The following is a 111,465-nucleotide window of genomic DNA, read 5'->3' as shown; positions in this document are numbered from 1 at the left end:
CACTGTGCCTGAGACCTACTTAGCATAATCATTCAGCCTTAATGGGCCTACTGGCTACCAGAACCTGACCAGAACTGAAGAAGAGGCTTCGATGAGCAGCTAAACGTCTTTACTCCTACAACTTTTTGTCCAGTTGACAGATTTAACTTTGGCTTTCATGGTAATAGGTAGCTTATATTCCAAAAATATAATAAGTTGAGCTGGCATTCAAACTGCCAACTTTTACTAATTCACACCCACTTGTAACCTACTGTCGAGCCACTGTTGGACCTCCTGGCTCTTCTCCTCCACACCACCCGCATGTCACTGGAAAAATGTATGAGATTATCAGCTCATTCACAAAGCACTGCAAAGAGGCCCGGCACAGTGATAAAACATTCCCAGTCAAGTCTCACTCCCACTAGGACCCAATGGAAGACCTATTTATGCTTAGTTATACATAAGGAGGTGAACTAAATTGTATATTCCATCTCTAATGATTTTTGTATGTTAATCTGCACTAGGGTTAATGCAGTGCTAACCAGTGCTTTAGTGTGTTTGATGCAGTATTTAGAACTATGCTGTACCTTATATGGACACAGAAAGGCACAACAACTTCTATTTAAAGGTGCACTAATTTGGTGGAGGGATGGTCATCCACTTGTCTCCATGGAGATTTTTTGTTCCACAATATGGCATTAAATGTATCTATCTTGCATTTATTCAATATTGATTTTAATTGTAAATAGAAAATGCAGTGTAAAACATGAATATTGTGCGTGAGGTCGTCTCTCTAGGAATGTCAGAGTGGAAACGTACTGAATGAAAATTAAAGAGGGGGTTTTATGCAAAATTGGAGATTTCTACCATTTTATAATGTTGATCTGTTATCAAAAACACACTTCAAGGGGTTTAATATATCATCCATGCATGTTTGAGTAATCTAGTGATCTCTCCCAGGCCCTATTTGAACCTTCCTTAAAGTTAGTAGTACGATTCTGTCCATTGCACATCCCACAAGCCGTCACTCATGCTCCCACATGACAATTTTCCATAAATATACAAAAGCATGATACAAAAATATACTACAACTTCACAAACCTGATGCGATGTGCAGTAGTTTCATTTGCAAACAAACTTTTCATATTGTGACATGCCTGCTGTCCACAGATCTGGGGCCTCATTCATAAAACTCTCTGATTTCCTTTCTAGCTAAAAGGGCACATACGGACAACAGTAATTAACAGTAATAGAGCACATTCTTCCAGCAAAAAATGATTCATGCTAAACCAAGCCAACTTTCAAATTCCAAGGTGGAAACGACACACACGGCTTGTCTTCTGATAGCTGTGTTTATTACCTTTTATAAGATGCCCACACAAATTATAATGTATCACCAACCCCATGTTTCAGTATTTTGGGGTCAAATGTGAGAGCGACTGAGTCTTATGGGAATGTCCTGGTATTTCTCTGCACTTGGGATTAACTTGCCATCGACAGAAATCTTAAAAATAACAAACTGCTTTCATAAGATGTTCAAATTGATGAATTTGATGAGACATTACACAATTTCCAAGCAATTTTTGTCTTGTAAAATAGTCAGTGGGTCATAAATGGACAGCTATAAATGGAACAAGCTGGTCCACATGGAGGGCTGTTCTGTCTTGGCCTCCTCCTTGGACTGGACTCTGGAGGAGGAGGATCTGAGAGGAGGATGTGAGCTCAGCAGACATCCATCATGAAGCACCAATCTGAAGCACCCTCAGTGTAGGGAGGAGTGCTACCAAGAGTCCTTTATCTCCACTGCTGTCAAAACATACAACTCATCTGTATGACATAAGTTTTAATTGATAGGTTAAACAGTTTGTTTTTTTTAAACGATCATTCCTTGTAATTGTCTTTATTCATATTTTTGATAGCTCTATTTAAAGGTAAGGTAAGGGTAAGGTACATGTAGAATTTGTATCTCAAATTTCTCAAACCTGTGTTTGCATTGCTTAAAAAAACAATAGAGCAAAACAATTATAGTGTTTAAATTATGGAGAAGACATTTTTCCAAAAAGAAAGAAAGAAAATTTATTTTTGTCAGATCATACAACTAAATCCAGTTGGTTTAGCCTAAGCCTCAGCGCCTACATCCAATCATTAATCAGTGCTAGTGCAGCCTCTGCAGCTCAGTGAGTGAATTGTAAAGGTGCTGAGCTTTCACATGAGGCATGACCCGTCCATATACTGACAATGAGAAAAACTAATCGTTGTCAATATACAGGCTTAGGCACTAGCAACCCATATGCAGTTGTGATTATAGCAGTCTAGCACTTTCACTTTCGACCAGGTCTACTGCACTGTGTTGTGTCTAAAATGTCGATAAGTGAATTTTTCCACTATATAATCATTCTTCTATCTATGTTTGGGTTTATTTTGTTTTTACAGACTGTGGCATGCATGGCAAAATACCATCAATAAATATGCCATAGCCTAACTTTTGTTTTCATTTTGTGAAGGCACCATACAACATAATACATTTAAGTGCACATTATTTTTTCAGATTAAGCAATATGCAATGCAAACAAACAAACAAGCAAAAAACAAAAACGTGGTAGATATGTCTGCTTAGGGATTGTTAGAAACACTGTACTAGATAGATAGATAGATAGATAGATAGATAGATAGATAGATAGATAGATAGATAGATAGATACTTTATTAATCCCCAGCCAGGGAAATTCACCTGTCCAGCAGCAAAACAGAGACACAACACAAATTGCACACAGGTATAAAATCACAAAGAATACAAAGAATAAGAATACAAGAATACAAGATAAGATAATAAAGTGCACCCGATAAACAAGAGCTGTTATACAGTCTTATAGCAGCTGGAATGGCTGATCTACTGAACCTCTCAGTTCTACAGCGCAGCGAGAGAAGCCTGGTACTGTGGCTGCTTCTCTGAGCTGACACAGTCTCGTGCAGTGGGTGTCTGCTGTTGTTGAGGATGGTCTGCATCAGACTCCTCATCCTCTTCTCCACCAGCTCCCCAACAGAGTCCACCCTCCCACCCATCACCGACACACACTTCCTGATTAGCTTATCAAGCCTGTTACGGTCCCACACAGTAATGCTGTTTCCCCAGCACACCACTCCAAAAAACACAGCACTGGCTACAACAGAATGGTAAAAAGTATGCAGAGACTCATTACAGACATCAAAGGATTTAAGCTTCCTAAGAAAGAAGAGTCTGCTTTGTCCTGTTTTGTAAGCTGCAGTTGTGTGCGCTGACCAGTTCAGTTTGTTGTCAAGATGAACTCCGAGATATTTATAAGACTGGACAACCTCAATGCTCTCACCAGAAATTACAACTGGATGATGGGGAGGGAGTTTCGGTCTACGGAAGTCTACAATCATCTCCTTTGTCTTAGATGTATTTAGAACAAGACTGTTTCTCTCACTCCAGACTGTGAAGGCAGCAATAAGGTCTCTATACTCCATTTCGTTCTCTCCTTTTACACATGCCACCACTGCTGTATCATCTGAATATTTCTGGATGTGACAGGATTCAGACTTATATGTGAAGTCAGCAGTGTGTAGAGTAAAGAGAAACGGCGACAGTACTGTCCCCTGCGGGCCCCCAATGTTTGTCACCACTGTCTCAGAGATATTGCCACCCACCCTGACGTACTGTGGACGTTCTGTGAGGTAGTTGTGAATCCAAGTGATTAACATGGGATCCACTCCAATCACCTCCAGCTTTCCTCTCAGAATTTGAGGTTTGATTGTATTGAAGGCACTGGTGAAGTCAAAGAACATGAGTCTAACATACCCCCCTGTCCCATCCAGGAACGAGAGAGTTTTGTGTAACATGTATAAGACCGCATCATCCACCCCCCTTTTAGATAACTAATGGTCTACTACAGGCATACCCAAAGTCCGGCCCAGGGGCCAACTGCGGCCCATGTATAAATTTCCATTGGTCCACAGCCACTGGACACACACATGTACAAGCAACATTATATTTTACCAGAAGATAGCAGACTCCGAGCCGTGCCCCACGGCCGCGCTTTCGCTAACTTTTATCGCCAACTGGATAAAGACAGGTTTAAAGAAATTTGAACCTTTGCTAAGTAAATGCTGAGTTTGTTTGGTTCGACATATTCATGTGAGAAGACATTCTTTTAATTTACATTTAGTTATGAACTTTAACAAGAAATATGTGAAGACAAAACTAACTGGCTCTCACCTGCGTGACATTTTGCGCAACAAAACCACTGTCTTTGAGCCAGACCTGGCCTATTTACTACTGTCCAGATCTCACTTTAACCCTTCACATTAGTGCAGGCAAGTTATTTGCTAGATTTCTGAGGTGAATAAATTCTCAGAAGCTCAGTGAATTTATTTTATTTTCATATTTATAATCTGTGTATCATTCATTTTGGTTTTGAAAGGTAAAAAACATTTGCAATAAAAAGTAACAATTAATTAAATAGTTCATTTGCATTTAATATTAATGGTTCAAAGAATGATCAGGTTGAAAGGTCAGCCCCCCCACACATTTTCACCTCACCAAATTTGTCCCTCTTCGCAAAATGTTTGGACACCCCTGGCCTACTGTTTTAGCATCCCCAGACTTAATGGAGTCCCATCAATGTCCATTTAAGTCTATTTACTCCAGTGTGTGGCTCTGTGCCTGGCCGCCCTGTGAGTTCCCATAATAGAGCGCGTGTTTGAGGCTACACTCCCCTCTCTCTTCACTTCCTCCTCTTACGTATCCTACTACTGCGCATAACTTCACCGTGCTTTTTTTCTACCTTTCTGAACTTTAAACCTCTATGTTTTTTCTCTCTCTCGCTCTCATAATCTCGCTGATTCACGCTCCCAGAGACTTGTCATCACCGCTGGGTTGGTTTGAGTCGGAACCGCCTCTCGTGTACCGCGTGGTGCTGCTGTGCCTTCACCTGTTACGCACTGTTACGCACACACGCGCTCGCTTTAGCTTTAGTCAGGTGGAGATTACGCGCGAGGGAACCGACACAAAGCGTTCACACCGACAGTTTTACGGCAGTTGGCGAGACTCTCGTAACTACGGACGGGACTGTGAAAGTGAAAGAGCTGCTGTAGGATTTCCCCAAAGCGGCTTTTTGTGGCTTTTTTCAGGAATTGGTCGCGGAAACGTAACTGACCGAACCACGATGTAATCAGCAACAGAGGAGACACGTTTGGCGTTGCCCAGAACACGTTTTCAGGTAAGCTAGCAACTTTTAGATCAAAGTAGCCTAATATAGCATGGGTTTAAGTTTATTTTTACTCTTATTATTGTGCTAAGGTAAGTTTGACAAAGTTTGTGCATGCTCTTAGTTCTATGGGACCACAGTTCTCACTTAGACTGTTAAATTTAAGTCATTTTTTACTCAAATCGTCATAAGCAGTAATTGATCACGTGTCCTGGTCAATTTAAAATATATTGAATTATTTTATTAACAAAATTGCAGTGGCTGCCTGTCTTTTGACTTGTTATTTAGTGTGGTCAGAAAATGGTGTCTCCTGATTGGTAAACACAATGAACTGGCAAGTGTGTGATTTTTTTGGGTTTTTTTTGGTTATAAGAAGGCTTTTGGTTAGAATTCTTAAATGCTGTTGTGTCCCATTTTATTTTTATGCATATCTGATCATTTAGAGTGGCTATAACATTCATTAACCACCTCACTTCAGCACAATATCTGCATAAATGTAATAGTCTCCCTCCATGTTAAACAGTAACATTATTGGCTAATATAATCGTCTATCCATCCACTTTTCGCCGGGTCGTGGGGGCAGCAGTCTAAGCAGGGACCCCCAGATGTCCCACACCCCAGACACATCCTCTAGCTCCTCCGGTGGGACCCCAAGGCATTCCCAGGCCAGCCGAGAGACATAGTCCCTAAAGCGTGTCCTGGGTCTTCCTTCCGGTGGGACATGCCATATAATCATGTCATCTTAAAACGCTTAAAAGTAACTTTTCTGGTGGAAAGTCTGCCACATACCTGTCTCCATTGTTCCACGCTATGGCATTAAGCTTATTTCTCCATGCAGATGAGCAGGAGATGCCACCTGTCCAAGTTACAGGTCAAATCTGTGGAGAGGTGACCTTGCTCACAGTCAGAATGTACTGTTTTTGAATGCAATAAAAAACCCTGTAATTGCAAAAAAACAAGGGTGATATTTTTAATGCCATATGGTGGAATGTCTAGGTAAAGCAATAACAACTTATGGATACTAGCAGGTGTCCGACCCCCACCTGAAAACTTACATAGTGCACCTTTAAACCTAGTCAGTAAGCAGGGTATTTTCGTACTACATTGTAAGTTGTAGACCTTGTTTTTGTTTTTATAAGAAGACTACTTTAGGCTACAGTTCTGTATTTCTTGCTTCATAGACTGTAATTGACAACACAGCGGTATAGCATGAAATAGAGATGAAAAGTAAGTAGGACATTCAGCATAATGCCTAACTAATATAATTTTTTTTTGTTTGTACTTTAATATGCTACCTGATTCATCAAATACTTTAATCCTGCGTAGTTCCCGCATGTACAGTCCTATTACTGTGAATCATTTTAACACTCCCCAAATTGGTTTTATCTGCACCAATGCTTGTCTCATGACGGTAAGGCCAGTGTGTACAAGCTCCCCTTTTGTTTAGCATGACCTGGAATATCAGTCGCGCCATCCTTCTATCTGCAAACAGTGCAAACAAGTGGGTGGAGGTAATGGCACCCAAGCAAGGGGGGATGAAGAGATGGGATTTATAGTGATAGTGAATAGACTAAGAATTTTGCTAACTTTTGATAACACCTCACAAAATGCAGTATCTGGTGGGGGATAGTGAATAGACTATAAAATTTACCACAGAAAATAAATAGAAAATATACTTTGCATATCTCAAAAACAATTGCACTATTTGATCTCCAAACTCTAGTATCAGGCAAAACAGGGACAATAACAGCACATCTAGATACAAAAAAAGAATGTCTAGACCTTGGATAGCCCTTATTAAAATGAAAAGCAGGACTGGACCAGGACTGGACCAGGACTAAAACATATCTTAGAATATTTGAAATTATAACAATTTCTAAACTTTGAGGCATTAAACTTGAGCAAGCCTGAATTTAACCAGAACTAAACTGGTGCTAATCAATTCATCTGCAGGTCTATACTGGGACTAAAGGAGTTATAAACCAAAGCAGAAACAGGGCAAAATATGTCCAAACCAACTAGAACCATTGCAGAACAGGAAATTTATATTGACCATTGGGATTTACCATCTTTTAACTAAGAATTACCAGGACTAAACCAAGACTAAACAGGTCTAAAAGAAAAACAAAAGAAAAAAAAGAAGTTGTTTTTGGACTGTGTTGTTTTGAGCAGTTTGAGCTGTTCTGCGCCTCTTAGGTCCCAGTATGTTATTAATGCATGTCTATGTGTTGCACCACAGCTTGAGTCAGACTGAAAGAATCTCTAAGGCTGCAGCTGAAGCAGGATTAGAAGTCTGTCATTTGCACTTTAATTTGTCACTGGCCAGTACGTGATATGCAACAGGGAGAGAAGTATCACACTGTCTGAGAGCAATTTTGTTTCATAGTCAACTTCCTGTCCATGACAGCTTGTTCATTATTTAAAGGGAGGGTATGTAGAATGTGTTGTTTAAATGTCATAAACATGTCATGACTTATTTGTGTCCTCGGATACAAGGTAAATATGATCAAACAATTGTCAAGCTGATTCCCATGTTGTTTGTCTTGTCATTTGGAGTTTTGGTTCTCAAGATTATTTTCCAATCAGATAGCAGGAGGATTTGTGTTGCAAGTTTCAATGCTGAAATCCAGTTGGTCATCACCACCTAAATCCCAGCACCTGTAGCCAATCATGTATCAGTGCTATTGCAGCCTCTGCAGCTCAGTGAATGAATTCTATAGGTTCTGAACTTTCACATGAGACATGGCCTGTCCATATACTGAGAATGAGGAAAACTTGTATGTGTCCTCCATATGCAGATTAAGGCACTGGCAACCCAGGGTCATTTGTGATTGTGCTACCTTTTATAAAACTGTAAAAGTGCAGGCTATATACAGTTTAATTTCAAACTGATATTTGCCATGCTGTTGTGGATGATTTAAAAATAAAAATTATGAATAAAAATAATGTGATATTACACAGTCTGACATGTATAAATACCAAGCACAGATCCATTACAGAATAACAGTTGAGAACATTAGTCATAACAATTTAAAACTAGGGAAGACTAATGATGATTTTTTTTTTTTGACTGACGCAAACTACTCTACAACCATCACTAGAGCTCCCAGTCCCCATTAAGCTGTACTTTTATATGTACTCCATGATGCCATCTTTAGTACAGTTCATAAGCTTCTGCTGTAGTGTGATTGTTGGATATGCAAAACATTTAGTGCCCATTTTGAGAACTCTGCGGTATAAAGACACATTTTAACAACTGAAATCTGAACTGATGAATAATTACAAGAGTCACATTTCAGAACATGTTTGCACAGATCTAAACTACAGGGTTAGCGGTTTTTATGTGGAAAAAATTGTTGTTTGTGGAGGAAATTATGCTCCTGCAAAAAATAAACATATTGCAGCATACTTCTAGCTTTCCTATATCCAGGCTCCATATGACCACTAGCTTACTGCACAGACTGGGAGTGCTCAAACAAAAAGAACTTATTGTTGCATGCCTGTGTTACTTATGCCATTGAATTACCCGGAATGTGCCAAAACAGAATTCCTTCAGCTAAGTGCGTTGTTAGTCTGCGTGTGACACTTGGCTATACATCCCTGAGTTAGTGTTGTCACGATACTACAATTTTACAACTTGATATGGATATTGAAGAATTCACTCAAATACTCGATACCAAATACAATACCACAATGAAGAAAAAAAAAAAAAATACTTTTTTTAATGGAATATAATTTTCATATACAAAATAACAGTACTATCTTAGCATGTGGTCTTATATTAGTTACTAAATGTGCTATGTAAATAAAATTGAGTAGCTGATAAAGCTCAATCATACTAAAACTGTTGAGGGAAGCTCAATTTTTTTTTTTTTTTTTTTTTACATTTTATTTATTTTTTACAGTATCGATACTTGCTCAAATGAGTATCTAGATATTAGTTTTAGCATTGATTAGTATCTTATTTTCAATACCTTTGACAACTCTACCCTGAGCTGAAGTACAGTAATTGTAGTTATTTGCTCGGCTGCCCAGGTGTCACTGGCATGAGTCACTTTTCCTCTCTCCACGGTAACAGCTGCTCTCACCTGCTCCTCCCACTCAAACCTTTGTCCAGTGATGACAGTATCCTGCTTGTGTGGGCCCTCAGGCTCTAGGGGCCCGAGTCAGCAGGGGCCTTTTCTGGATGGTCAACTGGAAATAGTGACAATGCTATCAATTGCCTAACTGTACAAGGTGTGGGTACAAGTTGACATGTGCATATAAAAGTTTAAGATATTCTTTCTCGAAAGATGCCAACTTTTAAAAATGTCAGAGTTTTAGCTGTAACAAATTATCATTTGAATGTATACAATTAGCAAATTGAATGGTTGCAATTGTCTTTATGTCTGCATAGAACAAAATGCCTTTTATAAACATATTAAAATTAGTTCTTGCATCAAATTAATGTAAATGGCAAAATATTAATATGGAAATAAATGGGTTATGAATGAAAGACCAGCAGATGTGGTGATTTTAAAGCGCAGACACATTTTCCATGGCTACTACATGACCAACAGCTGAGATAAACCCTCTTGTTACTTATTATAAATATGTCATTCCACCATTTCGTTTCTGTCTCACAGTCCTCTCGTGTTGTGGCAGTGTACACAGCTTGTCTCCTGCACAAGTTGCCAGTTCTATTCTTTAGCTGGAGTGATATCTGCAGAATCACCGTTTTGTTCTCATCACTCTCCTCTCAGTAAACTTAGTGAATGTAAGAGTGAATATTTGTCACTAGTAGGATAGGGCTTCCCCAGTTTGCCACTGGATAATATCTAATATAATGAAGGTTCAGTTTGACAATGTGGTTGTGGCTCAATGGTTGAACGTTCACCCAGAAACCTGAAAGTTTCAGTTCAATACCAGCTCTGACGACTGTGTCATAGACCTTTATGAATGTGCTGTGTGAGAGTGTGATGGGAGTTGGTGTTGAGGCAGGGTTATAGACAACTTTGTGAGCTTCACATAGAATTTGTCAACAACATAAATGAATATAAAAAGGCCTTTGAATCGTATTGTGCATTCTAACTTGTCAGTTAACTGTTTTGCCATCTTAATATGTTTATATATGGATTCAAAACGTTTTCTAAAATATTATCAATGAAAGGAAATGATAACTGAATTGAAAGCTACTTCTGAACATGGTAGTAACTGGTTTATTGCTATTCAGTTCCAGTATATGATGTGTACACACTATTCCATCCATGTTTTCTAATCCGCCTGTGACTGCGTGCTGTTCACCTGTTCATATGTGAGCTGTTTGTGTTGGTGTGAGCTGAAATGTGGGTGACAGCAGATCTCATGAGTGCATCAGTGGAGCTGCCCCTCTCTGTATGCACTCTATTGTCCTGTACAGCTGCTATTGTTTATTATTGTGAGGGCACAGGGTCCTGACTGAGCAGTCTGCAAAGAGCTGCTGTGTCACAGGTGGTGTTATAAATAATTAGTTTACATTAGGGCTGCATAATATAGGACTACATGATTTTTTTGGGAAAAAAATCTAATGGCAATTTTTCAGACAAGATGTGGTTAAAAGTTTACAGAAGGATTATGTTCATTGTTTTGCTCATTGTAAACACCTCCAGGAGCCTTTAAAGGGACTGTACCCAATTTTTCCTCTCCATATATTTGAGCAAAATATGTCTTGTCCCAGTACAGATGTATTGTAGAACAGATCTTGAAGTCAGAATAGGTTTGCTGCACTTTCTGCATTGAATTAGAAACTTATATTGAAATTTAATCAAAATCACAATTTATTATGTGGCCCTACAATATATAGCAATTCAATCAAAAACACAATTGGAGTAGGTGCAATTATGAAATTGCTGCAAAAATGTATTTAGAAAATTGAATGACCACTGTTAACAATGTATGATGTGCTTTCATTGAAATGAAAAAGCTGACCCTTTAAACCTCTACAAACATGTTCATTTCAGTTTTACACATTTGCATGTGTTTTAAATCCGCACTCTGAACAGAATCCTAACTCACAAATCGAATTATGATCACAAAAACATGGGAAAAATCACATCAGAATTCATGAGTGAAAGCCTTGGGAAAGTGTAAGTTGTTTGAGGCAGTACAGATGGATATATATTGCTACATTTTGCTGACTGGCAGGATTTGATATGTGCTGTAAGTGCTTTTAACTTGCATGTTATTTTCAGGTATTGCCACAGGTGATTGGGCAGATTTTTTACAACATCAGGACAGAAATAACAATAAAAACACGTAAAGGAAAACCCGCTGCTGGTTACGTAACTTACAATGCAATGCCAAAGAGTCGAGGCCTATCAGTTCTGCAGTTTTGAACAGGAAGTTGGTGACCCTGTTTTTATTATTAAAGGAAGGTTTAAAGTAGTGTTAAAAAGGTACTACAATCACAATGGAAACTGGGTTGCCAGTGCCTCAACCTGTGTATAGAGGACACACAAAAGTTTTTCTCCCTCAGTATATGGACAGCATACATACAGCAGAGGCAGCACCAGCGCTGATTAATGATTGTCTGCAGGTGCTGGGGTTTAAGTGTGACGATCCAGATCAGACAGAGTCCTGTAAGCCAACAGGATTTCAGCATTGAAACTGGCAACCCAAATGACTCATGTGAGACTCATTCTGCTTTCTGATTGGATAATCATCTTAAGAACCAAAACAGCTTGTCCAATGTTTTTAATTAAGAATAAATAATTTCAATACATTTTTTTTTTCAAAGCTGTACTTGATTTGAACATGTTTACTTTGTACTTGGGAGCACACATAGGTCATATTTATGCAATTTTAAATCAAAATCTTACACACAGTTCCTTTAAGCTGTTTGAGATCAGTATTGTGGTTTACAGTGATCTGCGTATTTAACGGTTTAATAATAAATACCACAAGCAACAGCATAAAATGTCTTAAATTTGTCCAATATACACTTATAGTCTATAGGGTCTGTGTGCAACTAGTTCTTCAGCTGTGCATGACTAGCCCAGATATTTTTTCTGTCATGGTTTAAAATCAGGTACAGACACTTAAATGTACTTTGAGCCAATATTATACCGTATAAATTCCCTCGAATAACCCAATGCAATCTGATGCATATTTCCACAGATAAAGTTGGACATGAACATTTTCTGGTGGTATTTGTTTGCTATCAGCTGCCCTTCAGATGTCACACATGGCTTATAACTTGATAATGTAATGCTTGTAAGGAAATGTGTATGCTAGGGTTGTATATCAAATTATAAGGATGTCTGATTAGATCTGGCCCTTCAAAGTGACAAACATGGAGGCCCCTAATGTAATGTTCTGCTGCAGTTTAACTGACATCAAGTTGCTTCAAATAGTAGCGAATGTGGCTGAACGGTTTGGGAAAAAGATCTGATCGCGATTTTTCTGACAAACATTGCGATTTGATTTTGATTTCTATCCATTTTCCTCTGCTTATCTGGGGCTGGGCTGTGGGTGCAGCAGTCTAAGCTGGGACCCCCATACTTCCATCACCCCAGACACTTCCTCCAGCTAATCCGGTTGGACCCCAAGGCGTTCCCAGGTCGATTATATTTTAATAATAGGATTCTATTCAGAGTTTACATTTTTAAACTCGTCCAGAAGAATTGACAAAACAGATGAAATATGAAAGGACAAACTAATACAAGCATCACGTTCCAGAACATGTTTGTAAAGAACTAAGTTACAGGGTTAGTACATTTTTATGCAGAATAAAGTCCACCACACACTACAGGATATTTTGCCCGATTTGCTTCTCCCTGGCTTTATGTGCGATTTTGAAGTCGCTGTGCTCCTCATGTCTGTGGTGTTAGTGCGACTTTAAGCTCCTGTTATATTGCAACCACAAAACATTATCACGGCTACAGCCAATAAAATGGAGCACCAGGGGCAGACGGAGTGATGGACACAGAGGCACAAGATAGAAACTCAGGAAGTGATGAAAAGAATGTAAAGATGACTTTATTATTCACCTCTTGTAAAGTTGTAAAGTTTAAACTGCTGCATTCTCATCTATATTAGCCATTAGCATTTTATCACACCCAGTCCACAAAATGGTGCTATGAATCCAGTTAGTTTGAAGCATTCAGTCAGTTTACATAAATCCATGCAGCGAGGATCGGGCTGCTGCAGCGATTGTAAAGGTGATTCTTCTTCCTGTGTAGTTTATCGTCAGCCTTAACTACTGCACCACATTTCAGCAATAATCATGGCACAGGTTTGACTTGGATCTAAACTAGAAGTGCAATGCTATGATCTTTTCAACACTTGAGTCTTAAATCAAGTCGTTTTACTCTAGACTGGAAATGGGTGATGCGGTGTCTCCACTGCCATATCCCACTGCAGCTTTTGCTCTTGGGAAGATTGTACCATTTTAAAATCTCATCCTGTTCTCCTCATGTCTGATCTGCAATTTTATGTCTCGTGTTTAAAAAGCTTTTAAGACTGAAAAAGCCTGTGGTGTGGTGGGCTTAAGATGCGATATTTGGTTGTTTGCAGTTTTTAACGCACAATCATTTCCTCCACAGTCTTTGTCATTTTCAAATTTTGTTTCAAATTGTGATTTTGATTGGATTGCAATTAATTTTGCAGCCTTTGTAGAAAAAGAGGGACAAGTTGTTGAATATGAACGTGGGACATCCAAGGACGGACTTTAAAGATGCACTAGGTAACTTTTCTACTGAAGGGTCTGCCACCTTCTTGTCTCCATGGCGATGTTATTGTTTAAACGAGAATGTTTCACAGCATGGCATTATCTCTATCTGCCTGGAGAATTAGAATCAAAATACTTTATCGATCTTCAAGGAAAATTATTCAGGAACAGAGAGAGCAGAGACAAATCAGGTGACACCACCAGGCCGTATTACAAGTCAGATCTATGGAGAGGCAACCCCGCTCAGACTAAGAATACATATCACATGTTCCATATAAATTTCACATTTTATAGAATTTGTATGGCATCAAGGAAAAGGTGTGACATTCTCTAAATAAGTGGGATGAGGGACAACCTGTTTAATTTTCTCTAATACAGTCTGAATGAACAGTTTATTTGTATTAGCATGCACTGTACTGTATTTTCATAAGTCTGAGTCTTTATCATCAGAATGTTGTAAGTAAGCCTATTTCAATACATGCCATTCCTGTGGACAGTTATGGTGGCCTTGCTGGGACATGTTGTTTATGAACCTAAGCAGTGATAAAATATTTGATTTCAGCTAAAATCATGTGAACTAAACATGACCTCACCGCAAGAGTGACTGCATCCAGCTGACTTTGTGTGTCGCAAAAAGGCTTGTTTACATCATCAAATTTTTATCATTATAATCACATTAATGGTTTTTCTAGTCTATAATGCAAAACAGTTTCTTTTTTGCTTTTAAAGGTGCACCATGTAGCTTTTCTGATAAAGAGGTCTGCTACCTGCTTGTCTCTATGGAGATGTTTTTGCTTTGTCTGGAATGTTTCACAGTATGGCATTAAACCTATCTGTGCCTAATGGTAACAAGCAGGTGATGCCCCCATTTCCAGGGTTTTTTCTTGATTTCAAGTTATCAAGGTATACTTTTTAGCAATATGCCTCTAATTAGATAAATGCAAGATAATTCTGTAATGCCATACTGTGGAAGATTTCAGTAAAAGCTATAACAGCTCCACTAAGACAAACAGTTACTAAGTTACTAAGATTTTTTCTGACAAGCGTTTTGATTGTGATTAGATTTGCGATTTGTGTTTTAATAAAATTATTGTTCAAAAAGAATTGACAAAATGACAGAAATATGAACTGACAAACTAATTCAAGAATCTCATTTCAGAACATGTTTGTAAAGGTCTAAATGTTAGCAGTTTTCATGCAGAATAAGACATAATATTGTTTAAGGAGGAAATGATGGTACTTCAAAAATTGCAACTTTTTCCATTTGCTAATTGTGTTCATTCAAATTGCAATTTCGATGAATCTTGCAGCTCTAAAAGTTACTTGATGCACTTTTAAATAAACATGGCCAGAATATTTTATTTTCGTGTTTGAGTTTTTGCATAGAGTCCATGTAAAAATCAGGAGTCAGACATTTTATTTAATTCAATATGTTTTAGTTTAAAAATGAATATCTCTTCTGCCACCTCTATTCAGTATAGTTTTGATACTAAAATTTCACACTAAGGAGACTCTATACTCAATACAGATGCACAAAAACACAATAGACAGTAGAATATATATCCCAATAGTAGTTTAAATGGTTTGCTAATGTACTTCTGTGATGTTTTTGGGAGTTTAAACGAGCATATTAAAAGATAGTGGGGTCACGACTGTGTCCACAGCTCAGCACACAGCTCAGCACACAGCCCAGCACACAGCCCAGCACACAGCCCAGCACACAGCCCAGCACACAGCCCAGCACACAGCCCAGCACACAGCCCAGCACACAGCCCAGCACACAGCCCAGCACACAGCCCAGCACACAGCCCAGCACACAGCCCAGCACACAGCCCAGCACACAGCCCAGCACACAGCCCTCCTCTGTGTACAGTGTGAGCAGGTCAGTGTATACAACCAGTACGCACAGTCCCGTTATGGCACAGTGTGAGTTTTGGAATGATTTGGAACGTCTTAAAAATATACAAAATCGCACAGTGTAGGCCCAGTTTAAGTGGAAGGCTGCTCCTTTCCCCTCCCCAGTTAAACTGTGTGCTGTGTGAAGTCAGCTGTTCTGTGGTTTGATCAGTATCTGCACTGGAGCTCGTTCTGCTCGGAGCTGTCATTACATAAGACTCATTTGTGTTGGCTCATTCTCACGCTGTATCTCCCACTCCCGAGACGCTTCCTCCTGGCCATCATGTACAATTACAGTGGGCGCATACACACACATAAGTGTTGTGTTCTTTCATCTCATCCAGACTGTAGCCTCCCTTCCCTGTAATCCTGTTCCTTGTTGTGATTTAGCCTCTCTTTGTGCACATGTGTAATTGTTGCATTCTTAACATTGAGCGTGGACTTTACCGTATGAGCTCAGCTGTTGATAAAGTATCTGCTGGACTTTAGCTCGGGGTCAGGAAGACATGTTTGGATAATCCTTCAGGTTTCTCTGTTTGATCCACTACAAAGTTTCCAGCTTCTTTAGTTTCTGTCAAGTTTTGTAAGCAAAGTAAGTCAAGTAAATTAAAGGCGCTGTTAAAAACTGAAAGAGTTATTTTAAACTGTTTTCTGAGAACCGTTGTCATTCGTGATTTCCTGATTGTGTCCATTCAAATTGCGTTTTCAATTTGATTCAGATTAATCTTGCAGCCCTAATTCATAACATGCATTTTTTAATATTTTTGACCTTCTACAGAGATGTTGTAAATTTTGAAGCTTCAAACATTACTTGGTTTCAGTTAGTGTCATTAGCTGTGGAGACTGTGTGCCACACCGCTTATGACCACGAGTTCTGATCTGCTTACAACATGAGCTGGGCTTACACACAGTTATTATTAGATTATTTAGTACAAGTATGTGGTGTTATTGAGAAACAGGACTGTATGTTCACTGTATACATTAAAGCTCACGTCACATCCAAAACTGCAAAAACTAATTTGAGGATTGCACCATAAAACATTGCATATTCTGTCAGCCATAATTAAGTAATACAAGTAATCTTTAATGTTTACTGAGCATACGCATTTCCATGATGTAATTTTATATTGTTAATCAATGCTGTGTTTGCCCAGGGGTAGGGCTGTTTAGAATTTTAATTAGTCCTTTTGTTCATTAGGGGTGGGACAAGACAAAAATCCCATAAGGCATGAAAATAGACAATAAACGACATTACTGAAACTAAGTCATACTACTGACATACATTTAAAAAATATATATTTTTGGTTTAGAGTTATTATAATATTGTTAAAAACATGAGGTGTAATAAAGGAATAGCTGAATGAAACAATTATGTAGTTAGTTTATATCTAGAACAAGTCAGAAGTTATTTATTCAACCTTCTAAACCTCAAATCTTATTGTAGTACAGAAAAATAACAACGTTCCCGACTGGTACAAAAAAAAGTAGTGTTATGATACAAAAAGTTCAAACTCTATTTCGATACTAAGGAATAAACTCGATACTCAAAGTGTTTTTAATTGTGGTATCGGAATCTGTATTCTCTTTAGACAATAGTGTCAAAGTTAAATAATAGTACTTTCTTTTATATTACCATGTGGCCTTATATCTGTGCAATGAGTTAGTCATCCATGTAGGTCCCCTAGTGGTCCATGGGCGTATAGTAGTCTATGTGGTCTTTATACTTGTTCTGATACAGCTTATCATTCTAAAGCTATTCAGGAAAGGTTCATTTCTGCCCTGTGAATGTGACTTTATTTATTATCAATACTTCAAATGAATATCTAGTCTTGATACTAGTTTCAGTATTGATTTAGTATCTGATTTACAGTACTTTTCACAACCCTAGTACTAACAACATCGCTTGTACACGTCAAATTCGGTCACTCACTGCATTATTACCCAAAGTTCTAACCTTGATGCGAATTGTCTGTCTGCCTTAAGTGTGGCCAGTCTCTATGGAGAATTCCTCTTCATGTCATATCAGAGCCCAGTTATCTGCGAGCATTCCCCTGTCCTAATAAGGTCTGGTGCGAGGACAGGACAAGATGCCGGGACATAGAAATATTTTCCCACAAATTCTCAAAACCACAGCTCAAACAATGACTCAATGACACAATACACCAGAATAATACACAGCTTCCAATGATTTGCTTTGAACTCATCATAACATATTGACATGCACAGTTCATTTATTGCTATCAAAGCTCTGCCTGATACGGTTTGATGTGCGTTAACTTTATTGTGGCTCGATCCTTGTGGCCATCATTGTCTGCTGCTCAACCCACTTCAAAAAAATTCAAACAAAAACTATTCTGTACGATTTTTGTCATAGTCCCAGTGAGAAACCAGAGCCTGAAACTAAAGCACAAACTAGCTGTATATGCACTGCTGAAATTTTGAATGTGCATTAGTGTCACGATACTAAAATGACTTGATACTCGAATTGTTGCTAAGTAATAGACTTGACACTCAATACACTCAATACCCAATACCTATACCACGATAATAATAGAAAAGACTCTTTCTTTAGACCACAAAGTGTGATTTTCAACATTACTGATATAAGACCATAAGGTCATATAAAGAAAGTACTATGATTTAATTTCTCAGTCGTCCAGGTAGGTCCCATAGTGGTCCATGGGCGTATACTAGTCTATGTGGTCTTATACTTGTTCTGATACAGGACAAGACCATTCTTTCTATTCAGCAAAGGTTAATTTCTGCCCTGTGAATGTGACTTTTATAGTATCCATACCATATCCATATCAAATTAGTATTTTGCTTTAATATAAGTTTTACTATTGATTAGTATCTGTTTTTTCAAAACCTTTTGACAACCCTTATGTGGACACTAGACAAGTTATATTTACTCAGATTATAAGGGCTAAGCATTTTAAAAATATTTTTCCACTTCTGCTCTTGTTGTATTATCCATCTTAGCTATACTTCCAAGTGCGGTTACATCAGAGATTACACTCGATTATGAAACAGGACTATAACTGCAGAATCCCAGACTACAATGAGACAAAGGGCCCCCCATGCTCTATGCTCCCCCTGTTTTACAGGCTCTTCTCAGGTCCTGCGCCATACTAGAGTTGCCAAAATATCGAAAATCTGATACTAAGTGATGCTAAAACTGATATCGAAGCTGGATACACATTTGAGCAAGTATCTATACTGCAAAAAACACATTAACAGGACAAAAGTCATTTTGAGTAATGTAATGTAATTTATAATATATATATTTTTTATACTTGAGTATTGTGACGGCACTACTCCAGACTACTCCTTTTGTTTTCCCTTTCCTTTGAACTGTGACCTAATCTGCTTTCACACACATCAGATTGAATTACAACAATATCCTCCCCAAACCAGTGTGGAGTAATGAGACTTGCGCTGTCTCACCCCGTCTGTTGCAGAAATGCCCCAACACAACATGGAAAATAGCCGGAGCCAGTGGCAGACGGGGCAGCGGCCGCCCTGGAGCAGCCCAAGCCCCGCTTCCTCAGGGGCGGAGTCAGACACAGAGAGCAGCAGCACAGAGAGCGAGAAGGTGAGAGAGGGATGGGCATCAGGCAAACTGGCTCCTGCACAGGTACTGTCTCTCATGATGATTAGTGCAATATTTGTGTGGTTTGGTAATAGTTAATGGTCCTGTACCTGATTTTTCCCCCCGTGCATTTGAGCAAAATGTGTCTCCAGTACGGATATATTGTATAAGCAACTCTTGAGGTCAGAGTATGTCCACTGTGTGCTATCTGCATCAAATAATTCTTTTATTGTCCGATAATAAGGAAGTGCATGTTGGCATGCTAGTTGTTGTCGGCTTTATGGTCATGGCAAAACTCCTCTTTTACCTTTTTGAGAGTTGTGAAAATTGCTTATAAACTCATTGCGGTGAATAATTAGGATGCTAGAAATGCATAAGTGAGGAAGAACCACTGCCAAACTGTTTCAAATGAATGAGTTTTAACTTCAATAAAACATTAAATATATATTATTGTGTTTATATATTGCTATATATATATATATATATATATATATATATTTTTTTTTTTTTTTTATGTATATTGTTACAAGTGTTAATCTTACTAAGAATTGTTAATATGATGTAGTATGTGCTCTCTGAGGACGGTTGCATTGGAATGAAATGTAAAAGGGTGAAGTGTTTTATTTCATTTGGTTTCCATGATTTACTGCTCAGAATTTTTATTCAGCCAAAATAAGAATTGTGCTTTCTAAGGAGAACAGTTCTTATAGTTTCTTATAATACATTCTTAATGTAAGCTGCCAGGGGAAATCTACTGTTAGACTTTCCCTTTTTTATGCTAGTTTGATCATTTATTTGAATTATTTGTTGTCTTCTTTGTTGTCCCCTACTCTTAACAGACACACAGCTCTCCCTCTTTATCAACACTGAAACTATGTTATATTACAAAGAAATGTCTCAGGGGACCGTTCTCTGAGTAAAACTTAATTAACTGATTAATGCAAAGGCAAAAGCAGTCTTGGAGCATTTAAAAGTTCATATTTTTGTCATTCCTGGGTCTAACAACGTAAAATTAAGAGTGACTGAAAGATAAAACCCGCCTCTGTTAGAATATTTTTTCACCGAATACCATTGAGTATTTATACCCTCTTGTACATGCCCTGTTCTCAGTCCTGTGTCAGACACCTGCAGATGGGTTCTCCTCGGGCTTTTCGCTCTCCCTCAAGAGTCCAACAGCGCATCACCGAGATCGACCAGCAGAGGGAGGAGCTCAAGATCGAGGTATCCATCACACCCTCAGTAACAGCAACCTAATACCATTGACCCAACATGATCCATATCAACTATTTATTCACAAAGCGTCTTCTTAGCACACTGGTCTCTATGCTGTGGAATGCATACAGTCGCGGTCAGATTGAATCATATGAGGGCTTATGTTGTGTTGTTAGTTGCAGTTGGAGATCGCGTTGCTTCAGGGCGAGCTGCAAACGGAGAAGAGCCAGCTCCAGAAGCACACACAGAGACTTCAGAGACTACAGCAGGAGGCGAAGCACAGGGCGCAGAGGCACAAGCTAACGGTAAGAAGCTATTCTATGGGCTTTTAGTGTGTGGAATTATAGCTCTCTGGGCAAGTTATTGTGTTGTTGTGATTAAATGAAGTAATGTATATAATGCTACTTCATTTGATCACAGCGCAATTTTATTTTTGTGATAAATACATATAAGATCTTTCTTTTTGAGAAATAATCTGTATTGGTTAACTGATCTTAAAGAGACAGTGCAAAAAACCTGGTGACTCATTCTTCTGACCGCAGAATATATGCATGTTTTAAAGCCACACTGTGTTACTTTCTTATTTTCTGGAGGTAGGTGATGTGCCACCTCCTGCTTGAGTCCATGGAAATATAAAGTTAAAACCATACTTCAGAACACTCGTCATGGATATGGATAAGTTTTATGCCATACTGTGATTATAAGAATGTAGCCAAAAGAACAACATTTCCATGGAAACAAGCAGGAGGAGGCTCGGAGTATGGTTTTAACTTTCCATTTCCACTGAATTCTTTGGAGAATTTCACTAGAACATTGAACTTGCTATGCTATTTCAGCATAGCAAGTTCTAGCCTTTATGCATACTATAGCATTTTTATAATAAATATTACAGCTGTTTGAATACTTCACATTTCCTTTCTTTCCTTTATCACAGTATAGTACAGATCTGTGTAAGTACAGGAGATGCAGTAATAAACTCATGTATTCCTTGTTTTTGAGCTTAGTAGACCCATCTCTCCTGCAAAAGCACCTGTGCAGAAAAACACAACTAGTTCATTGTAAAAGTTTGCAATGGTCCAAAGTTATTGCACTTACCTTATACATTCCCGAGCATATTCACCACATTGAATTTATAAGCACTTTACACAACTTGGAATTGGAATATAGTTTTGCCATGACAGTAAAGCTAACAGCAACTGCATGCTAAAGCACAATTCCTTACTGTCAAACAATAAAACACTTTATAATTAGATGTAGACAGTACACAGCAGACTTATTTTGACCTCAAGAGCTACTTATATTTGTACTGCCCCAGTAAAGATATATTATATATCGAAGTAATCGATTACAGGGCCTTTTAATGCATTACGAATAGATCTTTATATACCTCAAAAATAATTCTTGCATTGAAATTCATGACAAATGATCATGGCCTATTATGTTTTACTAGATACATTTTTTTGTCTTTCTGTGACTTCCAGGAGCGAGAGAGACTGGAGTTGGAGAGGAGCAGAGTGGAGGAGCTGAGGAGGACATGTGAGGAGAAGGAAGCCCTCCTGCCCACCCAGCCAGAGAGCCAGAGAGAGCCGCTCAGAGTGCAGCTGCAACAGGTCAGGCGGGGGGCTACAATTCTTATTAAGGTGGGATAAAGGAGCAGAGGACAGGGACATGTTTTTATTAGTTTATTATGTTGCCTAAGTAAAACAGGTTAGAGTGTGAGTAATGCAGTGCGCTTTGGGAACTTGCTGCGGGCTTCGGGCCAAAACAAATAAAAGGAGATCAGATGCAGAGTGCCAGTGTATGGTAAGGTCACTGGGGCACAGTCATGTACAGGCTTGCATCAAACCAGTTTACATAGATGCACATGTTAGGAGGGTCATTTATTGTATGCTTATTATAGCATTTTGATGTACCATGAATTCAAACAAATGTAATAGAATCCTGTCGTCATCTTTAAAGCAGATCTATTTTGCAAAATTTATTCTTTAGATTTACTCGGCAGCGTCGCATAGTCATTTTGGTACAATGAAAAAAATCACTAGCGTAATCTGTGGCTGTCCATCAGATGCAGACAAGACACAGCTTTTTCTTGTGATGACGTTTATGGCGACATTAGCTCCCATGGGCACCACAGTTTTCTAACATTGCTAATATTGTTAGCATTATTAGAAATGCTTTTATAATTATTTCTAAATTTACTAGTTTCAGAAGGTTCACTGCAGAAAGTTCAAGTTATATTTTAAGTCAAATGTACTATTTGCTTTATTTACCCACTTCTGTCTCTTACATACACAGATAAAAAGCATTCACCAACTACACTAAGACTAACTAAGGAATACCTGCTTTTGTGTGGTCATACGTAGTGGGACACCAAGTATACTCTTTCTCATAATAACAGAACAACCTTACAATATGGTTAATAATTGACCTGTTATGTACCTATATACTTATACCAGAAGTTCAGATATCGATGTAACAGTGCAATGCTCGGGGTTTCTGCTGGCTATTTAAAGGCATATGTAAATATATTAAAGATTTTTTTTTTATTAAAAAATAATAATTTGACTCGCTGATGCCTTCTTTTTATTTTGCATAGAAGTATCCCTTAATCTTTACCTAACCTAATAGTTAGTTTAACTCTTAATTAAATTTTTATTATGATGCCCCATCTGCACTTAAAACATGCACAGTGCACCAACCATAATCTTTCTGAAAACAGAGCGATTTCCCAAAGCAATTTATGCCAGGCTCTCATGTTGTCATGGTACGAAAATGTCAATACTTGACACCTCAATGACAGCCCTATTTAATATAGAATATAATGGAATATGATTCTCAACACTGAATACTTGTACTTTGTTTGTGTTACCATGTGAGCAAATCTCATACAGCTCAATTTCAATCTAAAACTTTTCAGGAAAGATCAAATTTTGTCATTTTTCCCAGTCTCAATACTTGCTCAAAGTATTATATACTTCTGATACCAGTTTTGGTATCAGTTTTGATAGCGCTCTGTTAAAGCAGTGTTTTGTGCGTTTTGGTATCTGTCAAACTGGCTGTGTGAGTGAGGTCTGCCTACACACGAGCTCATAAACACGGCTCGTGCTTCTTATATGTGGTAGGACCAGATCTCAGGACACTCTGCTCCTGGAGGCTGCAACTGATGAGGGGGAGGAGGAGGGGGGAGTTGTTCTTTTGTTTGGTATGACAGATGAGGTTAAATTGCACGGTACACGTGCACTGGTGTGTGAAACATGGCGAAATACTAAAATAAATAGGGTTTATCTGTAAGAGGAAACTTCAGGTGTAGTTTTGGTGGAAGTACTGCATTTTGTTTTATGCTCATCCCCAGATATGTATCAGGAGTGTGTATTTAGCTACAACTACCTACTACCGTAAATTTCGTATTATAAGCCGCTACTTTTTTTCCACACTTTGAACCCTGCGGCTTATACAGCAGTGCGGGTTATATATGGAATTTTTACTGGATAACGGCCCCTGGGGGGCGTTCTCTAGCTGTAAACGTAAAAGTGAGACAGACGTGGGGAAAGATTCTGCTCTGAAGAATTCACTAGTTTTGATTTTGAACGATCATTTTGCGCATCATGAAATGGATATGATGCAGTTTTTAAGATAAAGAAGGAAATAGAGCAGGGGTCGGCAACCTGTAACACGCAAAGAGCCATTTGGACCCACTTTCCACGTAAAATAAAACACTGGGAGCCGCAAATACTTTTTGACATCTAAAATGAAGATAACACTGTGTATAATAACAATAATGTAACGGAATAATGTAGGTTTTATTTTCACGGACAGGCCTTCTACACGTGACAGATAAATATGGCAAAAACAACTTAAGTGCATAAAAAATACAACTCATCAAACCGCTGCATCATGCATCGTGCTGATTATGTGATTATGTCTACTCTGCTCCGCAGTTTCTTAAAAAAAACCAAAAAAAACAAAACTCTAAAAGCGTAACGTTTAATCCCAGGTGCTTATTCTCCATGTGCCAAAGCAGTTGTGAAGGTTTCATTGCCTTATTTGCTTTTCCCGTATGTTACGCAGAGCGGACTGTGCGTGAGAGTCACCTGCAGCGACAAACCCATATTTTAAGTAGGCATTGTCTGTTAAATTTATCTTTCTTTTTCTTGGAGGTCGTAGTCTCCTCTTCTGGCTCCTCAGTTGTCCTTTTCCCCTTTGTTAAAAGCTCTCCAAAGACTTTTGTTTTTGGCTCATTTTCATTTCGTCGTGTCTGATGTGTTATACGTGATACGTCATCGTGGAGACAAGAGCAGATCATATACTTGCTACTACAGCAAATAGATTTATGTGGCGATTTCCAGCAGGATTTTCATGATACATCTACAGACGAGCTTATTAGTGCGTCATTAGGGACGGGCGAAAGTTGCTTCTGACCCCTATGCGCACAGCGTCTGAAAATCAGGGCTCTTTACGCAGGACTGTGAGCTGTGTCAGTGTCAGTTCCCAAGCCACGCAGAGCCGCAGTATAAGGCTGAAAGAGGCGCATGCGGCTCCGGAGCCGCGGGTTGCCGACCCCTGAAATAGAGCCACTGCACGTGAGCTCGGCATCAATGAATCCAACTTGGTCAATGTAAAAAGACGACAAAAGTTTTCAGAGGAAATAAAAGCAGATTTTCCGTGTTGGTGCAGCTTTATTTTCTAAACCTGCAGATGTGTTCATCCTGTGTTGATGTCATGTTGGTGCCAATTTTCAGGCACAGTTTAAAAAAAAGCGTGTCGGTGCACCGTCTTTCTGTGTAAATATCTCATGTTACAATATGAAAACCTGCGGCTTATATTCAGGTGCGGCTTGTATATGTACAAAATTGATTTTCTCTTCAAATTTAGCTGGTGCGGCTTATATTCAGGTGCGCTCTGTAGTCCGAAATTTACGGTACTTGTTATTTTTTCTGCTGCAAAAAGTACAAGACTTTGCTGTGGCCTGCTTCTACTGCTTCTATTGCTACTGCCTCTACTACTCCCACTGCTACTTCGATACAACAGAATACACTTCAAAAACAGTCTCATCCCCACAGCCATAAACACACTGAACAAACCAGATCATTTATTTCTGTCTTGTGTTGTCTCTCTCTGTGTTGTCATGTGTGATCGATGTGTGTCCTGTGAAGTGGCCTTCCTTTTGTACAGCTGTGAAAACAAATTTCCCTGCAGGGACAATGAAGCAACTAACTACTACTGCTGCTACTACCATTACTACCACCAACTGCTACTTATAATTCTTGCTTTACTCTTTTTTATCATTATAATGTACTATAGACTGTCTGCTATTTGAGAACAAAGGATTGACATTCACACTGGTTGAGTTGATGATAACCTGCGTTTTAAATAAAGAATAATATATAATAATGAGTAGAAATCGATATTGACAATGACTAAATATTTAGATTGTTTTTGACTTTTGCAGGAGCGAGAGGCAATGGAAGCAGCAGTGCGGGCATTTGAGGACTGGGAGTTCCAAGTGCTGGAGAGAGAGAGTGGTCTAGGGGAGGAGAAGGAGCAGGAGGATGAAAAGGAGGAAGTTGGAGCAGAGGAAGAGCAGAGGGCAGAGAGTGCAGCTGATATGGAGAAGGAGGTGTCCAGTCAGCAGCACCTGGTCAACACTGCACAGGTACAACCACTGTTTATTGAATTGAATTGAATTTTTTGGTTCATCTTAAACATGTCTAGATTCAAATTTCTTTCACTACGCCACTAAACAACTTTGAAGTTAACAGCTACTATTTTTAGCCTGAATTACACGCTTCAACCATCAGTGTGCAAGCTCCTGGAGTCCTTACGCCCTCTTTTGGTGTTTTGTATTCAGCAAACATAGGGCCCCTAATGATAAAGTAAAAAGTAGTTTAGCCTTAGTAATGTACTAGATCAGCACATTGACCACACATTATTAAGTATCCTAAAAATGACTCAGTTTCATTTCCACCTGTGTCAATGTTCCAGGCAAACAACAGTCATTAATTGTTATCAACTCATTAGTTTACCCTGCATGCCCTGTTCCCATAAAACCAACGTGTCAATGTATAACCTGAGGAAAATGTAATTAAAGTAATCTATTCCAATTAGAAAGGAGGTGGGTATGGCTCAGTACTGACCAGCTGGAGACTCTTTTCACTGGTTAAAATACTACATAAGGCTCAAGGTCCAATCACAATGTCCATTTGTGGCAAAGTGGTGGTAAATCCTGTAATTATGGAAGAGGTAAAATGCTATCGAATTTTTAGTTTAGACCCATACGTTTTTGTAGGCTATTGAACAGGGTGGGTGTTTGTGAGAAAAAAAAAAAAAAAAATGGGATGAAGAGTGGGGAGCGACATTCAGGAAATTGCCAGAGCCAGAAATCAGTATTGCAATGCTGACAGAGCCCAGAAAAAGTGTTACAGCAGACACCATTTGTGTAGGTTGTCTAAAAAGAGATTCATTGATTCTATTCATAAAACTGCTAACTCTGTAGTTCAGACCTCTACAAACATGTTATGAAGTACATAGGATTCTTGTATTAATTTTGAATCTAATAATTTGGTCATCTGATCTGATTTTTATATTGGGTGATAATAACAACACCTTAAAATTTAAGTCAGATTATTGTCCTCAAATAAATACATAAGTGACCACAGATAATCATTCTGATACATTTGTAAAATATGACCAACCCTGTATACAACCAGTTCCTCCTCTTTGATTAAACAACTCGACCTGGAGTCTGACCTTTTTACCTCACAGTCCTCTGCTTCAGCCTATCAGCTACGTATGCGCTGGTATTGGTGCCAATATTGAAAAATTTGGTAGATTGACTTCCAATATATCTGTTCAGCCAATCCCATTTTGTTCTATAAATTGTTTTAATGAGACGATTTACTGGCCAGTGTTGACCCAAAACATCTCATAAGACTAAACTTGGACTTTTACAAATGGTTCTGTCAGTTACAAAACACATTTTGATAATTTTTTACCTTACGCTGTTAATGTTTAAAGGAAATAAATTATACTTTCAGTCTTGTCTGTCGTATCAGTTGATATGGAGTATTGGTAGATATTTAAAGCCAAAGTATTGTCATTGTTGGAGTGTCCCTAGTGTCAGCATCACATGACATGTACACTTAATTACATCAGAGACTCTCCCGTCAGACCGAGGGAGGGAGAAAGGCAGGGAGGGAGGGGACACTAGGGTGCTGGATTCCACTGGTCATTTCAAGTGTCCTGAAACAAGCTACCACTTTTCTGGGACATGCTAGAGGCGCCATGAACTGAAACATATGACCTCCTCCTCTGCAGTAGGTAGTGATTTATGGACTGCTGCTGGTTTACATTGTGTGTATTCAAATCTTTGGGCACAAAATATTCTTAAGGTTTGCCAAAGTAGGAACTGAACCTGTCTGAAAAGCTGTATATTACTGTTAAAGTACGGGTATTGTGCCCTTTCCCACATCAAATTCAACAGGATATGGCTTGTGCAAAATTGTCACATGTACTGATTCTAAATATACAACATAAAAATACAGACTAGGCCAGTATTTGGACCTGGGACTGGGTGATATGACAAATGTAATTACAAAAGGTTAAAACAAAAGCTTAATTATTTGTGGTGTCTTGTTGTGTCACTGCTTGACATGGTAATACTCCCCCTGCTGGTGATGATTTGAAGTGTTCATTTGGATATCTTGTCCTATCTTGGATCAATACGATTTGCCCTCACCATGAAATATTACTTCAGCTCCAGACTTACAGACTGTGTCCCTTCTTCACATGAGACCTTTGACCTTTGACCTGTGTGTGGTATTCAGGAGAGGGTACAGCAGTTGGAGAAGCAGCTGGTGGAGATGGAGAGAGAGAAGGAGAAACAGCTCAGCACTCTGAGGCGGGAGAGGAAAGAGCTGGTGCACAACAGTCAGATGGTGAGAGCATTCTGTACTATTTGTATTGGGCAAACAATGAAACAAACTGTGTGTGGCTGTGTGGACTGTGTTTGTGTTTTAATTGATGAGCTTGGATAAGTTGACATGTAAAATATATTGATTGTTTTATGCTCCTAAATATTGTAATATTTTGTTTTGGGGAGTTGGATATTAGTATCAAGTTCATGAAGTTTGGCAAAAAATATTTAAGCTGCGGTACCCAACTTTTATTGTAAATGATTAAGTTCTGTTTCTGCCATATTGTAAAAAATGAGACCACTGTGCACTATCTGCAGCTAGGAGTGTATTTCATATATATTTTTGAAATTATAAAATGAAATAAAATGTATTTATCTCTATGCAGTTGTAATCAAAAGTCAATTAGATACTGTGTTTTGACTTTAATCTGGAGTTTTATTTTTAACAATATATTTTTTCTCTCACTCAATTTGTGGTGTTTTAAACTTGCTACTGTAAAGTAGTTTGCCATAACATTGGTCTAGGACATTTGTGGACTTGGCGGTTGCTATGTGTTGTTGTGGGTAAGGGGCAAGTCTGATTGGTCATTCAGTATTTGATGAGAAGGTCAACAAGAGGCCAGCAAGCCTTACAACATGTCACAGAGGGCAATTTAAGTCTTACCAGCGAAGTAAATTGACACATCTTTAACATATCTCAGCTTTGAATCTTACCTGCTCGTGTGGTAGTGCAGTGCGATGGATAAGAAATTGTTCGAGATGAGATGTTTAGTTTTTTCTCACCCTAAAAGGTTTAAAAAATGTGTGTTGCTTGTTTTCACATTTTCATCTTATTGCTGCAGTGCTTTACATTTTTTACTATCTTCTTTTTAAATTAGGGATTTGTCTGCATACTAATCACTCCCAAGCCAGGTAAATCCGGTTTACATAGTCAGCTGTTCCAATAGGTTTACAAACTAAGTTATCGCAGATCTACACACACTGTATTCACGTGGCTGTAAACTGCAACATGTTTATCTCCCCTGTTTTTCATTCCTATGCGTTATCACTGTTGGCTATGATTTACTTTGCCACTAATTAAACCACTGCTATCTCGCAAGCAGGCTTTTTTTTTATCAAACTTTTGTCAGACTGATAAACCAGGGAGGAGACGCGATCAGGCCAGTCCCATCTGACAAACTGGAGACGGGGATGAGCAAGATAGAGAGGGAGAGAGAGGAGCGGGGGAACAAAGAGGGGGAACAGGGACAGGAGATGGTTAGGGGTGTTTAGAGAGCAAGGGAAAAAGAAAGAGGGAGAACGGGAGGGAGAAGAGGGAGAGTTATACCAGGGAGGGAACTAAGTGAGAGAGAGAATGAGCGAGAGAAAGGGGGAGGGGTGGAGTTAGACCGGGGAGGGAACTGACATTGTGCGTGTGCACATGTGAAAGGAGAGAGCCAAGCGGACTATTTCAACACACGGTAAGGGAAAAAATACAAATTTGAATATGAATTTTTTGTAGATTTTTAGTGGAATTTTGGATTTCTTTTAAAGAGGGCAGCTGAGGTCTAATTTTAAGTCTGTGTAAGTAGTCTGATTGTCAAGGAAGCTATAACTGATTCCTATGGCAAATTCATCTAGCATTGTAAGACATGTGATTTACGATCTAACAATTGCATCTTTGTATTGCTAGTCGTTGTTTCTATTGGATGCAATGTAATCACTGTGTTTATGTAGCCTATAGGATTGGGCCATGAGACAGCGGTTAACAGAGGAGTTGTATACACGAGCTTACGATAGGAAAGAGTACAGAGACAGATAGTTAAGCCATGATCATTTTAAAGTCATTTAGAATCCTCCGGGGAGAAGGCTGTTGTCTAGATGTCGGAGCTGCATTCTTGGTCTATGACAGTTTCCTAAGAAGGAAAGTAAAGTTGAAAGAGTTGAAATGGTATGTTTGAGTATCATATTTGCTGTTGGCATAAAGCATGTTTATAAAACACGCCCTTACAGATATTGAATGGAGATATTTAAATGTGCAGTGCTTATATTTGCATTTCCAGTAGGGTTGTCAAAAGTATCAAAAATCAGATACTAATCGATACTAAAACTAGTATTGAAACTAGTATCAGAATGACAAAACAAATTTCCAGACCAATAAATGTTCTTCATTCAAATGTATTTATTTAATGAAAAAGCATATTCATATTTTGAATGTTCTCAAATATAGTATAGTCCTAAAATATGTATTGATAATATTAAAGGTGCACTATGTAACTTTTCTTATGGAGGGTCGACTGCCACCTGCCATGGAGATGCTATTACTTTGCCTATAATGTCTTGCATAACATTAAACTCATCCATTTCCATTGAGACAAGCAGATCATGCCACCAACTCAAGTTACATGTCAGATCTGTGGATAGGCAACCTCACTCGTAATTAGTGCTTGATTTTCCATTTGTGCCACGCTTGTTTCAAACCGGTTTCAAGCCTTGCTCACCCCCCCCCCCCCCCCCCCCCCCCCCCCCCTCCACACACACACACACACACACACACACACACAGATTTCAAACTAAGCCCATTCTTGTTCTGCAGGTCCTCAAGGAAAAGAAGCCGCTCACCGATTGGTCCAATATCACCGGCTCCGCCCCCTGCATGATGTCACTCTCCCCTCTCACCGCTCAAAAGTCTCCTCCTCAGGTATGCCACTTGTTGTCATGGAAACGCAGCTTGTTTAGGTCTACTTTACTAATGACAGTAGTTCTCTGTAAATGTTTGTCGTGCCCGCCGTTCTTCCCAGGATCCTCTGCGGGAATCAGCCAGTTTGCCCAGAAGGAGGAGCGCACATCGGAATAACAAGCTCAGCGATAGGCCGCTTTCGACACAGGGTGAGATATGGCCATTAGTCAGAGCTTTTATAAGGAGTTGCATTCAAGGTCTAGAATTTAATTATGTCTAAATCTCAGATGGAGGGCAGGGGATATTACTCTATGTGAGAGGCACTATTATTAATCTTAAAGTGACAGGTTTTCATGTTTTTCTAGTTCTAGTTTTTACTGGCTTGATAGCAGTTTGTGGGAAGAAAGTTGGGAAAAAAAAAATACATGAAGTAGCACTGTGTTCGGAATGGAATATCTGTACCTGTGCCATGAACACAAAAAATTGTATCCAAAATGTAGAGGCAATTTATGCGAAAGCAAAATATTTTTTCTTCATTTAACAAAATAGCGGTGGTGTCATTTATTTGTATTAGTCTAATCATAAAATAGGTTTTGGCCCCTTGGTTACAGTTTCTTTGCTAAGTAACAGTAGTGGAATTACCTCCATGTATGTTACAACCAGGAAATAAAATTATAACACAAAATTACCACAAAATTTTTTAAAACTAGGAAAAAATATGCAAGATTTTAAGTAAAAATGTATATATAATTATGTTTTGGGGAAATGGGCAGTTTAACTTGTCTTGTGCACTTTATGTCAAGATTTAGGTCCACATTTGAGTTGCAAGGTTAATCCTCTCTGAGTCAGAACAGAACAACATTTTGATTTCAAAACCCAAATTATGAATCTAATCACAATTGCAATTATTTCCCCAAAAATGTTTAGCTCCTGTCCACATACTCGCTAATGCTCTTTCTGATAACTACCATCAAGTCATTATTTGTTACAATAAAGGCAGACAGCTGTGGAATATCACCTCTGTTCATTTGTGTTGACAGAGAAGACACTGAATTTTGAGCCAGTTTTTGTTTCATGTGGATGCGTTAAGGGTAGGGCCCATTAATTGCAGAGATATTGACCATAAACCACAATAAGATATCAACATTTTAACAAATTCTACCATAGAATTCTCCACTGCGCTCTACCTCCAGTGCAATGACATCACTGGTACATGTTTCTATTGTGTTGGCGATTGCTTCATCTCACGCTTGACGACACAGGACAATACAGAGCGGAATGTCAGTTTGTTCCGTCCCCTCCCTTTTAGGCAAATCAAAGGTGTGCCACAGCCAGCAGGTGCTTGTTATAATAAGTGAAAGCTGAATTTACCTGTGCCAGATACATGGGTGAAAGATGACCTAATACAAATAATGGGTGTAGTTGTTAGCAATTGTTTTTCAGAAAGCTTAAAAGCAGCTTAAATATATAACAGTATAAATATAGTATGGTGATCGTGCCTAACATTAATGATTATTACGGTACAGCCGCAAATGTTGGACCTTATCATTATTTATTAAGAATTGGCTCCACACACGAGCCAGATCAATCCTATGGCTTAAAGTCCTTTCAGCTGGCAACAATCACATCTTTTACGATGAATAATGTTATCACCTTTTCAAGCTAGTCATTTGAGATATTAACCATAAATCAGGTCAATATATTTGCAGAGTTAAACAGGTAATTTTACCATGGAATTCTGACCAGGCCTTCAGGTCATTTGTCACTAAGAATAACCAGGTATAACTAACCCCATATAACAGGACTTCATGAAAAACTGTTGAAACTAAAACATTATTTCTAGCCATTTTTGATGTTGATAAGGGCAAATGGAGAAACGCTTGGCACATTTTTCAGTGGTTGTCTGTGATTTGTTCCCTGTTAGCTATGGAGCTCAATCGTCAAAGCTCACAGAGGTTCTAGATGTAAACTTCCCATTCATTTTCAAAAATATCTGACATTAAGTTCAGTTTAAACTCACAATAGAGGCTAAACAGATATGTGATAACTGATGTCCATAATGCGGTTGTCTTCTGTAAAGAAAAAAAAAAACACCCACACATAAAATTCTACAAAACATTTAATCATTTAGTGCATTATGAAGTTGTATTTTAAATAAAATGATGGGTCTTGTCATTAGTTACCACATAGCTGATTAGCCCCCCTATCTAGCATTCTAAAAGTCTACAGGAAAAAGTGAATGTAACATTGATGAAACCTTGAAGTGGGTGTTGAGCTCCATTGGAGGTCCTAGTTTGAACACACTTGAGTGCTGTATAATCTTATTCTAGAACAACTTCAGGTTTTTTTTTCCTCCTCTGATGGATCTTTCTCTGTTTCAGTTTTTGTGAGAGAGGCAGACGGTCACATGATCCCAGAGGCCTACATCTCCCCCATCACCTCACACCGCCACAGTAACAGCGTCTGTAACGGTCACAGTAACAGCCACAGCAGTATCCACGGTAATGGACACAAGCCAGGGAGCAGTAACGGAGGGAGTCTGCACACGCCCTGTAACAGCACCACCAGCTCCAGAGCCGCCAGGTCAGACACACTTTGTCTATATATTTGTGTACATATGTGAGGGAAACGTCAACTAAGCTGCTACTTTAGCCAAAGCTGCCATGAGACGGACTGACCGCATTTGCCATCACTCACCACATTCTTACTTAAGTGTTGGGTAAAGTGTTTTGCCCAAAGAAACAATTGCAATATGCACATGTAATATGAGCTGTACTGAACCACTGATTGTTACAAAAATAAAAAAATTTACTTGGGGACCAACAGTGGTCCTATAGCATTCCTATTACCCATTGCAAATATCTTTGGTAAGACCTTAACCTACATAGTTCACAGTCACTGTAAGGTCGCTGATCACAAGAGGAAGGGCATCTGAAAGAAAACAAAACAGAAAACAAAAAGCCAAGACTCAAAGTGTCTCCAGCTAGCTTAGATTCAAGGAAATTTGATCATAATAAACATACACGCATTTTTTCCCAGAGTAGACCATGTGCATTGTACTGACCTGCAGTGTAATTGGTGTGTTCATATTGTACCTGTTGTAGCTGGGCTGATCGAGCAGACACCACGTGCTCAAGAATACACAGTGTGTGCACTCAGGAAGTCCTTCAATGACCTCAGTTTAACAAATATAGTCAGATGTGGTGTGCTCAGTCTATTGTAACTTATACCATAGTAGTCCAAAGTATACATAACAAACCTGGTTTAAAAATGTAAATGGAAACTATTTTAAAAGCATAACCCATTCTGCACTAGAAATAATTCATTTACCTGGCGGGGTTGATATGGGGACTTTAAATGGTTTTTGGGCCTTTTTACTGGCATTTTCACACAAAAGCTAAAAGACAAATTTTGGTGAAGCTTAGTTTTTTGTGTTGTTATTTACACTAATCTCATAACATGCTCAATATTAAAACCACCTGCTTTTTCCTGATGCTGTGGACCATCCACCAGTAAAGTTACATAGTGCAGCTTTAAAATAGCCTGCCCGTCCTTAAAACGTGCTGAAGACAGTAACTTATCGCTTGGTTATTTTCAGTAATAATTTTCTGTTTATCTTTCAGCCCTTGCCTGTTGGATCTGGTTGAGATTGAGAAGAAGCTGAGAGAGGCCAAGGCGGAGAGGGAGCGTCTCCTTAGAGAGAGGGTGAGTGCGTGTGTTTGGGTGAGGGAAGTACAGGGGTGAGGATGGTGGGTGGTGTAAGAAGGGCGGGGGGATGTGGGAACACGAGTCTACACATGTGGGCTGCTCTGGGTTGCATGTCTTATTTTCAAAAATAACAGATATTTGCTGTGTTTAATGGGAAACTTTTTTGTAGTTCAGTTGTAGCAAGCGCTGTCACATGTCAAACACCAAACAAATAAAAATGATGAGTTTGATAAAACTGGAGCTATAGAGGGCCAAATAATTAACATCTACACCTCATTAATGATTAATATCTAATGGCATAAGTTTACCAGTACATTACATTTTGAGCCATTGAAAAGAAACAACTACATTGAAAACTACTTTATTTATGCTTCATTAAGACTAATAAAGGTAGTTATTATAAAGACCTTTATTTATGTATTTTTTAAATCAAGCAGTTTATTAAGGGTGATTCAGACATTATTCTAAATAAATAAAATTAAGGGGTTAGGGGCAGGAGTTGGGTTATGAATTACTGTAAATTTCGGATTATAAGCCGCTACTTTTTTTCCACACTTTGAACCCTGCGGCCTATACAGCAGTGCGGCTTATTTATGGAATTTTTACTGGATAACGGCCACCGAGGGGCGCTCTCTAGGTGTAAACGTAAAAGTGAGACAGACGTGGGGAAAGATTCTGCTCTGAAGAATTCACTAGTTTTGATTTTGAACGATCATTTTGCAAAAAGCCATTTGGACCCACTTTCCACGTAAAATAAAACACTGGGAGCCGCAAATACTTTTTGACATCTAAAATGAAGATAACACTGTGTATAATAACAATAATGTAACGGAATAATGTAGGTTTTATTTTCACGGACAAGCCTTCTACACGTGACAGATAAATATGGCAAAAACAACTTAAGTGCATAAAAAATACAACTCATCAAACCACTGCATCATGCATCGTGCTGATTATGTGATTATGTCTACTCTGCTCCGCAGTTTCTTTAAAAAAAAACCCCAAAACTCTAAAGGCGTATCGTTTAATCCCAGGTGCTTATTCTCCATGTGCCAAAGCAGTTGTGAAGGTTTCATTGCCTCATTTGCGTTTCCCGCATGTTATGCAGAGCGGACTGTGCGTGAGAGTCACCTGTAGCGACAAACCCAGATTTTAAGTAGGTATTGTCTGTTAAATTTATCTTTCTTTTTCTTGGAGGTCATAGTCTCCTCTTCTGACTCCTCAGTTGTCCTTTTCCCCTTTGTTAAAAGCTCTCCAAAGACTTTTGTTTTGGCTCATTTTCACTCGCTTGTGGCTCTACTTTTGTGCGTCGTGTCTGATGTGTTATACGTGATACGTCATCGCAGAGATAAGAGCAGATAATAAATAAACTTATCACTACATCAAATAAATTTCTGTGGCGATTTCCAGCAGGATTTTCATGATACATCTACGGACGAGCTTATTAGTGTGTCATTAGGGACGGGCGAAAGTTGCTTCTGACCCCTGTGCACAGCGTCTGAAAATCAGGGCTCTTTACGCAGGACTGTGAGCTGTGTCAGTGTCAGTTCCCAAGCCACGCAGAGCCGCAGTATAAGGCTGAAAGAGGCGCTTGCGGCTCCGGAGTCGCCGGTTGCCGACCCCTGAAATAGAGCCACTGCACGTGAGCTCGGCATCAATGAATCCAACTTGGTCAATGTAAACAGACGACAAAAGTTTTCAGAGGAAATAAAAGCAGATTTTCCGTTGCGTGTTGGTGCAGCTTTATTTTCTAAACCTGCAGATGTGTTCATCCCGTGTTGTTGTCGTGTTGGTGCCAATTTTCAGGCATAGTTTAAAAAAAAGCGTGTCGGTGCACCGTCTTTCTGTGTAAATATCTCATGTTACAATATGAAAACCTGCGGCTTATATTCAGGTGCGGCTTGTATATGGACAAAATTGATTTTCTTTTGAAATTTAGCTGGTGCGGCTTATATTGAGGTTGGCTCTGTAGTCCGAAATTTACGGTAAGTAGTTACTTTATTAAGAATGATTCAGGCTTAGTATTTGTTCATGCTTTATTACAGCTATTAAGTGCTACTGTAAATTAATTTCATGCTTGATTCTCAAATGAAGTTCATATTTATGTAATTTATTGTATACAGGAGGAGCGACGGCAGCTCATATTGGAGGAGAAGAGACAGAAAATAATAGAACTGAACTCGCAGAGAACAGAGGCCCCTGAATCAGAGTCTCCTCTCAAATCTGAGCCTCCCGAAGAGACCAAACTCAGCCCGGTGCCCAGCTCTCCAGAGGTACCACCAACCACAGACATGCAGCATTACAGACTGGCTCAACACATGCAGATGTAAATGAGCTTAGCAGCTATAATCTGGTATATTTATATTTGTTTAATACAGATGTTCTTTAAGGCCCTGTACCTTATTTTTTCTGTGTATCTTCAAAATGTGTTCACCCAATACAGATTTTTTTAATAAGCAGCTTTTGAGGTCAAAATAGGTCTGCTGTGTGCTATCAGCATTTAATTCTAAAACCTTTTATTGTTCAATTCAGAATAGAATTTTTCTTTTGCTATGGATCATACCTGGGCGTCTGAGGGATTACAAAGATAGCTTTATCATGATGATAAACACCAATCCAGCCTCTGAAAGATTAAATTATTCAATCACCCCAACGAGTTTATAAGTGAGGTTTAACTTGCACCACTGCAACCTGTTAAAAACATGAAAAACAAAATTTGTATGTTTTATTTTAAATACAGTAAAGATCAGGAAGGCTACAGCACCTTTAATGTCTGTCGTCCCTATTAAAATAATGAAATACATAAATAAATGGAAAGCTCACACTCAAAATTGCAAAATGTTTGATATGTGTTTAAATGTAGTTTTTGAGGCAACAGTAGTTGAATAAATAAGTATATAAAATATATATGATAACAGAAAATTCAACTATTTACCATTTTACTGATGCAGAATGCTGCAGATGGTAATGGGGATCTTAAACAATAACAATAAAAACATTTTTTGTTAATAAATTAATTTATAACAACCTAAATTACATGTGATTTCGTAACAAAATATTACATCATGTGCGGTTATAATGTTTTTACTGGCAACAAACTAATTTCTCAACTTTATTACTCCTTCATGATTTATTCTTGTCATCAGTGAGAAAAACGAGCTCTGATAATGTCTCCTCCTGAGTGTGAAGTGGGTGTAGTCTGAAAACCTTCACTCCATGAATCAAAATTTAGCAACATTTGTTTTATCTTCTGACTGCTTTATCAGCTTGTTTCACAATCGTGAAAAAACACATTGACAAGCCCAAACACCATTTTGGTGGATTAGAATTTAAACTAGCATCTGCACAAGTTAATAAAATTAGCTTTTTAATAATATTTCCATCTGTAATCGTCACATTTATATTGAAATGCATGTACTTCACTGCGTAGTTATTGTGATCTATATGAGAGTATGGCAACAGAAGAGTAAACTCAGGGTTTTACATTAGATTGTTCTGTAGTCAGTGGAATTGAAATGAACAAAAAACAGTATAAAAGGCAATTTTTGTCACAAATACCTTTAGATCCTTGTGTAGTCATGCTGATTCAAATTAAGTGTGTTCTAATGTCATTATAATACTATATAGAGGTGTATTGATTATTAGAATGTTTCCACTGCATACATTATTGTATTTCTTTGAAACCCCAAACATACTCACCCACCTTCTAGCTTTCTTTATTTAAAGGTACAGTAAAGGGATGTGACTTTCTGGAGGTGGCATTTCACCTGCATAATTCCATGGAGACAGAGTTTTATGCCATACTGTGGAAGATTATAGCCATAGGAACATTTTCAAGCAGGAGAAGGCCAAATAAGAGTCCGGTTTCTGGAGATGATGGGCATTTTGCCTAAAATACATACTGTGAGTAAAGGAGTCAGTTGATCTGAAATTTCCATTTAGGGGTAAAAATAAAAATATTGCACAACATATTCACAAATGCAGCTGCACAATTCCGAACTAATCAGCATTTTAAACGTCACATAAACAGCCACATGAAGCCTCCTGAATAGTGCCAGTCTTTCCATGGACAAGGACAAGAATGCATGACCTCTTTTCCAGCGTGTTTATGAAAAGTGCATGTGTCTCCACAGCTGCGCGGCCTGCCACTCTTCCTCTCGCCGAACTTTGACCTCCGCTCCCACATCGAGTCCCTGGGTCACGGGGTCATGGGGTGCATCGACCTGCGGCTCACGTCCCGGCGCTGTGCAGGCTTCCTCACCAAGCGCGGCGGCAAAGTCAAGACCTGGAAGAAGAGGTGGTTTCTGTTCGACATGGACCACAGACGGTTGGCCTACTACACAGGTGAGACTGCAGGGGGTGCTGTTTGCACAGGGTTGTAGAGTAACTTCATGATTCTAGTCATTGTTTCTTAGCTCTGTTAGAATACATCCAATTTGTACATAAATCATATTGAGAATGCTGCTTTGAAAATTTTGACATCAAATATATTGTTAATAGTCAACTTCTAAACTTTTTGGAAACTTCTAAATGGTGTAGAAAGTGATATTTCTGCATTTTTTATTTTTATGGGTAATTTTATAGTCCTTTCGAGAGTTGTAGGCCTTTAGTCTACAAATCGGTTGAGGGTGTCTTAGTCTACTAAAATTTTTATTAGGCAACATATTATTTATGCAAGGGATATGTCTTATGTGGACCACAGCAGAAAGAACTGTGCTTGGACGTGACTTATTTTTAGATTTGGGAGTAATTTGTGAGTTTTTTTCTGCTGTTTACAGACAAATACATTATTTCCTCGCTATTTTCTGTATAAATATCAGTAATTTTCTGAATTTCTAGGACCTTATGAGTGCAGCTTGGCTCAAATACTTAATAGTTTAAACACTTTTACCACAACCACACATCACCTCGTTTTGTCAACTAATTGATACACAGGGAATGTCTTTAGTTAATCAAGAGTTTGGTCGACTACAGTCCTAGTCATTTGACATTTTTCTGATACTTGAACCTCAGAGAATACATTTAAAGACAGATTTTAATGTACGTTTCAGTTGGATTTGATTTGCATAATATTGTCTGAATATAGTTTTATGGATACTCCAAAAAATAAAAACGTGATTAACCCAGCCCCAGTTTTGGTTTCTAAACTCCTTTGTTGTATTGTGTTGTAGACTGTGATGAGAGGAAGCTGAAAGGAGTCATTTACTTCCAGGCCATAGAAGAAGTTTACTATGACCATCTACGGACAGCAGCATCTGTGAGTATATACACACAAGGTTCCACATGTTTTATTACATTGTTTACATTAGTCCAAAAACAGGTTTGTAAGTCTTGTCTGTACTTGCACTGCTGTCCGGCTCAGTGGTGGAGCTGCAGCACATATGCAGGACAACACTGTAATATACTGCTCATCATATTACAGTAAAGGCTTTCTTTTAAACTGGAAAGACTTAAAAATGTCTTAAGGCTGTTGTTTAGTTGATTATTTGGTTGATGGTATCTATTTGATTAAGATTATGAGGATAATATGAAACACAGGAGAAAGGGTGAAGAATGGGGTGAGTTAGCTGGAGCTTTGGGAGTGACTTGAAGTTGAAATGATTATCACTTATGGAGATCTGTTTACTGTTACATCTCTGTATAAAAAGTTAGTTTTAGTCAATTAATAGATGCACAGGGCATACTTTTGGTTGATTATAGCTCGAGAGCATACCTCAGTGTGCTTGTTTTTATTTTTTATATTAAATGTTATCTTGCTAACTAAGGAGGGCTGCTCTAAAACTGAATATCTTTACCTTTGTCATCAACACCAAATATTCCATCCGATATGTAGGGACAATTTACACATGGAACACAGTTTAAACAATTTAACCATTTAACAAAACAAAACTGTTGTAATTTATTTATATTAGTTTAATCATAACCACTGTGCATTTTAGGCGCTTGTTCACATGGTTGCATCTGCTGTCTGTGTCCAACTAAAGAGTAAACGAAAACTTTAAAAATACAAAAGAATTGGCAAGATTTTCAATCAATCTTAAACATTAATATGCTTTTTAAAGATTAAATTAACCAAATCTTGTATCTAATAATAAAAAATTATATAATCCTTTGATTTCTAACCTCTGTCTATCCTGCAGTCCCCACGGCCCCCCCTCACATTTTGTGTCAAGACGTACGACCGCCTATTCTTCCTGGTGGCCTCAAATCCAGTGTCCATGAGGATCTGGATGGACGTCATCGTCACAGCAACAGACGAGCACTGCCGGTACTGACCCCCCCCCCCCCGCATGATGCTGTTATTACTACAGTCTACACTACTGAGAAGACAATATCAGGGCTGTCTTGTGTGTGGAGATCTTCCTCATGGACCTTTGGTAAATCTTTGGAGATGGAAATTGTGTTAAACTGTTACACAAAATGATAAATGCTTAAAACTGATCAAGAAGCCAAAACTACCTTCAAGATGAGCATATGTTGACTTTGAGCTCCCTCTTGTGGTCAAAAGCAACACTACAGGACTTCAAAACACTGCTACACTTCGCCACAAGAGGGTAGGTCATTTAAGCAAACAGACTTGAATGGAGTGTTTAAGATAAACATTTTCTACTATATTTTGTGATGTAAAAATATTATCTTTTTTTTCTGTGAGGATGTACATGAGCTTTTCTTGAATTAAATTATTTTTGGAATACATACATGGATTTCTAATGGAAATGAAGATCTATTATGTGCAAATAAATGTTTATTCATATGATTGTGTTTCTAGTGTCTTGTGTTTGACTGGAGTGCATCTAAATACAATTACAGTATACAGCAGAGGACCTTAAGAGCACCCAAGACACCCACTTAAGTTGTTGCTGACTACATATACACCAGCTATATCTATCAACAAGAATTACAATTTATGAAGGAATACTATGTGGGTAGTACACAGATCTTCCTGTGCAGAGATTGCATGTTTGTCCCCGTGTTTGGGTAAGTCCTGAAGGTAGTCCTGACCAAGCCTAGCTCAAGATCTGGAGATGGGATGGGTCAAATACAGAGGACAAATTTCCCCACAGACAATGCAGTGTATATTAACTCTTAATCAGTTTTTATATCCAAGTTAGAAATTGTATGGTACACAAAAATAGTCCTTTGCATAATGCGCCCATCTATATAACTGATGTACTGTAATGCTTTATATAGTCACTTAAACATGCAGAACAGTCTATTCTCTGTGTACTGTACTGTATCCACCATATTCACAGAACAGTGGCACTGCATGAATGTGGTACAGTTTGGAGAGAGGGACACTTGTTCTGCTTCTTACAATAATGTGTTAGTGCCTCTTTCACACTGGTAGGACTAACTTGGGATCATAACTACTGTGTCTTGGATTTCAATATAGGATTTCTTATAGGGACAAGATCAGCATAGTTTATAGACCTTTGGCTTTCTTTTCACAATTTTAAGGTAAGGCTTATTTCAAATTCCGCAGTTGGCAAATCTAGCTCTATATAGATATATTTAATTTTTTTATTTAGATCTGTACTGTTCATGTTTATTTTCTGAAAAGATTATTGGTTTGTCCGTTCAGATTTAAGCCTTTTGTTAATTCTTCTGGATGAGTTTAAAATGTGAACTTACAGAACCCTATTAAAATCGCCAGTCTAAGTGGAATTATTCAGTTGTATCTGTTGTAGGTCTCCTGTGTGAACACTGTGATGGCCAGGGGTCTTCATGTTTTACTGCTGTGCTGCCTGCTGCTGGGTAAGGATATTCATACAGCTTTTAGTAGGGCTGCAGTCAAAACCAGATTGTGGTTTGATGCAATTGCCAAAATTGTGAATGCTGCAATTTTTGAAGTACCATCACTTGCTGTTATGTATAAAAAGTGCTAGCCCTGTAGTTTAGATCTGTACAAGTTTCCTATAATGTAGCCAGGAGATTTAATTAAAGTCCTATATTATGAAAAATGACCTCCTCTAAAACATATGCAGAGTTGTTTTGTTTCATTCACACGGTTGTTTTTATTCTTACATTATTAGTCTGTTTACATCTCCAAACATCAAAATGCTTTGTTCCACCTTGTGATGTCATGAAGTGGTAGTTTTAGTTAGTTAACAGCTACCTTTAACCTTTAGTTCAGTAGAGATTGACAATTCCAGGTCTGAAATTAATGCAAATACTTCTCGTGAAGGTGTATGGACTTTAAAAACACAGTGGAGCACTTCCTGTATTACCACATGATGTCACAAAGTGGAACAGTGTTTTCAGTTTGAGTTGTAACCAGGGTTTGTGTGTTAAACATGTGACTGAAACAAAACACAACTCCAGGTGTGTTTGTGATGTGGAACATTATAACATAGATCAGAAAATATCTTAATATGGGCCCTTTAAGTAACAGTACGGTTTCTTCGAAAATATTACTACCAGGAAATTACTCAAGCAAAAACATATAAAACAGTGCAATATATATATATATATATATATATATATATATATATATATATATATATATATATATATATTATAAATTGTCAGTAATGAAGGTTCATTTGAGACATAATTTTTACCCTCTGTGTTTGTGACCATGCTCCCCGCAGTAATCAGGGCCCAGAGCTGGTCAGTGGACATGCCTGCTGAGGTGGTGGGCCTGGACGGCTCCTGTGTGCTCCTCCCCTGCTCCTTCACCATACCACTGGAGTATGAACGCCATTTGAACCACTCCTGTCGGGCCATGTGGAAGAGAGGGAGCTGGAGCCGCACTCTGGTCTATGACTCCGGGGCCAGTGCCCAAGCCAACGTGGTCCAGGGGAATCTAACCGGCAACCTGCAGAGCAACGACTGCACCACCGTCCTCTACGGTCTGCCCCCACACCACTACGACCACTACTACTTCAGACTGGAGTGTGAGCAGCTCAAGTACAACTATCCTGAGAGTGTGCTCATTCGGATTCAAGGTAACTTTTCGAATGGATCTCTTGTGTAATATAATATACTTAATAAATTAGAGTGCTCAGTAAAAGTCAATCGTGGGACACATTTTTAACTCTATTCAAGAATTCTCACCTAAATACCTTCCCTATGGTCATTTTTGTCAATTTTTGTACAAAAAATTAGTTTTTTTTAAACTTCATCTGACCACTACAGGTTCAGGTTAATGCTAATAATGACAAATTATGTGATCAAACCTATTTCTGCCAGTTTTATGTTTATTTTTTATTTTATTTTATTATTTTTTTGCTAAAGCATTGGAACACATCTATTAGATTAAAAAACAAAAACATGAGTCTATATTGTTTTATGGCTGTTTTTGTGAGTGGCAATTTATCTTAGGGTGAGTGTTGTTGTTTTTTTGTTTTTTTAAGTCTGAGCCTGGGTTAATCAAGATGTGTGAGAGATCTTGAGATCTAACATTTTATTTCTGGATTATTCCTCGATTATTCCTGGTTTAGTCCTAGTTTGGTCCTGGTTTAGTCCTGGTTTAGTCTTGGTTTAGTCCTACTTTGGTCCTAGTTTGGTCCTGGTTTAGTCCTGGTTTAGTCCCAGTTTGGTCCTAGTTTAGTCCTAGTTTGGTCCTGGTTTAGTCCTGGTTTAGTCCCAGTTTGGTCCTGGTTTAGTCCTGGTTTAGTACTATACCAGTATTATCTTTTTTTTTTTTTTTAAATGTATATACTTTTTCCACATTAGTTTATGTTGCTACCAGGCAAATGAAAATAGACATGCTAAGATAGATCTGTAATGCAATACAGATTTGTGATAGTCAGTATTAATAAGAAAAGATGCAAAGGTTGAGGTGCCAGATGGTTATGCTGCAGCGGCTGATCTTAACGTGTTATGACACGTACCTAAAATGAAAATGAATTTATTTTAGAAGCAAAGTTAGTAGATATTATTAGTTTACTACTAATCTTACCAGAAATTGTTTGTGTGCACAGTGCATCTTTACCAAATCTGTTTTATTACCTCAGGGGCCCTTCCCAAACCTACACTGAGTCCGTCCAGTCTGGAAGTGGAGGAGGGGTCCCTGGTCACTCTGAACTGCACTGCTTTGGCCCCATGTCCCACTGAGGCTCCAGTAGTGGAGTGGAGCCCAGCCATAGGAGAGGAGCTGGAGGTTATGGAGAGGGGATTTGTGTCATCCATTTTGAACTTCTCTGCCTCTCACCTCCATAACGGACTCACGGTCTCCTGCAGCGCCCTCTACAGTCGACTTGCTGTCAGCACAGAGCTGCTATACGAGAACAGTCTGACTCTACATGTGCGCTGTAAGAATGAATATTGTTATGTTTTTTGTAGACAGAAACTGATAAGAAAGTATTGTTTTATTAGTAATGTTGGTAAAGCTCTGACTGGACCTAAGTGTCTGGGTGTATCTGGGTTTGCTCTATGGAGTCCTATTCAACATATACATAATAAATACTATCTTTTTTGTCATCCTAGACCCTCCCAAGAACACGTCACTGCTCAGTCCCGGCCCTGTGAGGGAGGGCAGCCCTGTCACTCTAAGTTGCTTGGCTGATGCTAATCCGGCCGTGGACGGGTTCTCCTGGTACACACTGGATGGAGATCAGGTAACAGCGGTGGGCTCCACGCAGAACTACTCCACCACTGCCTCGGAGGCTCAAAGGCACTTCTTCTGTCAAGCCCACAACAAATATGGCCACCAGAACTCCTCCATCACTCACCTGGATGTGCAGTGTAAGTACCAGGGACCCACACGTGCAGTTATCGATTATTTTATGTATTTTTTTGTTTCATTAATTTAAAGTGGGATTAAACACCTAAACTCCGCCCACAATGACATTTCAAATAGAGCTGCTAAACTGAGCAGTACCTGGAGGACTAAAGGGGAGAGTGAAGGAAGAGGAGGGTCTGGAGGTATATGGAGCATTGTGATTGTTCTAACAGGTCAACGCTTCAAACTCCGCCCCTGCAGCCACCTGTTTGTAATCAGAAACGCCTGGCTGTAATCAGGGCAATCCTTTGTGATGTCACCAACTACTAGACATCTCAGAAGCCTCTGAAGGCAGCACACACTTAGATTAAGCCATTTTTGACCAGAAAGGTGCAATTTTACCTAGTTTGCACAAGTTTACAAAAATCACCAGGAACAGTAGATAATGCTATTCAAACACCATGTACACAGTTTAATAGCGGGAAAAGTGGAATTTGGTTTAGTTCCACTTAAAAATAGAGATCATTTACATATAAAGTGTATTAATGATGAAGAAATGGTTTGTTCTTCTTTGACATTTTGACCTTGTTAAAATTAAAAAGATATTCTCACATGTATTTGAGTATGTATAACCCAGATAACTAATAAATAAGTAATCGACAATACACACTAAGTCAATTAATTGTTGCAGCCCTAGTTTCAGTCAATTAGTATTAGTTTAAAAAATCAGTTGAGAAAAAGTATTAGACAAAACATCTTTTTTTTCTCTTTAACTTAATGTTTCTGTATATTAGGCCTGCAAGTGTAATAAAAACTAATAAAATCGCAGTTTGAATGGGCACAATTAGCAAATCGCAAAGACATTTTTTAAGTATTGTAATTTCCTCCAGAAACAATAAAATATCCTGCCAAATTCTGCATTAACAAACCGCTAGCCCTTATAGTTTAGTTTTGCATAAACATGTTCTAAAATGAGATTCACTGTTTGTCACTTCCTGTTTCAGTCTTTTTGTCAGTTCATCTGGACATGTTTAAAATGTAAACTTTGACCTTTGAATCATTTTACTATTATCGCAATACCTGTCAGAAAAATTGCAATTGGATATGTTCCCCGATCATCCATACATTGCCCCTTCAAATAATCCTCCTCCTCATCCCCAGTTCCTCCTAAGAACACATCTATAGTGGTCGACCCTCCCAGGGCAGTGGTGGAGGGCAGCTCTGTGTCCCTGCTCTGTGTGACCCGCTCTAACCCCCCGGTGCTCCAATACTCCTGGTACAGAGAGGGGCAGGAACAGGCTGAGGTGAGAGGGGCCGTCCTGGTCATTGAAACGGCAGACCACAGCCACAGCGGGGCCTACCATTGCGAGGCCAGGAACCAGCTGGGACAGGAGCAATCGCACACAGTTCAGCTGGACGTTCAGTGTAAGTACAACAAGGTACCCACAGACTGTATATATAAATGGACATAGCTGAACTGCTGCTGTCAGTGTCACCATTTTGGTCCTAAAATGTTCATATTAACCCGCTCTATATGGTATTTTTATTTCACAATTGTGTCCGTGACTCAAGATATGAACAATAAGAGACAAATCAGTTGCCTTCTTACCCTAAGGTTGCTCCCACTAGCGTTAGCAACAGGTTTGATTGACAGCGTTGCTAAGTGCCCGCCCCCTGCTAAATCAGCGGTGCGGCCTGGAAGGGGTGTTACCTTCAACAGCCTCGCCCCTGACTGGCTCTTTGGAATTTTGACCATGAGTATCATAGAAACCAAATATCTGAAAGGTTAAAAAACTCCCGCACACTGTCTCACTCTTGGTTCACTTTTATTCACACATCGGTTCGGCCTTTCTGACCTTGAGTGAGACATACAGTGAGACAGTGTACGGGATTTTCCTAAACTTTCAGATTAAGTGCTTCTAGGCCGATGCACCGGTCGCCCAGTCGAGCGTACAGAGTCTACATAGAAACAAGTACGAAATTCCAAATATGGAACTTTGCTATGGAACCCCTATAACTGTTAGCCTCAATGAGCTTCATTTAACAGTAGCTGAGCACTATGGGTGACACTCCCTTAGTGCACTTCTTTACACAGTCTATGAAAGTACCGATAACATTACCAACAGGCAGAGTGGGGTTGGGTGATGTGACAATGCATCACAATTTCTCTCATTTTGATCGGTCACAATTTATGAGTCTACTGTATGTGCTGTAAGCCCGTGCTGCAGACATGATGTGAACTGTCTGCACATGAACACTGGTGCATTGTGGGTACTGTAAAGACCTTTGTTCTATATAATACACACGTTGTTTCTATGCAAGAGTAAACACTGAGCTGTCACTTGGACCTGAGCGAGACAACTTCAGGCTGAAAATGGAAGTGTTGAGAAATTTTGGCCCTTTCCCTCCATTCACTTCAGTTGTCTGCCTGCAAAGCTCATAGTGACAGATTAAAAACACAAACAAAAAACTTTTCTTGTATTTACTGGTATTGTTGTCCTGTTACATCCAAAATACAAAAAAATTTGGCATGTTTTTATATCAAGAAAAATGCTAGATAGTCAATTCTCAATTTCAACACCACAATTATAATTTAAACTCAACTCATACAACACAATGAAATTTTAATGATTGTGTCCTCACATACGAGGTACACATATCCAAATGAGTTTTTCTTTGCACATGATGGCCAATTTGACGGTAACATCTTGAATAAGGTGAACACTTGTAGTGTTAATTGGGCCATTTTGTATTCGTAACCCTACTGTTTGGTGGTCACTGTTGACATAGGTTCACTTTCCTAAAAGAGACTTACCTCTGATAAAAATTTAAATTGTTATCTGGCTCGTGAAAAAAATATTAATTTTTTGCCCTATCCCCCGCCCCTACTTACCTACATTGTACTGTATTCCAGATCCCCCAAGGAAGACTCTGGTGTCTAGCTCCCCCTCTGGTCCGGTGGAGGATGGCAGCCTGGTGAAACTCTCCTGTTACACAGACGCTAACCCCTCCTCAGTAGACTTCAGCTGGTACAGAGTGTCCGGGCGCCTCAGGGTCTTAGTGGGACATGGAGCAGAGTACAGCCTCAGTGTGACCAAGCTGTCCCAGGATCAGTACTACTGCGGAGCGCTCAACGTGCATGGAGTGGAGTTCTCCCAGCCTGTACGCATCAATGTCACATGTGGGTACAGTAAGTCATGTATTCCTATATTATTGTGCTGTAGAGAGGTTGAGGTGGCTGACGGTTTTGCTGCTTGAGGTAAAGAAAAGGGTAGAGCAGGGTGGTAGAGAGAGAAAGTAAGGCTGAATGATTTTGGACAAATTAGCAGCTTTTAGACATAATTAGACATGATATTTGGTCACTTTTGGAGGAATATATGCTATGAACTTATGCAGCCTAAATAAATTCATTCTTTATAATTTGCGAGTCGCAGACATTTAAATTACTTTTTCAACTTGATTGCGATATATCTTGCTAGTGCTTTGATGAGTTTGAATGACTGAGAGTTAGAGGTATGTACTTATATTCAGATGACTCTGTAGATGTCACATTGTGTATTATTACGAGATAGGGTCAAAAATGATGACTCCAACCACAAGGGGTCACTACAACTTTATTTGTAGATTCAGTTTAACGGCTTTGGTAGTGAATATTTTGGGCTTTTTAGTATAGCAGATTATAGCCTAATTAAAGCAACAACATATAACTTTTTAGGACAAAAACATACTCATCATACGCATCTCCACAAATCTGACTCTTATTTGGCTCTTATTTTGGCCAGTCTTACGGTTCATAAAACATATTCATGTCCATGGAGAATGTTCCAAAGTATGGTTTTAACTTTCTATTTCCAGGGATTCATGCAAGTTACATGCCACCTCCAGGAAGTTGCACACTGTACCTTTAAGATAATTAACTTTCTTAGGATGAGCAGATCTAAACCAGAACATGCAAGGACTCAACCAGGTCTAAACTGTGACTAAATCCATTCATTAAACAAGCCGTCAATCTAAAGGAGTTCTAACATAAAGGAAGTAAATAAGTCCCACCACCTCCTATGTTGTATTTTTTTTGACCGAGCAGTTGTCTGGTGTGTTGTCTATTCTTTGACAGTTGCATATTTGTAAAGTTTAAACCAAAATGTAAAATATTGATACAAAAATCAAATTCTTTGCTTCTCTGCACCAGTTGCGCCAGAGATCCTGCCCTCCTCCCGCTGCGTGAAAACCCTCTCCCAGATCCGCTGTACATGTGACAGTCAGGGCAACCCGGGGCCGTGGCTCCAGTGGGAAGTGTCTGGGGATAGGGTGAACCACTCGGCCCTCACCCCCATCACTGAGGTGCCCCTGAGCAGTGGCGGTGTGAGAAGCACCATCACCCTGCATGCTCTGGACCAGGGCATGCCCTCCCTGGTGTGCCACAGTGTGAACCAGCTCGGGTTGGACAGTCTAGTCTACAACGTGTCCTCAAGTCATGTCCAACTAGGTAGAATTACACACAACAGACGCTTTATTAAGTGTACATTTTTCCTGTGATATTGTTTAAAATTTCAAATCACTGGAAAAAAGACGGTAGAAATGAAAGACTAAAGCAATTATTTTAAGGCTGGACTAAGTAACATTTTTACCTTATTACACTTCTTTGTAAGTCCTTGTGATGGTTTAATATGTATTTTTGAGGTGTGTGAAGCGCCTATTGTCTCACTCTGCTGTCTCTGGGAAGAAAACCACCCATGCAAAAATTGCAGCATTATGTTTTTGAATGTGATCATATGGCCTTATTTCAATAAAATAGAAAAGAGAAAAAAAACACATTTGAGTCTGTTCCCTGAAGGTGTTTTCTCAGAGCTGCAGGGGGAGCTCTTTCGCTGGCAGTGACTTTTAAACCCTCGCCATTCAAACGCTCCATGTTCATTCTAATTGAGTATTTGATCACATTCTCTTGCTGGCAGCTCAAAAAATATATTTGTTTATCTATTTATGTATGAGAGGAGTTCTTAAACTTTTCACACAAAGCAGCTCTTAAGGTATATTTTAGCTTTTTGAGTACCACCAGATCTAAACAAGGACTATATCTGGTCTAGATTAGGACTAAACCAGATCTAAAATGGCAATAACTAAATTAGTTAGCTTAGGTAGTAATGATTCACCCAAATGAATATGAACAATTAATGAAACATTAATAGATATGTAAAAAAAAACTAACATAACAAAAAGTGATGGAGGACTATTTTACTATAGACATGAAATGCCAATGCAAAGGTACACAAAGTAATTCTTATATAAAACGTAATAGTAATAACAGAACTGTGATGTGCTTTTTGGTCACCTCAGGCCTCCATGCCTTGTCTCTTCTGGTTGGTTCTGCAGCTGGAGCACTGGGGATGTCTGTGCTCTGCCTTCCACTTCTGCTCTTCTTTTACAGGTTAAAAAAATATAGAATAGATAAACTAATTACAACTGTGTCAGAATGGTCCACAATATTTGAATAATGTGAGCATTTATGTTTTTAGGAAAAGTAAAAAAATCCATCTACCTTACAAGAAAGCACAAGAACCATCAGACACTATTACAGGAAATGAGGTGAGCTGTATAATGTTCATGCATGTACATTTTGTTGTTCTTCAGCTTATTAAAGGGGACCTACTATGCAAAATCGACTTCTAAAAGATTTTAACCATGTTGTAGTTTCCCCTCACCATTTACCATCTCTAAGTAGTATTTGGAGTGATTTGCACATATTTGAGCATAGTCATTTTGTGACAGCTGCAGGGCTCTTTGTTGTGGTGAGGTTCATGGTGACGTTAGCTCCCATTGGGCACTGCTGTTTTCTAACATGGAAGTCAGTGAACTTGTTTCTTTTATTAAATCATTTTAGATTAATACTGAATATTTAAAATGTGTTAAAGTTTTAACATGGTGATCCTCGGGTATCATAAATCATTAGTATATAGCAGAGACAAGCAGAATATATCATCTTTAACAGGATTTATCACAGTGTGGTCTAGGGTCTCCTGTAGGGTCTCAGGGGTACTGTGGAGGGCACACATGGCAGTTGTTTTATAAGCTATGCATTGTTTTAATTTTAAATTACAACTATGTAATTTGTGTTCAGTATTAATATAAGGTGCACTGTGTAACTTTTCTGGTGAGGGGCCACTACCATGGATATGTCATTTCTTTGCCTCGAATATTCCACCCGATGGTATTTAACTTGTCCAACAAACATTCATTTAAATATGGGCAAGGCAAGTTTATCTGCAAAGTGCAATTCTTACACAAAGTAATTCAAAGTGCTTTACAGAATAAGAAAGAAATCAAACCATAAATAATCACAAATAATCATCACAAATGAACATTAAAGGAGAAAAGTGCAGAATAAAAGAATTTCAATCGTATGCACAGCCTGTGGGTGTTTTCATTGCTCAAAAAACCTTTAAGGAGAAGGTATTATGCAAAATTTATATTGTTTTAATGTTGTTCACTGATCAAAAACATGCCCGAAGAGGTTTCAGATGTCATCCATGCCCGTTTCAGTAATTTAGCGATCTCTCCCGGGCCCTATTTGACCCTCCTCACTGTTAGGTGTAAGATTCTGTGTTCAGACCACAAGACTATGTCATCCATGCTCCCACACAAAAACATGATACAAAACCACACAGCAAACTGACAATCCTGATGTGATGTGCAGTAGTTTTATTATCGGGATGCAGGTTTATTGTGCTCTGAAGGGGGAGTGACTTAACGCAGAGAGCAAAGAGAGGGGGGACTTGTCAAATACGAAAGTGAAACATATAAAACATGGTAAAAGCATTTTCAAAACAAAAGGCAACATGATGATCTAAATATGTCATGAGAAGTAAAATACTGTATATTAGCAGGGTCACCTCTCCACACATATTACACGCAAAACAATAACATGGAGACAAGGAGATGGCAGACACTCCACCAGAAAAGTTACATAGTGCATCTTTAAATTGGGGTGTATGTGGGACTTGTGAAGCTGTGAGGGTCTGTTGTGACTCTCTTGGTTTGGTTGGAGCTGGAATAAGGATTACAGTCATGCTAAAGCTAGTACTACAGCTATAGACTGTTATTGGAAATACCTTGAGAATACACTGTACTTTTGAAGATGAATGATGCTGGAGATAATTTAAACTCCCTGTGCTGTTCCCAGGTCAACTCCTGCAAAGTGCTTCTGAACCACATGAACGGAGCTTTGACAGACCCACAATCAGAGGTGGGTAGTGCTCAGATATATTTAGTTGAGTAACGTTTTAAATAAATTGTACTTGTTGGAATAGTTTTGGACTGCATACTTTTACTTGAGTAATATTTATATTATAATATTTATTTAAAGTAACAGTAATTTTACTTAAAAATCTACAAGTGACAAGAGCTTTATGTCGATAATATGAAATCATTTGAGCGTTTGTGTTTCTTGCACCACTTCAGATATGATTTAGTTTTTGTATCTTTTTGTGTCTTTTGAAAATACCAGATTTTGTGCATTTTATAAAGTTTATTGTCCTTCATATTACATTAACTTCAAATTATAAAGCAGATGATACATTCAGACAAATACTCCCAGTAGTAGTTTCCCCAAATCCCTTTTTGTACTAGACCTCAACTATGTACTTCTATTTGATTCCTATTATTTTGAAGTAAAGTTAACTCTTACTCAAGGTCAAGTTTTGTCTACTCGTCCCTTCTCTGGCACAGAATGGAGAGAAGGTGGGTCCAGTCTGTGACACTAGTGCAGAAGACGTGGAGCTCCAGTCCAAGACAAGAGAAGATATCCCTCTACACACAAGCAACGAAGGACTGGAAGCCACTGGGAATTTCAGATCAGACAGGTCTTTGACAGAAACTACACAGCTCAATGGTATTAACGGCCAGCTCACTGACAAGACTTTGGAAAATAATGTGTAAGATGGTAAACAAAAACAAAATGCATTAATTAGTTGGAAGAAAGTTATTTATAGATATAATTTAAGTGAAAATCATGTCATTAAACCTATTTGTAGTTAGGTTGACCAATCTGGGCCTGTTGCATTCTCACACTTCACCACTAGATGCTTTCTACGCCACTGCTGTCTGATAGTGTGCCAACTTTGGTCTGATAGAAGGAGGCCAGGTGACGGGAGGAGGGAACGGGTTTCACATCTGTCACCTACTGGTAAAACAAAATCAAATAAACTTACAGAGGGTAGCTTTGAAGCAATTACAAGAAAAAACAGCAAGTTTACAACAAAAAGGTGGATTTCATTTAAAACAAATAAAAACTTTGGTAATGTTTTTTTTTTTTGCTTTCTACCATGTTATAACACTGTTCCATTATCAAAAACATGACGAGGGTCTAGATCCATGCATGTTTCAGTAATTTAGTGATCTCTCCTAGACCCTGCTCACTCCTGTCCAGTGGGTGTATTATTTGTCTACAGATCCTGTTCTTCTTCAGACTTGCTTCTGTTCAAGCGTTGAGAACTTGTCTCCATTTGTCCCATCTCAATCTCCTCATAGTCGTCCGTTTCCTAAAATATCAAAAATATGCCAGAGATGTGTGTGCATGCTGAAAGAACCTGTATCACTTATGTAAACATTTTGAACGGTGCTTTTTGAGAATAATGTACAATTTAGAAACAATTTTATTTTATTGAAGGAAAGAATTAATTAGGGAAAACTTCAAAATCTAGCTATTAGAATGATGGTTGTTAAAAGCAAAAATCTGGTACTAATCGATAATAAAACTATTTTCAAAACCAGATTGAGCAGGTATCAGTACTAAAAATGTCACATTCACAGGACAGAAATGAACCTTTCCTGAATAGATTTATAATAATCTTGAGCTGTGTGTCAAAATATGAACATTTATAACAAAAAAATCAGCATCCTTCTTTCCCCGCGGTCATTCCCAACGTCGTTACCAACAGGTTTGATTAACAGCGTTGCTATGTGCCCGCCCTCTGCTAAATCAGTGGTGCAGTTTCAATAGCCTTGCTCTAGATTGGCTCTTTGGTTGCTATGATACTTATGACCAGATTTCCTCCATGAGCTTCATTTGGGTGATGTCACACTCACATAGTCCACTTATTTATACAGTCTATGGTCCATCCCCACCGCTCCTTCTGATCAGCTGAATCCAGCCTCCTCACTCCCACAGTCAAATCTAAAGACCGGACCTTGAGGGACCAAGCCTTCGCCATTGTTGCCCCATCCCTCTAGAACTCCCTCACCCTCCACATCACAAACTGAGACTCACCTTCAACAAACTGCTCAAAACTCACCCTTTCCTCTTATAACTTTCCCCCCAAATGACTGCTTCCTCACTACTGCTTTTGGTTGTCTTGTGTTAAACTATCGTGAAGTGTCTTTAAATTACTGTGAAAAGCACTCTATAAAATGTATTATTGTTACTATTATTATTATTATTTATTGTTTATACATGAATATACAGTAAATAATTATGAATAATATTAAATATGTCTAAAAATTCTGTGTATTGTGAAATCGCTAAAGGGTAGACAAATGTGTGTAACGCTGATACTTACCTGTCTGTTTGAAGTAGCTTCTGGTGTTTCTGATGTTTTTTTTAAGACTCTGACCAGTCTGAAATATTCAAACGTATGTGGTTACAAATATAGCTAGATATTTTAAACACATTTTCTTTTATTCTCTTAATAACATACCTGCAAATAAAAACAGGAACCAATACAATGACAGCTAGTTTAAAAGCAGGATAGATGAACTTCAAGTAGCCTTCTGTAGAGAAATGTAATGATAGATTAATGACTTTATTGCTTGGGAAAGTTACTTTGCTGTGTGGTTTTATTCATTTGTAAATAAATTGTATATGGAATCGTTTATTATAAGTGCGGGATACTGGGACACAAACACCTGTATTGTTACTCTGTAGAAAGAGGCTGACTGTCTCAGACGTGCTCTCACTGATCTGGTTCTTGGCAGTGCAGTAGTAGACTCCAGGCTGTGTGGACAGCACAGTGTAGTTGATGTTCTCAGACACTTTGAGCGCTCCGTCCTTCGTCCTCCTGTACCAGGTGTAGAGGTTGACTGGGGGGAAGCTGTGGCTGCTGCAGCTCAGAGTCACTGAGCTGCTCCCATCAGGGCTCTGCTCCTCCTCTGCTCTCAGCACCACAGCCTGCTTTGGACCAACTCAACATGCACAAGACACTCTTACTAAGTGTGGAATTCACACATTTGTGCCATACCAAGGATTCTGGTTAAGCACACTCACACATGACTTGAACTTCAGCTGGTGGAGACGTTCCTTGTCCGACCTGGTTGTGTGCGGTGCAGCTGTAGAGGCCACTGTCGTTCACACTGACTGAGCTCACTCTGAAGGTGGGCCCCGTGTGCACAGGGGGCCCTTGCCATGTGGGGCCCCTGCTCCAGGTCACTGAGCTCACAGAAGGATGGCTCTGAGAGCTGCAGTGTAACGTCAGTGTCGTGTTCTCTTCAACCCTCAGACCTGGGTCAGCCTGGACTCTCACCTTCTGAGGAGCATCTGCAGACACACAATACTGAGGTTATGGAAATGACTTGGTCTCTGAAACATCTTATAAAGGCAGATTTTTTATTTTCCTGATGAAATAGTGAAATGCAGAAAACAGTAACTGTGTACGATTATTATTATTATTATTATTATTATTATTATTACTACTACTGACTGGGTGTAGTTGCATTGTTTAATTTATATATAAATCAGGGACTGAAATTGGGTTAAACATTGAGCTTTGACTCATTGGTTAGAGCAGTGGTTCCACAGCCTGAATGTTGGAGGGTCATTTCCCGCTTGGACCATGTTCTGTTGTTGTGTCCTTAGGCAAGACACTTAGAAGTGGCAGATTGGCAGCCTCTCTTCTGTCAGATTTCCCCAGAGCAGCTATGATACAGGCACTTTCACACCTCTATGACTCGCGTTCCTCCACAGAAGGAGGGATTACACCGACTCATATCACTGGGGCATAAAAAATGTGACGTCGTCTGAAGACCCAGAGTGTGTTCCAGTCACCTACTATCTGATCTGTTTAATGACTAAATGTAAACCTGAAAGTCAAATATTGTCATTAATGCAATAGTTTAAATAAATAAGAAATAAGAAGCTTAAAACAAGGGGAAAATTTAAAGAAACTCATTGTGCCTCTGAGTCCATGGACAGAGTCAGACTGGTGGGAGGAGCTGTGGAGGGAACAACATAGTCACATAATAACACACAATGAAGGTTATCATATATGTTTTCAAATTACACTGGCATGACGTCCTTATTAACATACAGCATTTAGGATTCATTACAAAATTTATCTTAGTAGTCTATTCTGAAGATCTATTCTGGTGCCTGTAGTTTTCTCAAGTTTTAATAGTTTAAAGAGACTACAGCCATTTGAAACTAATAACAAATAATTGTTATTTAGCAAAATGTTATGTTTATGTAACAAAGTCTAAATAAACATAAAATGTACATTTACACAAACCAATTACAAAACATCTCAAAGTTATGAGCTGTATTTGTTCATAATGTACACCACTGTGTAGTATAGTCAGTGTATATATAGTATAGTACAGTATATATAGAATATAGAGTGAGTGAGGACCCAGAGTGACTTACAGGACACCTGTATACACACGGCTGTGCTGTGACCTCCTGATCCATGTTTGTTGGTCGCCCTGCAGCTGTAGCAGCCCTCGTCTGCTCTCTGCACTTTCTCCATCTCCAGACGGTTTACAGCTGTGTACTGAATATATTTACTGTCTTTATACCAGTAGTATGAACCAGGATGAGGGTTGGCATCACTGTTACATTTGAAGGTCACTGAACGACCCTCCTCTACTTCTCTGGTTTGACCAACAATTTCAGTGTTGGTGTTTTTTGGTTTGTCTGCAACAAATACAATTTCCTATTTACTTTTCCATAACTATAAAATCAACTACCATTTTGTCAGTCAAATCTACAAACAACAATCCGGATAAATACATGAAACAGACCAACACCAGCCTAGGGTTTGATTTTATAACATTAACTTGTTCAATAAAGTCTTTTCACAAATGCAGAGGGGAGACGCTCTGAAACTCACACTGAACATCTATCTGTAGAGGTCCTGACTGTGCAGAGGACACAGTGTTTTCAGCAGAGCATGTGTAAGAGCCACTGTCTTCAGGCTGCAGAGTCTTAACATACGTCTGTGTCCAGGACACTCTCTGCTCATTTTTATACCATCTATAATCATGTGGAGGGGGGTTGCTCCGAATCACATTACAGCTGAGTGTAAGTGTCTGGCCTTGTTTATATGGAGGTTGAGGTGAAGACACTCTCACCTCTACATTACACGAGTCGCAAACAAAATAGAAGTATACGAACATCTATATGGACAGAGTTTGATGTTTCTGTCCCATGTTGGTTTTGAGCAGTACAAACATACTCTCCACTGTGTTCAGTCTGAGCTGTGTCAATTTTCCAAATGTCTCCACTGTGTTCCTGAGAGGAGAACCACCTCTGGTTGGACCTGTACCAGGTAAAGACTGGGGCCAGCTTTTCTTTAGTTGAACAAGTCAAAGTTACAGAATGACTCTCTTTAACCTGAGTGGAGCTCATTACTGCCTGTGTTACATGAGGAGCATCTACATAAATGCAGATCTATCACAGTTATATAGTGTCCTAAATTTGATATGTGTGTGGTCGTCTACACATGTGAAAGGAACAGTCCAAGTCTAAACTTACACAGCACTGAGATTCTGATCTTCTTAATCAGTTGTGGGTCCTTGTTTCCTCGTGTTTGGCAGGTGAACTCTTTGTTGTTGTCCCTCCATGAGGCTCTGAAGGACGCTGTTGCTGTAAAACTAACAGAAGACTGAGATGTTCTTAAACCAGATGGAGGAACACTTTCAATTTCCAAGTATTTAGAACATGACTTCGGAGTAGAACATGTGAGACTGATGTCATGATTCTCTTGTACAGGTGCTGGATTGTCAAATGTGATTAGACATGGGTCTGTGAAGAGAAAGAAGATCTAATTTACTTTAACTTGCGATTTACGTTAATTAAGACATTATTTTTATTCTAAATGAAGGCTTAACTAATTCAAACTCTCTGAGCTCTAAAAACACAATCATCAGTCACTATTCTAAAATGAAAGAGTCAAAGTGGAATTACTTGCCTGTGACTCTGAGGGTAGCCTTATTATTTGTACTCCATTTAAATGTCTGTTCCTTAGAGATATATCTAAAAAAATACACTCCACTGTCCTGTACTGTCAGTCCACAGATTGAAACACTGCATGATGGATTATTGGAGTATGTGTAGCGTCTATTTGCTAATCGTGTAGCTCCAGTGTAAGTGACTCGGCCTCTAAACTGTGGACTGACGGGGCGTTCTGTGGGCTTGTTACTGTAGACAATGGTGCCACTGTATTCACTTCCAAACCATGTCCCATCCTTCATCCAGAACCACAGAGCATCTTCATCAGGTACTTCTCCAGTGACTTTACATTTGATCTCCACACATGTCCCCACAAAGGCAGCCAGAGAGGGGGTTTCTATTGTTGCATAACTGTTTGAGTAGCAGGGAACAGCTGATGGAAATAAATAAATAATTAAATTTCACTCAGTGACAATCACACACACATACACACAATCATTCAGTTTTACCTGTAACAAGAAGAATGAGACAGCTGATTGGATGGGTTTCCATTTTCTAAGCTCCCTCCTAATAACACTGTGGAAATACAATACATGTTCTCCTGATGCAAGTAAATAAATCAAAACCTTTGTGAAAACACTGGTGCAATGTCCTTTGGATGTATCCTCACAAGTGCATCATGGGTTTCAGATGTTTATTTTGTCTCAAATAAGAAATTCCTTTGGTTAAATGTGGTTTATCAAAACTGTATTCTCTGCATGTCCTACAGTATCTTAATGAGCTGATTGACACGAGTTTCCTGGGTCAAGTCATCAGTATTTTGAACATTATACAAACAGAGAGGTTACAAGAGCCGACTTTTTCTATTTCTGCTAAATACATAATTTCTTTAATCATGAATAAATTAACTTAATATTAATGAGTTCATGAGCTGATTTACAATATACTGATTTAACATATTTATTTATCATTTACTGATTTGATAGGGACAAGTATGTACATTAGTCATACTACAACATTTATAGCCAAGGCTAATTTGCAATGTCTGTCCCTAGAAGGACTTTCACAAAAGAAAAATAAAACAAACAAAAAAACAACAACACAGAGTTCACTTTATGATTGAACAATAAACAAAGGCAAATGCAGGTCAGGTTTGTCAGTGAGGACATGTCTGTCTGCTCTTTAAGACACATAGTTCATATTTAAAACCACCTCAGTCAAGGTCCAGTTTCAGCTCAGAAAAAGTCTCTGATCATAGAAAATTTTATATACTGTAATATATTTTGTATCAACAAAATACCAGTGTTTAATATATGGACTCAAAATTGAATGCAAAACTTGTCTTACTCTGATGAATAAAAAACGACTTACCCTTGAAGCATTTGTTCTGTATTTAATGTTAATAAGCAAAATACTAACAGCATGTACCCCTCGACTGGGATGAGAGACTTCCTCTTTAAATGTGAAATGTGGTAAATTGTAGAAGGGTGTTGTATGTGTGACTGGCCTGGCCCTATTTACTGACAGTGATGCAAATTATTGTAATTTTTTGCTTAATATAAGCTGTGTGATAAAGTGTTTTAAATGCATGTTAAACCAAAGATTGACACAACATTACAAATCGAGTTCATACAAATATTAGTTTTTATGCATGCAATAATTACTGTATGTGCAATGCTAACAAGCAACATACCAACATGTAGATGTGAAACTTCCTCTTGTGTGACATGAGACTGCAGAAAAATGTGGTAAATTGTAAAATGGTGTTGTATGTGTGATTGGCCTGGCCCTATGCACAAGCAGTGACACAAATGACTGTATGTTTTTCCATAATATAGGCTGTGTGAAATAGTGTTTTACTATTTACAAAAGGCAATGCTAAACTAAAGACAGAAACATTACAAAGGATTTTAATAAAAATATCATTAGTTTATATGCATACAATAAGAATAAATCCCCCTCAAAACAAAACATTTATTCAAACCTGTGAAAGGCAGAGCTAATAAATGACCACACAGTAACAACGATTTAATGTAGCCCTTAAGTAATCTTACATTTAACACAATAAAGAAATTCAACCACGAAAGACTTCAACAGACTTAGACAAATGAATGAGGAGAAGGACAGGCTGAGGAAGGTGATGGTTCTGCTGCTGCGGTGAAGATGGATTGAGATGTAAGTGTGGGGAATACAGTCATCCTGGTTTAATTTACAGTATGTTGTAAGCTTCTTGTAATTGATCATAAGTATGTTTAGAAGTTTAGCTCAGAGTACTCCTCCTCTGCTGCGGTCACTCTGCTCCGCGCTTTTCTCCTGAAGTTCACCCTGGAGTAACTCACATCCACCTCATCCTCACTGCTGTCATTTGAACTATTGTCCTGTTTTGTAACGTTCTCATAAACATCTCCCACTTCCTGAAATATAAAATAATACAAATGTTTATGAGCTTGTCTTTAAAGCAGCATTATGTAACTTTTTTGCTTGTCTATATGAAAGTGTGATTGCTTTTTCAGGAATATTCCACACTATGGGATTAAACATCTGATCTATACCCAAGACCAAATTACAAGTCAGATCTGTGGAGAGGAGACACCGCTCATAGTATCGATACATTTGTCAAGGTATTTTTGAGTAATTAAAACGCCTGTAATTTACTAAATGCAAGAAAGACAGAGGTGGGGAGAGTAGTCAAAATTTGTACTGAAGTAAGTGAAAAGTGACTTCAAAATAATATTGAAATAGAAGTGCAGAGTAATGGTCCAAGGCATTACTCAACTAAGAGTAAACAAGTATCTGGGAAAACTATTACTTAAGAGTTTAAGCAATATCTGATTTATAAATTGAAATTCATGTAATTGGAAGGGCAAAACATTAAATAAAGTACAGAATCTGGTATTTTCAAAGGACACACACAAATTTCACAAACGTTATATTTGAAAGAGCAGTGCAAGAAACAAATGTTCAAATAATTTCATATTGTCAACATTCAGTTTAAACCAGAAGTTTACAAACACTATATGAAAAAACACATATGTCTGTTTTTTAAGATAAACTAGGATTACCAAAATTATTTTATTAGCTAAATGCCAGAATAATGAAAGAAATATTTTTTTGACAATTTGTCATTACTTTTTTTTAAATCAGAAGTTTACATACATTTCATTAGTATTTGCTACCATCTCCTATAAACTGTATGACTTGGGTCAAATGTTTTGGATATCCTTCTACAAGCTTCTCATAATAGTCGACTCGGCCATTTTGGCCATTTCCTCTTGACAGAACTGGTGTATCTCAGCTAAGTTTGTAGGCCGCTTTGCTCACACGTGCCTTTTCAGGTCTGCTCATCCATTTTCAATATGACTGAGATCAAAGCTTTGTGATGGCCACTCCAAAACATTGACTTTGTTACCCTTAAGCCACGTTGTAACCAGTTAGGCAGTATGGTTCAGCTCATTGTCCATTTAGAAGACCTATTTGTGCCAAAGCTTTAACCACCTTCCTGATGTCTTGCTTCAGTATTTCCACATAATGTTCTTTCCTCATGATGCTATCTATTTTGTGCACCAGTCCCTCCTGCAACAAAACATCCCCACAACATGATGCTGCCGTATTTCACAATTGCGATGTTTTTTTTTTCAGGCTTGCAGCTTCCCCTTTCCTCCACATGTAATTATTCTCATTATGGCCAAACAGTTCAATTTTCAATATTTTCATCAGGTCACTGCATGTCTCCAAATAATAGAGTCTTTGTCCCTGTGTGCATTTGCAAACTGTAATCTGGCTTTTTATGTTTCTTTTGGACTTATGGTTTCTTCCTGCAGAGTGGCCTTTCAGCTCATGTCGGTACAGTACTCGTTTCACTGTGGATGATGACACACTCTTACCAGCTTCATCGAGCATTTTCACAAGGTCTTTTGCTTTTGTTCTTGGGTTGATCTGCACATTTCGAACCAAAGCACGTTCATCTCTGGGACACAGAACACGTCTCGTCCCTGAGCGGTATAATGTCTGGACATTCCCATTATATTTATTCTTGTGTATAACTGATTGAATAGAGGAAAATGGCACTTTCAGGCATTTGGAAATTGTGCCCAAGGATGAACCAGACTTGTGCAAAACCATAATTCTCTTGAACCTCTCTGATATCTTGGCTGATTTCTTTTAACTTTGCCATGTTATTATACAAAGAAGCAGTGTGTTTCAGATGTGCCTTCAAATACATCCACAAGTCTGTCTCTAATTAACTCAAATGTTGTCAGTCAATTTATCAGAAGCTTTCAAAGACATGACATGATCCTCTGGGCTTTCCCAAATTGTTTAAAATCATACTGTATGTAAACGTCTGACTTTGAAGAACGTCAGAAAAAATTGTCTAATAAAACCTTTCTCTCATTATTCTGGCATTTAACAAATAGAAATATTTTTTGTAATCTTAAGTGACCTAAAACAGGAAAAGTTTTGTCTGATTTCACGTCAGACAGTGAGAAAAAAAGCATATGTGTCTTCTTATACAGTGTATTTAAACTACTGGTTTCAACTATAAAGCCTCTGTCACCTCACTTACAACTGCAAGAATAACCACAACTTTTACTCAAGTAAGAGTACTGTTACTTCAATAAATATATTATTCAAGTAGGAGTAAAAGTATGCGGCTAAAAATCACTCTGAACAGTACAATTTCATTAATAAGTTACATTTACTTGAGAAATTCAGTACTACTACTTTAATATAGTGACCATACTGTGGAAAAGTGTAGGTGAAATAACCCCTCCATGGAAACTTGCAGGTGGCCATAAACGTTCCATAGTGCATCTTTAACTAAACTCTGTGTAAACAGTGACACTTGGTCTACCTCGTCATGCTTCTGTACAGTGGAGTAGACGACATCCTCTCTTTCTTTTGGGAGCATAGTCCTACAGACAGATTGTGATGTGAATATTTGAATGGACACTTACTCATGTTACTGTGTGGAACTTACGGTGGATTCTTGTTAAAGTGCAAAGAGGCGTAGAAGAGTGAGTCTGCACATGTGTTTTGATCACTGGTGCCAGGTCGGCTCTGTGAAGTGAAATAATGGAGAAGTTGATTCATGCATTAGACTGTGCTGTAAGTCAAATGGTAAGGCACTCATGGGGTTTAATGATTATTCATTGTTCACAAGGTTGAGCTCTGGCTGCACATGGCTCACTCAAGCCCTCCACAGAACAAACACTAGATGTAACATACAAAGGAATATTTGAACATGAGTGATAATGAAAGCGTACAAACTGTGGTATGATGGTATTCATTAAATAATCGTGACTGGTGGACTCCTGAAATAATCATAATCTGACAATTCACTATTCACTATAACAAAGACGTCTGTATTATTAAATCAAAAAGCAAACAGTAACATACTTCATTTGTAAAAATTACCTGAAAGCTTTCTGTCTCCATATTTAAACCCTTTTTGTTAAAAATCACAAACTACAATAGAAACAGTTGTTTGAGCAATCAAATAATAATAGAAATATAATAATGAATCACTGAAGTAATTGTTAGTTTTAGTCCTAGTCTTTAACAAGCTTGAATGTTATGTCGCTTGTTCACTTGACCTGTGTGTGTTCATGTGCTTTTGGTCTGATGCTGAGAACACACTCTGTATGTGTTTGTGACTCAGTGTTTTGAGAAGAAGCTATTACCCAAGACCTAATGTTCACTTGATACAAAATATCTTGGAATCAATCTAAATATTTGAAAATTCTCATTTGACTTTCACGTTTGAACGCCCCTGACGTCACAACTCACATTTCTCCCACATCATCGATCAAATGACTTGGTGCAGTGTTCAGAAAGTCATGTTTATGGTTTATCCAACACCACAGCAAAGCAGCATTAGCAACATGATGCTTACACAGACCACACAGACTGTTCACCTACTTGGTCAGGATAGGACGAGACAGACAAAATTTAATTTGACAATGACATAGTGTGTTTGTGTGATCCCTCAGTCATCCAGGTCTGATCCATAGTAAAAGCCAAAAGTAAAATCTGTCAACTGGAGAAAAGGTTGTAGGAGTGAAGACGTTTCACTGCTGATCCAATCTTCATTTCTGTCATGATGTGTGTATTTCTGTTCCTGTTTTGTCTCCCTGTGTGCTCTTCCCCCTCCCTCACCTGTCTGTACCTGGAGCTGGGCGGAGCTCTCGGCTCCTCCCGTGCGCACCTGCTGTCCATCTGGCTAATCACCACACCTGCCGTGGATAAGAGGAGCTGGGAGAAGACACTCGGGGGAGATCATTGTCGTCCCTTCATTACGGTTGTGCCTGTGTTGTTTCACCCTGTTCCGTACTGGATTATCTGTGTTTGGTGCCGGATCCTATGTGTGTCTTCAGCCCTGCTTTGACCCTGCTTCTCAGCCCTGGTACTGTCTTGGTTTTTCCCTGCACTCCACGTTCCTGGATCCTGGCCCACACCTGGCTTCCTGCTCACCATCAGATCAACCCTCAGTTTTGTATCTCGTCTCAATCTGTACAATAAACACTGTAAATATTCCCCGAGTCTGCACTCTTTGGTCCGCTACACCCACCGTTACAACAATTTCTGGTCAGACTGCTGGTTGACACTGCCTTATATCCATCTGAAGAGAAGAGCTAACTACACTGAAACTGGAAACGGTTATTGTTTACAGTGCCTGTATATAGGCTAGGTCTATTGAGCTACACTAAGTGTGCACTGTGCCTGAGTCATACTTGGCATATTCATTCAACTCTTAATGGCTGCTTTCTCTCCTACCAATAGACAGCTGCATTACAGACTATCCTGGTGACTCCATTCCTTGCATCTATGGTCTCCCAAAACTCCACAAAGAAAGAGTAGCCGTCAGACCCACTGTATGTAGCACCGACTCCATGACATACAATGTGGCCAAACATCTGAAGACCATGGCTCCTTTGGTGGGCAACACGGAGCACCATATTGAGAACACAGCAGAATTTGTGAGCAAAGTCAAGCATCTGCAATTTGATTCAGTATCCCCACATCAGTAGTGCTGAAAGCAAAGAGGAGTCTGCAGGATACTAAAAACCCACAGCTGCACCATGGGCTCACTGGTCTCTCTTATTATGGCTAACTTGTTTATAGAACAATTTGAACAGGAGGCATTGGCCTCATTTCCAGGCACTCCTCCCACACATTATTGATATGTGGATGACAACTGGACTAAAATCTAATTTCAAGATATGGAACCTGTACTGTTATCACTACGTGTTGGATACACCGTGTATGTGAACGCAGATCAACAGCAAGCCAAACTCGGTTTTCACGAGCCAGGAAACTGAGCGTCTTGCTCCTTTAATACGGTCTTCAAGACAGCTTACAATTCTTTACAATTGTGGTGTGAAAAGCTCGAGTGAAACTGGAAAAACAAACAAATAAATGTACATTAACATCATAACATAAAGTACATGTGTCAAAGAAATAGCAAACTTAACAAACTGCTACTTTAAGGAGTCACACTACGTTTTTTCGCGATCTTTTCATATGCAAATTAGGTCGTTAATACGCACGAAAATAGGCACGGCTATGCTAATACATAGTACTCCTGAGCTAGCAAGATCATGGGCTAGGTCTAATGTCTGTTAATAACGTGTGCTGAACCAATTTCCACAACAGGGCAACTTATAAACTAATTGAAGTCACTAAATACACATTCAACTTACAGCCATTGCTTTCGTAGATGTAGATAAGATTTTAAACACAAGATGAGCAGCTCTGGACATCAACAAGCAGTCTTATTTTAACACGTTTTTACCTAGCTGAGTTCTGCTGCTGTTACCCATAATGCATTGTGACCACTTCCTGAGGCCTTCAAAATAAAACACAAGTGATCCAAAGCTAGTGTATATAGTAATTATTTTTAACAAAATGGCTGTCTTAAGCATGAAATATTAACCAATGAATTATAATATACTAAATTATTAACATTACAAAATTATTATGAACTTTTTCTGAAGGTAACTTTACTGTGGGCAGAACAGAACCCTTTACTGCACATGTTAATGCTCCAGATCCAAATATCAAGTTCACATGGGAAGAGGTTAAAGAGAACAAACTGACATTCTCAGATTGTGCAGTAACTATAGGAGAGGACTGACGACTCCAGGTAGATGTACTCAGGAAACACACACACACAGAGACTCTCTACAACATAGAGCTTAAGTGTACCCACAAACACAAAGGGAAAGGTGAAGGAGGAACAACATGTGGAGAAAGCCGTGTTGGCTTGTGGTTATCCAAAATGGTCCTTCAATAGATCTAAGAAAGCTAAATATTCGTTACACAGCTGGTGTGTCTGAAAAGCTTCAGAGAATTTTCAGACAGTATGAAATTCTGGTCTAGTTCAAACCTACAACAACTTTAAGAGAGATACTGGTTCACCCAAAAGACAAAACCCCGAGCCACAAACAAAGTAATGTGGTCTACTACATTAAGTGTAGTGAAGAGTGCAGTGAGCGTTACACTGGAGAAACTAAACAGCTACTCCATAAGAGAATGCACCAACATCGGTGTGAGAGCTCCTCTGGACCCCAGTCTGCCGTACATCTTCATCTCAAAGCCATTAACCTTTGAAGATAGTGAGGTACAGATCATAGCCAGAGAAAATAAATGTTTTGAGAGGGGAGTTAAAGAAGCTATTTTTGTTTTGAAAGACAATCCTTCCGTGAGGGTGTAAAAACAGCCATTAAGAGTTGAATGAATATACTAATAATAAGTTTAATAATAATAAGTATGACTCAGGCACTGTCCACACTTAATGTAGCTCAATAATGCTGGCCTACATACAGACACTGTAAACAATAGCTGTTTCCAGTTTCAGTGTAGTTAGCCCCTCCCTTCAGATGGATATAAGGCAGTGTCTACCGAAAGCGAAAATGTCTTCACTCCTACGACCTTTTGTCTAGTTGACAGTTTTTTCTTTTGGCTTTTAAAATGATACATTGAGCAAACCAGTTTATAAGTTTGGCCTCACAATTCCTGATTTATTTTTATTTAAAATGTTGTCATTGTAGCACTGCTTTTTGGTACAGCTTCTCTAGACATGCAGCTCATCAGCCTTTTTTGTTAAATCCAAATGTAAAAAAAAAAATTCACAAGATCAGTTTCCTCATGTGTGCACAGTCGTGTGGTGATTTTATCTTATGAGATATTGCTTCATGAGATTTTGTTTCATGAGATCTTGTCCCATCCTTACTACTTGGTGAAGGGAACTTCACTATTGCTTTTAAATACGTACCCGTTTATCTTTGGGGGGGTCCACAGTGGAGTAAAGAGCATTAGCAGAGGATGTACCGTTTCTGTTAACACATAAAGACAGAAGTGAACAGCATCTACTCAGAGTGACTACTATCAGACACTGTGTTGTGTGCATTCTGTTTTTGCTCACATCATGTCTGCTCTCTGCTCAGATCGTGGGACATCTCTCGTTCTGGGTGTCTCTGCATGGACATCCTCTGAACAGCCTCTGGAGCTATGCCATCGACCCTGAACACATGATGATAGTAATAATAATACTTTTAACTTTTAAGTCATATTCCTATATGAGGGACAAGAGCCAGTTTTCCTATTGATTACATGATATTTACAAAGAAATATCTAAAAACAAAAAAACAAAAGTACCCATGGACTGTATGATCTACGGTCACACCTGATCATTTCTATTAATGACCAAACCCTCATATTTGCTATATATAAACACAGATATATTTTTCTAATTGTTTTAAAAATAATTATTTTAGCTCTCTCACTTTTTATGAAATATTATTGGGATATATAATGTTGGGATCATCCAGATAAAGAAAGTATTACCACTGTCCTCGAGCAACTCCTCCACCATGACTTTTTTGTTGTTTCCTCTTCAACTGACCTCTTTATTTTGAGTCTGAAAAACAAAACAAAATGTGAGACACTTGATTGAAGAATCTGTTATTATAGAAGATAAAAAAGTTTTCTGTCATGTCAGTTTGGTTTTGGGTTTGATGTATAATCAATGTAATGTGTTGTGTTCTACTGTCTTTATTTAAAACATGCAGTCCTATAACATTATTGAATATAATATCTTATAGTACCTGTAAACAATGAACACACATAAGATAATCAGCAGAGGCACCAGAGCCAGGAAAATGTACTTCACAAAGTCTCCTGCAGAGAAGAAACACCATCAACTCCTCAGGCCGATCTACAAATGTGTCATTTTAACATGAAATAATCTTAATCTTAATAATAATCTGTTTTTGCCTGAAGCTAAAATAAAAAATAAAAAAAAGTAAACAAAACCACCAGTGTTTAGCCATGTACATATTATTGCTAATGTTGCTATAAAGGTCAAATGTATCATATAATTATAATATCTGGAGCAAAAATAGAAAAGGGAAGGAAAAGTTTATTTAAATTGAATTTTTAATGTAGAATGTATGAACTTAATACACATTTTGTGAGAGTTTAGAAGTTGTAAATTACCCAAATATTTAAACGTGTTATTAATATATAAATGCTAATGCTAAACTGTGTCCACATTTAACAATGTAGATCTTTGAACCAAATTCATGGATAAATACTTTTGATGCTTGAATTCCCAGGACACCGTTCATTTGTTTTGGACCTTATTGTCATTGTGGTGAAGGTGTTATGGTCTCCTCTTACGCTGTAGAAAGAGGCTGACTGTCTCAGACGTGCTCTCACTGATCTGGTTCTTGGCAGTGCAGTAGTAGACTCCAGGCTGTGTGGACAGCACAGTGTAGTTGATGTTCTCAGACACTTTGAGCACTCCGTCCTCCGTCCTCCTGTACCAGGTGTAGAGGTTGACCGGGGGGAAGCTGTGGCTGCTGCAGCTCAGAGTCACTGAGCTGCTCCCATCAGGGCTCTGCTCCTCCTCTGCTCTCAGCACCACAGCCTGCTTTGGACCAACTCAACATGCACAAGACACTCTTACTAAGTGTGGAATTCACACATTTGTGCCATACCAAGGATTCTGGTTAAGCACACTCACACATGACCTGAACTTCAGCTGGTGGAGACGTTCCTTGTCCGACCTGGTTGTGTGCGGTGCAGCTGTAGAGGCCACTGTCGTTCACACTGACTGAGCTCACTCTGAAGGTGGGCCCCGTGTGCACAGGGGGCCCTTGCCATGTGGGGCCCCTGCTCCAGGTCACTGAGCTCACAGAAGGATGGCTCTGAAAGCTGCAGTGTAACGTCAGTGTCGTGTTCTCTTCAACCCTCAGACCTGGGTCAGCCTGGACTCTCACCTTCTGAGGAGCATCTGCAGACACACAATACTGAGGTTATGGAAATGGCTTTAAAAAATGGTCTCTGCTTGGTCTCTGAAACATCTTATAAAGGCAGATTTTTTATTTTCCTGATGAAATAGTGAAATGCGGAAAACATTAACCGTGTACGATTATTGTTATTATTATTATTATTATTATTATTATTATTATTATTATTATTATTATTATTATTATTATTATTATTATTATTATTATTATTATTATTATTATTACTACTACTGACTGGGTGTAGTTGCATTGTTTAATTTATATATAAATCAGGGACTGAAATTGGGTTAAACATTGAGCTTTGACTCATTGGTTAGAGCAGTGGTTCCACAGCCTGAATGTTGGAGGGTCATTTCCCACTTGGACCATGTTCTGTTGTTGTGTCCTTAGGCAAGACACTTAGAAGTGGCAGATTGGCAGCCTCTCTTCTGTCAGATTTCCCCAGAGCAGCTATGATACAGGCACTTTCACACCTCTATGACTCGCGTTCCTCCACAGAATGAGGGATTACACCGACTCATATCACTGGGGCATAAAAAATGTGATGTCGTCTGAAGACCCAGAGTGTGTTCCAGTCACCTACTATCTGATCTGTTTAATGACTAAATGTAAACCTGAAAGTCAAATATTGTCATTAATGCAATAGTTTAAATAAATAAGAAATAAGAAGCTTAAAACAAGGGGAAAATTAAAAGAAACTCGTTCTGCCTCTGAGTCCATGGACAGAGTCAGACTGGTGGGAGGAGCTGTGGAGGGAACAACATAGTCACATAATAACACACAATGAAGGTTATCATATATGTTTTCAAATTACACTAGCATGACGTCCTTATTAACATACAGCATTTAGGATTCATTACAAGATTTATCTTAGTAGTCTATTCTGAAGATCTATTCTGGTGCCTGTAGTTTTCTCAAGTTTTAATAGTTTAAAGAGACTACAGCCATTTGAAACTAATAACAAATAATTGTTATTTAGCAAAATGTTATGTTTATGTAACAAAGTCTAAATAAACATAAAATGTACATTTACACAAACCAATTACAAAACATCTCAAAGTTATGAGCTGTATTTGTTTATAATGTACACCACTGTGTAGTATAGTCAGTGTATATATAGTATAGTACAGTATATATAGAATATAGAGTGAGTGAGGACCCAGAGTGACTTACAGGACACCTGTATACACACGGCTGTGCTGTGACCTCCTGATCCATGTTTGTTGGTCGCCCTGCAGCTGTAGCAGCCCTCGTCTGCTCTCTGCACTTTCTCCATCTCCAGACGGTTTGCAGCTGTGTACTGAATATATTTACTGTCTTTATGCCAATAGTATGAACCAGGATGAGGGTTGGCATCACTGTTACATTTGAAGGTCACTGAACGACCCTCCTCTACTTCTCTGGTTTGACCAACAATTTCAATGTTGGTGTTCGTTGGTTTGTCTGCAACGCATACAATTTCCTCATTACTTTTACATAAATATGAAATCAACTTCCATTTTGTCAGTCAAATCAGTCAATATAAACAACAATCCGGATAAATACATGAAACAGACCAACACCAGCCTAGGGTTTGATTTTATAACATTAACTTGTTCAATAAATTCTTTTTCACAAATGCAGAGGGGAGACGTTCTGAAACTCACACTGAACATCTATCTGTAGAGGTCCTGACTGTGCAGAGGACACAGTGTTTTCAGCAGAGCATGTGTAAGAGCCACTGTCTTCAGGCTGCAGATTCTTAACATACGTCTGAGCCCAGGACACTCTCTGCTCATTTTTATACCATCTATAATCATGTGGAGGGGGGTTGCTCCGAATCACATTACAGCTGAGTGTAAGTGTCTGGCCTTGTTTATATGGAGGTTGAGGTGAAGACACTCTCACCTCTACATTACACGAGTCGCAAACAAAATGGAAGTATATGAACATCTATATGGACAGAGTTTGATGTTTCTGTCCCATGTTGGTTTTGAGCAGTACAAACATAGTCTCCACTGTGTTCAGTCTGAGCTGAGTCAATTTTCCAAATATCTCCACTGTGTTCCTGAGAGGAGAACCACCTCTGGTTGGACCTGTACCAGGTAAAGACTGGGGCCAGCTTTTCTTTAGTTGAACAAGTCAAAGTTACAGAATGACTCTCTTTAACCTGAGTGGAGCTCATTACTGCCTGTGTTACATGAGGAGCATCTACATAAATGCAGTTCTATCACAGTTATATAGTGTCCTAAATTTGATATGTGTTTGGTCGTCTACACATGTGAAAGGAACAGTCCAAGTCTAAACTTACACAGCACTGAGATTCTGATCTTCTTAATCAGTTGTGGGTCTTTGTTTCCTCGTGTTTGGCAGGTGAACTCTTTGCTGTCGTCCCTCCATGAGGCTCTGAAGGACGCTGTTGCTGTAAAACTAACAGAAGACTGAGATGTTCTTAAACCAGATGGAGGAACACTTTCAATTTCCAAGTATTTAGAACATGACTTCGGAGTAGAACATGTGAGACTGATGTAATGATTCTCTTGTACAGGCGCTGGATTGTCAAATGTGATTAGACATGGGTCTGTGAAGAGAAAGAAGATCTAATTTACTTTAACTTGTGATTTACGTTAATTAAGACATTCTTTTTATTCTAAATGAAGGCTTAACTAATTAAAACTCTCTAAGCTCTAAAAACACAATCATCAGTCATTATTCTAAAATGAAAGAGTCAAAGTGGATGTACTTGCCTGTGACTCTGAGGGTAGGCTTATTACTTTCCCATTTAAATGTCCGCTCCTTAGAGATATATCTAAAAAAATACACTCCACTGTCCTGTACTGTCAGTCCACAGATTGAAACACTGCATGATGGATTATTGGAGTATGTGTAGCGTCTATTTGCTAATCGTGTAGCTCCAGTGTAAGTGACTCGGCCTCTAAACTGTGGACTGACGGGGCGTTCTGTGGGCTTGTTACTGTAGACAATGGTGCCACTGTATTCACTTCCATCCCATGTCCCATCCTTCATCCAGAACCACAGAGCATCTTCATCAGGTACTTCTCCAGTGACTTTACATTTGATCTCCACACATGTCCCCACAAAGGCAGCCAGAGAGGGGGTTTCTATTGTTGCATAACTGTTTGAGTAGCAGGGAACAGCTGATGGAAATAAATAAATAAATAATTAAATTTCACTCAGTGACAATCACACACACACATACACACAATCATTCAGTTTTACCTGTAACAAGAAGAATGAGACAGCTGATTGGATGGGTTTCCATTTTCTAAGCTCCCTCCTAATAACACTGTGGAAATACAATACATGTTCTCCTGATGCAAGTAAATAAATCAAAACCTTGGTGAAAACACTGGTGCAATGTCCTTTGGATGTATCCTCACAAGTGCATCATGGGTTTCAGATGTTTATTTTGTCTCAAATAAGAAATTCCTTTGGTTAATGTGTTTTATCAAAACTGTATTCTCTGCATGTCCTACAGTATCTTAATGAGCTGATTGACACGAGTTTCCTGGGTCAAGTCATCAGTATTTTGAACATTATACAAACAGAGAGGTTACAAGAGCCGACTTTTTCTACTTCTGCTAAATACATAATTTCTTTAATCATGAATAAATTAACTTAATATTAATGAGTTAATGAGCTGATTTACAATATACTGATTTAACATATTTATTTATCATTTACTGATTTGATAGGGACAAGTATGTACATTAGTCATACTACAACATTTATAGCCAAGGCTAATTTGCAATGTCTGTCCCTAGAAGGACTTTCACAAAAGAAAAATAAAACAAACAAAAAAACAACAACACAGAGTTCACTTTATGATTGAACAATAAACAAAGGCAAATGTAGGTCAGGTTTGTCAGTGAGGACATGTCTGTCTGCTCTTTAAGACACATAGAAGTTCATATTTAAAACCACCTCAGTCAAGGTCCAGTTTCAGCTCAGAAAAAGTCTCTGATTATAGAAAATTTTATATACTGTAATATATTTTGTATCAACAAAATACCAGTGTTTAATATTCAAAATTGAATGCAAAACTTGTGTTACTCTGATGAATAAAAAACGACTTACCCTTGAAGCATTTGTTCTGTATTTAATGTTAATAAGCAAAATACTAACAGCATGTACCCCTCGACTGGGATGAGAGACTTCCTCTTTAAATGTGAAATATGGTAAATTGTAGAAGGGTGTTGTATGTGTGACTGGCCTGGCCCTATTTATAGACAGTGACGCAAATTATTGTAATTTTTTGTTTAATATAAGCTGTGTGATAAAGTGTTTTACTTTTACAAAATGCATGTTAAACCAAAGATTGACACAACATTACAAATCGAGTTCATACAAATATTAGTTTTTATGCATGCAATAATTACTGTATGTGCAATGCTAACAAGCAACATACCAACATGTAGATGTGAAACTTCCTCTTGTGTGACATGAGACTGCAGAAAAATGTGGTAAATTGTAAAATGGTGTTGTATGTGTGATTGGCCTGGCCCTATGCACAAGCAGTGACACAAATGACTGTATGTTTTTCCATAATATAGGCTGTGTGAAAAAGTGTTTTACTATTTACAAAAGGCAATGCTAAACTAAAGACAGAAACATTACAAATGATTTTAATAAAAATATCATTAGTTTATATGCATACAATAAGAATAAATCCCCCTCAAAACAAAACATTTATTCAAACCTGTGAAAGGCAGAGCTAATAAATGACCACACAGTAACAACGATTTAATGGAGCCCTTAAGTAATCTTACATTTAACACAATAAAGAAATTCAACCAGGAAAGACTTCAACAGACTTAGACAAATGAATGAGGAGAAGGACAGGCTGAGGAAGGTGATGGTTCTGCTGCTGCGGTGAAGATGGATTGAGGTTTAAGTGTGGGGAATACAGTCATCCTGGTTTAATTTACAGTATGTTGTAAGCTTCTTGTAATTGATCATAAGTATGTTTAGAAGTTTAGCTCAGAGTACTCCTCCTCCGCTGCGGTCACTCTGCTCCGCGCTTTGCTCCTGAAGTTCACCCTGGAGTAACTCACATCCACCTCATCCTCACTGCTGTCATTTGAACTATTGTCCTGTTGTGTAACGTTCTCATAAACATCTCCCACTTGCTGAAATATAAAATAATACAAATGTTTATGAGCTTGTCTTTAAAGCAGCATTATGTAACTGTTTGCTTGTCTATATGAAAGTGTGATTGCTTTTTCAGGAATATTCCACACTATGGGATTAAACATCTGATCTATACCCAAGACCAAGTTACAAGTCAGATCTGTGGAGAGGAGACACCGCTCATAGTATCAATACATTTGTCAAGGTATTTTTGAGTAATTAAAACGCCTGTAATTTACTAAATGCAAGAAAGACAGAGGTGGGGAGAGTAGTCAAAATTTGTACTGAAGTAAGTGAAAAGTGACTTCAAAATAATATTGAAATAGAAGTAATGGCAGAGCAATGGTCCAAGTCATTACTCAACTAAGAGTAAACAAGTATCTGGGAAAACTATTACTTAAGAGTTTAAGCAATATCTGATTTATAAATTGAAATTCATGTAATTGGAAGGGCAAAACATTGAATAATGTACAGAATCTGGTATTTTCAAAGGACAGACACACAAATTTCACAAACGTTATATTTGAAAGAGCGGTGCAAGAAACAAATGTTCAAATAATTTCATATTGTCAACATTCAGTTTAAACCAGAAGTTTACATACACTATATGCAAAGACACATATCTCTGTTTTTTAAGATAAATTAGGATTACTAAAATTATTTTATTAGCTAAATGCCAGAATAATGAGAGAAATATTTTTTAGACAATTTGTCATTACTTTTTTTTAAATCAGAAGTTTACATACATTTCATTAGTATTTGCTACCATCTCCTATAAACTGTATGACTTGGGTCAAATGTTTTGGATATCCTTCTACAAGCTTCTCATAATAGTCGACTCGGCCATTTTGGCCATTTCCTCTTGACAGAACTGGTGTATCTCAGCTAAGTTTGTAGGCCGCTTTGCTCACACGTGCCTTTTCAGGTCTGCTCATCCATTTTCAATATGACTGAGATCAAAGCTTTGTGATGGCCACTCCAAAACATTGACTTTGTTACCCTTAAGCCACGTTGTAACCAGTTAGGCAGTATGGTTCAGCTCATTGTCCATTTAGAAGACCTATTTGTGCCAAAGCTTTAACCACCTTCCTGATGTCTTGCTTCAGTATTTCCACATAATGTTCTTTCCTCATGATGCTATCTATTTTGTGCACCAGTCCCTCCTGCAGCAAAACATCCCCACAACATGATGCTGCCGTATTTCACAATTGGGATTATTTTTTTTTCAGGCTTGCAGCTTCCCCTTTCCTCCACATGTAATGATGCTCATTATCAGGTCACTGGATGTCTCCAAATAATAGGGTCTTTGTCCCTATGTGCATTTGCAAACTGTAATCTGGCTTTTTATGTTTCTTTTGGACTTATGGTTTCTTCCTGCAGAGTGGCCTTTCAGCTCATGTCGGTACAGTACTCGTTTCACTGTGGATGATGACACACTCTTACCAGCTTCATCGAGCATTTTCACAAGGTCTTTTGCTTTTGTTCTTGGGTTGATCTGCACATTTCGAACCAAAGCACGTTCATCTCTGGGACACAGAACACGTCTCGTTCCTGAGCGGTATAATGTCTGGACATTCCCATTATATTTATTCTTGTGTATAACTGATTGAATAGAGGAAAATGGCACTTTCAGGCATTTGGAAATTGTGCCCAAGGATGAACCAGACTTGTGCAAAACCATAATTCTCTTGAACCTCTCTGATATCTTGGCTGATTTCTTTTAACTTTGCCATGATATTATACAAAGAAGCAGTGTGTTTCAGATGTGCCTTCAAATACATCCACAGGTCTGTCTCTAATTAACTCAAATGTTGTCAGTCAATTTATCAGAAGCTTTCAAAGACATGACATGATCCTCTGGGCTTTCCCAAATAGTTTAAAATCATACTGTATGTAAACGTCTGACTTTGAAGAATGTCAGAAAAAAATGTCTAATAAAACCTTTCTCTCATTATTCTGGCATTTAACAAATATAAATATTTTTTGTAATCTTAAGTGACCTAAAACAGGAAAAGTTTTGTCTGATTTCACGTCAGACAGTGAGAAAAAAAGCATATGTGTCTTCTTATACAGTGTATTTAAACTTCTGGTTTCAACTATAAAGCCTCTGTCACCTCACTTACAACTGCAAGAATAACCACAACTTTTACTCAAGTAAGAGTACTGTTACTTCAATAAATATATTATTCAAGTAGGAGTAAAAGTATGCGGCTAAAAATCACTCTGAACAGCACAATTTCATAAATAAGTTACATTTACTTGAGAAATTCAGTACTACTACTTTAATATAGTGACCATACTGTGGAAAAGTGTAGGTGAAATAACCCCTCCATGGAAACATGCAGGTGGCCATAAATGTTCCATAGTGCATTTTTAACTAAACTCTGTGTAAACCTGGTCTACCTCGTCATGCTTCTGTACAGTGGAGTAGACGACATCCTCTCTTTCTTTTGGGAGCATAGTCCTACAGACAGATTGTGATGTGAATATTTGAATGGACACTTACTCATGTTACTGTGTGGAACTTACGGTGGATTCTTGTTAAAGTGCAAAGAGGCGTAGAAGAGTGAGTCTGCACATGTGTTTTGATCACTGGTGCCAGGTCGGCTCTGTGAAGTGAAATAATGGAGAAGTTGATTCATGCATTAGACTGTGCTGTAAGTCAAATGGTAAGGCACTCATGGGGTTTAATGATTATTCATTGTTCACAAGGTTGAGCTCTGGCTGCACATGGCTCACTCAAGCCCTCCACAGAACAAACACTAGATGTAACATACAAAGGAATATTTGAACATGAGTGATAATGAAAGCGTACAAACTGTGGTATGATGGTATTCATTAAATAATCGTGACTGGTGGACTCCTGAAATAATCATAATCTGACAATTCACTATTCACTATAACAAAGACGTCTGCATTATTAAATCAAAAAGCAAACAGTAACATACTTCATTTGTAAAAATTACCTGAAAGCTTTCTGTCTCCATATTTCAACCCTTTTTGTTAAAAATCACAAACTACAATAGAAACAGTTGTTTGAGCAATCAAATAATAATAGAAATATAATAATGAATCACTGAAGTAATTGTTAGTTTTAGTCCTAGTCTTTAACAAGCTTGAATGTTATGTCGCTTGTTCACTTGACCTGTGTGTGTTCATGTGCTGGTGTGTTGGTCTGATGCTGAGAACACGCTCTGTATGTGTTTGTGACTCAGTGTTTTGAGAAGAAGCTATTACCCAAGACCTAATGTTCACTTGATACAAAATATCTTGGAATCAATCTTAATATTTGAAAATTCTCGTTTGACTTTCACGTTTGAACGCCCCTGACGTCACAACTCAGATCGTTCGTGCTGCTTCCGAAATTCCCATTTCTCCCACATCATCGATCAAATGACTTGGTGCAGTGTTCAGAAAGTCATGTTTATGGTTTATCCAACACCACAGCAAAGCAGCATTAGCAACATGATGCTTACACAGACCACACAGACTGGTCACCTACTTGGTCAGGATAGGACGAGACAGACAAAATTTAATTTGACAATGACATAGTGTGTTTGTGTGATCCCTCAGTCATCCAGGTCTGATCCATAGTAAAAGCCAAAAGTAAAATCTGTCAACTGGAGAAAAGGTTGTAGGAGTGAAGACGTTTCACTGCTGATCCAATCTTCATTTCTGTCATGATGTGTGTATTTCTGTTCCTGTTTTGTCTCCCTGTGTGCTCTTCCCCCTCCCTCACCTGTCTGTACCTGGAGCTGGGCGGAGCTCTCGGCTCCTCCCGTGCGCACCTGCTGTCCATCTGGCTAATCACCACGCCTGCCGTGGATAAGAGAAGCTGGGAGAAGACACTCGGGGGAGATCATTGTCGTCCCTTCATTCCTGTTGTGCCCTGTGTTGTTTCACCCTGTTCTGTACTGGATTATCTGTGTTTGGTGCCGGATCCTATGTGTGCCTCCAGCCCTGCTTTGACCCTGCTCCGACCCTGCTTCTCAGCCCTGGTACTGTCTTGGTTTTTTTCACCTTCACTCCACGTTCCTGGATCCTGGCCCGCACCTGGCTTCCTGCTCACCATCAGATCAACCCTCAGTTTTGTATCTTGTCTCAATCTGTCCAATAAACACTGTAAATATTCTCCGAGTCTGCACTCTTTGGTCCACTACACCCACCGTTACAACAATTTCTGGTCAGACTGCTGGTTGACACTGCCTTATATCCATCTGAAGAGAAGAGCTAACTACACTGAAACTGGAAACAGTTATTGTTTACAGTGCCTGTATATAGGCTAGGTCTATTGAGCTACACTAAGTGTGCACTGTGCCTGAGTCATACTTGGCATATTCATTCAACTCTTAATGGCTGCTTTCTCTCCTACCGATAGACGGCTGTATTACAGACTATCCTGGTAACTCCATTCCTTGCATCTATGGTCTCTCAAAACTCCACAAAGAAAGAGTAGCCGTCAGACCCACTGTATGTAGCACCGACTCCATGACATACAATGTGGCCAAACATCTGAAGACCATGGCTCCTTTGGTGGGCAACACGGAGCACCATATTGAGAACACAGCAGAATTTGTGAGCAAAGTCAAGCATCTGCAATTTGATTCAGTATCCCCACATCAGTAGTGGTGAAAGCAGCAAAGAGGAGTCTGCAGGATAATAAAAACCCACGGCTGCACCATGGGCTCACTGGTCTCTCTTATTATGGCTAACTTGTTTATAGAACAATTTGAACAGGAGGCATTGGCCTCATTTCCAGGCACTCCTCCCACACATTATCGATATGTGGATGACAACTGGACTAAAATCTAATTTCAAGATATGGAACCCTTTACTGCACATGTTAATGCTCTAGATCCAAATATCAAGTTCACATGGGAAGAGGTTAAAGAGAACAAACTGACATTCTCAGATTGTGCAGTAACTATAGGAGAGGACTGACGACTCCAGGTAGATGTACTCAGGAAACACACAGAGACTCTACAACATAGAGCTTAAGTGTACCCACAAACACAGAGGGAAAGGTGAAGGAGGAACAACACGTGGAGAAAGCCGTGTTGGCTTGTGGTTATCCAAAATGGTCCTTCAATAGATCTAAGAAAGCTAAATATTCGTTACACAGCTGGTGTGTCTGAAAAGCTTCAGAGAATTTTCAGACAGTATGAAATTCTGGTCTAGTTCAAACCTACAACAACTTTAAGAGAGATACTGGTTCACCCAAAAGACAAAACCCCGAGCCACAAACAAAGTAATGTGGTCTACTACATTAAGTGTAGTGAAGAGTGCAGTGAGCGTTACACTGGAGAAACTAAACAGCTACTCCATAAGAGAATGCACCAACATCGGTGTGAGAGCTCCTCTGGACCCCAGTCTGCCGTACATCTTCATCTCAAAGCCATTAACCTTTGAAGATACTGAGGTACAGATCTTAGCCAGAGAAAATAAATGTTTTGAGAGGGGAGTTAAAGAAGCTATTTTTGTTTTGAAAGACAATCCTTCCATGAGGGTGTAAAAACAGCCATTAAGAGTTGAATGAATATACTAATAATAAGTTTAATAATAATAAGTATGACTCAGGCACTGTCCACACTTAATGTAGCTCAATAAACCTGGCCTACATACAGACACTGTAAACATTAGCTGTTTCCAGTTTCAGTGTAATTAGCCCCTCCCTTCAGATAGATATAAGGCAGTGTCTACCGAAAGCGAAAATGTCTTCACTCCTACGACCTTTTGTCTAGTTGACAGTTTTTTCTTTTGGCTTTTAAAATGATACATTGAGCAAACCAGTTTATAAGTTTGGCCTCACAATTCCTGATTTATTTTTATTTAAAATGTTGTCATTGTAGCACTGCTTTTTGGTACAGCTTCTCTAGACATGCAGCTCATCAGCCTTTTTTGTTAAATCCAAATGTAAAAAAAAAAAAATTCACAAGATCAGTTTCCTCATGTGTGCACAGTCGTGTGGTGATTTTATCTTATGAGATATTGCTTCATGAGATTTTGTTTCATGAGATCTTGTCCCATCCTTACTACTTGGTGAAGGGAACTTCACTATTGCTTTTAAATACGTACCCGTTTATCTTTGGGGGGGTCCACAGTGGAGTAAAGAGCATTAGCAGAGGATGTACCGTTTCTGTTAACACATAAAGACAGAAGTGAACAGCATCTACTCAGAGTGACTACTATCAGACACTGTGTTGTGTGCATTCTGTTTTTGCTCACATCATGTCTGCTCTCTGCTCAGATCGTGGGACATCTCTCGTTCTGGGTGTCTCTGCATGGACATCCTCTGAACAGCCTCTGGAGCTATGCCATCGACCCTGAACACATGATGATAGTAATAATAATACTTTTAACTTTTAAGTCATATTCCTATGTGAGGGACAAGAGCCAGTTTTCCTATTGATTACATGATATTTACAAAGAAATATCTAAAAACAAAAAAACAAAAGTACCCATGGACTGTATGATCTACGGTCACACCTGATCATTTCTATTAATGACCAAACCCTCATATTTGCTATATATAAACACAGATATATTTTTCTAATTGTTTTAAAAATAATTATTTTAGCTCTCTCACTTTTTATGAAATATTATTGGGATATATAATGTTGGGATCATCCAGATAAAGAAAGTATTACCACTGTCCTCGAGCAACTCCTCCACCATGACTTTTTTGTTGTTTCCTCTTCAACTGACCTCTTTATTTTGAGTCTGAAAAACAAAACAAAATGTGAGACACTTGATTGAAGAATCTGTTATTATAGAAGATAAAAAAGTTTTCTGTCATGTCAGTTTGGTTTTGGGTTTGATGTATAATCAATGTAATGTGTTGTGTTCTACTGTCTTTATTTAAAACATGCAGTCCTATAACATTATTGAATATAATATCTTATAGTACCTGTAAACAATGAACACACATAAGATAATCAGCAGAGGCACCAGAGCCAGGAAAATGTACTTCACAAAGTCTCCTGCAGAGAAGAAACACCATCAACTCCTCAGGCCGATCTACAAATGTGTCATTTTAACATGAAATAATCTTAATCTTAATAATAATCTGTTTTTGCCTGAAGCTAAAATAAAAAAATTTAAAAATGTAAACAAAACCACCAGTGTTTAGCCATGTATATATTATTGCTAATGTTGCTATAAAGGTCAAATGTATCATATAATTATAATATCTGGAGCAAAAATAGAAAAGGGAAGGAAAAGTTTATTTAAATTGATTTTTTTATGTAGAATTTATGAACTTAACACACATTTTGTGAGAGTTTAGAAGTTTTAAATTACCCAATTATTTAAATGTGTTATTAATATATAAATGCTACTGCTAAACTGTGTCCACATTTAACAATGTAGATCTTTGAACCAAATTCATGGATAAATACTTTTGATGCTTGAATTTCCAGGACACCGTTCATTTGTTTTGGACCTTATTGTCATTGTGGTGAAGGTGTTATGGTCTCCTCTTACGCTGTAGAAAGAGGCTGACTGTCTCAGACGTGCTCTCACTGATCTGGTTCTTGGCAGTGCAGTAGTAGACTCCGGGCTGTGTGGACAGCACAGTGTAGTTGATGTGCTCAGACACTTTGAGCGCTCCGTCCTCCGTCCTCCTGTACCAGGTGTAGAGGTTGACCGGGGGGAAGCTGTGGCTGCTGCAGCTCAGAGTCACTGAGCTGCTCCCATCAGGGCTCTGCTCCTCCTCTGCTCTCAGCACCACAGCCTGCTTTGGACCAACTCAACATGCACAAGACACTCTTACTAAGTGTGGAATTCACACATTTGTGCCATACCAAGGATTCTGTTTAAGCACACTCACACATGACTTGAACTTCAGCTGGTGGAGACGTTCCTTGTCCGACCTGGTTGTGTGCGGTGCAGCTGTAGAGGCCACTGTCGTTCACACTGACTGAGCTCACTCTGAAGGTGGGCCCCGTGTGCACAGGGGGCCCTTGCCATGCGGGGCCCCTGCTCCAGGTCACTGAGCTCACAGAAGGATGGCTCTGAGCCCTGCAGTGTAACGTCAGTGTCGTGTTCTCTTCAACCCTCAGACCTGGGTCAGCCTGGACTCTCACCTTCTGAGGAGCATCTGCAGACACACAATACTGAGGTTATGGAAATTACTTTAAAAAATGGTCTCTACTTGGTCTCTGAAACATCTTATAAAGGCAGATTTTTTATTTTCCTGATGAAATAGTGAAATGCAGAAAACAGTAACTGTGTACGATTATTATTATTATTATTATTATTATTATTATTATTATTATTATTATTATTATTATTATTATTATTATTACTGACTGGGTGTAGTTGCATTGTTTAATTTATATATAAATCAGGGACTGAAATTGGGTTAAACATTGAGCTTTGACTCATTGGTTAGAGCAGTGGTTCCACAGCCTGAATGTTGGAGGGTCATTTCCCGCTTGGACCATGTTCTGTTGTTGTGTCCTTAGGCAAGACACTTAGAAGTGGCAGATTGGCAGCCTCTCTTCTGTCAGATTTCCCCAGAGCAGCTATGATACAGGCACTTTCACACCTCTATGACTCGCGTTCCTCCACAGAATGAGGGATTACACCGACTCATATCACTGGGGCATAAAAAATGTGACGTCGTCTGAAGACCCAGAGTGTGTTCCAGTCACCTACTATCTGATCTGTTTAATGACTAAATGTAAACCTGAAAGTCAAATATTGTCATCAATGCAATAGTTTAAATAAATAAGAAATAAGAAGCTTAAAACAAGGGGAAAATTAAAAGAAACTCGTTGTGCCTCTGAGTCCATGGACAGAGTCAGACTGGTGGGAGTTGCTGTGATGGGAACAACATAGTCACATAATAACACACAATGAAGGTTATCATATATGTTTTCAAATTACACTAGCATGACATCCTTATTAACATACAGCATTTAGGATTCATTACAAAATTTATCTTAGTAGTCTATTCTGAAGATCTATTCTGGTGCCTGTAGTTTTCTCTAGTTTTAATAGGTTAAAGAGACTACCTATTTACTTTCCTATTTACTTTTCCATAACTATAAAATCAACTGCAATTTTGTCAGTCAAATCTACAAACAACAATCCGGATAAATACATGAAACAGACCAACACCAGCCTGGTTTGATTTTATAACATTAACTTGTTAAATAAATTCTTTTTCACAAATGCAGAGGGGAGACGCTCTGAAACTCACACTGAACATCTATCTGTAGAGGTCCTGACTGTGCAGAGGACACAGTGTTTTCAGCAGAGCATGTGTAAGAGCCACTGTCTTCAGGCTGCAGATTCTTAACATACGTCTGAGCCCAGGACACTCTCTGCTCATTTTTATACCATCTATAATCATGTGGAGGGGGGTTGCTCCGGATCACATTACAGCTGAGTGTAAGTGTCTGGCCTTGTTTATATGGAGGTTGAGGTGAAGACACTCTCACCTCTACATTAGGTGCATCTGAAACAAAAGGGAAATATATGAGCCAATTCAAGTATAAAACGACTCTGCTGTTAAGGTGTTTTACACTGAATATCTATATGGACAGAGTTGGATGTTTCTGTCCCATGTTGGTTTTGAGCAGTACAAACATACTCTCCACTGGGTTCAGTCTGAGCTGAGTCAATTTTTTCCAAATGTCTCCACTGTGTTCCTGAGAGGAGGACCACCTCTGGTTGGACCTGTACCAGGTAAAGACTGGGGCCGGCTTTTCTTGGGCTGAACAAGTCAAAGTTACAGAATGACTCTCTTTAACCTGAGTGGAGCTCATTACTGCCTGTGTTACATGAGGAGCATCTACATAAATGCAGTTCTATCACAGTTATATAGTGTCCTAAATTTGATATGTGTTTGGTCGTCTACACATGTGAAAGGAACAGTCCAAGTCTAAACTTACACAGCACTGAGATTCTGATCTTCTTAATCAGTTGTGGGTCCTTGTTTCCTTCTGTTTGGCAGGTGAACTCTTTGTTGTTGTCCCTCCATGAGGCTCTGAAGGACGCTCTTGCTGTAAAACTAACAGAAGACTGAGATGTTCTTAAACCAGATGGAGGAACACTTTCAATTTCCAAGTATTTAGAACATGACTTCGGAGTAGAACATGTGAGACTGATGTAATGATTCTCTTGTACAGGCGCTGGATTGTCAAATGTGATTAGACATGGGTCTGTGAAGAGAAAGAAGATCTAATTTACTTTAACTTGTGATTTACGTTAATTAAGACATTCTTTTTATTCTAAATGAAGGCTTAACTAATTCAAACTCTCTAACCTCTAAAAACACAATCATCAGTCGTTATTCTAAAATGAAAGAGTCAAAGTGGATGTACTTGCCTGTGACTCTGAGGGTAGCCTTATTATTTGTACTCCATTTAAATGTCTGCTCCTTAGAGATATATCTAAAAAAATACACTCCACTGTCCTGTACTGTCAGTCCACAGATTGAAACACTGCATGATGGATTTTTGTAGTATGTGTAGCGTCTATTTGCTAATTGTGTAGCTCCAGTGAAAGTGACTCGGTCTCTAAACTGTGGACTGACGGGACGTTCTGTGGGCTTGTTACTGTAGACAATGGTATCACTGTATTCACTTCCATCCCATGTCCCATCCTTCATCCAGAACCACAGAGCATCTTCATCAGGTACTTCTCCAGTGACTTTACATTTGATCTCCACACATGTCCCCACAAAGGCAGCCAGAGAGGGGGTTTCTATTATTGAACTGATTGAGTAGCAGGGAACAGCTGATGGAAAAAAAAGAAAAGAAAAAGTTTTTAAAATAACTGCTTTTCATGAATAGATAGAATGTTACTTTCTTCCATACCTGTAACAGTCATCAGAAGAACAAGGCAGCTGATTGGTTGGGCCATCATTTTCCATCAAGAATCTTAATAACACTGTGGAAATACAGTATGATAATGTTTCATGTTAAGTGAATCTGCACTTTTGACCAATTTTGACCATGCATTTTTAACAGGGCCAACATTAAATTTTTAACTTCAGCATATATGCGTAGCCTGCCCTCAAACTGGAACCACAATCACTGAACCTGGGTTGCCAGTATGTTACAGGTCCTATATAATGTCTGTGTCCGTCATTCCCTCATTCATCCAGGTATGATCCATTGTAAAAGATAAATGCAAATCTGTCAACTGGACAAAAAGTTGTAGGAGTGAAGACATTTTGCTGCTCATTCAAGATTTTTCAGTTCTGGTCAGATTGCTGGTGGACACTGCCTTATATCTGAAGGGAGGAGCTAATTACACTGATACAAACACACCTACTGTTTACAGTTTCTGTTTGTAGGCTAGGTCTATTGAGCTACACTAAGTGTGATCTGCCTGAGCTATACTTATTATAGCATAATCATTCAATGTTAAATCAATGCTCTGCAAAATTCCGTGAAATTTACTCTTGTGACCTCTGGGTCGGGGACAGGTATCTCACTGTTGTGTCGGCCTACGGGCGAAACAGCAGTGCAGAGTACCCGGCCTTCTTGGAGTCCCTAGGAGGGGTACTAGACAGTGCACCAACCGGGGACTCTGTTGTTCTCCTGGGGGACTTCAACGCCCATGTGGGTAATGACAGTGACACCTGGATGGGCGTGATGGGGAAGAATGGCCTCCCTGATCTGAACCCGAGCATTTTTTTGTTATTGGACTTCTGTGCTAGTCACAGTTTGTCAATAACAAACACCATGTTCAAGCACAAGGGTGTCCATCAGTGCACATGGCACCAGGACACCCTAGGTTGTAGGTCGATGATCGCCGCGTCATCTGATCTCTGACTGCGTGTCTTGGACACTAGGGTGAAGAGAGGGGCTGAGCTGTCAACCGATCACCACCCGGTGGTGAGTTGGATCCACTGGCGAAGGAGGAAGCTGGACAGACCTGGCAGGCCCAAGCATATTGTGAGGGTCTGCTGGGAACGTCTGGCAGAGCCCTCTGTCAGGGGGGTCTTCAACTCACACCTCTGGGAGAGCTTCTTGCTGAACCCGGAGGAGACTAGGGACATGGACTCCGAGTGGGCCATGTTCTCCACCTCTATTGACGATGCGGCTGCCCGTAGCTGTGGTCGTAAAGTCTGCTTTGCTTGTTGCGGTGGCAACCCCCGAACCCAGTTGTGGACACCAGAAGTAAGGGATGCCACCAGGCTGAAGAAGGAGTCCTATCGAGCCTTGTTGACTTGTGGGACTCCTGAGGCAGCTGACAAGTATTTAACCTAATTTTACCTAAAAACGATGCTGAAAAACTCATCCATGCATTTGTTACTTCCAGACTTGATTACTGTAATTCTCTGCTCGCCGCCTGCCCCAAAAGTACTATAAGGAGCCTCCAGTTGGTCCAAAATGCAGCGGCCAGAGTCCAAACAGGAACTAAAAGAAGAGACCACATTAGTCCTGTACTAAAATATCTGCACTGGCTTCCTGTCGAGCTTAGAATTAAATTCAAAGTTTTCCTCCTGACATACAAAACCCTAAAGGGTATGGCCCCATCCTATCTGCAAGATGCTATTGTCCCGTACCAGCCAAACAGAGCACTCCGCTCTCAGAATGCAGGACTATTAGTGGTTCCTAGAGTGTCCAAAAGTACAGTGGGAGGGAGAGCATTCAGTTACCAAGCTCCTGTGCTATGGAATCAACTCCCTGCTGATGTTAAACAGGCCCCCACAGTCTCTGTATTTAAGACCAGGCTTAAAACCTTCCTTTTCGGTATAGCTTATGACCAGGTAACTTAGTGAGGGAGTTAGGGACATTAAAACCCGGGATAAGATAGGCTGCAGTAGGAGATAACTAGCTGGGGGAAGTATGGCAACCTGAGCACTATCCTCTGCTTTGTCCTATTTTCTCATCAGTAATGCTATTCACATGTTGTCCCCTGTCCCACTCCCCCCTGTGGAGTGTAACTCTTTCAGATGCCCAGATGACAGCTGGACCCTCTCCTCCTCCCTGCCTGGCCCTCCTCCTCCTCGCCCGGCTCTCCTCCGCCTCGTCTGGTCTTCCTCCTCCTCGCCTGGCCGATTTTTCTTGTTTTGTCTGATTTTTCCTGTTGTTTTGTTTTTGTGTGTAGGCAGCACGGTGGCTGAGTGGCTACATTCATGCCTCACAGCAAGAGGGTTTGGTTCGATCCCTGGGTCACTCAGGCCTTTCTGTGTGGAGTTTTTCATGTTTCTCCCCGTGTCTGGATGGGTTTCCTCCGGGTACTCCGGTTTCCCCCATCAACCAAAACATGAACGCCTTTCGAGACAACTGTTGTTGTGATTTTGGGCGTTACAAAAATAAATGAATTGAATTGAATTGAAAATTAATGAAGGTGATGTGCAGAAAAAATAAGGCTTATTATAGCTTATTTTTTACTTGAAAAAGCAACTGAGGTATTTTTGAGGATTATTTAGGTTAATAAATTGCTACTTTATTTGATAATTAGTTACTTTCATCACATAGTAACACAATTACTTTGGGGGAGATGTAATAGATAATTACAACTAATTACTTTTTTGAACTATCTTACCCAACATGAACATTCAGTAGCTAAATATCTGCTGCCTACATTTGTTTTTGAGTCGAGCTCCACGTTTACACTGGTGTGAAGTCCCCCTTCCCTCGAGGTGTGCTCATGGGTGCGCTCATGGGTGCTCTCTGAGTGCGCTGAGGCAGCAGAGGTACATTTTAATTTGGAGATATCTCCGCATTAAAGGGCCACATCTCAAAACATATTTGAAGCGGAGGGCCACAGACCAGTGATCAAAGCAGTGCGGTGCTTTATACAGCCTTGACAGAGCTGCTGTGTATTAATAAAGCTTGAAACGCATTCATTTTAGGTCTGTATCACAATGCAATATGCAATATGTTTGAGGTTATAGTGGTAGAAATAGTTAAATTTGCTGTTAAAACTACTGCTTTACGATCAATTTCAGCAGGAGGTCTGAGGGCCAATAAAACCTGGTTTCAGGGCCGCATTTGGCCGCCAGGCCATAGTTTGGACACCCCTGTTTTAATGGGTGTTTTACAGAATAAAAGACTTTAGTAAGTGATGATAAGTTTATCTAAAGTACTGAAGAGTAGAAAAGTAGATGAAGAGCCCAGAGAAAGATTGTTTTGGGGAAAGTGGGACCTTTCAGAGAGAACTCGAAATTTGTCCCAGTTTTTTTGGTTGTGGCTTGCTTTTGTGAACTAAACTGTGAGATGAAGTAAGTGCAACTAAAGCGGATTACTGTTCTTGTTGTCAGACTAACAATGTTGAGTATGGCAGAAACTTCTCATTGTTACATCTGCTGTACGAAAGAACGACCTGTGAATGACTCCTGAATGGATTCTAAATGCTCATTAATATGCTAACTTACACCAAATTTCCGCTAATTTCATATGCAAATCTGTGTCAAGTAACTTAACTCTGCATCCAAGGCCTGACAATAAGCATCAAAATAATTGGATTCTAAAATCAAAGTCTTTTTGTGGTCTATTCTTTGAAATTACCAGATTTTTGTGCTTTATTAATGTTCAGTCCAATTGCACCAGACTGTTCCTCTTATGCTTACTTGGGTCACTACTTTATACTTGAGTGATATGATTTTGAAGTAAGTATACCCTTGCTTAAGTATATCTTTTGGCTACTATATCCAATTCAGCATTTTATGACATAAAGAATTGATAAATACACGCCCACTTTATTCAAGTGGAACACATTAAAATGCACCAGAAATAAATAAAAAAAGTCTTGAATTTAAAAATGTCTCTGGGGGCGGGCCGCCAGATCCCTCTTTCTTACTCTTATACTCCTATAGCTGTTGTGAGCCTCTAGAATATTCAGTCTTTTTACAACTGGTTGAGATGATAACTTAATTTAGTCAAATATGAATATGTGACACTGAAGTGGCGAGGGTCCCAACAGCAAATTCTGCTCAGGATTCCCCTAAAGGCAAAGGCCAACCCTGGTGTCCACAAACTCCAACAAAAGGAGGGGTCAAGTTAGACTTAGAAAAAGAGTATTGAGCTCTCAATACTTCCATTCTTTTGAAAAGCCTCCCTATAGGTTATGAAGATATGACATTATTTACCTTCATTGAGCACAATCTATGTTGTACCAAAAATAGATGCGTCCAGTGCAATCTTGGAGACTGGGGTTGAAGATCTCAATACATTACTTAAATATGAAATTCAGAGACTCCTCTTTGGTATTATTGGCAGTTAAGGACTCATAGGTGATTTATGGTTAGACTGTATTATATTTATGAAAAAAACAAAACAAAAAACAACTGCATTTATTTTTAAACTGCTATATTAATTCTCCAGTAACTTCTGCTTTTTAATTTAGACATAGAGAAAAGCTTTACTGGACATCATTATGCAAACTTTTTTTCTTTTGTAAGAGTTAACATTAGCCACACTTCCCTGACTGGGTGTGATTGCAATAAATATTAAATATTTTTTGAGTGGGGCGACAAGACATGCTTTATTGGTTATGCATGTTATAAATGTTCCACAGTATGGCATTACATTGACCTATCTTGTATTTATTCATTCATAGGTTTTTGTTTTTTTTGCTAAGAAAAATCAAAATCTTTTCTTACTGTAAACACAATGACCTCTACACGGATCTGACCTGTATGTGACACAGATGTGACGCCTTTAAATGAATATCTTTAATATTGTAGCAATTGAGAAAAAACTTACCACTGACTTTTTTCTTGTCTTGTCTTGATAAATGGGGAAATTCAAGTATCAAGCTCTGATATGGTCCCACAAGTATTAACATCACAGTTCCTATTTAAGGCGGAACTGACCAAAAAAAAAAAAAAGAGAGAGAGATTTTATTTTGGTTGTTGTTGGAGAATTTCCATTTCTGTTCTTCCCATGGATCTATAAGAAGAACTGACACTCCCCCTTTATCCCCATGCAAGATTTATTAAAGACCACAGGTACCAGAAACAAATTATCCTACAGAGCACAATGCATTTTATGGGAATTCAAACCCATGTTTGCAGAGGTTGGATTTTATGGGGATTCCTCTGTATTTTCATAACATAGACTTTTTTGAATGTTTAAATCTTACAACGCACCTAAAATATGGCTTTGCAAGATTTAGCCTAGCCTCGCTTTGGGCCTGCGCTAGCTCTGCTCTAGCAGCTACCGCTCTGGTCAGAACAGATCATGTTCATGTTTCTGTCGTCATGCAGTGGGTGCCACTTGGCCAGTATTCAGGAAGTAAAACAAAATAAAAAATCTTTTTTGTCACTTTGAGCCAATGAGCTCAGGCTATTGAAAACACCACATCATTTTTGGTTCATCTTCCAGATCTTTTTATCCTTCTAAAGGTTGTACCAAAGGCACTTGGACAGCTCAACACTTGTGATCTTGGACTATGTCATGGAGTTCATATGAATAACAGAGATTCAGGAGTAGGTGCACGCCTCGACCTCCTATATATATTATATAGACAATATCAACATAGATTTGTCTTTCTAACGAATGTGAGATATTGCTGTAAAATATTTGCATATCATTTGGCTTTTTCATTCATGTCCAAATCTGAACTATCTAGAACTTCATACATTAATTTGTTGAGCTCTATCTAATAATGAATAGAGGTTTCTTAACTGTTCCGCTGCTGTTTAAGCGTATCCAGGTGCTGCTCAGCAAGATACATTTTCTGTTATTAATCCTTTTTTTTTTTATCCACTGCTTATCAGTGATGAATGGTATTGCTGCTCCTAATAAGGGGAGTAAAAATCTCATGTCACTTGAATTGTCTTTTTTAAAGCTGCTAACATGCTAACATACATAACCATTGACACAGACAAAGGCTCTCTCTTTATTGCATCACTCGAGGAAAAACAAAAACTAAAACACAACTCTGCACACGCCACTCGAAGAATGAACATTTTAACAACACAAGTGCGCATGCGTCAGTGTCTTTTGTTGCTAGCAAGACCGAAGAGTTAATTTTTGCTGATTCTAAGGACAGTTTTTAGATATAAGTAAGATCGTGGCAGTTCTTAACTCTGGTTTTATCTGGATTTTTGTTTTGTAACCACTAGATGCCCAGATTTTAACTTTTTAATTGACAGCATATACTTCCTGGCAGAGAGTGGAATCTGTCAGTCTTGTATGGTCCTGTCTCAAGTGTTCTCAACACATTGGGCTCCTTTTCGGGGCCCGTGTGTGCCAGTTTTGAAGATTTAAAATGGATTTAATCACATCACATTATATATATATATATATATATATATATATATATATATATATATATATATATATATATATATATATATATATATATATATATATATATATATATATATATATATATATATATATATATATATATATATATGATCTTTTAATGAGTTTAGTTTAACATCCTTTTTACAATATGACATCACTCGTACGCGTGACGCACTGCTACAGCTGTCGACTCTTGGAAGCGAGGATGACAGAACTAGAGTAATGCATGTCCTTACTGACTCAGACCCAGAGCCTCGTGAGTAGCTCTTTGACTCTGTGGTGACAGTGAGAAAATCTAAGCCCATGTCCATCACCATGATGAATGAATTGGATGTTCCGAGTGTAAATTCTACTCCTGGTGGCGTGGGATGCAGTCAGCCAACCTCTACCCGTGTTCGACATGATACATGGGGTTGTTATGGTGGCTAAACCAAAGGCCGCAACTTCTTCTACTCCAGAGGTGTCCAAACTTTTCTCATGAAGGGCCACATATAAAATCACAGACAAAGCCGAGGGCCGATTGAGGGCCATAGACTGGTCGCCAGTACAGTGAATACTTCAAATCTGTGTTATTATTACAAGTTAGACTGAACCGCTAGACCTTTATTCATGTTTACATCCTCAATGGGACACATTAAATATTTGATAAGGGCTTGTTAAAGTAGATTTTCAGAAATATATAGTAAAAAGTACTGTTTAAAGTAAAATAGGCCAATTCACCTGGAAACTTGAGGGCCAAGAAAAATTGGTCCGAGGGCCGCATTTGGCCCCCGGGCCGCAGTTTGGACATGCCTGTTCTACTCCCTCGTAAAACGTAAATGGTAAACAAAAAGGACAGTGCTCACATCATAACCATGCAAGTCCAAATCAGAGGCAGCCATGGAAGCTGGGGACATCACAGCGACACCATGTACAGGGCAAAATACAGCCCTACGCACAGACCTCAGGTGCACCAGTCCAAGCTCTGCCCAGAACAGCACCACTAAAAGAAGGCGATCTCATGGTGGACCAAATTAAATTGTAAATTCTTCAAAACAAAGCTGCCTACACAGGGACCAAGAAATGCATGTGGGCAAAAGGGGAAGCAAAGAGAAAGGGAGCGCTTATATAGTCCACCAGCACGCACCACGGGAAACCAGGTAAGCGCAGGTGTAGCACAGGCCTCAACAGCTGTCTTACCACACAAAGAAAAGACATGGTTTGAGAGGGGAGTTAAAGAGGCAATTTTTGTAAGGAAAGACTATCCATCTTTGAGCAGGAAAGGGGGCCTAGACATCATTTCTCTCCTACTTATAACTCTATCTTTAGACCAAAATCAAAACAAGGAAAACAGTGCTAGCCAGTGTCATGACCTGTGCTCCCCTCCCTCCTTTCCCCTCTGTGTGTTTGTGTGGGCGGAGTTTCCTGGGAACTAAGGCCGTGCCCCAATTCACCAAATGCACAGTTCAAAGTACCCTTCGATGTGCCATTCGAAGTAACAGGTCGATGAAGGGTATTCCTCCATGTAGCTGCCTTCATGCCGAAATGGGACATGGAGCATACTTCAGCCACTGTATGCGCTTACGTTATGTCACTGAAATAATTAGTTTTGTTTTGATAATTAATTATTTAATAGAAGAAGAGTCAAGATGTCGTCGTCGTGGTCGTTTATTTCTGTTTTTAATTGAATGGAGTAAGGAATTAATCTTTCCCTTTGAATATCAATAGGCAAATATAACGTTCGAGGTGATTTTTTCTCAATTGTAGCTACTTCATAACTTTAACAAAATATACCTTGTTAAAAAATAATAACAGAGACAAAGGTAACAATATAATTTTACATTCATAGTCTATAAACCAGAGAACACTTATTAGTTGTACATAAAGTGGGATATTGCAGTTTAACGATTTGGGCCAGGTTTAATTTGATCTGTGGCTAAACCAATTTCATACCAGTAGAGGGCGCTTTTTATCTTCTATGCCATGCCAGTTCATTTCATCTTATTACTGTAAGGCATTTTCTAGCAGTGCAGCGCTACATCAAACCAGTATCTTGATTTACTAACACGAAGGTAAATGACATGTCCCCACCAGGGGGCGCAGACCTATGTAATGCATGGGAAGATGTTGTGCAGACTAGCATGGGCCTTATGAAGACACCGTGCGGATTAGAAGAAAGACCCTCCCCCCACACCCACACACCCACACACACACATACACGCACACCCCCACACATACACAAACACACACACGCAGTGCCTATCTCAGGTGGCGTTGTTTGGCAATTATATTTTGAGTTATTATATTTTAAGTTTAAAATAATCATAATAAATGAATAACCTACCACTATGCCACATTAACTTTGCAGATCATGCACTGGTTTGCTGAACGTGATTGGACATGTGTTTTCTGAGAGAGATCTAATTTATTTGAACTTTTGATTTATTTCTTATTTGCTCTAAATTAAGGCTTCATTTATTAAAACTCCCTAAGCTCTACAAACACAATAATCAGTCACTTCTAAAATGAAAGAAGCAAAGTGGATGTACTTGCCTACAACTGTGAAGTCAACCTTTTTGTTTGTACGCCATTTAAATGTCCACTGCTTAGAGATATATCTGAAAAAAATAACTTCACTGTACCCTTCACTGGCCCTATACACAAGCAGTGACACAAATGACTAAGTTTTTTCCATAATGTAGGCTGTGTGATAAAGTGTTTTACTATTTACAAAAGGGAATGTTAAACTAAAAACTGAGATAACATTACAAAAGATTTTAATAAAAATATCATTAGTTTATATGCATACAATAAGAATAAATTTAAAACCTGTGAAAGGCAGAGCTAATAAATGACCACACAGTAACAACGATTTAATGGAGCCCTTAAGTAATCTTACATTTAACACAATAAAGAAATTCAACCAGGAAAGACTTCAACAGACTTAGACAAATGAATGAGGAGAAGGACAGGCTGAGGAAGGTGATGGTTCTGCTGCTGCGGTGAAGATGGGTTGAGGTGTAAGTGTGGGGAATACAGTCGTCCTGGTTTAATTTACAGTATGTTGTAAGCTTGTTGTAATTGATCATTAGTATGTTTAGAAGTTTAGCTCAGAGTACTCCTCCTCTGCTGCGGTCACTCTGCTCCGCGCTTTGCTCCTGAAGTTCACCCTGGAGTAACTCACATCCACCTCATCCTCACTGCTGTCATTTGAACTATTGTCCTGTTTTGTAACGTTCTCATAAACATCTCCCATTTCCTGAAATATAAAATAATACAAATGTTTATGAGCTTGTCTTTAAAGCTGCACTATGTAACTTTTTTGCTAGTCTATATGAAAGTGTGATTGCTTTTTCGGGAATATTCCACAGTATGGGATTAATCATCTGATCTATCCCCAAGACCAAGTTACAAGTCAGATCTGTGGAGAGGCGACACCGCTCATAGTAACACATACATACATTTGTCAAGGTATTTTTGAGTAATTAAAACACCTGTAATTTACTAAATGCAAGAAAGACAGAGGTGGGGAGAGTAGTCAAAATTTGTACTGAAGAAAGTGAAAAGTTATTTCAAAATAATATTGAAATAGAAGTGCAATGGTGCAAGAAACACAAATGATCAAATAATTTCATATTGTCAACATACATAAAGCCTTTGTCACTAGTAAATCTACTCACTGTTGGAAGAATACCCACAACTTTTACTCAAGTAAGTAAGAGTACTGTTACTTCAATAATTATATTATTCAAGCAGGAGTAAAAGTATCCGGCTAAAAAGTTCTCTGAAAATACAATTTCTCTAAAAATTTACATTTACTTGACTAACTACCCATGTCTGAACACGTTGAACTAGAATTTTCCACAGTATGGTCCCTATATTAAAGTAATCTCTCCATGGAAACAAGCAGGTAGCGGAAACTCAAATAAACTGTTCAGCTTCAAATAAACAGTGTGTAAAAAGTGACATTTGGTCTACCTCATCATTCTTCTGTACAGTGGAGTAGACGACATCCTCTCTTTCTTTTGGGAGCATAGTCCTACAGACAGATTGTGATGTGAATATTTGAATGGACACTTACTCATGTAACTGTGTGGAACTTACGGTGGATTCTTGTTAAAGTGCAAAGAGGCGTAGAAGAGTGAGTCTGCACATGTGTTTTGATCACTGGTGCCAGGTCGGCTCTGTGAAGTGAAATAATGGAGAAGTTGATTCATGCATTAGACCAGGGCTGGGCAAACTTTTTGACACAAATATATATATATATATATATATATATATATATATATATATATATATATATATATATATATATATATATATATATATATATATATATATATATATATATATATATATATATATATATATATATATATATATATATATATATATATATATATATTTGGCCTGTAACATGTAGTAAAGCATGAATATGCAAGGCTCATTGTACAAATTGTTTTCCAAATACATTAATCAAATTAATACATAATTTATAAAATTTCAGTTAAAAAAAAACAGCAGAAAAACTTCGAACAAGGTTTACCCTTACCAATTTTAATATAATTTGGTCACGTTCAGAGATTAATAAACTCAAAGGGCCATGTGTGGCCCCCGGGCTGTAGTTTGCCCATGTCTGCATTAGATTGTGCTGTAAGTCAAATGATAAGGCACTCATGGGGTGAAATGATGAGAGAGAAAAAAAAACAAAAAAAACACTGAAACTAAAGGCTCATTGTAAACAAAGAAAAAACACTGAAAGTCAACCTTTTTTCTCTAACTTAAGCCTTACTGGACAGACATTAAACTTGTGGTATGATGATATTCATCAACTAATCGTGAGTGGTCGACTACTGAAATAATCATAATATGATAATTGTTCACTGGGCTTATGCAGACTCTAAAATACAAAAATATTTTTCATAACAAAGACAGCTGCATTATACAATAAACAATAATACACTTGGACACTCGGGTGAAGAGAGGGGCAGAGCTGTCAACCAATCACCACCTGGTGGTGAGTTGGATCCACTGGTGGAGGAGGAAGCTGGACAGACCTGGGAGGCCCAAGCATATTGTGAGGGTCTGTTGGGAACATCTGGTGGAGCCCTCTGTCAGGGGGGGGTCTTCAATTCACACTTCCAGGGGAACTTCTCCCAGATCCCGGGGGAGGCTGGGGGCATGGACTCCAAGTGGGCCATATTCTCTGCCTCTATTGTCGATGCAGCTGCACATAGCTGTTGTTGTAAGTTCTGATGTGCTTATCATGGCAGCAACCTCCAAACCTGGTGGTGGACACCTAAAATAAGGGATGCCAACAGGCTAAAGAAGGAGTCCTATCGAGCCTTGTTGGCTTGTGGGACTCCTGAGGCAACTGACGAGTACCGGCGGGCCAATCGTACCGCGGCTCGCATGCTCGCCGAGGTAAAGAATCAGTTTGGGAGGAGTTCGGGGAGGCTATGGAGGAGGACTATCGGACGGCCTCAAAGAGATTCTGGCAAACCGTCCGACACCTCAGGAGGGGGAAGCAGTGCTTCACCAACACTGTTTACAGTACAGTACAGATGGAGAGCTGCTGATCTCGACTGGGGATGTTGTCGGGCAGTGGAGGGAATACTTTGATCTCCTCAATCCCACCGTCTCGTTTTCCGAGGAGGAAGCAGAGACTGAGGACCCAGAGGAGAACTCATCCATCATGCTGGGTGAAGTCACTGAGGTGTTTGGCAAGCTCCTCGGTGGCAAGGTTCCAGGGGTGGATGAGATCTATCCTGAGTACCTTAAGTCTCTGGATGTTGTGGGGCTGTCTTGGTTGACACGCTGGAGGCACTATGTCTCTCGGCTGACCTGGGAATGCCTTGGAGTCCCACTGGAGGAGCTGGAAGACGTGTCCGGGGTGAGGGAAGTCTGGAAGTCCCTGCTTAGACTACTCCCCGGATAAGCGGAAGAAAATGGATGCATGGTTGAACAATAACACACAAAAAAAATGATCTGAAAGCCTTCTGTCTCTATATTTCAACCCTGTTGTTAAAAATCTCAAAGTACAATAAAAACAATTATTTGACCAATCAAATAATAATAGAAATATAATAATGAATCACTGAAGTAATTGTTAGTTTTAGTCCTAGCCTTTAACAAGCTTGAATGTTATGTCTCTCATGTGGATGTGGACCAGTTCTGGGAGATTTCTCCGAGGGCGGTGCTCGTTCACTCGACCTGTGTGTTCATGTGCTTTTGGTCTGATGCTGAGAACACACTCTGTATGTGTTTGTGACTCAGTGTTTTGAGCAGAAACTGTTACCCTAAACTTAATTCACTTGATACAAAATATCTTGCAATCGATCTTTGAGAACTTTTGAGAACTCTCTCTCTTTTTTGAATTCCACCAATCAACGCCACTGACATCACAATTCGGATCGTTTGTGCTGCTTCCAAAATTTCCATTTCTCCCACATCATCGATCAAATGACTTGGTGCAGTGTTCATGATGTTTACACAGACCACACAGACTGTTCACCTACTTGGTCGGGATAGGACGAGACAGACAGGATTTAATTTAAATGATACATTTGCAAACCAGTTCACAACTTTGGCCTCACAATTTCTGATGATCTTTATTTAAAATGTTGTCATTGTAGCACTGCTTTTTGGTACTACAGCTTCTCAAGACATGCAGCTCATCAGCATTTAAGCATCTTTTGTTGAATCCAAATGTAAAAAAAATAAAATAAATAATAATAATAATAATCTCACAAGATCAGTTTCCTCATGTGTGCACAGTCGTGTGGTGATTTTATCTTATGAGATATTGTTTCATGAGATTTTGTTTCATGAGATCTTGTCCCATCCTTACTACTTGGTGAAGGGAACTTCACTATTGCTTTTAAATACATACCTGTTTATCTTTGGGGGGGTCCACAGTGGAGTAAAGAGCATTAGCAGAGGATGTACCGTTTCTGTTAACACATAAAGACAGAAGTGAACAGCATCTACTCAGAGTGACTACTATCAGGCAATGTGTTGTGTGCATTCTGTTTTTGCTCACATCATGTCTGCTCTCTGCTCAGATCGTGGGACATCTCTCATTCTGGGTGTCTCTGCATGGACATCCTCTGAACAGCCTCTGGAGCTATGCCATCGACCCTGAGCACATGATAGTAATAACAATACTTTTAACTTTTAAGTCATATTCCTATATGAGGGACAAGAGCCAGTTTTCCCATTGATTACATGATATTTACAAAGAAATATCTAAAAACAAAAAACAAAAGTACCCATGGACTGTATGATCTACGGTCACACCTGATCATTTCTATTAATGACCAAACCCTCATATTTGCTATATATAAACACAGATATATTTTTCTAATTGTTTTAAAAATAATTATTTTAGCTCTCTCACTTTTTATGAAATATTATTGGGATATATAATGTTGGGATCATCCAGATAAAGAAAGTATTACCACTGTCCTCGAGCAACTCCTCCACCATGACTTTTTTGTTGTTTCCTCTTCAACTGACCTCTTTATTTTGAGTCTGAAAAACAAAACAAAATATGAGACACTTGATTGAAGAATCTGTTATTATAGAAGATAAAAAAGTTTTCTGTCATGTCAGTTTGGTTTTGGGTTTGATGTATAATCAATGTAATGTGTTGTGTTCTACTGTCTTTATTTAAAACATGCAGTCCTATAACATTATTGAATATAATATCTTATAGTACCTGTAAACAATGAACACACATAAGATAATCAGCAGAGGCACCAGAGCCAGGAAAATGTACTTCACAAAGTCTCCTGCAGAGAAGAAACACCATCAACTCCTCAGGCCGATCTACAAATGTGTCATTTTAACATGAAATAATCTTAATCTTAATAATAATCTTCCTGTTTTTGCCTTAACTTGAAATAAATAAATAACAAATCCAAACAAAACCACCAGTGTTTAGCCATGTACATATTATTGCTAATGCTGCTATAAAGGTCAAATGTAGCATGTAATTATAATATCTGGAGCAAAAATAGAAAAGGGAAGGAAAAGTTTATTTAAATTGAATTTTTTATGTAGAATTTATGAACTTAACACACATTTTGTGAGAGTTTAGAAGTTTTAAATTACCGAATTATTTAAATGTGTTATTAATATATAAATGCTACTGCTAAACTGTGTCCACATTTAACAATGTAGATCTTTGAACCAAATTCATGGATAAATACTTTTGATGCTTGAATTTCCAGGACACCGTTCATTTGTTTTGGACCTTATTGTCATTGTGGTGAAGGTGTTATGGTCTCCTCTTACGCTGTAGAAAGAGGCTGACTGTCTCAGACGTGCTCTCACTGATCTGGTTCTTGGCAGTGCAGTAGTAGACTCCGGGCTGTGTGGACAGCACAGTGTAGTTGATGTGCTCAGACACTTTGAGCACTCCGTCCTCCGTCCTCCTGTACCAGGTGTAGAGGTTGACCGGGGGGAAGCTGTGGCTGCTGCAGCTCAGAGTCACTGAGCTGCTCCCATCAGGGCTCTGCTCCTCCTCTGCTCTCAGCACCACAGCCTGCTTTGGACCAACTCAACATGCACAAGACACTCTTACTAAGTGTGGAATTCACACATTTGTGCCATACCAAGGATTCTGTTTAAGCACACTCACACATGACTTGAACTTCAGCTGGTGGAGACGTTCCTTGTCCGACCTGGTTGTGTGCGGTGCAGCTGTAGAGGCCACTGTCGTTCACACTGACTGAGCTCACTCTGAAGGTGGGCCCCGTGTGCACAGGGGGCCCTTGCCATGTGGGGCCCCTGCTCCAGGTCACTGAGCTCAAAGAAGGATGGCTCTGAAAGCTGCAGTGTAACGTCAGTGTTGTGTTCTCTTCAACCCTCAGACCTGGGTCAGCCTGGACTCTCACCTTCTGAGGAGCATCTGCAGACACACAATACTGAGGTTATGGAAATGACTTTAAAATTTCACTATGTAATTTTTTTAAATAATAATAATAATAATAATAATAATAATAATAATAATTATTATTATTATTATTATTATTATTATTATTATTATTATTATTATTATTATTACTTATTATTATTATTATTATTATTATTACTTATTATTATTATTATTATTATCATCATCATCATCATCTTTATTATTATTATTATTATTATTATTATTATTATTTGTATTATTATTATTATTATTATTATTATTATTATTATTATTATTATTATTATTATTATTATTATTATTATTATTATTATTATTATTATTATTATTATTACTAAATGGGTGTAGTGGTATTGTCTAATTTACTTCATGGACTGAATCAGGATTAAATATTGAGCTTGGAACATTTCTGTTGTCCATTCAAATAAAGACTAAACAACACTAAACTAATAAGGAACATCATTTTGTGCATTTTGTTAACAAGGGAACATAAAATTATGGATCTGGAGGAAGTGTGTGTGGAAAGGGAAGTCTGGGCCTATCTGCTCAGACTGTTGTCTCTGTGTCTGAGCCTCAGACAAAGGGAAGAAAATGGATTGAAGGGAACTTAAAATTGTACTGAGGACCACAATATTCAAGAAAGACCATCCTACCATCTACTCTGATTGAAGAGTTTAAATAAATAAGAATTGAGAAGCTCAAGACTAGGGGAAAATGAAAAAGAAAAACTTGTTGTGCCTATATAAAAGTGAAGAAAAATGACTTGACCCACATTTGACGGTGAGTGACCTCTTGGTGCTGCCTGACCCCACAGTGTTGTGAGCGGAGCAGGTGTATTCTCCTGAATGGGCAGAGCTCACAGTGACAGAGTAGGTCAGAGAGTTGTGCTCAGTGTCTCTGAGCAGCTCCACTGAAGAACCCTGTGAGGTCCTGCTGAGGGTCAGGGTGGACACTGGATGACTGTTCACATGACACATGACGGAGACACGCTGGCCCTCTGTCACCTCTGAGTCCATGGACAGAGTCAGACTGGTGGGAGGAGCTGTGGAGGGAACAACATAGTCACATATGAACAAGGTTAAGGTTATCATATATGTTTCAAATGACACTGACATGACGTCCTTATTACCAGACATCATTTAGGATTCATTACTGAATTAATTTTAAGTCAATTCTGTAGACCTATTCTGGAGCCTTTAGTGTCCTCTGATTTTAATAGTTGAAAGAGCGGCCTACAGCCATTTGAAACTAAATAACAAATGTGCACTGAAACATAAATCTGAATAAACATAGAATGTATATTTACACGAAACAATTACAAACCATCTCATTAAGTTATGAGCTGTATTTGCTCATAGCGTACACCACCACCATACATATTAGTGCAAAGTGAGGACCCAGAGTGACTTACAGGACACCTGTATACACACGGCTGTGCTGCGAGCTCCTGATCCGTGTTTGTTGGTCGCTATGCAGCTGTAGCAGCCCTCGTCTGCTCTCTGCACTTTCTTCAACAGACGGTTTACAGCTGTGTACTGAATATATTTACTGTCTTTATGCCAGTCGTATGAGTGAGGAGGAGGGTTGGCATCACTGTTACATTTGAAGGTCACAGAGCGACCCTCCTCTACTTCTCTGGTTTGACCAACAATCTCAATGTTGGTGTTTTTTGGTTTGTCTGCAACAAAAACATTTTCTTCATTACTTTTAAAATAAACATAAAATCAACTCCCATTTTGTCAATCAAATCTACAAAAAACAATCCAGATAAATACATTAAACAGACCAACACCAGCCAAGGGTTTAGTTGTGTAGTAGTATCTACAGGTGGGCTCTGTCACTTTCTTTTCATTACTTTGGTTAAAACATTACATTTATGTAGCAAGAATCCACTTGCTTTGCCGCAATTGTATAACATTAACATCTTGTTTACATTCTTTTTCATTCTTTTGCATAGGAGAGACGTTCTGAAACTCACACTGAACATCTATCTGTAGAGGTCCTGACTGTGCAGAGGACACAGTGTTTTCAGCAGAGCATGTGTAAGAGCCACTGTCTTCAGGCTGCAGAGTCTTAACATACGTCTGAGCCCAGGACACTCTCTGCTCATTTTTATACCATCTATAATCATGTGGAGGGGGGTTGCTCCGGATCACATTACAGCTGAGTGTAAGTGTCTGGCCTTGTTTATATGGAGGTTGAGGTGAAGACACTCTCACCTCTACATTAGGTGCATCTGAAACAAAAGGGAAGTATATGAGCCAATTCAAGTATAAAACGACTCTGCTGTTAAGGTGTTTTACACTGAACATCTATATGGACAGGGTTGGATGTTTCTGTCCCATGTTGGTTTTGAGCAGTACAAACATAGTCTCCACTGTGTTCAGTCTGAGCTGAGTCAATTTTTTCCAAATGTCTCCACTGAGTTCCTGAGAGGAGGACCACCTTTGGTTGGACCTGTACCAGGTAAAGACTGGGGCCGGCTTTTCTTTGGCTGAACAAGTCAAAGTTACAGAATGACTCTCTTTAACCTGAGTGGAGCTCATTACTGCCTGTGTTACATGAGGAGCATCTACATAAATGCAGATCTATCACAGTTATATAGTGTCCTAAATTTGATATGTGTTTGATCGTCTACACATTTGAAAGGAACAGTCCAAGTCTAAACTTACACAGCACTGAGATTCTGATCTTCTTAATCAGTTGTGGGTCCTTGTTTCCTCGTGTTTGGCAGGTGAACTCTTTGCTGTCGTCCCTCCATGAGGCTCTGAAGGACGCTGTTGCTGTAAAACTAACAGAAGACTGAGATGTTCTTAAACCAGATGGAGGAACACTTTCAATTTCCAAGTATTTACGACATGATGTCGGAGTAGAACATGTGAGACTGATGTAATGATTCTCTTGTACAGGCGCTGGATTGTCAAATGTGATTAGACATGGGTTTTCTGTGAAGAGAAAGAAGATCTAATTTACTTTAACTTGCGATTTACGTTAATTAAGACATTCTTTTTATTCTAAATGAAGGCTTAACTAATTAAAACTCTCTAAGCTCTAAAAACACAATCATCAGTCACTATTCTAAAATGAAAGAGTCAAAGTGGATGTACTTGCCTGTGACTCTGAGGGTAGCCTTATTATTTGTACTCCATTTAAATGTCTGCTCCTTAGAGATATATCTAAAAAAATACACTCCACTGTCCTGTACTGTCAGTCCACAGATTGAAACACTGCATGATGGATTATTGGAGTATGTGGAGCGTCTATTTGCTAATCGTGTAGATCCAGTGTAAGTGACTCGGTCTCTAAACTGTGGACTGACGGGGCGTTCTGTGGGCTTGTTACTGTAGACAATGGTGCCAATGTAATCACTTCCATCCCATGTCCCATTCTTCATCCAGAACCACAGAGCATCTTCATCAGGTACTACTCCAGTGACTTTACATTTGATCTCCACACATGTCCCCACAAAGGCAGCCAGAGAGGGGGTTTCTATTGTTGCATAACTGTTTGAGTAGCAGGGAACAGCTGATGGAAAAGATAAGGAGAAGTAGAGAAGTAAATGTAATCATTACTTTCTAAATATGTATATAAGAAAGCCCAATTACATTTGAAAACTATGATTATTGTGGAAAAAAAGCATTATGTAAACTCAACAGCATTTTTTACACAGAAGTTTCATTCATTTCGGCTTCATCATCATTCATTAGGTATGATGAAGACAGATTTTTCTTCCAGAATGTTTTTTCGCCTGTTTGTTAATCTGCAGTAGAATTAAGTCATGATCATGGTACAGCTTCTTTTACTCACTACCGACTCACTTTTTCTAAAATGTTGCATCATTTTACTAATATGTACTTTAACACGTTTCATTTGTTTGTTTCAGGAATTAGCTTCTTCTTTTTTATTTTTTGTATATAAAGTTAAATATTTCTCTTTATATTATGACATAATCCATACATACCTGTAACTGTCATCAGAAGAATGAGCCTGATGATTTGTTGACTTCCCATTCCTCCAAAAACCTCCAGCTTCATCTATGACTTTGTTCACAATTGGTGTTTTTTTGTATTCAAGAATGTGATGTGATATTCGCAGAGGACAAAAGCCAGAATTCTCTATTAATGTATTCACACGCGAAAGAGATAAATTCACAAATGTTCACCAATTTCTATCACCAACTATATCCTATCAATCTATAGCCCAACAAAAATCAGCATTTGAACAGTATGAATTTCAGCTACCCCCATATGTACTGAATAGCATTGGCCCTTATGTTGTAATGTTGTATTGTCATCTCAAAACCAGCAAATGATTCGCTTTGAAAGTAAACTACAGAACATATTTTAAAATGCCAGTGTTTGCCATTATTATCTCTATATTTTTTATTTCCCTTCATTCAATTTCTCTGTCTGTTTCTTGTTTATTGTCATCTTCATATTCACCTGATTTGGAAGAACATATTTTACATTACGCTAACACAGAGAAATGTAAATTAAGATTGTAACAGACAAATAGCTAAATCCATAAAACAAAGCTTCATAAAAAGTGTAGATTAGCAGTAGCATTTGATTTTAAGGAGTCACACAGTCAAACATGTATAATGCACATCACTTGTTCATTTCAAAAAACAAGTTCATTTCAAAAAACAAGCTAAAAGCCATGATGTTTTATAAATATTTAAGACCTACCGTTTAGGAGTCTGTGCTGTAGATGCATAAACTAAAAATAAAACTGGGAAGTTATCACACTTGGCTTCAGACATACAGCATTTGCATGTTCACCCATGCATTGTGAGAAGCATTATTTCAATATGTGCAGTGAAAACTCCATCGGACCAGTGTACTTCCTCTTTCTGGAAGTCTGAAAGTCAAACAGCAACTATGTGAAAAAAGATTATAAAACCCTTTCACTTTTGTCTAAAAACACAACTCCACTGCCAAACATTCTTTCATGGAAACCTGAGTTATGTTGCAGGACATGGATGACAGTTAATTCTTGCAAGTTTGATTGGGCACAGCCATCATCACCCTTTAAAGGACAGAAAGTGTACTCCTCTATTTGTGCTCTTTTCTTACTATTTGGGGTCATAGCTAATAACTAGCTGACACAACTAATCAAGCACTGGATGAAGGTTTTGAACCACATTTATTGAAAAAAAAGAAAGAAATTTAATCAGAAAAAAGGATGTCAAACCCGCTAGCATATCTTTTGGTGCATCTGGTTTGCACTTAACCCCAAGCTTTGAAAAAAGAAGCCATAGTATGAAACAATTCAAAATAATTTCATAGTTAAGCAGAATATACAAGGCTTTATGTCAGTTCCAGATTTTCTCTTTCCGGAAACAGCCTTAATCCAAAATAAATGAATTCACTGTCCCTCCATCAGAACCACCTGTACAATCTTCTCTGCATCCTCCGCCATCTCATCTATTGCTGTATTCAAAGCCTGGAGCATGGCAGCGAATGACTTGCTGGCAGAACGCGCCTGTCTGGGTATGGCCATCTGAACTATCCTCGATGAAATGCTGGACAAATCCTTCTCCGCTGCAGCAAGACGTTTTTTCACCTCACCTTTAGAGACCTCCACCGATAAAACACAAGTACGCAATGCTTTCAGTCTGTCTCGGTCAAGGCCTCGTAATTTTGCAAGCCTTTCCACAGATTGGTTATCCAAGCACATAGATATCTGTGCTTTGCTTAAAATCCGGACACCAATGCTTGAGTCCACCATTGAGGCCACAAAAGGAACTGGGAGAGTTGACATTCCACCAGAGAGAGATGCTGCGGCCCAGACTAGTGCTTTAAATGCTTCCTTTTTCTGAGTTACTAGAGCTGGTATTAATACTGGCAGTGCTAATAATAGGGCATGGGCACGGATCTCTGGTAGGTCTTGTCCCATGTCTTCTAAAAGTGCAGGGAAATCCATTTTTTCCAAGCAAGATGGATTGACAATGTATACTTTAGGTACTGCTATGCCTTGAGAGGTTAGAACTTCCAAATTCGCTTGTCGTTTATCCTCTTGAGCCTTGTTCTTGTCAGAAACCAAATGTACAAAGTATACAGTTTTGTTTTGAAGTGAGCGCGCTTCCAAAAAGATGGTAACAGTATTGCTTTGAAGGACATCTGCAAAGGTCATGAATACTGCATTGTAGCGCATGAACTTGTACTTGTCCATATATGATTCTGGTTCAAAGGGTGTGCTGGTTGGGACAGGAGGTAGGTCCCATAAGCGGAAGTCTGTCTGTTTGGGGTCAGGGTATCCAACAACTTCTTCAGTACCAACAGTAGATGGGTACACAGCAGCCCCTTCATCATCAACACCAAGGCCCCGTAAAGAGTTGAGGAGGATGGTCTTCTCCAGGCAGCGGTCGCCCACAACTCCAATGTTTATCCTGCTGATGAGAAGGTCCTCAACTGCATCCTTAACATCGGACAGCTTGTTGGTGTCCATGGACTCTTTGAGCATCTCCAGGAGGTTGAGGCTTTTCAGGACATCTGCCATAGCTGAAACTGAGTGAAACAAATATTAGGTATTCAATTAAAGACTGAAGAATACGTGATTCTGAGGGTAGTGACTTAAGTTGATCATATACAGTGACAGGTTGAAATAAGACAAGCTACTGACTTAAGTTTATTTAGCATTCAAAATTACCAGTTTTTAACCTCAGCTTGTACAGCCAGCATGAATACACTTCAGAAAACCTCTGAGATGTTCTGATTTGAGGTGCATACACTTGAGTTTCATTCTGTTAGCTTTGTAGTAAAAATGACAATATGGGTCATAGGGTTGAGAATAATAATGCCAACAACAACAACAACAACAACAACAACAACAACAACAACAACAACAACAACAACAACAACAACAACAATTTAAATATATTTTCATTATTCTTAAAGAGGGGGTATTCCATGCATGTTCCATCCATGCATGTTTGAGCCATCTAGGAATTTAGGCTCATTCATTCAGACACATGAAGGTAATGCAGCCTTACATCAAATGATGACATATTTGCATAAATGTACAAAAGCATGTTACAAAACAGTGCACTACAACTTCACAAACCTGATGCGATGTGCAGTAGTTTCATTAGCAGGATCTACACTGATTGTGTTGTGGTAGTGCTGTGAAGGGGGATGAAAGGAGGGGGGACTCCACCCACTTTTTAAGATATTCCTGAACGAGCCAGGTATCAACAGTTGACATGATGTTCAGAGGTCATAAAAACTCACTGTGTTCTTGTGCTGCTCCTCAGACGTAAAGTGTCTTCAGCGCTCATGTGAAGCAGTGAAGCTCTATTTAAAACAGACATGTAGCTAGTGGAATCTTCTAATCCTGTAAAGCCAGCTCTGATCCTAATCACCTTAACCACATCTATGCATACACACATGATGCTGCAGTGACACAGACCATGTGCACACTTACCAATAGAAACACACTCTATTTTTTTAAGATTATTGTCATGGACTTGCCATGACTGAAATAAATGTAAAAAAAAAAAAAAAAATTTGCAGTAAGATAAAGTAGAAATAATAATGTTTACAAGAGTGAGCTGTGAACCCAGCCTGTTCAAAGAGTATTCATACTTTTCTGTCATCACAATTTAACTTAAACAAATAATGTAAAAATAAAAACAACAAGAAGAGAGATTCTCTTTTGCTTAACATAGGTTGAGTAATATAAAGGTGGAAATCTTCTGGATATTTTTCTTTTCTGCACACCTTTGTGTGTGTGTATATATATATTTTCCTGTGTCCATGTAGCCTTAGAACTCTGAGATGCTACAGGCTTTTTACAGCAAATGTGACAGAGAGCCTTCCTTCTCAGTCTTCTTCAAACAACATTATAATATAGATTAAAAAAAACTGCATAATATGGGCCCTTTCATTCTGCTTTTGAATTTAGGAGTTGTCAAATTATGTCCAATAAATCCTCCATGGACAGAATTTGGCATAAGACATCTGAAATACTCGTGGATAGACCATTTCATCACCAACTGAAACAACAGAGCGGAGTAAGAACGAGGCTTAGAAGAGTCTTTCCTGTTGTGTTCACCTGGCTCCCCCTGAACATTGCTGTGATGCTGCAGGACACAGAGGAGGGACACTTTTATACAGAGGGCTGTTCCTCTCCTCAAACTGTCCTGAGAAGCTTAAACTTGAATTTCAGGAACAATAAATGATCTCTGTTTCATATCAAGAGCTCTCTGTAAGCAAGGCCTTGTTCAGCTTTCAATCAGAGGCAGTTCAGACCATTGACCAGCAGGTGTCTTCCTTTCATCTACATGTAATTCTGCTCTATGTGCTACCACCTCAAGACAAATGCCCATTTAAAGCTCCGCCTCTCTGCATCTCATATGTGTTCTACATACTTACAGATCATTTATGTATTTGTTTATGTTGTTAGTTTCAAGTTTGAGGTTAGACTTAATGATTAAAATGCAAATTAATGTTTTTTTAATGATGATAGAAAGGAAAGCAGCTGGACCAATGTGTTGAGGCCAAATGTGAAGTGACAGGAAGTTTGACTATACCAAAAGAAAATGTTTCGCACACATTTATCCACACAGACTGTCACCTTGACCAAAGTTCATAGATGTGGAGGAACAACACATGATCTCTCAATTTTAACTGATTTGCTATGACTGAGGATTTTCCAGATTCAAAGAGTTTTATTCTACATCGATATCAAACAGTAGCAGTCAAGCAATCAGTCATTATAAGGGAGGTAATTTACTTGAAAGGGGAAGTTAAATGGGAGGTTGAGTAACTGAACATTTCTGTCTGCTTTGAAGCGGAAATGGAAAACCTGACAACATAATGCTAGTTAAATTATTTGAATAAAAACACTTGCTTCATGGGTTTTGCAGTTAATCTGATACTCAGTCCAAATGACCTCTGACAAGGTGTCTCTTTGGTTTTGGTTAACAATTACTGGACAATTTTTATTTGTTTCGGGTAATTCTGAAGAGAAGTTATTTTAAATGCAGCTCAATCTGGGATGGGAAGAAAATAATTTACTGTAAGACTTCTGTGTTACATCATAGAATGGTATAGGTGTGGCAATCTATAGTTATCACTCAGTTCAAATGATTCAGATGGCCACAATTTCAAAAAAAAAATGTGCACCGAATTTCTAAAGTCAATGCACCGAATGCTATTTTGGTTTATGCCTGAAAATAATGACATATGAAAGTATTAAAGATTGAATTGAACAACCACAGACAGATGGTTTAAAGCTTATAAAGTTTGGTGTGTTTTTTTTAAATGGTGAGTGAATTATCTTTTCTGTATCGATTCAAAATCCTTTTAAATGAACAATAGATGCCTGTCTTGCTAGTAAGATGAATTCCCTCGATTGTTGTGAGCACACAAACTCTTGAAAATCTGTCTTGAGCAGCTCCGGCTGACGGTGATAGGTGCGAAAGAAATACGGTCTATTTTGTTTTTTGATAAATGTGCAGAAGGAAGTGTTGTGTGCATAGATGCTGTAGTGCATTTGGTGGTGCAGTAAGTGTATATGGATCTATGTTCAGTCAAGGCAGAGGGACACAGTCACCAGCCACGGCTCTCCAATAATTTGAAGAGCAACAACCAAAGAACCAAATGATTCCTACAAATTCAAGATAACTGCATGTATATTTTTGCACAAATCAACAACAATAATTACAATAAAGATGAACAATAATTAACAATAACAATATATAATAACTATAATGACAATATTCATGTTAAGATAATAAATGAGTATGAGCATTTCTCTTTGTGTTTTTGGACATGAAAAACATGAAATTACATTATAACAGCCTTTAGACCTGCTCTAATTACATTTTGTAAGTTTATAATTCCAACCAAAATGTACTTACTGTGACATGTTTAAATTTACTGTCCCTATGTGATACTAGTCTAGGCCTAATTGGTGTTAGCAAGCAATTAACTAATGCTACCAATCCATTTCCTTTTTTTAGTAAAAACAAACCCTTTGCAATAATCACATACATTTTTATTAATATGTGGCATAATAATCAGATGCTTTCTCAGGCTTTTACAATTAACACACACAAGTCCACTTACTAGGACTGGAAATTTAGTTAAAAGTAGTACTGACATCTACTGCTAACCTAGGTATATTTTATAATACAGTACAATATTAGTATATACAGGCACTTGTATTTATCATTAGCCTACTTTA

The 111,465-nt window shown here is 38.7% G+C and overlaps 6 protein-coding genes and 1 long non-coding RNA gene across 8 annotated transcripts; 3 read left to right on the top strand and 4 right to left on the bottom strand.

Moving 5' to 3' along the window:
• The first annotated feature begins 4,960 nt into the window (after positions 1-4,960).
• Positions 4,961-41,632, top strand: phldb3 (pleckstrin homology-like domain, family B, member 3). 2 transcript variants are annotated; one of them, XM_055228191.1, is made up of 15 exons: positions 4,961-5,218; positions 19,250-19,383; positions 20,491-20,601; positions 20,769-20,897; positions 22,074-22,202; positions 26,042-26,245; positions 28,416-28,526; positions 31,080-31,184; positions 31,285-31,372; positions 33,545-33,746; positions 34,787-34,868; positions 36,995-37,144; positions 39,005-39,215; positions 40,043-40,128; positions 41,012-41,632. In XM_055228191.1, the coding sequence occupies exons 2-15, from the start codon at positions 19,252-19,254 to the stop codon at positions 41,144-41,146; spliced, it is 1,875 nt and encodes a 624-aa protein (XP_055084166.1). In that variant the 5' UTR covers positions 4,961-5,218; positions 19,250-19,251; the 3' UTR covers positions 41,147-41,632. The 2 variants fall into 2 exon arrangements, with proteins under 2 accessions (XP_055084166.1, XP_055084165.1); XM_055228190.1 differs by having other exon boundaries at positions 4,969-5,218; positions 19,250-19,425; positions 41,012-41,584.
• Positions 41,633-42,259: 627 nt separating this feature from the next.
• LOC117384150 (myelin-associated glycoprotein-like) lies at positions 42,260-51,029 on the top strand. Its single transcript, XM_033981433.2, has 9 exons — positions 42,260-42,329; positions 42,560-42,626; positions 43,463-43,819; positions 44,831-45,127; positions 45,303-45,560; positions 46,699-46,962; positions 48,452-48,718; positions 49,727-50,023; positions 50,872-51,029. The coding sequence occupies exons 2-9, from the start codon at positions 42,581-42,583 to the stop codon at positions 51,027-51,029; spliced, it is 1,944 nt and encodes a 647-aa protein (XP_033837324.2). The 5' UTR covers positions 42,260-42,329; positions 42,560-42,580.
• A 31-nt stretch (positions 51,030-51,060) lies between these two features.
• LOC129456974 (uncharacterized) lies at positions 51,061-53,357 on the top strand. Its single transcript, XR_008649022.1, has 3 exons — positions 51,061-51,120; positions 52,715-52,777; positions 53,260-53,357. It is a non-coding gene; the product is annotated as an uncharacterized LOC129456974 (long non-coding RNA).
• Positions 53,358-56,689: 3,332 nt separating this feature from the next.
• Positions 56,690-59,242, bottom strand: LOC129456898 (B-cell receptor CD22-like). The gene is made up of 5 exons (XM_055227788.1): positions 59,200-59,242; positions 58,941-59,123; positions 58,274-58,543; positions 57,164-57,433; positions 56,690-56,736 (listed from the first exon to the last, which is right to left on the bottom strand). The coding sequence occupies exons 1-5, from the start codon at positions 59,240-59,242 to the stop codon at positions 56,690-56,692; spliced, it is 813 nt and encodes a 270-aa protein (XP_055083763.1).
• A 1,342-nt stretch (positions 59,243-60,584) lies between these two features.
• On the bottom strand, positions 60,585-73,264 carry LOC117384148 (B-cell receptor CD22-like). Its single transcript, XM_055227786.1, has 13 exons — positions 73,222-73,264; positions 72,729-73,139; positions 71,649-71,891; positions 71,176-71,445; positions 69,717-69,986; positions 69,371-69,634; positions 68,797-68,869; positions 68,537-68,609; positions 68,115-68,212; positions 67,965-68,025; positions 63,669-63,748; positions 63,543-63,603; positions 60,585-61,104 (listed from the first exon to the last, which is right to left on the bottom strand). The coding sequence occupies exons 1-13, from the start codon at positions 73,262-73,264 to the stop codon at positions 60,943-60,945; spliced, it is 2,109 nt and encodes a 702-aa protein (XP_055083761.1). The 3' UTR covers positions 60,585-60,942.
• Positions 73,265-74,826: 1,562 nt separating this feature from the next.
• Positions 74,827-105,308, bottom strand: LOC117384146 (B-cell receptor CD22-like). The gene is made up of 15 exons (XM_055227785.1): positions 105,236-105,308; positions 104,617-104,799; positions 103,578-103,796; positions 103,253-103,510; positions 102,686-102,952; positions 102,047-102,316; positions 82,961-83,230; positions 82,615-82,878; positions 82,040-82,112; positions 81,780-81,852; positions 81,358-81,455; positions 81,208-81,268; positions 77,662-77,741; positions 77,536-77,596; positions 74,827-75,131 (listed from the first exon to the last, which is right to left on the bottom strand). Exons 1-15 carry the CDS (start codon positions 105,306-105,308, stop codon positions 74,970-74,972), a joined length of 2,412 nt encoding a protein of 803 aa, XP_055083760.1. The 3' UTR covers positions 74,827-74,969.
• Positions 105,309-106,641: 1,333 nt separating this feature from the next.
• irgq2 (immunity-related GTPase family, q2) lies at positions 106,642-107,776 on the bottom strand. The gene has a single exon (XM_033981695.2). The coding sequence runs from the start codon at positions 107,773-107,775 to the stop codon at positions 106,642-106,644; it is 1,134 nt and encodes a 377-aa protein (XP_033837586.1). The 5' UTR covers position 107,776.
• Between the last annotated feature and the right edge of the window lie 3,689 nt (positions 107,777-111,465).

Source organism: Periophthalmus magnuspinnatus, chromosome 16 (assembly GCF_009829125.3).
Source record: "Periophthalmus magnuspinnatus isolate fPerMag1 chromosome 16, fPerMag1.2.pri, whole genome shotgun sequence".
In the NCBI taxonomy this organism is placed as follows: Eukaryota; Metazoa; Chordata; class Actinopteri; order Gobiiformes; family Gobiidae; genus Periophthalmus; species Periophthalmus magnuspinnatus.
This window is presented reverse-complemented; position numbering and strand designations above follow the sequence as displayed.

Excerpts from the sequence above, each read along its gene's own strand:
- phldb3 (XM_055228190.1), top strand. The coding sequence starts at position 19,252 with ATGCCCCAACACAACATGGAAAATAGCCGGAGCCAGTGGCAGACGGGG. Across the intron at positions 31,185-31,284 it reads CTCAAAAGTCTCCTCCTCAG|GATCCTCTGCGGGAATCAGC; the intron begins GTATGCCACTTG and ends CGTTCTTCCCAG. Across the intron at positions 34,869-36,994 it reads AGCGTCTCCTTAGAGAGAGG|GAGGAGCGACGGCAGCTCAT; the intron begins GTGAGTGCGTGT and ends TATTGTATACAG.
- LOC117384150 (XM_033981433.2), top strand. The coding sequence starts at position 42,581 with ATGGCCAGGGGTCTTCATGTTTTACTGCTGTGCTGCCTGCTGCTGG. Across the intron at positions 45,128-45,302 it reads TCTGACTCTACATGTGCGCT|ACCCTCCCAAGAACACGTCA; the intron begins GTAAGAATGAAT and ends TTGTCATCCTAG. Across the intron at positions 48,719-49,726 it reads TGTACGCATCAATGTCACAT|TTGCGCCAGAGATCCTGCCC; the intron begins GTGGGTACAGTA and ends TCTCTGCACCAG.
- LOC129456898 (XM_055227788.1), bottom strand. The coding sequence starts at position 59,242 with ATGGAAACCCATCCAATCAGCTGTCTCATTCTTCTTGTTACAG. Across the intron at positions 59,124-59,199 it reads TCTCATTCTTCTTGTTACAG|CTGTTCCCTGCTACTCAAAC; the intron begins GTAAAACTGAAT and ends TATTTCCATCAG. Across the intron at positions 58,544-58,940 it reads CAGTGGCACCATTGTCTACA|ACCCATGTCTAATCACATTT; the intron begins GTAACAAGCCCA and ends TTCTCTTCACAG.
- LOC117384148 (XM_055227786.1), bottom strand. The coding sequence starts at position 73,264 with ATGGAAACCCATCCAATCAGCTGTCTCATTCTTCTTGTTACAG. Across the intron at positions 71,892-72,728 it reads GCCTACCCTCAGAGTCACAG|AGGTGAGAGTGTCTTCACCT; the intron begins GCAAGTACATCC and ends CGTGTAATGTAG. Across the intron at positions 68,026-68,114 it reads GAGCAGAGAGCAGACATGAT|AAACGGTACATCCTCTGCTA; the intron begins GTGAGCAAAAAC and ends ATGTGTTAACAG.
- LOC117384146 (XM_055227785.1), bottom strand. The coding sequence starts at position 105,308 with ATGAAGCTGGAGGTTTTTGGAGGAATGGGAAGTCAACAAATCATCAGG. Across the intron at positions 104,800-105,235 it reads TCTTCTGATGACAGTTACAG|CTGTTCCCTGCTACTCAAAC; the intron begins GTATGTATGGAT and ends CTTTTCCATCAG. Across the intron at positions 75,132-77,535 it reads CTGTACAGAAGCATGACGAG|CAAGTGGGAGATGTTTATGA; the intron begins GTAGACCAGGTT and ends TTTATATTTCAG.
- irgq2 (XM_033981695.2), bottom strand. The coding sequence starts at position 107,775 with ATGGCAGATGTCCTGAAAAGCCTCAACCTCCTGGAGATGCTCAAAGAG.